The sequence below is a fragment of the Medicago sativa genome, chromosome 6 (genome assembly GCF_051527215.1).
Source record: "Medicago sativa cultivar Bolivia chromosome 6, Bolivia_mono, whole genome shotgun sequence".
Lineage (NCBI taxonomy): Eukaryota > Viridiplantae > Streptophyta > Magnoliopsida > Fabales > Fabaceae > Medicago > Medicago sativa.
The window spans coordinates 59,025,032-59,132,532 of record NC_140754.1 but is presented as its reverse complement, the minus strand read 5'-3'; the positions used below and the strand labels follow the sequence as shown (position 1 = coordinate 59,132,532).

Sequence of the window (107,501 nt, the reverse complement as noted above, 5' to 3'; positions counted from 1 at the left end):
TTGGTCCCCTATTAAAAAAACCACTTTTTAACCCCCTAAGTTTACCCTTTTTTTTCAACTTTAAGGTCCCCTTAATCTTGACTCTATCAACGCCCACGTGGCTCATCACTTAAGTGAGTTGGACGCCACATGCATTATTTTTCAATTAAATTTAAAAGAAAAAGCCACATGCGTATATTATAATTAAAGAAACAAAAAAGAAAAAGGTAATGGGAAGGGGCGCACGTGACAATCTTCATCTAAAAATTCAGAATTGAATCAAAGTTACCGGTTAAGGAGTGGTATGAGAGGAAAGTTGTAAGGTCACGTCGTTCCATTTGCAAACCTCTAAATATCAAAATATATGATTTTTGTGTTGTGTGTGAAATTTACCACGGTTTAGGGTTTATTTTTATTGAGAGAAACAGGTTTAGGGCTTCGTATATATAACCAAAATATTTGCTTCATAAAAAAAAAAGGCAAGAGGATAAGAATAAAATTTGTGCGATGCATTTTTTTAGATGGAATTTGTTATGTTAAATTGCAATCGTAAAAGTGTAGAAAATATTTGTTTCAAAAAAAAAAAAAAAGGAGGATACGAATGAAATTTGTTAGGTTAATTTTTTTTTTTTTAAAGGGAAATTTGTTAGGTTAATTAATAAATAAGGATTCGGATGGCCAAAACTATAGGAAAACAAATTTCGGATTTAAGTGAATTGATAACAAATTTCGGATATGACCAAAATTATAATTAGAGATAAATATGAAATAGTTGTTTCGGAAAATAGAAGAGATAAATACGAAATAGTTGTTTCGGAAAATAGAAGAGATAAATATAATATGATCAATGGCTAAAATTGAATGGCGCCTAAATGTGCAAGATCCAATGGCTTAGAAAAGTGGATGAAAAAATGGTGGGAAAAAATTAGGTTTAGGGTTAGCTTTACGGATTAAGCATTTACCACGGTTTAGGGTTTATTTTTATTGAGAGAAACAGGTTTAGGGCTTCGTATATATAACCAAAATATTTGCTTCATAAAAAAAAGGCGAGGATAAGAATAAAATTTGTGCGATGCATTTTTTTAGATGAGATTTGTTATGTTAAATTGCAATCGTAAAAGTGTAGAAAATATTTGTTTAAAAAAAAAAGGGAGGATACGAATGAAATTTGTTAGGTTAATTTTTTTTTTTTTGAAAGGGAAATTTGTTAGGTTAATTAATAAATAAGGATTCGGATGGCCAAAACTATAGGAAAACAAATTTCGGATTTAAGTGAATTGATAACAAATTTCGGATATGACCAAACTTATAATTAGAGATAAATATGAAATAGTTGTTTCGGAAAATAGAAGAGATAAATACGAAATAGTTGTTTCGGAAAATAGAAGAGATAAATATAATATGATCAATGGCTAAAATTGAATGACGCCTAAATGCGCAAGATCCAATGGCTTAGAAAAGTGGATGAAAAAATGGGGGGAAAAAATTAGGTTTAGGGTTAGCTTTACGGGTTAAGCTTTAGTAAATAAGATTTATTTCCTTATTTATTAATTTTGTTACATCTACAGCAATTTAACCTAATTTATTCCCTCTCATTTGCTTTATTAGGCTTGCAATTATTTAACCTTACAAATTCCATCTAAAAAAAATGCATCGCACCAATTTCATTCTATCCTCTTGCCTTTTTTTTTTACACTTATCCTTATTTATGAATTTTGTTACGTCGGCAACAATTTAACCTAATTTTTCCTTATTTATTAATTTTGTTAGGTCTGCAACAATTTAACCTAATTTTTTCCCGCTCATTTTCTTTATTAGGTTTGCAATTATTTAACCTAACAAATTCCATCTAAAAAAATGCATCGCACCAATTTCATTCATATCCTCTTGCCTTTTTTTAATTTTATTAGGTCTGCAACAACTTAACCTAATAATTTCCCTCTGAAATGCTGTATTAGGTTAGCAGTAATTTAAACTAACAAATTCACTCTAAAATGCAGTAATCCCTAATATTTCTGCTCGCTTTTCATTCCTATCATGTTTTGTCATCGTTTGTATATATCTATTGTTTCTGTAGACTTTTTTTTTTACAATAATTAATGTTAATATTCCTGAATTCCAATAACTTTAAACCAAATATTCTCATACTTCTTTATTTTCATACGTCATTAAAATTTTATTTAATGTCAAAGTATTATACCTTTTAACATATTATTTTATTTATGATGCAGACTATGAATATTATTTCTACAACTATAAGCCAAGTATTGATAGCTTATTTAGGTACGAAACTAAAGTCAATATTTGTTGGTTAAAGGATTTTAACCATTAATATGTTATGTTGTTTAATGAATTTTATTAATGAATTTAAATTATTTCAACGTAATATATTTATGTTTGCCCGAACACAAAAATTTGCTTATAATAATTAACCCGGGCAACGCCGGGTATTTAGACTAGTTAATCTTTAACACGGGAATATTTTACATGGATGACTAAAATTAAGCAAATATTTTTAATATGCATATTGATAATAAATGGATTAATCCAAAAACAAAACAAAATTAAATATGGAGATATGGATTTTTTTTTGTTCTTCCTATATACAATATCATACGCTTGTTGTTTTTATGTCTCGTCGGTCATTGTTCATTTTGTACATGCAATTGATTATTCATAACTATTGATAACTGTGGTGTCCGAGTTTCGAGCTTGACCACTGCATATATAATGAATTATCACTACCAACTGAGTTAAGTCTACGGGAACTTAATAAACTTAATATATATATATATATATATATATATATATATATATATATATATCACCAACACTACTAATAGTTAGGGTAGGTTTATGGCGTAAAACTAACAACAACATTACATTTCCATATAACACCGGCTAAAATTTAGTCATACTTGAGGGGGAGAATATTGTTATGTATCAAGTGTCACTTAAAGGCTTCCCTAAAAAAGAGTGTCCGTTAACGGCTTAAATCCCGACATTGGATAAAAGAGTGGTGGTTGAACAACAAATAAGTTAAAAAAACTTCCTTCAAAAAAAAAAAAGTTAAAAAAACTTCTATACTTAAACTTTAAAATTTTGGATGAAGATGTGGTATCATTCTTACTTGCGTGGATGCTATTTCTCCAAGAAGTCGATCCACACATGTGTTGCCTGCTCTAGAAGGACCAATGATGGTATCATATTTCAGTTCAACATTGTAACAGCCCAGGCGGGTCCCGGCAAGGCACTGTACCCCCCGGCACTGTTACTCACAAGCTTAATCACCACCCCCCCCCCCTATAGTGGTGTTTTTGCCTCCCGTGGGAATCGAACCTAGTACCTGGGGTTAAGTACTAGTTCAATGCATTCCCACTACCAATTAGTAGCTCAATTGGTAGTGGGAATGCATTGAACTAGTACTTAACCCCAGGTACTAGGTTCGATTCCCACGGGAGGCAAAAACACCACTATAGGGGGGTGGTGATTAAGCTTGTGAGTAACAGTGTCGGGGGGTACAGTGCCTAGCCGGGACCCGCCTGGGCTGTTACAAACATTATGGGGGAGCGAGAGTGTCAAGTGTGGGTTAAGATTTTACATTGTATGCATGAATGTTGAACAATATAGAATTCAGATGACACATATACATAATGTTTTAAGATATTGGATGAACATGTGATGTAAACCTTATTTGGGTGGTTCATATTAGCCTAGTGAGATGATACAACCCAATGTAGACACCCAAGGAAGTCCCAGAAATATGATGATTTGTTTTGCTAATTTGTGGACATCATTTGTTTAATATTTTATCTTAAATTTTAGATTTTAGATATCATTCGCTTTCATTCAATTTTTTTATCAACCTTTATTATTTCAAATTCAATCATTTTTTTATCTTTGATCGGATCTGACAATGAAAGAATGTAGATATGATCTGCTGAGGTCATAAAATATGTATTTATTAGACATTTTAAATCGATGTGAATTTTTTTAGTCTAATATTTTTGTAGCATAATTACCCATCAATATTTTCTTTACTTCTACAGATAACATACATGTAATATCCCGCCTGTCAGCATCGGTATATTACCCGTAAATCATGCCAGAGGAAATATTTTATGGAACAGTAAGTTAATGGAAATAATTTATGACATGTCAGCATAATACGGATAAAGTATCAGAGACGTATTAAATACGCTTAAGGCAAGGGCATTTTGATAATTGCATGATTAAGAGATATTTATATGTTTTGGAACCAAAAATATCTTCATAATCCTTTTGCTTTCTCTCTCTAGGGTTGAAGTTGGAAACTTCTCTCCCTTCCCTCTCTTCTTTCACGCCAACATCCTCTCCTTCTCTCCATCATCCTTTTCAAATCTTCTTCCTCCCATGGCAAGCTAGTAGCCGAATGGATGTTTCAACAAGTGATCGTTCGTACTCGCAGCAAGATGTTATGGATTGCAAGGACGTATTTTATTATACTTAGAAAAGATGAGTAGAATAACTTTGTACGAACGCTTGTTTGTTGTAAATAATATTCATTCGATGTATTTATGTTGTATATTTTAATGTATCCAGTACTAAATTCAACGCACGTACTAGACTTTCTAGATACGTCTGGTATGGGTGTTACAATACACACTACTTAGTTTTTTCCGGTATCATTTCTTTCATTTTCAAATTTCTTTTTCATCTTTTTTGTTTTTATAATTTACTTTCTCTTTTCTCAAGAAAGAAAAGAAACAAAGACATCCATCTATTAAACCACTACTAACCCATATTTTTTTACCATAGTGTGCCTCTGATCTTATCGGGTTATCTCAACATATTACAAACATTAAGAATCTCATATTTAAGGGAGAAAGGTTAATGTGTCATGTGTGAGTTAAAATTTTACATTAGATGCAAGATTATATATTGAGAAATATAGAAGTGAGATGACCAATATACATAATTTTTTAAAGTTTCGGGTAAAGATGTGGTTTCAATCTCACTTGTGGGATTTCGCTTAATCAAATGTGATGATGCAACTCGCAGGATCCATCAAAACTCCGAACATTATGATGAATTTTTTTTTTTTTTAGTTTTTGGATGTCATTTGTTTAATTTTTTATATTGAAAAAAGTTTTTTAGTCCCAACCTTTATTATTTCAAATACCTTAACTTTTGGTCTTTGGTGAGACCTCACAATAGAAAAATATGAATGTGTTATGCTGAGTTAACAAAGTTTATGGTTATTAGTTGTTTTAAAATAATGTGACATTTGTTTGATTGAGTCTATTTTTTGGTTAATGATTACTCATAAATCTCAAACTTCTTCAACTAACCCATAAAAGGATTGGTAACTCACTTTACTCTCAATACTTCCACGAACAAATACACTACTTTTTTCTTTTATCATTTCTCTCATGTTATATTTTCTTTTTCATATTTTTTTCTTTTAATTTTCTCTTTCATTTCATGAAAGAAATGAATATAAACCTCCCTTATATAAAATCACCATCAACACACATTTTTTTACCACGTTGTATTTTTGACTGACCTTATTAGACTATGTCGTCAGATCATAGACATAAAGAATCTCATACTTAAGGAAGATATGATAATGTGTCAATTAAGACATAAAGTTCTACATTGGATGAAAGAATAGATGTTGAGAAACATATAAGTGAGATGACCAATATGTTTAATGCCTTAAGATTTTGGGTGATAGTGTGATGTCAATCTAACTTGTGTGGTTTCTCTTAGTCTAACGTGATGATTCAACCCATTGTAGAATTTGGTGGGATTTGATAAAGTATAAAACTTAGATGTGTTATGTTGATTTGACAAAATACATGCTAATGAGACGTTTTCAATTATTGTAGCATTTTTTAATGAGCCTATATTTTGGTAACATAATTACGAATTAATCTTCAACTCCTTTAACAAACCAATAAAATTCTAAAAAACCCACTCTTTTCCCTCATCTTTTCTCCCATGTTAAAATTCTTTTTTCTTCTTGTTTTTTTTTCTAATTTATTTTCTCTCTTCCCTGTTTTATCTTGGTTTTCGGGTGTCAAACATTGATTAAGTTTGAACCTTTTTAACCGGTGATATCTCATTTTTTCTTGGGAAGGGAAAAAGTAAGCAAAACCCTTGAGAATCGAGGTCCGGGAGTTGTTTTCGCTACGGGAAGGTGTTAGGCACCCATAACGACTATAGTATCCTATAGAAACCGTCTTTAATTTCTACGCGCGCGCTTTATTTTTAAATGCTATTTTGAAAGTGATATTTACACCTAAAGGTTTACTAAGTGAAGAATTGGAGGGAGAAGAAAGTGTTTGAATTTTTGTTTTATTTGAATTGAAGGAATTTTGTTCCTTGCCTACGTACCCGTTTAAGGGATCAAATCCACCGTAGTTCTCTTCCAAAAAATGTTTTTGTTTTTGTTGGTTGATTTTAAGTTTGAAAATTGGAATTTTGAAGAATGAGAGAGAGAGGCCTCAAGGGCATAAGGTTGTGAAATTGTGAGGTTTGATTAGTTATTTTGCAAAAAGAAGTCAAGTATGATTAATTTTCATTGAAATTTTGATTAAGAAAAGAAAAGGAAAATTCAATGGGATTTTGATCCCAAGGTTTATTTAGAAAATGATTTGAGTGATATTGTTCATATTTTTTTGGAAAATGATTCTTCTAAGTGTAAGCCTAGGCACTCATCTAAACATTCAATCATAAACATACATCTAAACATGCATATCCTAAACATACCTCTAAAAATATCTATGTGATGTGTGTGCATGTGTCGGTGCTTGTGTCGGTGTACATCATTAGAGTCCATTGTCCTTTACATCATTGGCCTAGATACATTCTATGGTCTTGCAAGAATTTAAAGGCATAGGAAAAATATTACAAGATTCCTAAGTTTTTTACATTCTAATTTTTGCATGAAAGTTAAAGTGTAAGAAAATAAAAGCCAAGAACGTGAGATGGAAGATGAGATGCTTATGGGATGCATGAAACATGAAACAAAATGGTTAGTAGAATAAGGCATGATAGAATAGAAACTAGAAGCAAAAGAAAGTACTAAAGAAATTGACAAAAGGTAATGGAATTTTAACCTAGAAGTAGCAAGATGCACCTAAAATTTACCATGACATCAAGCCAAGTATATGCCCTATAATCCTCATATCATGCTAATTTGCTAAAGGTTTTATCACATTCAATGATATGAGAAGAACAAGAACATATCCAAGTCAAGAATCATGATGCATTTTATGCACATTTGGCATTTTATTCACAAACATAACTTGCAAGCCAAGCAATTAAACAAAATCCACACACATGCAGCAAAGGCACATACAAACAGTAGCTAAAACTTCTCAAAATCATATGGTGATAGATCACAAACACTTTTCATGAGATGGAACTAAAACCAAGCAATTTTCACAAGAAATTTAATACAAACTATCACAAAATAACAAGAAAAAAATATCACATCATCTTTTTTATCAATTTTAATATGCAAACATCATCACAAAACACCACAAAATTAACAAGAACATATATGCAATTTTTTTAGATTTTTTTTTTTACTCAAGAACATATGAAACTTCACAATCTTTTACCAAAAATAAACAATAAGCAATAAAAAAAAACCACATATATTTTTTCAAGATCTAATCACACAACATTATCACAAAAATGCAGAAAAAAATGAGCAAGAATTATAGAAAAAATTTTAGGATTTTTTATAAAGCAAAAGGAAGCTTACAGGGGTGCAACTAACAATTAATAGCGTGAAAATAGCAAAAAAATAGGAAACAAAACGAAAAAGGCTGCAAGCTGAGGCCCAAACCCAAACCTATATGGATCCTGGATCATCCAAACACGTCAGAGACGTTGGATTGATCCAGGATCTTGAACCCTAGATCAGACGGTGATGGCCTATGGTTCAGGAACGAACCAGACTGGCTCAACTGAACCGGTCTGGTTCGCTCCCCTATTTAAGCAAAGGGAGGCCGGTTCACCTCACTTCTCCCATTCACTTCTCTCTCTTCCCTTCCTCTAGTGAGAGAAGCTCTCACTTCTCTCCTTCGCCGGCGTTCTTCCCTTCGCCGTTTTCTGGAAAACAACGGCTGAGGAAGATGAAGATTCATCGGAATCTTCATCACCACCGCCGTGAATTCCAGATTCCGGCAACGCCTCAAACCAAACGGTTTGTATGGATCTAAACCCTAATCTACTTGTTTTTTCCCACAGATTACGAATATGAACTCAATTCTTAAAAATAAACGGTGAATCTTCGTAGATCTATGTTTTAGGGTTCGGTTTAAAACTCTTTTGGATCTTTTCAAAGCTTTTTCGCAGGAAACTGCTTCTATGTCACCAATCTATTCTGATTCACCGTTTATTTGTGTTAACAGACCTTTGTTGAGCTTTTTGCGATGAAAAACGAGGGAGTTTTTGATGAATACCTGGTTTTAATCGGAGATTTCGAACAACAAGATCCTTGCAAGCTTCTGGTGAGTTTGGACCGAAAATAAATCGGTCTTCTCTCTTCTCCTTCTTTCACTGGTTCGAAACTGACTTTGATTCCTCTTCTTTTCTTCTCAAACCTTCTCCTTGTGATCGCCTAAGGGCTTGAATTGCAAGAAGATGGAAGAAAACCGTTCGATGATGATGATTTTCGTGGAAAATCACTGAGAACAAACTTAATTCCAAAAAGATTTCTTCGAATTGAATGCTTCAGCTTTGGTTTTCTAGAAATTCGTATTGATTTTTTTTTATGAATTTGATGGAGAATTGGTGTTGATTTGAGAGTTTATTGTGGTGGTTTTTGATTCTGTTGTGGTGGTTTTTGATTCTGTTGTGGTGGTTTTTGATTCTGTTACGGTGGCTAGGGTTTGGAAGAGAGAGAGTTGGTTAGGGTTTTCTGATGATGTGTCAGTGATTGAATGGTATTCTGTGTTGTGCATTGATGACTTGGCCCCTTATATAGGCTGCCATGTGGCCTCTGAGCCACTTAGGACCTGCCACGTATCTTGGACTTCACCTTGGACTGATTTCTTGACTTTTGCCTTGAGGGACTAATCTGCAATTCTTAAAAAAGGACCAATCTGCAATTTATTGAAATTAAAGGACTGGACTGCAATTGACCCAAAAAAAGACTTAAAACAAACAATTGTCATAAAAGGACCAAAGTGCAATTTCTAACAGTTTAGGGACTAAAATGAAAATAACAATAAAATTGGATTAAAATTGGTAAATTGGAAAAAACGTAAAGTGAAACCAATAAAAGACACAAAATGGACTAAAATGAACCAACTACTTAAATGAGGTACTTTAAAGTAACCTCTCTCTGTCAAAATTTCGTGTGAAAAGACAAAAATGTCCCCGGGGGCTAAAACGACTAAAAATGACTCAGATGCAATTTTAAAATGATTTTTAACAGAGAATTGAAGCAAGAGTTTATTTAAACCAAATGAAAAGACTCAGAGACAATTTTTAGAATTTAAACAGAGTTTTAACACCTGAAAAGACTAAAATGCCCCTAGGGGCTAAACTGACTCAGAATGACTTCAAATGCAATTGTTGAAATGGATTTTGACAAAGAATTGAAATAAGGACTTATTCAAACTATTTGAAAGGACTCAAACAACTTTTAAAAGATTGAAAGAAATGTTAACATAGGAAATGACTAAAATACCCTTTTATATGAAATTTGCAAGTAATCTTGAAATAAAATGCAGAGAAAGATGCAATTGATCAGAGACAGTTCAAATGACTTGTAATGCAAGAAAAGAAGAATTGAACAAGTATTTTTAGGTCCAAAATTGGGGTGTAACATTCCCATGAAAGAAATGAGCAAAAAAATTCCTCTATAAAACTAATACCAACCCACCTTTTTTATCATGTTGTGCTTTTTGCCTTATTTAGTTATTTCACCTTATCAGAGACACAATGAGTCTTACACTTAAGAGAGATCTTTCAGTGCATCATGTGAGTTAAACTTCTGCATTGGATGAGAGAGTAAATATTGAACAACATATAAGTGAAATGAAAAATATATTAATGTCTTAAGGTTTTAGATGAAGATGATGTGTCGTTTTTATTTATGATGTTTCTCTTAGCCAAATAAGACGATACAACCCATTTTAGGATCTCTAAGAATTCCGTACATTTGATGAAATATTTTGTTTGCTTTTAGATGTCATTTTCTTAATTTTTATATTAAACATTAAAAAATTATTTTAATTGTTTTTATATTATTTGAAATTCCTTCACAATGCTAATGTTTTACGTTGAGTTGACAAAATGCATGTTCATTTGACATTTTTATGATTGATAATTTAAGGGAATAATTTGATGGGTGAAAAATTACTTACATATGTTTCCAGAACAAAATTACAAATTTTAGTGTGTTGTAGATGAAATACATGGAAATGCAAATAAAGGAAATAAGGTTTTAAATTTGAAAGGCAAGGAAATCTAAATGACAATTCCTCCGATAAGGGTGATATTTTACTCATTACTTGATAAAAAAATAAACAATAATTTAACTCATTACTTTAAATAAATAAATACACATTAACATATAACACACAACTAGCTGACTTGTAATTTCTCTTATTAATCAAAACATAAGTAGTCAATCATTGACATAATGATTAATGTTTGATATATGAAATGAGTGATAATGATTCACTAAATGACTATTTATGTCTTGATTAATAGGGGACATTATAAATCGACTAATTGTGTTGTAAATATTAATGTATATTGATTTATTTAAATTAATGAGTTAAACTACCGTATATTTTTTTAACCAAATAAATTATTGTATAATGTACATATATTTTTAGGTTTTGTAGTGTATCAAAACAATCAATTATTTACTTTTCATTTGTTTTTTTTTTTGACAAATACTTTTCATTTGTTAGAATATAAATTTATTTCCTTCATATTTATTTGTTAACCCTCCAATTTATAGAGGAAGGGATCTTAATAATTTAGAGTTCGATCAGAATGTAAGTAAAGTCTGAACCGTTCCACCTATAATTTATCAATTCAATTTTAGCGAAATAATGTATATATTAGATTTTTAAGCAAATTCATAAACAAATAACTTTTTGAATTATTGGGCCAATATTTTGATTTGAATTCTAATAGAATTAGTCATTTATCAAATTGTTTTGAATTTTTTTAAAATAAGTGCATTTAATGTCATTTTTCGTGGTTCATTTCGGTACAAGGAGGCAATAGGATTAGTATTTCAGATTTTCTCAAGAGTAAGTTTAAAGATTTAAAAAAAATTACTCCACATCCACACCCTTTATTTTAGCTCGATGGACTAAATTATGTCTTAGCAACCATTTTATTTGAGAGAGTGGATTCTTTTGATCGAAAAAAAAAACCTTGAGGAAATAATGTGGAGATTTTGACAATCAATGGTTCGAACCTACCATTAATTTTAACCATTGATAATGTGGAGATCAATGGTTAGGATCTCCACATTATTCTCTCAATTTTTTTTTTGCAATTGAAAGGATCCATTTCCTATATTTGAATACACATAATTCTCAAATACTCGTTCAACAGCTCGTTTAATTTTTTTTCTCGATATATCTCTCCATATCGCAACACTCCTTATTAAATGAGAGAATAAAGGAAAACGAATTCACTAATTGCTCTTTATAATCTAAAATATTAAAGAAGTTAATACAACTTACAAAACATGTATAATCTAAATTAATGGTCATAATGATTGAATGAAAATAATATTCAATGCTATATGTTGGTATTTTAGTTACTCAATATTAATGTAATTTGTCAACCCTGAATCCAAATTGTTATCTTGTCAAAAAAAAAATCCAATTGGTTATGTTTTTTAAGGACCAATTGGTTACGTTTGTTTGTCGTAAGAAAAAAAAAATAATGGCCATAATATTAAAGAAAAGTAAATGTTTTATTGTTTTATAATGGTAATTTTTTAAAATTCAAATTTACAGATGGGTGTGTGTCACGATTGACACCACGAATGAATCAAGTACGAACAAATTGAGTGATTATGCTTCATGATCCCTTCACCAGTTTGATCTTAGAGGTGTTATCAGATCATGATGTCCATTATAATAAATTTTTTTTTTGGATATTAACAACACTATATGGAAGATAAAATAGTCGAAAAATGTTATTCGATAAGATCCAAGATTTACAGCAACACCAAAGTTACTCATAGAGTAGCCTTTCCCTCCTTCATGTCTTTTTAAAATTTGTAAATCAAAGTTCTTTCCATAGTGGCATGAATTTTGTTTCCCTGAAAAATCAAATAATTCATTAAAAATACAATACGAAATTTTCATTAAAGAAAACGTGAAAAAAGGAATATACTCACAAATACATCCATCAGAACCATGTCAAGAGAAAATAAAAATGGGAGAAGATTTGTATCTTTGGTTTACTTTTTTTGAGATTAAAATACTAAGTAAGAGGATTTGTCAAATGTACCTTTTATTATTTTGATCGTTTTTATAAGCCTTATTTGAACGGTTATTTTTCATTTATTCATGAATTTTCACTGTCATTTAATCCTTTCTTTAATTTAATTACACATTTTATTTGATGATATAAAATTTTCATTCCAAGCAAGAGATGTCAAAACACGCTGGTTGATTAATTATTTTTTTTTTTACATTAATGGTCGATTCATATTTAGAAACAACGGAAATGGAACATGTTATATTATTCATTTTTTTAGGAGATATTATATTATTCATGTATTGGTTTCTTTGACAATAATTAGTTATAATGTCTTATGAAAATGTAATAAGAGTGCGTTTGGCCCTACTTTTTTGAGGTTAAAGTTACTTTGAAAATAAAGTTGAAAATTTGAACTTTAAAGTTGAAGTTGAAGTTGTTTGGTATTTGTTGTTTTTTTTTTAACTTAATTGCGATTCCGTGGAATATTCAACTTTGCTAAATTTTGAGTTTTACGTAAAGGAATTTCTTTAGTAGCCTTAATTGCAATATATTTTAAAAAGTAATAAATTATTAAGAGCAACTAATATTTTAATTGGTACTAAAAACTAACATTCAGAAATAAATCTAAATGCATAAAATTATAATGTTAAAATTATTTTAACTAACTCATTTTATCAATAGTGAGTGATTTATTTTTCTATTCCTACTGATTTTTTTTTCTTTTCAATCACCTTAAAATTAGACAACCCCTTTCATTCTATCAATGTTGTTTTTTTTTTTGAAAGGTCTATCAATGTTGTTTGATCATGATAAATATATATGCAAGTAAAATGCAACATATGTATTAATAAACAAAATGATAATATTGCTTTTAATCTTTCAAAAAAAAAGATAATATTGCTTTTAATAAAACGCAATGTCCTTTCAAAAAAATAAAACGCAATGAATATGTAGCTTCATCCTTCAGACCAAAAAATATGTATCCAGCAACTCAAATAAAAAAAAATCCAATAAAACGAAACGCAAGCATGTGAGATTTGTGCAAATAAATAATAAAATAAAAAATGGCACATATGAGATTCGAAGGCTGGACTGCCGAGAATTAGTTCTCAAAAGTTGTCCAAAAGTTCATTTTAACAACTTATTTTGAATGTCACTTCTATTTGATTTCCTTCCTTACAAAAAAGTTAATTTTTTAATTAAGAGCTTTATCAAAATTGTGTTTGGCCCCAATTCTCCTTAGAAGTAGAAGAGAAGTGGAAAATAAGTAGGGCCAAACGCACCCTAAGAATCATGAATTTATATCTTTATTTCACAATAACTCGATATAGAAGGATCAATGTCATGTTGAACATATTTACTATTAAGAAAAAAGGAACATTCTCAAATCAAATCAATTAAGATCATTATCCTAGCAATGTCTACTAAACCAAATAATATCTATTATTAGGTATGGTTTGAGTAAGCCAATTCACCTACTAACTCAAGATTATAGCATTGATGTTTGGATGTCAATGTTCTAAGCCCAAAGCTTTACCAAACTTCATCAACATGACCATGTCGAAGAAAAGTGTCCAACTTTTTGGAATAACGTTATTTTCTTATTTGAATATTTAGGAAAAACAAATCTAGAAAGAAATGTCCCAAAAAAAAAAACAATGTTATTGTTTAATGACATAATAGTAAAAATGATATAGAAGAATCTGATAACAATTGATCAAATTACTATTCAAAAAGAACATGAAAAGCATGATCATAAACTCTACTTGATCAAGTATTTTATTTTGATATTTGATTTACAATAATAAGCATGGTTAGTGCCAATTTACATGATGTTCTTGTTTCACATAACGAACGAACCAAACACGTATAATCCGCGTGACTATGCTTCATGATTCTTCAACTGAATTGATTTCGAAGATGTAATATCCCGCCTGTCAGTATCGGTATATTACCCGTTAATCGTGTCAGAAGAAATAATTATGGAAAGTAAGTTAATGGAAATATTTTACGAGACGTCAGCTTTTTACGGGAAAAGTATCAGGATCGTTTTAAGCACGCTTGAGGCAAGGGCAATTTGGTAATTGCACGTTTAAGGGATATTTATTTGTGTTGGGCACAAAATATCTCATTTCCTCTTTGACTTTCTCTCTCTAGGTTTTGAATTGGATTTTTGCTCTCCCTTCTCTCTTCCTTCTCACGCCTTCTCTTCTCTTCCTCCCCACCAAATCTTCTTCCTCTCCATGGCAAGTGAACTAATATTGCTCCCACATGATCTCTTGTACAAATAGAAGCTTGGTTAAGGATTGATTCCTCTTTTCCACCTCTCATGAAGTTCATCCCATATCTCCTCTTTTGAAACAATTCTTCCAAGTTTGTTAGAAGTGAACCAAGCATGGATTGTTAGCAACTTAACAAGCAAGAAGCAACTAGGGTTTGGATTGAACTCTTCCTTCTCTTTGGTTCTCAAGGGTATGTGATTGTGGAAGCTAGGGTTTGGTTATTGATCAAGAGGCTAGGGTTTTGGGAAGGTGAGGATTGGAGCATGAATTTGAGCATGGTATGGTTTCTTGAAGGTTAAGAATTAAATAAGAAAAGATTCAAAGTAGGAAGCAAAACTAGGGTTTGATGGCTTGAGCTTGGAGCTTGAAGAATTAGCAAGGTTATGTTTAGGTGAGTTCCATAGATAGTTTTTCCACCCTTTGGGATTATGTTTATGCCATTTATGATTAATAGGATAACAATGAAAATTCTAGGATTATTTGAGATGCTAGTTGACCCTTTTCTTGCCTATGCATACTAAACATGTTTATACTTGCCAAATGAATGTTTTACAAGTATTTTATGATCAAATATGTTCCAAAACACTTAGAGACACTTGGTTTGAGGTTTTTGGGCTTAAAATACCATTTTTAAGTGTTCTAGATTGTCATAACTCGCCACAGCGAGTTAATACTCGCCACGGCGAGCTAGAACTTCGAACAGGGGGTCCTGCTCGCCCCCAACTTGCCACGGCGAGCTACTGCTCACCTCCCCAGTAAAATCACTCGCCTAGGCGAGTAAAGCAGTGAGAAATCTCACTGTTTTGCTTGCTTCAGGCAGGCATGGGGATTCGCGATGCGGTTTTCTCCGTGGTGTCGTCTTATGAAAGTAAACCCCTCAAACCAAGGTCCTAAATAGTAAACAAGAAAAGCAAGATTCATATGATAATGAGGCAAGTCTTAAGCATGTAGGTAAGGCATAGTATAAGAGGAAATCATGTCATGAATGGGGTAGCAAGTTAACCTTTAAGCAGGGTAAAACTAGAGCCTCGACATAGTTGTCGAGAACTAGCATGATTATTAAGAATTTCTAGAATGATATAGCAAGCATGTTAAGTTGTGGTTTGATTAGTTAATCACTCCACCATGAATAAGTATGTACAAGCATGAACAAGTAGGAATTTACCATTAATCGGATCGATCAAGGTTCCGAGGTAAACATGTATGCATGATTAGGTTTAACTTATATGCACGAAAAGACTATGACTTAATAAGTGTAGGTGGCATGTCTCTTGTTATCCACATCAGGGGGATACAAGGGGTTCTCATTATGAGAACGATTCAAGCCGTAAGGGACCCGCATGTCACCGAGTAAACAAGATGTAGGTGTTCGTGTCTCTTATTATCCACGCCAGGGGGATATGGGAGGTTCTCGACCTAAGGGGAACGTTTCAAGCCGAAAGGGACCCGCACGACACCGAGGGAGTCCGATGTACGTACATCGGTCATGTATGGGATTGATCTCGGGGTTACTCCACTCGGGACTATCCGTAAAATGAATCAAGATTATGATTGTTTGTTCAACGCTAACCCAATGAATGAACTTAGCTACGATTATGTTTCTCATGATTATGATTATGTTATGAAATGCAAGAATGATTTCCATGCATGTATAAGTTCAAGAACAAGAGCACTAGATGCTATATGACAAGCATAAGACATGGAATAGGGCAAGTAAAGAATATGATGCCGATGACGATCTTAGGTTTCCCCTTATCGTCCGGTTTAGAATCGTGCCATGATTATGATATGTTTAGGCCTTGATACGTAAAGCGTATCTTTGGCAATGCAGTTTTAGGTTCCCCTCGACCGCCATGACACGTATAGAAAGTGAAGCCTATAACAAGTTAAGATAAGATTATGACGGCTCTAGTATGCACTACCGTCTAAGTATGCAAGTCCCCACACACGTATAATCAACCGTCAGGTTGTAATGTAGACACGTGGTGACCGTAGGTTTCCCCTTGAGGTTACCTATAGCCTAGGATTTAGGGGAACTCACTGAGACATTATGTCTCATCCCAATCCTTATTTGTTTCAGATAAGCAGGATGTTATGCAAGCTTGAAGCCGGATGGATGTTTCAACAAGTGCGCGTTCGTATCGCTTCAAGATGCCAAGAAAATCAAGGATGTAAATTCTATGTATGGATGAGATGTTTATGTTGTTGTATGTACGAACGCAATTTGTTGTATAAATATTCATTCGTATGTAATTTATGTTGTAAATTTTATTGTATCCAATACTAATATTAACGCACGTGCTAGACTTTCTAGATACGTCTGGTATGGGTGTTACAGAAGATGTCATGAGATGAAGTAATGAGATGAAACTGATGCAAGTTTGATTGAATATATATAGGGGAAAAGACAATCAAATTACTTTTGAGCCCCTAACCATAATTACTTTTAAATATATATATATATATATATATATATATATATATATATATATATATATAGGGGAAAAAACAACAAATGTTAGAATTCGGTTGGCTTAAAAATATCACCTGACACGTGTTATGATTAGATTGGTTTTATGATCAGATTGAAACATATGAAATAGAAGGTGTATATAGAATATCTTCCTTTGTCTTGTTTAACTGTGATATAAATCAAAAAAGGTATTGCTAGTTAATAGCATTTACACACCATAAACAATTCATTTTTAGTCAACAATTTTGTTTGGTTTTTTTTTTAAATGATAATAATAAGAATAATAAATTTTGATTAGAGGAATATGATGTTAGAATAACATTAAATGAGTACTATTGCTTCTATGCAAGGGAAATCTTTATAATAAAGATAATAAATAAAAAAATATGGGTATCAAATAAAGGCAAATAAATATCATCCATGTTGATGAGTGACTCAAACAACCATAAGTATGAGTTTTATCATGCAATTTGTAAAAAAATTAACAAAGAAGTTTGAGTATATGTTGATGGCAGAAATAAATAAATATGGGAAAATAAAAATGGAATGCTTTGATTAGATGTTAAAGAGTATTAGATGCATGTGAAATAATTTATCAAATGAAATGAATGGATGAGATTTGATGTCAACATAATTTATGTGAAATAATATATATCAACGCCATGTTTAGTGAAAATGAGTGATTTTTTGTTTTGTTTTGATATCATAGACACACCAAAGTTTGACAATAGAAACGTAAGAACTTCATAAATTAAATCAGTTTCTTTTTTAATAGGAGCCATTGAAAATAATAAAGAAAATATAGAGGTTTAGAGAAAATTCATTGAAAAAAAACTAAAATACTTTTTCTACATTTTCTTAGGGGTCTGTTTATTTTTGATTTTTTGATAGAAGAAATGTAGGAGGAGGGGATGGAGTCTAGTTAAACGCATGAAAGACATTCATACATAAAGAATGTTTAGAAAATATTTACATTTACATTTCTTTAAAGGAATTGGTATATAAGGAAAAACTGGAATACGATTAGAGACAAAAAAATCATAAGTAGAATTTTATATTAATTTGATTTTAAAAAATAACTACAAAAAGAAAACGTGAAGCAAACTTTTTCAAAAGGTAGTAAATATATATATAGGAACGAAAACCCTAAAATTAACAGAGATGAGTCGACAGCTGAACCAAACCAATAAAAGTGAATCAAAATTCGGAAAAAAAGGGGGCCTAAATCAATTTGATAATAATGAAATCAATAAAATTGAATTGGCCAGAAGGTCGAAATGTTTGCATGATAAATAAATGATATTATAAACAATTTGTATGAAAGGGAGATGCATATACAAATGATGAAAGACATAGTGCCTATATATAGGAAAAAACTCGAGTGGCTAACCTTTTTTTTTTTTTTTTCTAAACCAAAAAAGAGGTGCAGCAAAGGACTGCTACCTTAAAATATTATAGATAGAGAGAAAAACACAAAGGAAGGGGACATAAAACCTTCACCTCCTAAAAATTTACAACCCTAAAATTGGGTAACCCAAGTCTATCTTGTCTTGACCATAAAAGCTTTGAATGCAGGCAGGGACCTCCATCCAAATAGTGATACCCTGAATATTCAGACTTATTGAAGCAAGCTTATCAGCACATTTGTTCCCTTCCGAATAGGAGTGGCTAAATTAATATGATGTGGTGTTGATGAAAGACAAAGTGACTATATATATAGGAAAAAAAACACATGAATAATGCTCAAATTCGATTGGCTGAACTTTAAAACCATGTTCATGATTGGTTGATGAAACGTTTTATTTTAACAATGAAAGCAAAAACGTTTTTGTTTTTAATACACTTATTCACACGTTATTATATGTTACTACTATTGTTTTACTCAATTAAATCATATGATTCACTTTTATATATTTTTTTGAACTATGATTCACTTTTATATGAAATCAATACAATTTAATTGTATTAAATTGTGAGTTAAGCAGTTTCATCTAAAAGTAAGCATATTCTACGTGAATCATGCTATGAAAAATTGAGGTGATGAAAGTAAGCAAATAAATTTGTGCTGATATGGATGCAATTAATGAGATTAAGAATAAAAGAGTGACACATGTACTATCAAGAAAAAAGAAGGCAAATGTTTATAATAGAGAAATAGAGATTGGACTTCATGGTCACTATTTCGTTTTGAACATTAATTCATATATGTTCGGCATAATTTTTTATTTTTGCCTTGTGTAATCTCTTGGCTGGCTGCTTGACAGAACCAAAAAGCAAACAATACTTTAGATATTTTAATTTTAATCCCATTTATATAAAAAAATCGATTCCCATGAAGAATTAAAAAAAAAAAAAAAAAGTAACCCAAAGTCAGTTTGGTGGTTAAGTCATTGTATCAAGGACTTCTTCTCTTGTTACATCCATAAGCTTCTCAAATTTTAAGTGATTTGCTGCATATTGCTGAAGAAAGGTGAGGGTGCGTTGGGTGACGATACAATGAAAAAGTTGAAGCAATTTAAAGTGGTTGTGCACTGAAAGAATAGAGCCTAGCAGGGGCGGTTCCACCGCCCGGCGACCCCGGGCGGTCGCCCGGGCTCGATGGAAATTTTTTACATACTAGGCCCAACAAAAAAGCCCATCAACACACTTCAAAAAAAAAATATTGGGCAAATGAAACACTGGAAGGAGAAGTGGAAGGAGTAGAATATTCCTCCTCTGTGAAAAGCAACAGGAAGAGTTTGATTGAAATTTAAAAAGGTTGAATTTGATTATTCCTCCCTTGTGTTCTCTAATTAGTCTACTTTCTTTATTTTTCGTTTATAGCTGCATGGTTGTAAAGATAGGGAAGAGGTGTTGGCTGGATTGTTGAAGGACGGTGGTTTAGACTTTAGATGGAGGTTTTGATGATTATGGAGGTGTTCGCATGAATAAGGGAAGTGGACGGTGAGTTGTGGTGGTGTTGCTATAGCTGGATGAAGGTTTTGATCGTTAATGTTTGATCTGCAAAAAAAGATTTTTTTTTTGAGAGGATCTGCAAAACAAAGATTGAAACATGAATAATATTTTAAATTCCTTCAAGAAAAAAATGAATAAAATTAAAAAAAAATAAGTGTTAAAAGTCAAACTACTCAACTTTGTTTAGCCCGGAAACCGGTAACTGGTATTTTATAAACAGTGACGTGGCCTTTCAAATGAGCGTGTGTTTGTAGGAGAGTGTCCAAGTGTTTGTCTAAAGCAATCCTCAACTTATAAACATTTTTTTGAACTTTCTATTCTTTCTAAACGTATCCTTTGTTTAATTTTTTATTTATAATTTTTATTTTACTTAATCAAATAGTTTAATTTAATCCATTTTTATAATTTCACATAAAATCAAAAATAATTAAAATAAAATTAGTTTTGACAAGACAAAACTGATTGAATTTGCAAATTTTTATCGACGGAATTTTTTTGAACCCCCTGATTCAGGGTCCTGGATACACCACTGAGTAGAAGAACCACCGCCTAATGTGGTCAATGAGTTTAATCCAAATGAGATTGTGCGTGATCCAGGTCTTGGGAAACAAATTCATTTGTATGCTCCGGATATTCAAGACGATGTGAGGAGGGCATATTTATTTTGATATATGACTATTTATATATATTATGTCACATGTGAATTTGCGATAAATTTTCCGCACAGGCTCAATAAATTTCCTGGCTCCGCCACTGGAGCCTAGTGATGGAGAGCACACACTCAAGGCTAACTAATAAATTGAATTGTTTAACTAAATTGAAGATGACCGGTTGCAATAGGTAATATGTAAAGGTATGCCAATTGACCTTTATTTTTGAGGTCCATATTAAGAACTCCTTTATGTTATTATCTTTTTTATTAAAAAATTAATATAATGCATCCATATTAGGTGTACGTTGTACGTTTTATTAAAAAATTAGTATTATCTTTCTAGATTTCCGTAAGATTCCTCCTAAAAACAATTAGTAACAGTTTTGTAGATTTCTGCCAGATCCTAAATTCACGGATTAGAAGTTACGTTAAAAGTTAAAGGCACCTTCTCGACATCGACAAATTAAAAATTACACCATTTCTTTAGACAAATAAAAACCCATGCCAATAGTATAAATTTGTAGGTTCATGTGCTGGAAAATTCCTTGTTCACATGTGTATCAACATTGAAGCACGTGATATTGTTTATTTTATGATATGAAATAGTTGTTCACCATCAATATGAGGTAAACAATTATAAAAATGAAATTCGAAAAAAAAAGGCATTTACAATTTGCACAGGAATGTTCTTGACATAAAAAAAACTACTTAGATCAATGCTTTCCTTCTTCAAAGCCCCCTCAGGTATAATCTCTTCCCTTGAATTTATTTTTAATGCATTTTTTTGGGGGGGTTGTGAGGATATTAGGAAAATAACTTGGGTAAAATGGGAGACTGTTTGTTTGCAAAAGGAGGAGGGAGGTTTGGGGGTGCGGAGGTTGAGGGAGTTTAATCTTGCTCTCATGGGTAAGTGGTGGTGGAGGATTTTGCAGGAACGTGAGAGTCTTTGGTATCGGGTGTTGTGTGCCCGTTATGGAGATGAGGGGGGGCGGCTTAGCTGCATTTGGAGGGGAGGTGGTTCGGTGTGGTGGCAGAATATTTTGAATATTAGGGATGGTGTGGGGGAGGTTGATACAGGGTGGTTAACTGATAATATTAGGCGTCATGTGGGGGATGGTGAGAGCACTTTGTTTTGGTTTGACCCATGGCTTGAAGGGAAACCATTGTGCGAGTTGTATGCGAGATTGTTTGAGTTAGCGGAGAATAAATTAGATACGGTGGCTGTTATGTGTGCGAGAGGGTGGGGGGTCAATGGTGAGGCTTGGAAGTGGCGTCGGAGGTTGTTTGCATGGGAGGAGGAGTTGTTGGGGGAGTGCATTATTCGCCTATCTAACTTCTCTTTGCAGGTTGACCGCGTCGATAAATGGATTTGGAAGTTACATGCTACTAATTGTTATACTGTTAGTTCTGCTTATTGTTTTTTAACAGAATTGGAACATGATAGGCACCAACAGCTTAATAATAATAATAATAATAATAATTTCTTGTGGCTGAAAGCGGTGCCTCTAAAAGTGTTGATTTTCGCTTGGCGTCTCTTCCTTGACCGGATTCCGACAAGAGATAAACTCTTCCAACGGAGGGTCATACTAATATCTGATCAAGGTTGTGTTGGTAACTGCGGTTCTAATGAGGTCAGGGAGCACTTGTTTATTACGTGCAGCTTTTTTGGTGATTTGTGGAAGCTTGTCGCCGGTTGGCTTGGTATATCAACAGTTTTTCATTGTCAGTTTTTCAACCATCTGCATCAGTTTGGTGGCCTTCGGGGTTTTTCAAAGAAGACAACGGAGTCCATGCACATCATCTGGGTATCAGTTGTCTGGACAATTTGGAAAGAAAGAAACAATAGAATTTTTCAAAGAAAAGAGGACAATTTGCTTGCGTTAGGTGAAAGGGTAAAGCTTCAGTCATTTTGGTGGTTGAAATCAAAATACACTAATTTTGATTTTGATTATCAAGTGTGGCGGCGGAGTCCTTTAACCTGCTTGAACTCTGTTTTTTAGCCTTTTGATTTTTGTTCTTCTTTTTTCTGTTTTGTTTCTTTGCGCCTTAATGGCGTTGTACAGGATCTGAATTTTGTTTGTGGCTAGGCGTTTTGGCACACCTTGTGCGAAAGCGTTTAGCGGTGTTTCATATATTTATATACCATCTTGGCTTTTTCAAAAAAAAAAAAAAAATTATATATGACTTATGGAGTTATGTATTTTACTTTTGGCAAAATTACACAATTCGTCTCTTAACTTAATTTTAGGTAACATTTTCGTCTTTTATTTTTTTTTTGTCCCAATTTAATCGTTAGGGTTATAAAATTTCAATATCTTATTATTTTTTATGAGTTTTTTTTAATGAAATCTGAGTTTTAAGGTTTGTATGATTAAGATTTTTTTTTTTCTGAAGGAGTATGATTAAGATTTTGATATGAATTTTTGATGATTTTTTAGTTTTGAATATTTTTTTATGAAAAAGGACAATTATGTTGACATCCTAGAAAATAAAGAACTAAATTGGGACAAAAAAAAGATAAAGGAGGAAAGTATTATATGAATTAAATTAAGGGACGAATTATATAATTTTGCCTTTACTTTTTTTTAATAGTCTAAAATTATCAATAATTGTGTAATTTTTTAGTATATTATTTTATATATTATTCAAGGGAAATGTTAACTTATATCCACGAGGCATAAGTTAAGAAACTAAATATGAAAGTTTTTTTTTAATTGTGCATTCAATGTCTTAAAATTTCAAAAGTTATTTTTTCAATATAAGATTTATTGCTTAATTCTATTTTAAGTTCCTTAACTTGTGTCTTTAGGGCACAAGTTAACATGATCTATTATTTAAAAATAAAAAATAACTATACACTTAAAAAGGGTACGACCTTTGAACCTCGAACTGATTAGCATGCTGGTTCAATGACCAGTCCAGTTCTAATTTGTTGTTTTAAAAAATAAATACTTTTTCCTCGAAAAGAATAAAATAGACATTTCATTATATAACTGAAAATGCTTAACTAGTAGTTTAAGAGGTATACAAAAGTTTATCAACCAAACAAAAAGCCATATACAAAAGTTTCGTAGTGAAATTTAAGAATCATTGAATTGTTATGGCAACCTCCACCCTTCACAAAGAAACCGTTCAATCATGGTTACCTCTACATAGAACTCACATAGCCTTCCACTTCATATGTATCTTGTTTCTCTTTTACTACCGTATAAAAAATTTATTTATTTCATATCCATGGCTTCTAATGACACTAGCTGAGATTATTCTATCATTTATGTGGGTTTTCAACCAAGCGTTCCGTTGGCGGCCGGTGACTCGTTCAGTGATGACTGAGAAATTACCGGCTGAAGAGAAGTTACCGGGACTCGACATATTTGTGTGTACGATTGATCCTGAAAAAGAACCAACGGTAGAAATTATGAACACTGTTGTTTCTGCTATTGCTATGGACTACCCTCCTGAAAAACTTTCTATATATCTTTCTGATGATGGAGGTTCTACCGTTACTCTTTTTGGGATTAAAGAGGCTTTTCAATTTGCTAAAGTTTGGGTTCCTTTTTGTAAGAAATATGGTCTTAAATCAAGGTGTCCTAAGATTTTTTTCTCTCCTTTGGGTGAGGATGAACAACTTCCAACACATGAATTTGAAGCAGGAGGGACCAGATTAAGGTATTTGTTTAATTATTATTATTATGATTATTACTGTTATTGCTCTTTAGCTATACTCACATTTAATTTATTTTTAAAAAGAGAAATGATATTTTGACAACCACTTTTTGACAACTTTTGGACAACTTTCTCTCTCATACTCACATGATGTTGTTATCCTCTCTCTTCCTTCTTTTCTCTCCATTGTTTTTGACCAATAAGAAGTGAGGAAAACAAGGTTGTCAACAAAATTGTCATGAAATGGATGTCAAAATATCATTACTCTTAAAAACTAGTTATATTTTCCGTAATTGAAAAATAAAAAATAAGTCTCCCCTTCCATCATTGATTGAATAATGTGGTGCCACACATTAGATTCCTATTACATCCAAAAAAAAATTAGAAGGACATTTTTTTTAGGCTTAAACCCACTTTTTACCCTCTAAGTTTGGCCCCCTTTTAAAAAAGGGAAATCTTAACGAGTGCCCCCGAGACACTATTTAAGCACTTTAAATAGTAAGTTTTTAATGAAAAATTGTGTATTGAATGCATTGGAAATTGTAATAGTTGACTGTTCAAAAGAATAATTACTAATTTTGGGATGCTTAAAGAGTGTCCGGGGGCACTCGTTAAGAAGACCCTTTAAAAAAAATGGCAAAAGTGACCCCTCATGTTTACTCCCTTTTGCAAAACATCAATTTTGACTGGATCAATCCTACGTGTCATGCCACCTGGTAATTTCTTTATTTTTATTTTTTTGTTTAATTAGTTAATTCCACGCGTGTATATCTTAAATTAAAAATAAAATAAAAAAGGAAAGGCAAATTGGAAGGGACACGTGAATTGAGGAAGATGGAAACACTTCATCTACATCCTCTGGAAACATTCATCTTCATCAATTGATTGAATCAAAATCACCAACTTTACACAACCAATGAACCAAAACCGCAGCCACTGCCCTTGGCAATGCAAACTCATCAAAAACCAATAAGAAATCTTCAAAAGTTGTAGATCCATGCATCATTCATTTCTGACAATGAACCTAGCTGCCAAAGTGATGTTCTTGTTTACCTAAACGAAATACTAACCGTAGGTATTGAACTTGAATGGGATGAAGCATTATATTTCACAAACTGCAAAGAATGCATCAACAACAACAACGGTTTCTGTGGTTTCAATTCATCAGACACAAAAAAAAAAAAAAAAACTAAACTTTGTATGTTATCATTTCCATTAGAAATCAACTCTTTCACCACCATGGATCCACAAAATGAAACCCTACAAAATCGTTGCTTTCGCTATCGTTATCCATTTCAGTTATCCATTCTCCGCAACGCGAATCTTCTTCCACCGGGTTTCACCTATCATGAATTGAATATATCTACAAACAAATTCGATCGTAAGAGGAAAATCGGTGACAGTGGATTTGGTTCGGTTTACGTAGGTAACACCGTGACCGAAAACTCGCCGTCGTCAAACATCGTCACCGTCGTAATCACACGGCGGCGTTAGAAAATGGTTAGAAAATGGTGGGTTGAGGGAGAATAGAAAATGGTGTAGCGGCGGCGGAATGTTGCAGAGAGAAGGGGGAAGTGGCGTGTGGGTTGAGGGAGAATAGAAACCTCTCCCTTTTTTCTTTCTTATTTTTTGCGCATGTGCCTGTCCTTTTTTTTTTTTTTTTACCAATTTTTGTTTTTTTAATTACTTAATTATACGCGTGGAATAAAAAAATAAAAAAAATCAAGAAATACACATGTGGCATGACACTTATGGTTGACTAGGTCAAAATTGAGGTTTTGCAAAAGGGGTAAACATAATGGGCCACTTCTGTCATTTTTTTAAAAGGGGGCTAAAATTGCAACTTTTGCAAACTTAAAGGGTAAAAAGTGCGTTTAAGATTTTTTTTTTTAACTACAAAAAAAGTATTCAATTTTTTTTTTTGAAAGAAAAAAAGTGAGAAATGAAAAGTGAAAAAGAAAATTTAGTAAATAAAAGTGAGAAAAGTACAACGAGCATTTGATCTACATCACGGGCAAAAAAAGTACAAGGGTACTCAAAAAAGAAAATGGAATGTATTCATTCTCCGAAAAAAATTATTTAGTTTTTATCCCTAATAATGGACAGTATAAGTTAATTTTAGTGTCAAGGTTATGATCTTTTTATGTTCAAGACGTGTCTAAGTTATAATCATCTATTATGTACAATCTTTGTATATCTATATTATGTTTAAGTACATGTCAAAATCATGTCATTAGGCACCAAGAACAATGAAATTTTTTTGGGAGGCTAAAGACATCATGTTTTATTTTTTAGAGACTACAATCAAAATTAGTTATACTTCTTCAGAGAAGAAAGACTTATTTTACAAGGATTGATTCGTTCATAGGTTTCTAATATTTTTAGGTAGGATGCTAGCCCTAATCTAAAGTCCCGACTTATTTATGAGAGTTTAAGTGGTTATTGTTGTTTTGTATATCTAAAACAAAATAATTTTCCACTGTATGAAATATAACATATATATATATATATATATATATATATATATATATATATATATATATATATATATTGGTTAACAGTGTACATTTAATCTAGACAATCAACATAGCTTTGGAGTTAAATAATTGTCAATAGACATGTCTTTCATGCTATCATTTAATTTATGTAGCTGACTATCAAGTATGATATTACTTATAGGGTTATGATAAAGACACCTTGAATGTGTCTTTTATCAAGTTACTCTATGAGCTTTTGCGAAAAGACACCAACTTACTTTTATGAAGGTGTCTTTTAGCAAAGTTATAACTAAAAAGTGAAAATCACACCTTAAGGTGTTGCTTGATAAAAGACACCACCAAAGGGTGTCTTGTAACATTGACTTCTAGCAAAACCCATATATATATATATATGGGTTATGATAGAAGACACCTTTTATGAAGGTGTCTTTTATCAAGTTACTCTATGAGCATTTGCAAAAGACACTAACTTACTTTTAGGAATGTGTCTTTTATCAAAGTTATAACTAAAAAGTGAAAATCACACCTTAAGGTGTGACTTGATAAAAGACACCACCAAAGGGTGGCTTGTAACATAACCCTATATATATATAGGGTTATGATAGAAGACACCTTTTGTGAAGGTGTCTTTTATCAAGTTACTCTATGAGCATTTGTTAAAAGACACCAACTACTTTTTATGAAGGTGTCTTTTATCAAAGTTATAACTAAAAAAGTGAAAATCACACCTTGAGGTGTGACTTGATAAAAGACACCACACTACTTTTTATGAAGGTGTCTTGTAACATAACCCATATATATATATATATATATATATATATATATATATATATATATATATATATATATATATATATATATTGGTTAACAGTGTACATTTAATCTAGACAATCAACATAGCTTTGGAGTTAAATAATTGATCAATAGACATGTCTTTCATGCTATCATTTAATTTATGTAGCTGACTATCAAGTATGATATTACTTTTTTATGGTGTTCATGACGACCGCATTCATATTGTGATTTTACTATTTGACAGCGCAAATACGAGAAAATGGAGAAAAATATTGAAAAATTGGAAAGCGACCCCAAAAATCTTCGTGTGGTGAATGATAGGCCTTCTCTGATTGAGGTACCCTAATAATCTTCTTTATTATATTTAAAGAAAATTACCATTTTTGGGTTGATTTTTTATTTTCAAAAATACCCTCAATTTTCAATACAAATAACACATGTAATAAATAGATAAGAATAAATTTAAGGCTAAAATATGCTTTTGGTCCCTGCAAATATAGCCAATTTGGGTTTTGGTCCCCGCAAAAAAAAACTTTTGAAATCAGTCCCTGCAAAAATTTTTGTTTTTTAAAAAGGTCCTTGGCCCCACTTTATTGATGATTTGGCACATTTTTGCATACGTGGCATTAGCTGACTCTGCCACTTTGTCCACTTGGCATCCACGTGGCATTTATTTCAATTAACTAATTTAATAAAAGAATTTAAAAAACATAAAAAATAATTTTGCAATTAAAATAAAACAATCAAATTTTATTAATCCTTAAAAAAAACAGTTTATTAATAAAAATTCATTCATATCTTTGCTGCCCAGAATTTGCAGAATAAAAAATTCATCCTCCTCTCTCCCAAATTCCAATTCCCAGGTCTGCATCTACAACCCTTCACGTATACATTCATCTTCCCAAAAAAAACACACTTAAGAAAAAATGAATCCCACTCACTATAACATTTGCAGTACCAAACCATAAACAAATTCATATGTGAATTAATCTTTGTTCTTTTCATCTTCAATAACCATCACCACACTCTTTAGCTTCTATTAATGGCGTCACCAAGGGAAGAGGAAGACGGTCCTGTCAATAAAACACCACTGTTTTACATGTAACCTCACCTGTTTCATTCCCTCTTTCAACAACAATGAGTTCTTGTTCAAACTCAGATCCAATGATACATTACTCCCACACAAACCGCATCGTTCTTCTCATAGATCTAGACCCACTCCTCCTTCACAACACCACCACCAACTGGGAACCCGACACTGACTCCACAACTCCTCTTGTTTCCCCTAATTTAATTCTCTTGTTTACTCCTTTCTTCAATTCATTTAATTCTCTTGCAGGATTTTTCTTCGATTCCGATGAGGATTCATTGCGAATTGAGAATTCATTTGTAGTTGGATTAGTGTTAATAGTGGCGGTGATGATGATAAGGATGAGGTTCGTATGATATGTGGGTTGTTTGAGATTGGGACTAGGAAATTGGATTGGGGTTTTTGTTCTTTGGATTCAATTTTGCTTGGTTCTTTGTTTGAGAATTGAAATTTAGGGATGAAGATGAGATTTTCCCCATTTCTTCAGTTTAATTTATTGTTTTTTTAATTAATTAAAATTTAATTGTTTTATTTTAAAATTGAAAATATTTTTTTTCTGTTTTTTAAAAATGTTTATTAATTTAGTTAATTGAAATAAATGCCACGTGGATGCCAAGTGGACAAAGTGGCACAGTCAGCTAATGCCACGTATGCAAAAATGTGCCAAATCATCAATAAAGTGGGGCCAAGGACCTTTTTAAAAAACAAAAAATTTTGCAGGGACTGATTTCAAAAGTTTTTTTTTGCAGGGACCAAAACCCAAATTGGCTATATTTGCAGGGACCAAAAGCATATTTTAGCCTAAATTTAAATAATAAAGCAAATGTAACAAACATGATATGAATATATATATATATATATATATATATATATATATATATATATATATATATATATATATATATATGTGTGTGTGTGTGTGAGTGTGTGTTTTTTCCCTTTATCATGTAATAAGTCTTTCTTTAAAAAAAAAATTATATGTGTTATGAAAATATATATTCTTGAAGAGAAAGAGAGAATAAGGAGAAGAGAAAATATAAGGTAGTATTATTATTGTATTTGTGTGTTGTTACAATTGCAGTACTGCTATTTATAGAAACATAAGTACGACTGTTGTTTCACATTCTTCAAACTGTGCATGCACGGCTATTATGCAGCTAGTGGAGAAAAAGGAGCACCGGTGGGACATCCACCATAATGATTTATAACACTCCCCCTTGGATGTCCACCGAAGATATGTCTCATTAAAACCTTACTAAAATAAAACACAGTGGAAAAAAAAATTCTAGTGAAGGAAAAAGAGTACAATATCCTTTTGAGTGTGAACTGCCTCATTAAAAACCTTACCAGAAAAACCCAATTGGATAAAACCTAGGTGAAGGGAAAAAGAGTGCAGTATACATTTATTTCTCCCCCTCATAAAGATAAATATCTCTAAGATGACGAAGACCAATTTTAAGTGTAAGTTTCTCAAAAACTTTACTTGGGAGTGACTTTGTAAAAACATCTGCAAGATTATCACACGACCGAATTTGTTGAATGTTGACATCACCATTCTTCTGAAGATCATGAGTAAAAAAGAATTTTGGAGAAATGTGTTTTGTTCGGTCTCCTTTAATGTATCATTCTTTCAACTGAGCGATGCATGTTGTATTATCTTCGTAAATTATTGTTGCATCCATTTTTCGAGAGGATAAACCACAATTCTTTTGTATATGTTGAATCAATGACCTTAACCAAACACATTCTCTACTTGTCTCGTGGAGTGCTAAAAGTTCTGCAAGATTTGATGATGTTGCTGTTATGGTTTGCTTTACAGATCTCCATGAAATGGCTGTTTCTCCACTTGTAAACAAGTAACCTGTTTGTGATCTTCCATGATGAGGATCTGACAAATAACCTGCATCCGCATAACCAATTAATTCTAGTTTGGGTACTTTGGGATAAAACAATCCCATATCCATTGTACCTCGAAGGTAACGAAGTACAAGCTTAATTCCATTCCAATGTCTTTGTGTAGGTGAAGAACTATATCTTGCTAATAGATTGACAGAAAATGATATATCGGGACGTGTATTATTAGCAAGATACATCAATGCACCTATTGCACAGAGATATGGTACTTCAGGACCAAGTATTTCTTCACCTTCTTCTTGAGGTCTGAAAGGATCTTTCTTCACATCCAGGGATCTAACAACCATTGGAGTAGATAATGGATGAGATTTTTCCATGTAAAAACGCTTTAACACTCTTGTTGTGTAAGCTTCTTGATGCACAAGAATCCCGCCATTTAGGCACTCAATTTGTAATCCAAGATAAAACTTTGTCTTTCCTAAGTCTTTCATCTCGAACTCTTTCTTTAAGCAATCTATGGCTTTTGGAAGCTCTTCAGGAGTTCCGATAATGTTTATGTCATCAACATAGACAGCAATTATAGCAAATTCTTTTCCAGATCTTTTCATAAAAATACATGGACAAATGGAGTCATTTTTATATCCTTCTTTCAGCAAATATTCACTGAGGCGATTGTACCACATGCGTCCTGATTGTTTTAGCCCATAGTCTTCCCGAGATCCTGAACTATTTGCTTTAGGCAAATTAAATCCTTCAGGGAGTTTCATGTAAATGTCACTGTCAAGTGAGCCATACAAGTAGGTTGTAACCACATCCAACATGTGCAAATTGAGCCCTTCATGAGCTATAATGCTAATTAAGTATCTAAAAGTAGTTGCATCAACTACAGGTGAGTATGTCTCATCAAAATCAATTCCAGGTCTTTGGGAAAACCCTTAAGCAACAAGTCTTGCTTTGTATCTTGCAATTTCACCATTCTCATTGCATTTTCGGACAAACACCCATTTATATCCAACTGGCTTCACACCTTTAGGTGTTTGGACAATAGGTCCAAATACCTTTCTCTTATTAAGAGAATTTAATTCTGCTTCAATTGCATCTTTCCATTTTGGCCAATTTTCGTTTTGTCTACATTCTTTTATAGACCTTGGTTCTTGATCCTCGTTATCATTTATCACATTTAGCACTATATTATATGCGAAAATATTGTCAACGTTGACTTCATGTCAGTTCCATTGTATTCCATTGGTGACATAATTTATTGAGATCTCTTGATTTTCATGTATTTCAGGTATCTGATTAGGTTCTTCTGGAACTGAAATATTAATTATGTCAGAAGACTCTTTTAGAGTTTCTATATCCTCATTTGGGTCATCTTTCTTTTTAGCTCCTTTGTTTGCTCGAGGATTTTTATCTTTGGAACCGATTGATCTACCACGCTTCAAGCGTGGTTCAGACTCATTTGCAATTTTAGATTGTCCAACAGGGACATCCATTTTTATTGGAGCATTAGCAGCTGGTATATGTGATTTAGTCACACTTTTTGGATCAGTGAATGCATTTGGTAATTGATTTGCTAAACTTTGCAAATGAATTATCTTTTGAACTTCCAGTTCACATTGTTTAGTTTGAGGATCAAAATGAGATAATGAAGATTCATTCCAACTGATCTCTTTTTTCAGCTGCATTTTCTCTCCCCCTAAAATTGGGAAATTTGATTCGTCAAAATGACAATCAGCAAATCGAGTTGTAAATAAATCTCCTGTGGTTGGTTCGAGATACTTTATAATAGATGAAGATTCATATCCAACATATATTCCTAACCTTCTTTGAGGACCCATCTTAGTGCGTTGTGGTGGATGAATTGGAACATACACCGCACATCCAAAAATTCTTAGATGGGAAATATTAGGTTCTCGACCAAGAACCATTTCTAAAGGGGAGGAGTTGTGATAACTTGTTGGCCTGATGCGAATCAATGATGCAACATGCAAAATTGCATGTCCCCAAGTGGAAATGGGTAATTTGCATCTCATGAGAAGTGGTCTTGCAATTAACTGTATACGCTTGATAAATGATTCCGCAAGTCCATTTTGTGTATGAACATGTGCTACAGGATGTTCAATGTCAATCCCAATGGACATACAATATTCATTAAATGATCGAGATGAGAACTCAGCGGCATTATCAAGTCGTATTTTCTTGACAGGATAGTCAGGGAAGTGAGCTCTTATTCGAATTAGTTGAGCTAGCAATCTTGCAAACGCCTGGTTGCGAGTTGATAATAAACAAACATGTGACCATCTAGTTGATGCATCAATTAAAACCATAAAGTATCTAAATGGTCCACATGGTGGGTGTATTGGCCCACAAATATCATCATGTATTCGCTCTAAAAAATTTAGAGATTCACTTCCAATTTTTGTTGGTGATGGCCTGATTATCAACTTCCCTTGTGAACAAGAGATACATGAGAATTTATTAGATTGAAGAATCTCCTGGTTCTTCAATTGATGACCACAAGAATTATCAATTATTTTTTGCATCATTATAAACCCGGGATGGCCCAACCGGTCATGCCAAACCTCAAATTTATCATGATTTGTAAACTTCTGGTTTACAATTGTATATGCTTCAATTGTGCTTATATAAGTGTAGTACAAACCAAAGGAAAATGCAGGTAACTTTTCCACTACACTTATTTTATCCAAATTATGTCTCGTTATATTAAGATATTCAACATTTCCTTCATTTCTTGTTTCAATATGATATCCATTTAGACGAATATCTCTGAAACTTAATAAATTCCTATGAGACTTGGGAGAATATAATGCATTCTCAATGTTTAAATTTGTTCCTCCACACAATATCACATTAGCTCTTCCGGAGCCTTCAATTATTTTTGAACTTCCAGATATAGTACTAATACCGGTTTGTCGCTTTATCAAAGAGGAGAAATATTTTATATTCTTGAAAATTGTATGAGTTGTTCCACTATCGGTGAGACACATATCTCCATTATTGGGGTTAATGTTAATACTCATTCTATCTAAATATGAACAAATAAGAGATACGTATAAATATAAGAATTACTATAAAACTTTCATTATCATCAGATAAAACATAACATAAAACAAATAAATACAACATAAAACTGTAGAACTTTTATTATCATTAGATAAAAACATAACATAAAACCCTTTTATTATAGGAAAATAAAAGGTACTCTTAAACATTTTATTGTTGGGGTTCTATTCCTGGTTATTTTCATCTCCAATTAGATGATCAATCTTTCTATCAGGATCACAAAGAAATCAGCAGCATCTAAGTGGGTAACATCCATATTACCATAATCATCTTCATCATTTTCAAAGGCAAAGTGAGTTTCAACCCTTTTATCTTTATTTTGAAGTGATTGTTGGTAAAGATCAACGAGATGCTTTGGCGTACGACAGGTACGACTCCAATGACCTTTGCCTCCACAACGATAGCAAATACTCTCATTACTTTTGCTGCTTTGACCAATATCATTCTTTCCAACATTTTTCATCTTCTAGTGAGAAAATGTGTTTTTGTTTTGGTGAGAGTATGTTGTAATCTCCATTGTGATTACAATTAAAACCAAAACCACGTCCCCTTCCATGACCACGTCCACGTCCACGTCCACAACCATGACCATGGCCACGACCACGACCACGAGTTTGTCCATAGTGATCATGCGTTGCTACATTCACTTCTGGGAATGGAGCACTACCAGTGGGACGAGCCGCGTGATTTTTCATCAAAAGCTCGTTATTTTGTTCTGCCACAAGCAGACACGATATCATGTCACAATACCTTTTAAAACCTCTTTCGCGGTATTGCTGCTGCAGGATCACATTAGATGCATGAAAATTGGAGAATGTTTTTTCTAACATCTCCGCATCAGTCACTTTTTCTCCACACAATGTCAATAGAGAAGTGATTTTAAATAGAGCCGAGTTATATTCGATTACAGACTTAAAGTCCTGTAAACGCAAACGCACTCATTCGTGACGAGCATTAGGAAGGATGACAGATTTTTGATGGTCAAACCTTTCTTTTAAATTGTCCCAAAGAACTTTTGGATCTTCTATGGTAAGGTATTCATTTTTTAGATCCTTATGAAGGTGGTGACAAAGGAATATCATGGCCTTAGCCTTTTGTAGTTCAGTTGTTACTTTTCCTTCTTTAATTGTATCTCCATGCCCTTCGGCATTTAAATGGATTTTGGCATCAAGAGCCCAAGCCAGATAATTTTTTCCAGAAATATTAAGAGCCTCAAAATCAAGTTTTGCAATGTTCGACATGATTCAATCTATAATACAGAAGAGCATAATCATCATTCAACACACACACACACACACATATATATATACTATGACAAAAAAAAATACCATTTTATTTAATAGCAACGATTACAAAAAAAACATGATAATATAATATTTTAATCTAAGCCTCCACGAAAACAAAAAGAAATCACACAAGCTAAGCCTAATAATGGTAAAATGAAAATTATAGCTAATAGTACAAAATCTTCTCCTATTTCTTCAACATGGGCGAAAAAGAAGAAGAACACAATAACCACAAATAGAGTGATGCTTAGGAAAAGGATTGTAGCCATTTTGTAAGTATGAGTAAATATTTTGAGGTGTGAAAATTATGAATGAAGTTGAGGTATTTATAGAGTGAAAATTGTAAAAATGACCGTTATTGTTGCCGTTAAAAACACTGATCATAGCCGTTAAAACATTGTTCATGACAGTTGGAATCATTGTTCATGAACGTTAAAATCACTGTTCATGACCGTTGAGTTCACTGTTCATGATCGTTAAAATCACTGTTCATTAACGTTTGATAATGAGAAAAAAAAAAATTTTAAGTGTTAAATATCATCTATGTTAGAACACATGAGAAGTATAGAAAATCGCAAGACAACATATATGGTAAATAAATATATATGACAATCACATTAAATATTATTTATCTGCCTCATGAATCAATATTGTAAATGGGGTTTTAGACCTCCATTAAATATAAAAGTAAAATTAGATTAGATGGGGTTCTTTTAGACCTCTATAAAGCATAAAAATAAAATTAGATTAGATGGGGTTCTTAAACCTCCATAAAGCATAAAAATAATAATAGCCACTTTAGTTATAGATCACATGACAGATTGCCAGTTTTCTATAACCGGGGCAGATAATAATAATATTAAGACAATAAAGATAAATGATATATATAGCAATATTAAATAATGATATTAAAGTGATGATTAGAAGTATCATACCTCGGTAGTGTAAACTTCCGGTAGAAACTATCGTGCTGATAACGTGTTATGAAAATATATATTCTTGAAGAGAAAGAGAGAATAAGGAGAAGAGAAAATATAAGGTAGTATTATTATTGTTTCTGTGTGCTGTTACAATTGCAGTACTGCTATTTATAGAAACTTAAGTACGACTGTTGTTTCACATTCTTCAAACTGTGCATGCACTGCTATTATGCAACTAGTGGAGAAAAAGGAGCACTGGTGGGACATCCACCATAATGATTTATAACATATATGTAATAAATATATGTAATAAGTCTGAGGGTCCCAATTGTTGCATAATTATTGATTCTGTTATAAATCATTATGGTGGATTACCCACCAGTGCTCCTTTTTCTCCACTAGCTGCATAATAGCAGTGCATGCACAGTTTGAAGAATGTGAAACAACAGTCGTACTTAAGTTTCTATAAATAGCAGTACTGCAATTGTAACAACACACAAAAACAATAATAATACTACCTTATATTTTATCTTCTCCTTATACTCTCTTTCTCTTCAAGAATATATATTTTTTTATAACACGTTATCAACACGATAGTTTCTACCGGAAGTTTACACTACTGAGGTATGATACTTCTAATCATCACTTTAATATCATTATTTATTATTGCTATATATATCATTTATCTTTATTGTCTTAATATTATTATTATCTGCCCCGGTTATAGAAAACTGGCAATCCGTCATGTGATCTATAACTATAGTGGCTATTATTATTTTTATGCTTTATGGAGGTTTAAGAACCCCATCTGATCTAATTTTATTTTTATGCTTTATGGAGGTTTAAGAACCCCATCTAATCTAATTTTATTTTTATGCTTTATGGAGGGGTAAAAGAACACCATGTAATATAATTTTACTTTTATATTTAATGGAGGTCTAAAACCCCATTTACAATATTGATTCATGAGGCAGATAAATAATATTTAATGTGATTGTCATATATATTTATTTACCATATATGTTGTCTTGTGATTTTCTATGCTTCTCATGTGTTCTAACATAGATGATATTTAACACTTAAAATATATTTTTTTTTCTCATTATCAAACGTTAATGAACAGTGATTTTAACGGTCATGAACAGTGATTCCAACGGTCATGAACAGTGTTTTAACGGCTATGAACAATGTTTTTAACAGTAACAATAACGGTCATTTTTACAATTTTCACTCTATAAATACCTCAACTTCATTCATAATTTTCACCCCTCAGAATATTTACTCATACTAACAAAATGGCTAAAATCCTTTTCCTAAGCATCACTCTATCTGTGGTTATTGTGTTCTTCTTTTTCGCCCATATTGAAGAAATAGGAGAAGATTTTGTACTATTAGCTATAATTTTCGTTTTACCATTATTAGGCTTAGTTTGTGTGATTACTTTTTGTTTTCGTGGAGGCTTAGATTAAAATATTATATTATCATGTTTTTTTTTGTAATCGTTGCTATTAAATAAAATGGTATTTTTTTTTGTCATAGTATATATATGTGTGTGTATATTGAATGATGATTATGCTCTTCTGTATTATAGATTGAATCATGTCGAACATTGCAAAACTTGATTTTGAGGCTCTTAATATTTCTGGAAAAAATTATCTGGCTTGGGCTCTTGATGCCAAAATCCATTTAAATGCCGAAGGGCATGGAGATACAAATAAAGAAGGAAAAGTAACAATTGAACAACAAAAGGCTAAGGCCATGATATTCCTTCGTCACCACCTTCATAAGGATCTAAAAAATGAATATCTTACCATAGAAGATCCAAAAGTTCTTCGGGACAATTTAAAAGAAAGGTTTGACCATCAAAAAACTGTCATCCTTCCTAATGCTCGTCACGAATGGGTGCATTTGCGTTTACAGGACTTTAAGTCTGTAATCGAATATAACTCGGCTGTATTTAAAATCACTTCTCTATTGACATTGTGTGGAGAAAAAGTGACTGATGCGGAGATGTTAGAAAAAACATTCTCCAATTTTCATGCATCTAATGTGATCCTGCAGCAGCAATACCGCGAAAGAGGTTTTAAAAGGTATTGTGACATGATACCGTGTCTGCTTGTGGCAGAACAAAATAACGAGCTTTTGATGAAAAATCACGCAGCTCATCCCACTGGTAGTGCTCCATTCCCAGAAGTGAATGTAGCAACGCAAGATCACTATTGACAAACTCGTGGTCGTGGTCGTGGAAATGGTCATGGTTGTGGACGTGGATGTGGTCGTGGTCATGGAAGGAGACGTGGTTTTGGTTTTAATCGTAATCACAATGGAGATTACAACATACTCTCACCAAAACAAAAACACATTTTCTCACTAGAAGATGAAAAATGTTGGAAAGAATGATATTGGTCAAAGCAGCAAAAGTAATGAGAGTATTTGCTATCGTTGTGGAGGCAAAGGTCATTGGAGTCGTACCTGTCATACGCCAAAGCATCTCGTTGATCTTTACCAACAATCACTTCAAAATAAAGATAAAAGGGTTGAAACTCACTTTGCCTTTGAAAATGATGAAGATGATTATGGTAATATGGATGTTACCCACTTAGATGCTGCTGATTTCTTTGTGATCCTGATAGAAAGATTGATCATCTAATTGGAGATGAAAATATCCAGGAATAGAACCCCAACAATAAAATGTTTAAGAGTACCTTTTATTTTCCTATAATAAAAGGGTTTTATGTTATGTTTTTATCTAATGATAATAAAAGTTCTACAGTTTTATGTTGTATTTATTTGTTTTATGTTATGTTTTATCTGATGATAATGAAAGTTTTATAGTAATTCTTATATTTATACTTATCTCTTATTTGTTCATTTTTAGATAGAATGAGTATTAACATTAACCCCAATAATGGAGATATGTGTCTCATCGATAGTGGAACAACTCATACAATTTTCAAGAATATAAAATATTTCTCCTCTTTGATAAAGCGACAAACCGGTGTTAGTACTATATCTGGAAGTTCAAAAATAATTGAAGGCTCCGGAAGAGCTAATGTGATATTGTGTGGAGGAACAAATTTAAACATTGAGAATGCATTATATTCTCCCAAGTCTCATAGGAATTTATTAAGTTTCAGAGATATTCGTCTAAATGGATATCATATTGAAACAAGAAATGAAGGAAATGTTGAATATCTTAATATAACGAGACATAATTTGGATAAAATAAGTGTAGTGGAAAAGTTACCTGCATTTTCCTTTGGTTTGTACTAAACTTATATAAGCACAATTGAAGCATATACAATTGTAAACCAGAAGTTTACAAATCATGATAAATTTGAGGTTTGGCATGACCGGTTGGGCCATCCTGGGTCTATAATGAGGCGAAAAATAATTGATAATTCTTGTGGTCATCAATTGAAGAACCAGGAGACTCTTCAATCTAATAAATTCTCATGTATCTCTTGTTCACAAGGGAAGTTGATAATCAGGCCATCACCAACAAAAATTGGAAGTGAATCTCTAAATTTTTTAGAGCGAATACATGGTGATATTTGTGGGCCAATACACCCACCATGTGAACCATTTAGATACTTTATGGTTTTAATTGATGCATCAACTAGATGGTCACATGTTTATTTATTATCAACTCACAACCAGGCGTTTGCAAGATTGCTAGCTCAACTAATTCGAATAAGAGCTCACTTCCCTGATTATCCTGTCAAGAAAATACGACTTGATAATGCCGCTGAGTTCTCATCTCGATCATTTAATGAATATTGTATGTCTATTGGGATTGACATTGAACATCCTGTAGCACATGTTCATACACAAAATGGACTTGCGGAATCATTTATCAAGCGTATACAGTTAATTGCAAGACCACTTCTCATGAGATGCAAATTACCCATTTCCACTTGGGGACATGCAATTTTGCATGCTGCATCATTGATTCGCATCAGGCCAACAAGTTATCACAACTCCTCCCCTTTAGAAATGGTTCTTGGTCGAGAACCTAATATTTCCCATCTAAGAATTTTTGGATGTGCGGTGTATGTTCCAATTCATCCACCACAACGCACTAAGATGGGTCCTCAAAGAAGGTTAGGAATATATGTTGGACAATCTAAAATGTGACTAAATCACATATACCACAACGCACAACGCACTAAGATGTGACTAAATCACATATACCAGCTGCTAATGCTCCAATAAAAATGGATGTCCCTGTTGGACAATCTAAAATTGCAAATGAGTCTGAACCACGCTTGAAGCGTTGTAGACCAATCGGTTCCAAAGATAAAAATCCTCGAGCAAACAAAGGAGCTAAAAAGAAAGATGACCCAAAAGAGGATATAGAAACTCTAAAAGAGTCTTCTGACATAATTAATATTTTAGTTCCAGAAGAACCTAATCAGATACCTGAAATACATGAAAATCAAGAGATCTCAATAAATTATGTCACCAATGGAATACAATGGAACCGACATGAAGTCAACATTGACAATATTTTCGCATATAATATAGCGCTAAATGTGATAAATGATAACGAGGTTCAAGAACCAAGGTCTATAAAAGAATGTAGACAAGGCAAAAATTGGCCAAAATGGAAAGATGAAATTGAAGCAGAATTAAATTCCCTTAATAAGAGAAAGGTATTTGGACCTGTTGTCCAAACACCTAAAGGTGTGAAGCCAGTTGGATATAAATGGGTGTTTGTTCGAAAACGCAATGAGAATGGTGAAATTGCAAGATACAAAGCAAGACTTGTTGCTCAAGGGTTTTTCCAAAGACCTGGAATTGATTTTGATGAGACATACTCACCTGTAGTTGATACAACTACTTTTAGATACTTAATTAGCATTATAGCTCATAAAGAGCTCAATTTGCACATGTTGGATGTGGTTACACCCTACTTGTATGGCTCACTTGACAGTGACATTTACATGAAACTCCCTGAAGGATTTAATTTGCCTGAAGCAAATAGTTCAGGATCTCGGGAAGACTACTCCATAAAATTATATAGTCTCTCTATGGGCTAAAACAATCAGGGCGCATGTGGTACAATCGCCTCAGTGAATATTTGCTGAAAGAAGGATATAAAAATGACTCAATTTGTCCATGTACTTTTATGAAAAGATCTGAAAAAGAATTTGCTATAATTGCTGTCTATGTTGATGACATAAACATTATCGGAACTCCTGAAGAGCTTCCAAAAGCCATTGATTGCATAAAGAAAGAGTTCGAGATGAAAGACTTAGGAAAGACAAAGTTTTGTCTTGGATTACAAATTGAGTACCTAAATGGCGGGATTCTTGTGCATCAAGAAGCTTACACAACAAGAGTGTTAAAGCGTTTTTACATGGACAAATCTCATCCATTATCTACTCCAATGGTTGTTCGATCCCAGGATGTGATGAAAGATCCTTTCAGACCTCAAGAAGAAGGTGAAGAAATACTTGGTCCTGAAGTGAAGTACCATATCTCAGTGCAATAGGTGCATTGATGTATCTTGCTAATAATACATGTCCCGATATATCATTTTCTGTCAATCTATTAGCAAGATATAGTTCTTCACCTACACAAAGACATTGGAATGGAATTAAGCATGTACTTCGTTACCTTCGAGGTACAATGGATATGGGATTGTTTTATCCCAAAGTACCCAAACTAGAATTAATTGGTTATGCAGATGCAAGTTATTTGTCAGATCCTCATCATGGAAGATCACAAACAGGTTACTTGTTTACAAGTGGAGAAACAGCCATTTCATGGAGATCTGTAAAGCAAACCATAACAACAACATCATCAAATCATGCAGAACTTTTAGCACTCCACAAGACAAGTAGAGAATGTGTTTGGTTAAGGTCATTGATTCAACATATACAAAAGAATTGTGGTTTATCCTCCGGAAAAATGGATGCAACAATAATTTACGAAGATAATACAGCATGCGTCGCTCAGTTGAAAGAAGGATACATTAAAGGAGACCGAACAAAACACATTTCTCCAAAATTCTTTTTCACTCATGATCTTTAGAAGAATGGTGATGTCAACATTCAACAAATTCGGTCGTCTGATAATCTTGCAGATGTTTTTACAAAGTCACTCCCAAGTAAAGTTTTTGAGAAACTTACACTTAAAATTGGTCTTCGTCGTCTTAGAGATATTTGTCTTTATGAGGGGGAGAAATAAATGTATACTGCACTCTTTTTCCCTTCACCTAGGTTTTATCCCATTGGGTTTTCCTGGTAAGGTTTTTAATGAGGCAGTTCACACTCAAAAGGATATTGTATTCTTTTTCCTTCACTAGAATTTTTTTTCCACTAGGTTTTATTTTAGTAAGGTTTTAATGAGGCATATCTTAGGTGGACATCCATGGGGGAGTGTTATAAATCATTATGGTGGATGTCCCATCAGTGCTCCTTTTTCTCCACTAGCTGCATAATAGCAGTGCATGCACAGTTTGAAGAATGTGAAACAACAGTCGTACTTAAGTTTCTATAAATAGCAGTACTGCAATTGTAACAACACACAGAAACAATAATAATACTACCTTATATTTTCTCTTCTCCTTATTCTCTCTTTCTCTTCAAGAATATATATTTTCATAACAGATTCATTGAATACTACTCTGCTTTTTATTACAAGAGAAAGTTTACTTTTTAAAATCATTTAATAAATAATGTGTTTAGTCTACCTTAAAGACTAGATATATCATTTATTGAAAGAATCTAAAAATTGGACGGAAAGGGAGTAAACCAAACTGAGTTCAAGTGGTAAATAAGTCTGACCAAGTACAAATCGTTCAGGAGAAGCCGAGTTTGATTACTGTGTGAAATATTTATTGGTCAGACTATTCTTACCTCGTGACTGAACTTCAGATTACTGTGACCCCTTTCCTCTAAAACCGAAGGTAGTACCTTATTTTTTTCCTCATCTCTTACTTCCAACATATCTGGTGCTCATCCACCCTTACACAAGCATGGAAAAAAAAATCATGAACTCGCTGTACCTTTTTTAGCCATTTTGATTTGGACTTCAAAATGATTAAGCTATTTGCAATTAAATAATTATATTATGCTTTGGAAAATCACATTTCTAATTTGCAGCTAAAAACTCACCAATAATTATTTTTTTTCCCATGTTTCAACTTGTTCATTAAAATTATAGTACTAGAGAAAATAAGGGCACTCACGTGTAGGGGCGGAGTCAGGTTTTAAACATCGGGGGGACCTAGTCTTAGTAGGTATAATTTAACAAAGAAACACTAAATTAAATCTTCAAATGCTATATATATATATATATATATATATATATATATATATATATATATAAGTTTTCAATTTTTAAATTAAATTTAGAGAAAGTAGAATATTTCAGAGTTTTCAATTTAAAAATAGTGCAAATAAATATAAATATATCAATCCAAAAGGAAAATTCTTTAAAGAAATCAATAAATAGATAATGGTTGTTTCTAACAAAAAAAAAAAATTATACTGGATTAGTGGTGCTACTATTAAATAGAGCAAGCGCAACACTACACATCAAGGGCAGAATCATGAAACAAGAAAGTTTGTTTGACATTGTTGATACTATACTAGTAACAATCAGATTAATCCGTTTTTCATACTCGGTATAGGCTAATCATTGGGTTCTTTCTTATGTTTTTTTGGTTTTGGCATTTGATGTTGCCTTGTAAATATTACTGACACTTTTTCTGTATTTCTTGGTGTTTCTTCCTAGCACTTCTTGTGATAGGAGGACCAATTGTCGTGGTAATATATTACATTTTAGCCTCTTCAAAAAAAAAAAAAACAATCAGATTAGTCTAATAGTATGGATTAAATAAAGAAAGAAAGAGAGAGCTAAGCTAGCATGCAGATGATGATTTGCCCCTATAGGTAAGTAACAGGGAACAAGAAGAAGAAACGATATTAAGGGGGGCCATATTCTTGACTATGTAAAAGTAGAATCATATAATAATGTATACTAGTAGCATAATTGTTTTTTGAAAAAAAGTGGGGGGACCATCATGGCCTCCCCTGGCCCCCCTTGTGCCTCCGCCACTGCTCACGTGTCTATTTTTCCACTTTTTTTATTCCTTTAACACGTCTTTATTATCAATGATATTTTATAGAAACTTGCGTATAAATTACAAATAATATTTATGTAAATTTTTTTTATATAGATAAAAATTATAAGTATAGATATTTATAACATTCAATTATAATAAACTCAACAGACCATACTGATCTTTAATATAACAAATATAATAAAAATTCTTATGTTTTTTAATAACACCAATAATATAACACTACTATAGGAAAATATGTTTAAGGATATATAACTGAAATAATAAAAAAGTCAACTGTAACACCCATACTAAACGTATCTAGAAAGTTTAGCATGAACGTTATTCTTAGTACTGGATACATTAAAATATACAACATAAAATTTTTCCCGAATGAATAATATTTACATCGAGTCCCGTTCGTATAAATAATAATACAATACATTCATCCATACATAAAAATACATCCTTGATGTCCATGACGTCCTGCAGCAGTACGAACGAACCCTTGAAGTAATATCCATCCGGCTACGAGCATGCATAAACATCCTGCTTATCTGAAACAAATAAGGATTGGGATGAGACATAATGTCTCAGTGAGTTCCCCTAAATCCTAGGCTATAGGTAACCACAAGGGGAAACCTACGGTTACCACGTGTCTACATTACAACCTGACGGTTGATTATACGTGTGTGGGGACTTGCATACTTAGACAGTGTGCATACTAGGGCCGTCATAATCTTATCTTAACTTGTTATAGGCTTCACTTCCTATACGTGTCATGGCGGTCGAGGGGGAATCTAAGACCGCTTTGCCAAGAATACGCTCTACGTATTAAGGCCTAAGCATAACATAATCATGGCACGATTCTAAACCAGACGATTAGGGGAAACCTAAGATCGTCATCGGTATCATGTTCATGTCTTACTCTATTCCATGCCTTATACTTGTCATTTAGCACCTGGTGCTCTTATTCTTAAACATAATGTGCATGGCTTCATTCTTGCCTGATCTTGAACATAGCATAACCATAATCATAAGAAACATAATCATATTCACATAATGCATAAACGTATCTAAGTTCATTCATTAGGTTAGCGTTGAACAAACAGTTGTTATCTTGATTCATTTTACGGATAGTCCCGAGTGGAGTAACCCCGAGATCAATCCCATACATGACCGATGTACGTACATCAGACTCCCTCGGTGTCGTGCGGGTCCCTTGCTGCTTGAACCGTTCCCCTTAGGTCGAGAACCTCCCGTATCCCCCTGGCGTTGATAACAAGAGACACGAGCACCTACGTCTTGTTTACTCAGTGACATGCGGGTCCCTTACGGCTTGAATCGTTCTCATTATGAGAACCCCTTGTATCCCCCTGATGTGGATAGCAAGAGACATGTCACCTACACATATTAATCATGGTCTTGTCGTGCATATAAGTTAGACATATACATACTTGCTTGTTTACCTCGGAACCTTGATCGATCCGATTAATGGTAACTTATACTTGTTCATACTTAACATGGTGGAGGGATCTAACCTATCAATCCACAACTTACATATTTACTAAGTCATCTAGCTCATATGCGAAGAGATTACACTTCGCGTCTTACTTACATATGTATTCATATTCCTATACTTGACATACTTAGATATTCATGCTATCTAAGTATGCATATACTTGACTATATGTTTCTTGGTATATAAGAGTGATATATAAAGCTTATGAAATAAGAGTAATATTTGAGCTTATGACATATGTTACCTTTAATTCTTTAACTCCTTTAATCCCTTAACTCAATCAAGTGAGCTACCAATCCCCCCTCTAATGTGATTGTATTGGGTGTTTGTCATCTGCTTATTGCGCTAAGTGTATATATTTTACCAAGCTTCTTTGTTTAATTTTGATTCTAATATAAAGGTTATTTACATATTTTTTTATGATTTGGTACACGTACAAATACACAAAAATGTACAAATAATTGTTCTTTTATTTACTCCAAATGCTTTATTTGTTTTCTTTCTTTTCCATTTTGTGTTCGTCTTTCCTTTTGATATTGTCTATTGTTGACTACTGCTTGTACAGTTTGTTCCAAGGGTGATCGTAATCAAGGAGATTGTGCAGTCCCATATAAATAATCTACATCATTTCCAAGCCTTATTTCTCCTATAGGCAACAATCTGTAGAAAAAAAATACAAAAGAAAAAACAATAAATGATCCAATGAAAGAGTCATATTTAATTAGCTTAATTAGCTTAGACAAATTTCTCTGTTGCTGCTTTGTAAACAAAAAATATTAAGATAGAACATATAAAAGATCATTTGAGTAGCATATGCAAAACAAAGTAGTTAAAATTTATAAATAATGTGCATGGAAATGTTTCACAAATGAATCTGAGAATGAAAATAATATTTTGCACACCATATCGACTGCCAACCATTAATGGAAAAGATTATGTACAGCAACCATAGTCTTCAATTTTGAGCCACCACATGTAAGAAACACAAATATCGAAAGAAAGAAAGAAAGAAAAAATTTGAAATATAGAAACAGACAATATTAGAGAAAGCGTAAAATGTAATAGACTGGTAAAATCGAAATTTCTAAAGAAGAATAATAATTTGAAAAAAATTTGACGAAAGAGAGGGCAAGACCCATACAACCATGTTGGTGAAACCCTTTTAAACTCTATTTTATCTTCTCTTAGCTAAGTGAACTCCCTCACAATGTTTTACATCAAAAAAACGAAGGCCAACACTACAACCACTCTCCCACTCAATTGTAACCACTTTCTCCAATTCCTTAACAATAACATCCATCGTATCCATCCATCCATCCACTCATGCCCACAAACTGTCACCGCACTCTGACAAATAAAAAAACCAAGACCAGTCTCATTCCTTTACACACCACATGAAGAAACAATATAATTGTGCTGAATATAAACTATATCTATCATGTTTCACAATTGCATCTACCAACAACTTATCAACGACCTTTCCATTGTATAACTCTACAAATCGAATTTCTGAAGATTGTTATGAGGTGCAGCCACATAATTTCTTGTGCTACACTACCTTTTTGTACATAGAGAAAAGCTTGAACTCATATCAAAGGCACAAACCAAAGATAAGCTGACTATAAACTCACTGCACCAAAAAAACTAATATTATTTTAAAAGAGATAACACAAACAATTGAAACAACTACTGTTGGAATGTATTCTTTATTTTTAAGTCGTTAATTAACCTGTGATAAAATTACGACCACGCTGTTATACTTGAGACCAATTTATTATTTAAAAAATTACTGTAAGGTTTGTAGCAATCAAACTACTAAACCTTGATATTGTCTATGGGGACGATAAAATCATCTAAATTACTTCAAGAGATTAAAATAAATAAAACCATTGGATCCGATATAGTTCTTTGAAAATTGAGAATAATGGAACGACAAACCAAGTAAATGGCAAATAGAAAAACAATTTAACATCGAACTTGATTAAACAATGGTTCAGATTCAAATATTTATAGAAAATTTGAGAAAACAAACCTATAAAGGTTTCTCTCATTTCCTTTTAAACTGTGTCTCTGAAGGCATTAAGTGTGGAACCAATTTATTTAACATTCAACCTTCAATTGCAACACTGGTTTGAAACAAAAACCAATTGCTAATGTAACCGAGAGCAAGAGAAACATCAACAATGATCAAACAACAAAAACAAAAGAATTCACACATCAAAATAAAAAATTTAAAAATAACAAAAAGCTATTATTCAAAATAACTGCATACATCAGTAAAGATTTCAACATGAAAAAGTCAACAAAAAACCAAACCTGAAGTTTGAAGGGTAAAAGTGATGACATTGGTTGATTCATGTATGATGTCCTCATCATGTTGCAAAGTTGCTGAAAAATAATAAATTTAGAAAGTGAGAAGATAAAAAGAGAAAAGAGAGATTAGAGAGATAGAGAAAGGAGAAAAAGAGATGTGGAGATAGATAAAGATCACTTTCTTATGGCTGTTCTAGCAACCAACAATTTTGTCTGCAGAGAGTGCATTTCGACGCTGCAACTTACACACCGCTTTCTTCCATTGGGGTCTTACCTCCTCCCTCTCAGGTTTCCCAATATCAGTTTTATTACTAAATTCACATTTGATTCCGATGCGAGGCAGTTTAAATTTTTTTGCCAGTTTTTGTTTGACTGAGGGCCTCAGATCAGTTATCCCTGCATTTCAATAGAAGCGGTTATTGTCGGTGTAAATCACTACTAAATTGTCTAAATGAAATTTAAAATTGAAGAAGAAAATGAAGGGTATTATTGGAAAGTAAAAAAGGCCACACCAAAACAATGTTTTGCTTTATAGATAGTTATAGAAGTTATAGATATAGAAGATTATAGATTATAGATTTATAATATTAGTTCTACTATTAATCTTTTGTGTTAATTCTTTGATAAAGTGTTCAAGTTTTATGTAGGCTTACAGTCTTACACCACATCTACAAAATTCAATACTTCAATTAAAAGGTATTGTTCTAATACCAAGGCATTGTTTCTCATCACTTGAATTTATAAAACTCAATGTTTTGTCTCCTGTTTTTTGCATTGCACCGCTTGATTACTTAAAATGCTTTTATTGCTCAATTTCAAAAGAGATATAAGTTTGAATTGACTTACATTCTTATGTTCCTCTTGTGTGACAGATAACATGCATTCCTTTAACACCGCTGATATGAATATCATTATATTCTTCTTGAAGGATTGCAATAAATATCAGTATTGAGTGATGAAATTGGAGTAATATTATGCAGTTTGTACACCAGATTTTTTTCGTTAGCTGAATCTATCGAAAGGCATAAAGAAGCATAACTGTGATAAGTTGCATTCTAATTTAAGACTCATTTGAAACTTAATTGTTTTGCCCTTCAACATCCTTGTGGACAATAATAAATCCAAAAAATAAGATTAAGTAAGAAGGGAACAAACCCTTGCTGCATTTAGTAATGAATTTTCACATCTTTAGTTATAAAGTTTCATGTATAATGATACGCGGCATTTACATTATTTTTAAAACTCAGACAAACACAAACAATACTTTGCATAGGAAACAAACCCTCACTTTTAAAAACTGAATACGAACATGAACATTACGTTTTGCCCAAGATTGCAGCCTTCTTCTAGAAAGTATAAGGGGAAAAAAATTAGAAAGCAAATTGGAGAAAAAACTGACACATGTGATAAAAAAGAGACAACAAAAATCAGATGAAACAAACATATCTACATGCAGATTTTAAAAAATTCAATAATCGGAATCAGGAATTTTTTAATAATTTTTAACGTATCAAAATGATAAGAGAGAATGAGACAGTGAAAACTTAATTGTGACTCACGTCGCCTCGTTTCAATTCAATGACCATGGGAGCAAGCGGTGGCCGAGTGTCGGAAAAAACCATCTAATCTTCATATCCTGTATTTGGTCTTCTCATGTTCTTTCGCCATTACGGATGATGTTGCCTTGTTATCCATTGGCCTTACTCCTTTTTACTTTCATCTTCAGTTCATTGTTCCTTGCTTAAATTTCACAGTTCTTCCTTGATTCAAAACACAGAGATAACAAAACACATAAATTGAGAACATAAATGGAAAATTCAATTCCACAGAATCATGAAGAGGAAGAAAAGGAAAATTTGAGAACACAGAGATAACAAAACACATAAATAATGAATCTACCGTATGCAGAAGTCCGCTTGTGGCCTTCTCTGATTTGTTGATGATCGTAACTCCTCTCTTTCGCCCTTTTTCTCTCAGTGTAAATACAAAAGATAGATTTGAGGGGAGTTTCCAAACTGCTGTTCAGTTTTAATGGGCAAAATTGGGAAATTCACATTAAAAAAGAAGGGTAATTTGGGAAAGAAAATAGGCTACACCAAAAAAAAGTTTTCCCTTTATTAATACTAGCGTCCAGACGGGCACTCCCGTGCCCGTCTGTCCGCTTTTTCTACTGCGCTAAAAAATATATACTATACCTTGTTTTTTTGTATAAAATAAATTAATATATAGTTTGTCATTTACAAATATAAGAACTAAAAACCGGATGAATAGAGATTTATTGAAGCCCTTTTATCCTCCTTTTTTTGTTTGTGTATTGCGATAACATATGTATACAATATATTTACTCTTCTTTGTATAATTTTATATCCACATAACTATGTATATGGATGACATGAAATATGCATCCCAAGTTATATGGTCGTGGTAATTAACACATTAAAACATTGCATCCGTTTGTAGAAACAGATTAAGAAAATATTTTAACTAAAATCAGTAAACAAACCTCTTTGTCTCCAAAGTTTGTAAAGCAATTCATATCAATATTTATCATATCAATTCAAAATTTCACATATTTTAACTGATGTTAAAACATAAACATGGTAGCATGAAACCTTCAATGCAAGTGATATATTGAAACTTCATGTAGAAGTAGATTCAAATGTGCTTTAACTATGTTTAAAATAATGGAACTTCATGTTGAAGTAGATTCAAAGTGCTTTAACTATGTCTAAAATAATCTAACTAACAGGACATGCATCATTTGTTTTGTGCAACTAAATTTGTGCTTTACTTGCACTATAACTGTTAAAAAGAACATCCAACACTGAAAAACAAATACAATTCATTCTATTAACTCATTCTTTCAAGGTTGTTGCATTATTCTAGAATATCAAGACTGGGTGTAAGGCTGATGTGTCTCCTGTGACATTAGTTATGAGGAATCCGAAATAGCCTTCATTCATATCTCAATTAGAAATGTGAAGAAAAGACCAACAACACTCAATTTGAATGTGAAAATGTATAAACTTAACAAAAAGAAGATAAAAAATATAAGAGGGAAAAAATTAACACAAATCACGTACCATTTTGAATGGAAAACTAAACCCAACCACGGAAACCCATTAAGTCCATAACTAAAAAGTCTAAAGCAAAAATTATTTTCTTAGGGCAGTAGCAAGGATTAAAACAATAAAATAGGCAAAATTTTATCAATGATATTTATACTCCTTCAAACCAAAGGTGTTCAAATTATAGAGTAAAAGTTAAATATCATAGCATCAATGCAAGGTGAGGTCTATTTGTGATCGAAATATAATCATCTTAAAATTCAAAAGAGAATGCAAATTAACTATGAAGATGCATATATGGTTGGATATGAGGGTGTTAGAGTATACGATCTTATAGAAGGAAGGAAAACAGAACTCTGAATCAAAACAAAAGGGAAAAAAGAAGTGTACGATATTATATTATAAAACTAAACTAACATCAAAATTTTGAGGCATCTTCATTCACAAACAAATTAAACTCCCCTGCCATAAACAAAAATCATAGTAAATAAATAACAGGTAAAAAAGAAGGAAATAAAAAGAGTGATTAACAACAATAAAAAAAAGAAGCTATAGAGAGATTAACAACAATTGTAAGTAAGAAGGTTCATAATCAAAGAGATAGAAGAATGTATACAGAGAAGAAATAAAAAAGTACCAACGTGGTGGAAATTTGAAAGGAAAGAAAGAGATAATAAAGTCGTGTACATACAATTGTAGGAAGTAAGAATGATTTACCGTAAGTTAACAACATCATTCCATGATGAAATCTCTTATTTATTTTTTTGAGTAAAAATGGTTGACAGTGAAATGAATTAATGGAGAGATAAGAATAACAATGGATAGAGATTTTTTTTTTTTTGTTGATAGGAACAATAGATAGAAATTGTTAATGAAAAAAAATGGTAGAATTGATGATTGTATCATTGTATTGTATGTAGCAACGTGTGTTTCCGTAATCGGAATGGGGAAGCAGTTATTAACAATTCTGTGAGGTGAGAAGTTAATGGAAAGTAAGTAACCGGCATTAAAATCTAATTGATTGCGTGTGATGAGAAGTTAATAGTGTAGAAAATATAACTGAAAAGGGCATTTTGGGATTTACAAAAAAAGGCTACACCAAAAAATAGTATTCCCTTTATTAATAGGTATAGAATTTTATATCCACATAACTATGTATATGGATGACATGAAATATGCATCCCAAGTTATATGGTCGTGGTAATTAACACATTAAAACATTGCATCCGTTTGTAGAAACAGATTAAGAAAATATTTTAACTAAAATCAGTAAACAAACCTCTTTGTCTCCAAAGTTTGTAAAGCAATTCATATCAATATTTATCATATCAATTCAAAATTTCACATATTTTAACTGATGTTAAAACATAAACATGGTAGCATGAAACCTTCAATGTAAGTGATATATTGAAACTTCATGTAGAAGTAGATTCAAATGTGCTTTAACTATGTTTAAAATAATGGAACTTCATGTTGAAGTAGATTCAAAGTGCTTTAACTATGTCTAAAATAATCTAACTAACAGGACATGCATCATTTGTTTTGTGCAACTAAATTTGTGCTTTACTTGCACTATAACTGTTAAAAAGAACATCCAACACTGAAAAACAAATACAATTCATTCTATTAACTCATTCTTTCAAGGTTGTTGCATTATTCTAGAATATCAAGACTGGGTGTAAGGCTGATGTGTCTCCTGTGACATTAGTTATGAGGAATCCGAAATAGCCTTCATTCATATCTCAATTAGAAATGTGAAGAAAAGACCAACAACACTCAATTTGAATGTGAAAATGTATAAACTTAACAAAAAGAAGATAAAAAATATAAGAGGGAAAAAATTAACACAAATCACGTACCATTTTGAATGGAAAACTAAACCCAACCACGGAAACCCATTAAGTCCATAACTAAAAAGTCTAAAGCAAAAATTATTTTCTTAGGGCAGTAGCAAGGATTAAAACAATAAAATAGGCAAAATTTTATCAATGATATTTATACTCCTTCAAACCAAAGGTGTTCAAATTATAGAGTAAAAGTTAAATATCATAGCATCAATGCAAGGTGAGGTCTATTTGTGATCGAAATATAATCATCTTAAAATTCAAAAGAGAATGCAAATTAACTATGAAGATGCATATATGGTTGGATATGAGGGTGTTAGAGTATACGATCTTATAGAAGGAAGGAAAACAGAACTCTGAATCAAAACAAAAGGGAAAAAAGAAGTGTACGATATTATATTATAAAACTAAACTAACATCAAAATTTTGAGGCATCTTCATTCACAAACAAATTAAACTCCCCTGCCATAAACAAAAATCATAGTAAATAAATAACAGGTAAAAAAGAAGGAAATAAAAAGAGTGATTAACAACAATAAAAAAAAGAAGCTATAGAGAGATTAACAACAATTGTAAGTAAGAAGGTTCATAATCAAAGAGATAGAAGAATGTATACAGAGAAGAAATAAAAAAGTACCAACGTGGTGGAAATTTGAAAGGAAAGAAAGAGATAATAAAGTCGTGTACATACAATTGTAGGAAGTAAGAATGATTTACCGTAAGTTAACAACATCATTCCATGATGAAATCTCTTATTTATTTTTTTGAGTAAAAATGGTTGACAGTGAAATGAATTAATGGAGAGATAAGAATAACAATGGATAGAGATTTTTTTTTTTTTGTTGATAGGAACAATAGATAGAAATTGTTAATGAAAAAAAATGGTAGAATTGATGATTGTATCATTGTATTGTATGTAGCAACGTGTGTTTCCGTAATCGGAATGGGGAAGCAGTTATTAACAATTCTGTGAGGTGAGAAGTTAATGGAAAGTAAGTAACCGGCATTAAAATCTAATTGATTGCGTGTGATGAGAAGTTAATAGTGTAGAAAATATAACTGAAAAGGGCATTTTGGGATTTACAAAAAAAGGCTACACCAAAAAATAGTATTCCCTTTATTAATAGGTATAGAATTTTATATCCACATAACTATGTATATGGATGACATGAAATATGCATCCCAAGTTATATGGTCGTGGTAATTAACACATTAAAACATTGCATCCGTTTGTAGAAACAGATTAAGAAAATATTTTAACTAAAATCAGTAAACAAACCTCTTTGTCTCCAAAGTTTGTAAAGCAATTCATATCAATATTTATCATATCAATTCAAAATTTCACATATTTTAACTGATGTTAAAACATAAACATGGTAGCATGAAACCTTCAATGTAAGTGATATATTGAAACTTCATGTAGAAGTAGATTCAAATGTGCTTTAACTATGTTTAAAATAATGGAACTTCATGTTGAAGTAGATTCAAAGTGCTTTAACTATGTCTAAAATAATCTAACTAACAGGACATGCATCATTTGTTTTGTGCAACTAAATTTGTGCTTTACTTGCACTATAACTGTTAAAAAGAACATCCAACACTGAAAAACAAATACAATTCATTCTATTAACTCATTCTTTCAAGGTTGTTGCATTATTCTAGAATATCAAGACTGGGTGTAAGGCTGATGTGTCTCCTGTGACATTAGTTATGAGGAATCCGAAATAGCCTTCATTCATATCTCAATTAGAAATGTGAAGAAAAGACCAACAACACTCAATTTGAATGTGAAAATGTATAAACTTAACAAAAAGAAGATAAAAAATATAAGAGGGAAAAAATTAACACAAATCACGTACCATTTTGAATGGAAAACTAAACCCAACCACGGAAACCCATTAAGTCCATAACTAAAAAGTCTAAAGCAAAAATTATTTTCTTAGGGCAGTAGCAAGGATTAAAACAATAAAATAGGCAAAATTTTATCAATGATATTTATACTCCTTCAAACCAAAGGTGTTCAAATTATAGAGTAAAAGTTAAATATCATAGCATCAATGCAAGGTGAGGTCTATTTGTGATCGAAATATAATCATCTTAAAATTCAAAAGAGAATGCAAATTAACTATGAAGATGCATATATGGTTGGATATGAGGGTGTTAGAGTATACGATCTTATAGAAGGAAGGAAAACAGAACTCTGAATCAAAACAAAAGGGAAAAAAGAAGTGTACGATATTATATTATAAAACTAAACTAACATCAAAATTTTGAGGCATCTTCATTCACAAACAAATTAAACTCCCCTGCCATAAACAAAAATCATAGTAAATAAATAACAGGTAAAAAAGAAGGAAATAAAAAGAGTGATTAACAACAATAAAAAAAAGAAGCTATAGAGAGATTAACAACAATTGTAAGTAAGAAGGTTCATAATCAAAGAGATAGAAGAATGTATACAGAGAAGAAATAAAAAAGTACCAACGTGGTGGAAATTTGAAAGGAAAGAAAGAGATAATAAAGTCGTGTACATACAATTGTAGGAAGTAAGAATGATTTACCGTAAGTTAACAACATCATTCCATGATGAAATCTCTTATTTATTTTTTTGAGTAAAAATGGTTGACAGTGAAATGAATTAATGGAGAGATAAGAATAACAATGGATAGAGAATTTTTTTTTTTGTTGATAGGAACAATAGATAGAAATTGTTAATGAAAAAAAATGGTAGAATTGATGATTGTATCATTGTATTGTATGTAGCAACGTGTGTTTCCGTAATCGGAATGGGGAAGCAGTTATTAACAATTCTGTGAGGTGAGAAGTTAATGGAAAGTAAGTAACCGGCATTAAAATCTAATTGATTGCGTGTGATGAGAAGTTAATAGTGTAGAAAATATAACTGAAAAGGGCATTTTGGGATTTACAAAAAAAGGCTACACCAAAAAATAGTATTCCCTTTATTAATAGGTATAGATTAATAGGTATAGATATATTTTATATGTAAATGTTGCAAACCACTTTTTTTTTTTTTTAAAAAAAAAATAAAAAAATAGGTCCATTGATCTTCTTATAACACTTGCAACAAAATATTAACATAGGATATTAAAGTACCTAAAATCCTAACATAAGTTTAACAAATGCATTGAACTCAGTCATCCAGTAACACTCACGCTTTAATACAATTTTTTGAAAAATAACGTTTAATCCAAGTATAATTAATAAAATCCTCTTAAAAATGTTGGGAAAAATATGTAGTTCACATATTGGGGTGTGTTTGTTTCAAGTTTACCAAATTTATTCCTAGGAATAACATTCCTTGGAACTTTAAGATGGGAATTAAATTTAGTAAACTTGTAACAAACATAGGCATACAAATTTTCATCTTTTTATTCCCGGGAATCTACAAATATAACTTGAAACAAACGCACCCTTGATGATTTTCCTTCTTATCATTCTTTGAAGATTATTAATGACGAAAAGGAAATGCCACTGGTTGTTTATGTGTCTCGTGAAAGAAGACCAGATGTTCCCCATAGATACAAAGGAGGAGCACTCAATACATTGGTGTGTACTCATTTAATTTGATCTTGAAACATTCCTCCTAATTTTCTTTAAATTAAATTTAGGGTTAATTAAGTAAATGTTCCCTATAAGTATTCAAAATTTTATTTTTAGTCCCTACAAAATAAAATCACACTTTTTAGTCCCTGCAAAAAATTTCGTCAACATTATTAGTCTCTGTAAAATTTTCCATCAACATTTTTGGTCCCTGTAAAAGTTTTACGTCAGCATTTTCGGTCCCTAAAATGCTAAAAGAAAATGTCATAAGGACTAAAAAGTGTGATTTTATTTTGTAGGGATTAAAAACAAAATTATGAATATTTATTGGGACCATTTACTTAATTAACCCTTAAATTTATGATTATGATCAGGGCCGGACCTTGGGGAGTGCAAGAAGCGCTACCGAACCGAGCCTCTAAAAACTATGGGCCTCAAAAAAAAATTATAATACCCACCCCCATTGAAAGAATCACAACAATTATTTTTTTTTGGCATAAACCATTCGTTTTCCCCTTTCCTACGACGTAGGAGTGACATTCCAAACGACACCGTTAATACAATTTTTTGAAAAATAACGTTTAATCCAAGTATAATTAATAAAATCCTCTTAAAAATGTTGGGAAAAATATGTAGTTCACATATTGATGATTTTCCTTCTTATCATTCTTTGAAGATTATTAATGACGAAAAGGAATTGCCACTGGTTGTTTATGTGTCTCGTGAAAGAAGACCAGATGTTCCCCATAGATACAAAGGAGGAGCACTCAATACATTGGTGTGTACTCATTTAATTTGATCTTGAAACATTCCTCCTAATTTTCTTTAAATTAAATTTAGGGTTAATTAAGTAAATGTTCCCTATAAATATTCAAAATTTTATTTTTAGTCCCTACAAAATAAAATCACACTTTTTAGTCCCTGCAAAAAATTTCGTCAACATTATTAGTCTCTGTAAAATTTTCCATCAACATTTTTGGTCCCTGTAAAAGTTTTACGTCAGCATTTTCGGTCCCTAAAATGCTAAAAGAAAATGTCATAAGGACTAAAAAGTGTGATTTTATTTTGTAGGGATTAAAAACAAAATTATGAATATTTATTGGGACCATTTACTTAATTAACCCTTAAATTTATGATTATGATCAGGGCCGGACCTTGGGGAGAGCAAGAAGCGCTACCGAACCGAGCCTCTAAAAACTATGGGCCTCAAAAAAAAATTATAATACCCACCCCCATTGAAAGAATCACAACAATTATTTCTTTTTGGCATAAACCATTCGTTTTCCCCTTTCCTACGACGTAGGAGTGATATTCCAAACGACACCGTTAGGTAAATTTCACATCTCTTTCACTTAATTTTATTTTGTTTTGTTTCGTGTTTAAAAGTTCTTCTGATTCTGATTTTTTAATGAAGCTTAGCTACACAAAAATAATTGCGTTTTGATTTTACCTGGGCCTATTTTAAAAATAGAACCGAGCCTCCTATTTCATAGGAACGGCCCTGATTATGATACACACGCATACGTATATACTTAATCATTTAAATATTTCATCAAATGTGATTCCAGCTTAGGGTTTCAGGGCTAATCAGCAATGGCCCTTATGTACTTGTCTTAGATTGTGATATGAATTGTAATGATTCATCATCGGCCAAACAATCCATGTGCTTTTTTCTTGATCCTGAAACCTCCAAAGATCTTGCTTTTGTCCAATTCCCTCAAATGTTTCACAACCTCAGCAAGAAAGACATATATGATAGTCAGGCTAGGAATGCTTTTATGGTAGGTCACCAGAACTTAAAATCTTCACCTTCAATCCATTAGTTTATGTCACATTATTTTGTTTGTGAACTAACATATTGTCATTTCTATTAGACAAGGTGGAAAGGAATGGATGGATTAAGAGGTCCAGGTCTCACTGGCAGTGGAAATTACTTAAGTAGAAGTGCATTACTCTTTGGAAGTCCAAAACAAAAAGGTACATATAGCATTATTATAGGGTCATGTTAATAAGTGTGACACTTGTTAAGAAAGACAAAATTAATAGGTTTATATTGAAAGTTACAAGTTTTAAACATTTAAAAAGTTGAATTCATCATTTTTATTTATCAATTTATAACGTAATAATTCTATCTTTGTTTCTTCATTTAATGTCCTAAAAACACTCTTTAGCATTTTCAACATAACCAATGCTATTTTTGAAAAATTCTAACACGTTCTCTTAAAACATGGTTAAGGAAACAAAAGAAGTAACTTTTTATGAAAAAAATTGTAATTACAAAAGAATTATATTCTCAACCGATATTTTTAGGACATTCATTACCAAGACTTTTTTATCTTTTTTTTTGGTTGTGGCCAGGGTTCGAACCTCGGACCTTGCATATTTTATGCATTGTCCATACCAACTGAGCTAAGCTCACGAGGACCAAGACTTTTTTTATCTAATAATTATGTTACCTTTGTTGGAAATACTAATTCAACTATAAATAAGAAATTCACCTATGAATTTTATTTGTCAATTCAACAATCAATAGACAATCCATAAAAAAAATTAAACTATCTCAAACCAAAATAATTAACAAAAAATCACACTTCTTATGAATTTGAACACAATATATATGAAAGAATTATTCGAGGTTAATTTAAGAGTTTGATTGTGAGCAAGTTGTTTGATAAAAGATATCAATTAAGGAAATTGAGATTAGGTTATACTAAAGACAAACTCATTATCAATGGGCAATTACTTTATTCAAAAATTCATATATCACATTTAGATATCTAAAAGTAAAAAGATAAGGGAGAGTAGAACACCGAGATCTATAGAGGTTCTTCCTTTTCTTCCTTGCTAGGGGTACATCCTATTTTCGTGATAGAATACGTCTCTACCATCGGCTTCCACTATGATGAAAATGTTTACAAGTGTATGATTACAAAGATTCTTTCGATTCCTAATATTCTATGTTAAGCAATCACACAAGATCCAATTTTCAAGACCTGTTGAAATTGGATAGCCACAAGGTCTTCGAATCTTAAGCTTGCATGAAATCCTTTGAACTTCTACTCTGAGAATTCGTCTTTGATATGCTTCCGATTCGATCCCCTTGAACCTTGAATCGATGAGAAACAACCCCCACAATACCTTTAGAGGTGAAAAGAGCCTTTTTTCCTTTAGATCCTTGATCCACCATCAAGATCCTTGAGAGAAACCAATCTTACAAGTCCTATAACACCCTAACAATCTAGACCTCACTCTACAAAAGTTCTTAGAAAAAGTGTTTGTAATATCCCAGACTGCTTACAGGATTGCCGACTAACCCCACAAACCAACACGAGTCTTTTCAGCATGCTTTGTCCTCACTCACATGCTTACCGGGAAACTTCCCGGTAGGTCACCCATCCTAGTACTACTCCAAGCCAAGCACGCTTAACTGTGGAGTTCCTATGGATTGAGCTCCCGAAAAGAAGATGCATCTTGTTGATATGGGCAGTACCTAACAATTCTTATAAGCCTTCCTTCAACCATGTAGTCCCATACCTACACGGCCTCCGGATCCCTCTCATTCCGATGTGATTCGGTTCCTCCTATCAACGTGGGGTTACCCTCTAACAGCCCGGTGGTCCGACTCATCCCGCTTAAGTCCGGGGCCGGCCAGGTTCCGCCACTGTTACTGTGCCACGTTGAGGGTATTACAGTGTTTAATCTGAACAAAATGTAGAGAGAGGGTTTGGAAATTTCAGACTCTATTTGCAAATTGATTGAATGAGTAGAAAGATGTGTGTAAGAGTATATATATGTCTGAGTGAAAAGAGTTAATTTAGCCACAAAATAACGAACTTGAATTGAATCATGTGATTCGATTCAAACAATATAAAATGAGGAGATCTGAAAGCTATGAAGATTGATAAGAATCCCAAGAGCTATGAATCGAATCAATCATTTTTTAGATGAATATTAAATCGATTCAAATATGCATAGGAAATAAATTGAATCAAATCATGAAGTCCATATGAAGATTTATATGATTCAAAGAACATTGATAATTAATTAAACAATGATCAGATACCAGGGAGGCCAAATGAATCAATTCACAAAATTCAATGAAAAGTTTGAATTGAATCACACCTTTAAAAAACTAAGAATGCCCGAGACAAAGGATGATTCGATTCATAATTGCTTGGTAACAATTTGAATTGAATCAAACACACTTAAAAACACAATTTGATAAAACTTGACTTCCATGAAACACCTAAACACAATACCAATGTTTGTTAGCATAGGAAACTACTGTAGAGGACATGAGATCATGGATTGACTAGGTTGCTTTCACATTTAAACTATTTACGCATAAAACATAAAACATTATCTAAATAAAAACATCATCGAAACCTAACCTAAGGACCAATCACAACCTCCAACCAATAGATATGATTAAATATTTTTTTTAGTCCTTATTAAATTGAGATATTTTAAGTTTAGTCCTTACTTAATTTTAATAGTTCTTTTAGTCCCTACAAAAAAATTATGCACTCGGTATTAGTCTCTGCTCAATTCAAATTTGTTTAATTTATGCATAAACTCTTAATTTTTGAACAATTTTTTGTAGACGTGTTAAAAACATTATTAAAAGTTCCTCCGCAACAAATTATTGCAAAATTTGATTTCCACGTCCAGATTTTATTACTTTTATCTCTAACTTTTGTTGTTTTAAAAATTTCATATTTAATTCGTTTCATGTTAAAAAATTCTAAATTTTAGTAAATGAACCTTTCATAGTGTTCTAAACTTATCTCAAAAAAATCGTTCAAAAATTTAAGAGTTTAATGATAATTAAACAAACTTTGTTTTAATAGGGACTAAAATTAGAAGTAAATTTTTTTTTGTAGGGATTAAAAAAACTATTAAAATTAAGTAAGGACTAAACTTAGAAGTGCCTCATTTTATAGGGATTAAAAAAACTATTAAAATTAAGTAATGACTAAACTTAGAAGTGCCTCATTTTATAGGGACCAAAAACATATTTAACCCTAAAATCAATTTTAGGGCGGACAAAGTATCTTTTAGGGTTAATTATGTTTCTAGTCCCTATAAAATAGCGACCTTGTAAGTTTAGTCCCTACTTAATTTTAATAGCATTTTTAGTCCCTATAAAAAAAAATTTACTTATAATTTTAGTCCCTGCTAAAACAAAGTTTGATTAATTATCCTTAAACTCTTAAATTTTTGAACGATTTTTTTGAGACAAGATTAGAACACTATGAAAGGTTCGTTTACTAAAATTTAGAATTTTCTGACATGAAATGAATTAAATATGAATTTTTTAAAACGACAAAAGTTAAAGATAAAAAGTAATAAAATCTAGATGTAGAAATCAAATTTTGCGATAATTTTTTGCGGACGAACTTTTAGTAATGTTCTAAACATGTCTGCAAAAAATTGTTCAAAAATTTAAGAGTTTAAGCATAAATTAAACAAATTTGAATTGAGTAGGGACTAATACTCAGTGCAGAAAAACAAAATTAGGGACTAAAAATGCTATTAAAATTAAGTAGGGACTAAACTTACAAGGTCGCTATTTTATAGGGACTAGAAACATAATTAACCCTATCTTTTATGATCATATTGCTTGCAGAGACAATTTAATTTTTTTTAATTCATATTTGCAGGGGACTATCTACTTGATGCTCAAACCAAATATGGCAAGTCTACCATGTATGTAGAGTCACTAAAAGCAATATTTGGTCAACAAACTACTAATAAAAATGATTCAAGAGATGTAAGTTTACAAGAAGCGAGTGTAGTGGCTTCTTGTACCTATGAAAGTAACACATATTGGGGTACTGAGGTAAGAACATTATAAATACATATAAACATTATATTATTTTCTCCATTCAAATTTTTAACATTTAACTCATTTAATCTTTTAGTTTTAATATAATCCAATGCATTAATGTTAATATGATCTCAACTTTTTAAAAAGATCATCACATTGGCAACATGAGTTGAATCTACAATTTTGCGAGTGAGTCCAATTTATGTTTTACAGTGTTTTTATTGGGCTTTGAATTAGATTTGTTGGGCTTAGCCCATAGTAGTATTTGTTAGTTCAGTACCTGGTATACTTGAAACAAATCAGATGTACTATATATATCTCAGTAGCTATTGAATAAAATTAGGATTATTACTTTGCGATAAACTTTGTCTTCTTAATTTCTAACAAAGTGGCATCAGAGCCAGGTTGCGGGCCTGGTTCAGAGTGTGTAGAGTGATTACTTTGTGTCGGTGTTAATGGCGGAAGAAAAGCAATTCGTTCAACCAGCGATTCCTCGATTTGATGGTTTTTACGATCATTGGTCCATGTTGATGGAAAATCTCCTTCGATCAAAGGAGTTCTGGAGTCTGGTGGAAACGGGAATTCCTACGCTTCCCGCAGCGGCGACGCCGGTGCAGATCAAGGCGGTTGATGAAGCGAAATTGAAGGATCTAAAGGCAAAGAATTACCTGTTCCAAGCCATTGATAGTAGCACCATGGAAACGATTCTCAAGAAAGATACAACAAAGGATATATGGGACTCGATGAAGATGAAGTATCAAGCGTCAACCAAGGTTAGAAGGGCCCAATTGCAAGCCTTGAGAAGGGAATTTGAAATCTTGGGCATGAAAGAAGACGAGTCTGTGGAAAATTACTTCTCTCGAACCCTAACCGTCGCTAACAAGAGGAAGGCGAATGGTGAAATCATGGAACAAACGGTAGTTGTAGAAAAGATTCTCAGGTCCATGACAACAAGGTTCAATTATGTGGTTTGTTCAATTGAAGAATCAAACGATGTTACGAGCCTCACAATTGATGAATTACAAAGCAGCCTCTTGGTTCATGAACAAAGAATGAATGGGCAGAAAGAGGAAGAACAAGCATTGAGAGTGAGTAACTCTGGAAGAATGGGAAGCAGAGGCAGAGGAAGAAACAGTAATAGAGGGGGTCGAGGTAGAGGAAGGCAATTTTTCAATAGGGGTCAAATTGAGTGCTTCAAATGTCACAAATTTGGGCACTATCAATATGAGTGCCCTAATTCAGATGAGAATGTGAATTATGCGGAATTCGATGATGAAGAAGAGATACTCTTGATGGCGCAAACAGAATCAAAGACTTTCCCAAAGAAATAGGTATGGTTTCTTGAATCTGGGTGTAGTAATCATATGTGTGGCTGCAAAGACTGGTTTTATGATCTTGATGAAAACTATAGAACTACGGTAAAGCTAGGTGATAATTCAAGAATGTCTGTTATGGGAAAGGGTAGCATAAATCTGAATATTGAGGGTCGAGTTCATACTGTCATAGATGTGTTCTATATCCCTGAATTGAAGAATCATCTGTTAAGCATTGGACAAATTCAAGAGAGAAAGCTAGAGGTTGTTTTCAAAGAAAATAAGTGTAAGGTCTATCATAAACAGAAGGGATTGTTACTACAATCTGAAATGTCCTCAAATTGAATGTTTGCCATCTATGCCTCACCGGTGCTTCAAAAATGTTTAAAAGTGACAAGTGAAGATACTACACACCTCTGGCATTGCAGATATGGACATCTTAGTCTCAAAGGACTGAAATTCCTTTCTAAGAATGAATTGGTAGATGGACTTCCAGACATCACAGAATTTAACACAGTTTGCAGTGATTGCCTAGTTGGTAAACAACATAGAAATCCTTTTCCTCAGCAGAGTACATGGAGAGCATCAAAGAAATTGCAGCTTGTCCATGCTGATATTTGTGGTCCTATCAAGCCAATCTCTAACAGTGGTAAGAGGTATCTCATTACGTTTATTGATGATATGACTAGAAGAACTTGGGTGTATTTCTTGTCTGAAAAATCAGCTGCTTTAGAATGTTTTAAGAAATTCAAGGTTTTTGCTGAAAAGGAATGTGGTGAAACTGTTGAATGTTTGAGAACAGATAGAGGTGGAGAGTTTACCTCAAATGAATTTGAGAAATTCTGCAGTGAGAATGGTGTAAAAAGGCAACTGACAGCAGCTTACACCCCTCAGCAAAACGGTGTGGCAGAGAGAAAAAATAGAACCATCATGGAAATGGTGCATAGCATTTTGTCTATGAAAAAGGTTCCTAAAGAGTTATGGCCTGAAGCAGTAAATTGGGCAGTATATGTACAAAATAGAAGTCCCACGGTTGCAGTGAAGGATTCAACTCCAGAAGAAGCATGGTCTGGTAAGAAACCTTCTGTAAAACACTTTCGTATTTTTGGTTGCATTGCATATGCTCACATTCCAAATAGTCAAAGAAAGAAACTTGATGACAAGAGCAATAAGTGTATCCTTTTGGGAGTCAGTGAGGAGTCTAAGGCCTATAGACTTTATGATCATATCTCTAAGAAAATTATAGTAAGTAGAGATGTTGTATTTGATGAACAAGGCATCTGGGATTGGTCTAAGGTAGGCAAACATGGTCAGTCTAAACCTGCTGAGCTAGAAGACAAAGAAGAACATTGTGATATTGAAGTGATTGCAGAAAATGTAGGCACAACTACAGAAGATACAAACACTGTGCATGAAGCAATTCCAAATGCTGAGTCTGATTCTGAAGGTAATGCAGATCAGAATCCAGGGAGGAATAGGAGACCACCAGCCTATTTAAATGACTATCACACAAATCTACCTAGCACAGATGAAGATGATGATGAAGTTCAGAACTTTGTTGGGTTCATACAATCAGATGATCCTTTGACATTTGAGGAAGCAACTAAGCATGACAAATGGAAGAAAGCTATGGAGCAAGAGTTAGAATCAATTGAGAAGAACAAAACATGGGAGTTAGTCAATCCTCCTGTTGGTGCAAGAGTAATTGGTGTGAAGTGGCTATTCAAAACAAAATTCAACGAGAAGGGAGAGATTGATAAACACAAGGCTAGGCTTGTGGCTAAGGGATATGCTCAAGAGTATGGAATTGACTACACAGATGTGTTTGCTCCAGTTGCAAGGTGGGATACCATAAGAACTATATTGGCCTTGGCAGCTCACAAAGAATGGAGTGTGTTTCAACTAGATGTTAAAAGTGCCTTCCTTCATGGTGAATTGAATGAAGATGTCTATGTAGAGCAGCCACAAGGTTATTACAAACAAGAAGGAAAAGACAAGGTATACAAATTAAAGAAAGCTTTGTATGGCTTGAAGCAAGCCCCACGAGCTTGGTACAATAGAATAGAAACCTATTTCATCAAGGAAGGATTTGAGAAGTGCGTGTCAGAATACACTATGTTCATAAAATCAAAGGGAAAGGAAATTTTTTTGATTGTTAGCCTATATGTAGATGATCTCATTTTCACTGGCAATGATGAGAAGATGTTTGAGGAATTTAAACAGTCCATGATGAATGAATTTGACATGACAGATCTGGGAAAAATGAGCTACTTCTTAGGTGTGAAAGTATTACAAAGTGAAAAAGGAATCTTCATTAGTCAAGGCAAATATGCAAAAGAGGTGCTGAATAGATTTGGGATGAGTAACAGGAAATCTGTTGGGAATCCCATTGTGCCAGGAAGCAAGCTCATGATAAGGCCAAACCGCAAGTGCACGGCCTATCGAAGTAATAGTAGTAAGTAGAGTTATCGTTCCGCTAGGGAGTTGGTCAATCCAATTAGCTTTTAGAAATTGATTAGAAGAGAAAGAAATAAGAAGTTGGAGAGTGCAGTTTTTGAAGGTAAATAACAATGATATTAAAAAGCCTTGGGATCATTGGTTCATCATAATAACGAATCTTTTCACAAGCAAGCCTTAAACTTATAATTAAACGTTAATCCTAATTACTAAGGACAAGTCTCTCTTTAGCATATCACAGCTCCTCTCGAAGTCAGTGAGTGTATCCCTCCAACAACCACACCTATTCTCATGGGTGATTGCCTTTGGGACCCTTGAAGATCGAAACTTTATGTGTCCCAAGGTTTGCTAGACTATTCTCATGTTTCGCAAACCTTGTCTAAATTCACTTGTTCGGATATCAAAGCTCCGCGTTCGCTTTATGAATTGATATCTGTGATGATGAATTAACCATTATCAAACCCTCCGCGTTCGCTTCCACAGTTTGATAATAATTAATTCATGTTAAAACGGTGAATTTAGATTAGGAATTAGGGTAACAATTAATTAGGGTTTAAGACTTGGCTTGATCCGGATTACGTCATTAGACTTATCCAACGATCCCAAGACAAAGAAGTCTACTCACTTATGTTCATCGTAGACATGGGGGAAGAAGAGAGAATGCGATAAAAGTAAATTGCAAAGAAGAAAGTAAAACGAAATAAAGACTTTATTGAAATAGCAATTGAAATAAACAAAGTAAAGCATGATTGTTTATGGTGGAGAGCTACTCTATTTATAGCTTTACAATTGACTTAGAAACTAAGCAACTAAAAGGGTAAAACAGTAAACCTGCAACAGGGTAACTTGGGCCCGAAGAAAAAGCAGCAAAAGAGACTCCTGGAGGTGGCACGGCCGTGCCACATGTTGGCACTGGCCGTGCCAAGCTTCTGACTTGGTGGGAACATATTTTTGTCCCGTATTTTCGTATTCTTGCGCTGTATTTGCTCCAGTCCTCTTTCTTTTGCTCCAAGACACCTTCCACCATATATTTATTCCTAAAATAAAAATAAAACACAATTTGAAGTAAAATATTCTAAACTAAAATAAAATGCAATAAAATCAAATCAAATCTAAAATAAAACTAAACTAAATAAGGCAATAAATAATACTATCTATGACTCATCAGCTCACAAAGGAGGGTAAGGAAGCAAAGGTAGATGCAACTAAATACAAGCAGATGGTAGGGAGTTTAATGTATCTCACTGCAACTAGACCTGATCTCATGTATGCAGTCAGTCTTGTTAGCAGATATATGGAATCACAGAGTCACACCTTCAAGCAGTCAAAAGAGTTATGAGATATATCAAGGGGACAGAAAATTTAGGCATCATGTACAAAAGAAAGGGTAATATTGAGCTGATGGGCTACACGGACAGTGATTATGCTGGTGATATCAGTGATAGAAAGAGCACATCAGGGTATGTATTCTCTATTGGATCAGGTGCTGTGTCTTGGGCATCCAAAAAACAACCAATTGTAACTCTGTCTACGACAGAAGCAGAATTTGTAGCTGCTGCATTTTGTGCTAGTCATGCTATTTGGCTTGAGAGAATTCTGAGGAAATTGAAACAGTGTGAAAGAAAGTGCCTAATTCTGATGTGTGATAACAACTCAACTATAAAGCTATCAAAGAACCCAATTATGCATGGTAGGTGCAAACATATTAATGTTAGATTTCATTTTCTCAGGGATTTAACTAAAGAAGGCAAGATAGAGTTAATTCATTGTGATACTCATGAGCAACTAGCAGATATTATGACAAAGCCTGTCAAACTTGACACTTTTTTGAAGATGCGGGCAAAGCTTGGAATGTGCACTGCTGAAGAGATTTAAACTGTTGTGCAAGCACTCCAGTTTAACGGAGGAATTATTGGGCTTAGAATTAGATTTGTTGGGCTTAGCCCATAGTAGTATTTGTTAGTTCAGTACCTGGTATACTTGAAACAAATCAGATGTACTATATATATCTCAGTAGCTATTGAATAAAATTAGGATTATTACTTTGCGATAAACTTTGTCTTCTTAATTCCTAACAGTTTTTATTTCGAGTTTTTTATTTTATTTTTAAACAATACTTTAATGATAATAAATAAGATAAGAAGATTTAATTAAACCACATGCACATTGCCACATCACTCTATGACTTTCAAGAAATTATTCAACTAGACTGATCACTAAAAAATAAGTCCTAAATTCTGTAATGGAGAAAATTATCAAAAATTTTAAAAATTGATGAATTATATTATCAAATTAAAAAATAGGGATTAGAATTGTAAATCAATTAACATGAGAAAATAAAATGTACATTTAAGTCTAAATTTGTAAATAGGGATTCTCTCTCGTGGCGATCTCACTGGATGTGTCCAGTGTTAATGTGGACCATCCAGATCTCATTTGGAATCCATATCACATTAAACACTTTCATTTACAATTATGCATTGGCATTTTCATTCCCATTATTAACTTGAATGAAATCCACAGGTGGGATTCTCATATGCTATAAAACTTGAGAGTACAGTTACTGGTTATCTCCTTCTTGGGATGTGCCCCAACTGACATGAAAGAGGGATATCTTCAGTTGGTAAAGTGGACATCCGAACTTTGCTTGCTTGGAATCTCTAAATATAGCCCATTCACTTATGGGATTTCAAGATTGTCCATTATTCATTGTCTAACCTTTTGCTACTTCACAACCACAACTCAATATACCATTGCCTACACTATATGGAATCATTCCTCAGATTTGCTTCTTCAAAGGAATTTCTGTATTTCCAAAGGTGCATAAGTGTTTATGTATATATAAGCTTTATTTTATATAAATGATAAAATAAAAAACTATTTTTGTATAGGCTATGAACTTGTTGATTACAATATACAAGTTTTTTATTACAAGATGAATAATCAACTATAGTTAGTTGATAGGTTAACCAAGCTATACTGACTCTAGTTAACCTATCAACTAATATTGTCGTGAGATTTTTTTTTTAATAAAAATAATTATTTGTAGAAGATTTGACCATTTTAAGTTCCATCTCTTAAAAATCATTTTTGATATCTAATTTTTTATTAAAAGCAAATTTTATTATATTAAACAAACACAAAATAGTTTATATTTTTTTTAAATTACAAAAAATTAATGTATAAATTATTTAATATTAAATTAACTTTTTATAGCACATAACAAACAGACAATATAACTTGTGTTCATAAGCTGAAACAACTTATGTTATAAGTGTTTTCTATAAGCTCTTCTAAACAATCTCAAAAATGTTTATGTGTCTATAAATAAACTTAAATAAGTCAATTCAAACATGTTGAATAATTATTTACTATCATTTTTTTATGTCATTTTGCAATATGCTACTTCTAAGATTTTCCTTGATAAAGTATATTAATTTATTTATTTTACAGGTTACAGAACCTTGGTTTATAGTGTTTACAGTATAATATGTATCCACTCAAATTCAACATTATATTGAGGTAATTTCAAGTGGTGGCTCCTCCAGAATTTGGTGGGATGAACAAAGAAGTTGGATTATAAAATCAATTGGATGTTTTTTTGCAATTATAGAAGCAACAAAAAAATGGTTTGGGTTGAACAAGGGAAAATTCACTTTATCAAACAAAGCAGTTGACAAAGATAAGGTAAAGCAATATGAGCAAGGTAAATTTAATTTTGATGGTGCAGCGTTGTTGATGGCACCATTGATTGTGTTGCTCATAATAAACATTGTTTGCTTCTTTGGTGGTTGATGGAGACTACTCAATAAAAAGGATTTTGATGAAATGTTTGGTCAACTTTTTCTCATTAGCTATTTAATAGCTCTAAGTTATCCTATTATTGATGGGATTATAAGTATGAAACGCAAGGTTGGGTAGCAAATATCTTAACCATGAAAAGCATATGAGTATGTCATAGTGTTTTGTATCTTGTAATTCTGTAATCTTAAGCTTAGATGATTTTGAGAGGACAATCTTATGTTTGGATGAATTTCATTTGTCTAATGTACTACATCTTTTGTCCTAATTTTTTTATTTTTGCTAAATTATGAGCAAAATAATATCAAAGAGAAAGAGAACGTTCTCACTTAATTGGCACCCTGCTCTAATATTTGTCCTAGGTTACTTATATATTCCAACTACATGTGATTTGAATTTTGATTTTGGGTAACAGTATCTTTTTTTTTTTGACAAGAAACTTATTGCATTTCATTCATAATAATAGTAAAGATACAAGATGGAATCCTAATATGAATATGGAAACTAGCATGAGGCAAATCCACTCTAGAAAAACTATGAGTGACTTCGTTGGTTTGTCTCCGAATAAACCTAACATTAGAGGTTGGGTAACAGTATCTTATCTGCCAAATTAATGCAAAATTTAAATTTAGTTCAAAATAAATAAATATAAAAAATTGACATGACGCTGAATAGTTTAATATTGGATACTAATATACTATATACCACAAAACTCTAGGGTATTGTAGCGTTTATAAAAATCTAAATTTATTAGCCATCAAAATTTTATTAGGCAAATTTTGTAAAAATAAAAATAAAAATTTATTAGTCAATTTTTTTTATTATGTTATAACTTTTAAAAATATTTGTTAACCGAGATTTAGAATACTTGCTTTCCAATTTATTTTTTTTAAACCTTCGTAAGAATTGTAACATCCTAAACCCCGCATAATATTTTTAAAATGTAATGCAACAATGTCTCCGTGAACTTACCTTAGTTGATATTGATAATGCATAATATATGCAAGGTTCAGGGTTTGAACATCGGACACAACAAAAAAAAAATATAATGCAACAATAATAAAACATGCAAAGGTGTTACTCTTCGTCATTAATCCAAAAACAAAACTCCATCTTATAAATAAAGCATTCACAACGGAAAAAAAATGAATCTCAGCAACATATAGTCAACACCAAATCTCAGAAGTACAACAACAAGAGAACTCAAAAGTAACCCCAACAGTCATAATCAGAGCAATACTATGTTAGACTCCAAAAAAATGCGGTAAAGAACGAGTAGGTTCCAAAGCCATCATCGGAAAAATCACGACAACTAAGCTTCCTCAACCTGTAAGTCTACCCTCAACAAGCGTAGGTGGCAACCACAATTAATAGGGTGAGAATATAGTCAACATAAATGAAATATAAACGCATGAATAACTTCAAGGTAAACAACACATCATGCATATTTATATTCATGTCATCAAAGATAATCAGTCTCAATCTACAACTTATAAGCATATATCAACGACAATTAAGGACATTCAAGTTAACATGTATCAAAAGGTATATCATTAGCTCATCATTGAATATCACATCTTCATAATATTCACACTTTCATATTGTCGCGGCGCGAAAAAAATGAAATGGCCACGAGTGTAAACACTCGCAACGATAACAGAGTCGCCACCAAACTTTATTTATCCGAAAAGAGGGAAAGGAAAATATCGATAAAACCTTAGGTGAACATGGTATGTGAACCATGAGATGGGTTCGGAAGTTGATTATGCGAGAGGAAGGTGTTAACACCCCTCGCATCCGTTGTACTCAACGGGAACCATTTAGGGGGGAGGTTCGCTTACTCTCACAGGTTTAGATTATCTGCTTATATGTTGGTTTCTTATTTCTACATTATTAAAAAAAGAAAAAATATTTTTTTATTAGAGGTGCTTGACGAGATGTTGCTATCCCGCTCCTACGTATTCTCGTGTGCAATGGGAAACTCAAAGCTACTGATGTCGTATTTTTCTATCAATCAAAAGTAAGTATTGTTTATCGTCTTCTCAGGGACTAGTGCGATATCATAAACCGTTCAACATCGATTATCATTTTAAGTTAAAGATTAATTGGTTGTTTGTTGTAAAACTATGTGAACTAAATTACGAAGATAAAACTTAAGAGTAATAAGGTGTAAAAGCGTTGGGATTAGAGTTCGTTTATTAAGCGTCGAATATAACCTAATGAACACATATATTGATTCTAGCGTTTTACCGATATTATCACGTATCACTCTACAACATCATTCATGTCTAAATGATATTGTGATATCGACCGTATCATTTAATCGACGATTTCTTTATCTATTAAACGATCTGAAAGCTTCGAGATTCGATACTTTGTGTGATTATCAAAACATCAATCCTATGTCTAGAATCATTTTTTGATAGACGAATATTCTAAACCTAGATTCAAAAGTATTTGTCAATAACAATTAAATCAAAGATAAGAATTAAATGCAAGAATAAACTCAATATCATGTAAATTGCTAGAATCATATATTCAAAGATCAAAAGATTACATTCTAAGTTTTAATCAAGTACCTCTAATCCCAACAAAGGAGATTTAGTTGATCATTGTCATGATAACATTACAATCATGGAAGAAATGGTGAAGATTCATGCTAAGATCTTGATTTCTCAAAGTTTCTTGATGAATCCACCCTCTAAGACTCCTTCCCTATGAAATACAGTTATTTTCGCCCTATTCTCTCTCTAATATGAATATAAGATAATGTATGAAATGAGGGAAATGAGCTTTTATAGTTCTGCAAAATTCAGCTTCCTCGTTAGGCAGGACTTGCTCGCTCGGTCGAGATGACCTTTCTTTGCCAGTGGGTTTCTGCCACGTCATCATCCACTTGCTCCAAACCGCCTTAGCTCGCCAGGCACGAATTTCTCGCCATGGCGAACTCAAATCTCCAAAAACATGGTCTCTGGACCTCCTCTTCCCGCTATGGTGAAAGATGCTCGATGTGGCGAGTTTTGATCTTGAAAAACATGGTCTTTGGACCTCCATTCCCGCTATGGCGACTGATGTTGCTCGTGCGAAATCTCCAAAAACATCTGTAATAGAAACAACTACTATCTGAAGCTTGTACTTTTACAAATTTCATAGTTGATATCCTAGCATAACATTTATTCCAAATTACGATCTAGATATACTGTACACCGATATGAAAGTCAACACCATTGTAACTCATTTACAATGTTTCTTTCATATGTGTTCAAGAAACAATCCTTAGTCCTTTAAGACATCCATGAATATTCTTGAAAGTATTCTAGTGTCGAACACTACAATCAATTTTGGTACATATTGAAAATAATTTTCTAACCATGTCTCACATGTGTAGATAAATTGTTTTGGTGACTAGTATGTCATCCATATACTCCACCAAACTAATATCAATGCTCCCACTATTCTCCTTGTGTGCACAGGATTTTTATTAATCAAAGTTTTTCATAAAACTTCACTAATAAAACAAATAATTCAACTTCAAGAAGCTTGCTCCAATTCATAAATGAATTTTGTAATATATATACCTTTCTAGCATCCTTTGGATTAACGAAATCCTACATATGTCAAATACATATATAAGGTTATTCCAATTAAGGAATACAACCTCGTTATCCATCTCCTAGAACATGTATTATACAACAATGGCAATTGGGAGCGTTAGATTTAAGCATTACGATGATGTAATGGTTTCGTCATAATTGGCATCATGAGTTGCATGAAACCATATACAACCAATCACATCTTAAAGGTATTCATAATACCATCCATGTCAGTATTCTAAAAGAAAACTCACATTCCAACATCCATATATGGTCTGTGTACATAGATCCTTTATAAGATCCCATGACATATAGCCACTTCTCAAAGTTCAAGCCATTTAGATCTTGTGCTACTCAAACTGATGATTTAACAACAACCCTTTGTTGAATCAACTCGTGTTCCATTTTTAGAGAGATGTGTATTTTGTGTTACTTGTCTTAATTCAAGTTCTACATCACTCCCACTGGCTCCTGTAGAGACATACTCCTTGAAAAGGAATACTCCAGTTCTAGCGACAAACAAATTTTGTCAAAAAGAAGATGTAGAAATAATATCCTTTAGTTTCCTAAGGATAGTTACACAATTATACATTCATTAAATTCGAAGTTTAGTTTATCTAATAAACCATATAACCTCAATTTATCATAAAGTCAAAACTAGGTACTCTTACCTCCATATCTAATATGATGTCTTTATGATTACTTAATTGGAACTTTGTTGTGGGTGAAGAATAACTGTAATTTAGTTAATTTCAAGAGTCATTGAGTTATAATCAAACTATTTTAGATCGAGTTATGTCAAACATGAAGCGATATAAATAATCATTATACTCATTAATCAAGCATTTACCATCACGACTTACTCATATGGTCTTTATACTTTTCAAACCTATTTCTTTTACTTCATTGTTAAACTCTTCGAACAATTTCAAAGATTTCTTGAATTGTGTCAAATACACTTTTCTCATATACTATTAATTAGTAATGTTAGATGAAGTAAGAGAAATAAAATATCCAGCAAATATGTTTAGTGCTCCATATACATCTCATATGTATATCAACTCAAATAGATTATGTGTCCTTTTCACCTTTACCGGTATACTAATCTATTTTGAAAGGTGGAACTCACATCCTTCAAATGATATAAAACCAAATGAGTCCAATAGTCCATATCCATGAATTTTGGAAATGTGAATCACACTTGTTTGTACTAAACAGTGATGCCAATGATATACAAAAGGTTCAAATCTCATTTGATCCTTTTCTCATATGTTATAGACTAGCTTATCAAGATCATGGAACTCAAATCCATTACTTGATCAGCACATTGTATAGAAAACATTATTAGGACAATAGGACAATATTTGTCTATCATTCAACTACATAATCCTTCTCTTGTCAATACAAGATTTATGATTTAATGTTTCTATTTTATATGGAATTTAATAACAATTATTTGGTTCCATATCAAGTTAAGTTTAAGTCCAAGCATAAGCTCTTATAGTCAATGAAACAATTTGTTCCATTCCAGACGTAGGTGAACTTCACTTATAGTTAATGTTCTGCTTCTTTAAAACTCTCTATATTTCAACAAATATGAGATTAATCATCAAGTATCAAATACTTATGATGAAGAAGTAGAAATTTAACTTTCTATAACTATATGGGTAAATAAGAAGTCTTACTTCTTTCTTATATTTTGACCCTTTCAAAACTACGAGCAATTTTTGTTTTTCAACTTTTGAAATAATTGCTTCCCCTTTTTGCAACCGTGTTTAACCTTTCAAAGGTAGAAAAACAGAATTTGAATTTTATTCTTATCCATGTACATCTACTTGATAGGCTTTCATCTTATAACATTGAGGTTGAATGATCATATCATTCTCCATCGTCGTTATCACTATGAGATATCCTATATCTACTCATTTGACCCAATGCTTCTGATAAGCGTTGTTTTTCAAATATAGACATAGAAAGTTGCTAGGAAATAACTGCTCAAGAATATACAGTTTTTCTCATTGTTAAGAACAATTCTTAAATTTTGTACCAATTCAGAAACACTTTTCTGAAAATTTTGTTCTTCATAAGAACTTTTAACAGTATAATAAAATTTATATGCTAAAGAAATTCTAAATACAGAAAATAAATAAAATAAATGTATCATGATTTAAAACATATTTAAATAGGTCTTTAATTAAATACGCTCCCACTATTTTACTCAAAACAAATGACCTTCAACATTTGAATCGGAAAATCTCATTGGAAGATTTTCTAGTGGGTTGAAATCCATATTTCACCTTGCTTTAAGTCAACGGGGGCTGTACTCAAAACTCAGTTATTTAGGTAGGAACTCCTTCCAATTGTATCTCATACAACTTTCAAATCATTTGAGTGAATAACTCCTTACTCTAATCTATCATATAGATGTTCCCAAACATTGCTTCTAAATTTATTTTAATCTTATTAAAATTAATTTAGTTAAGTTAAACCCAAAAGAATAACACTTGGGTAAATTGGATTACCGCACCGCAACTTACTAGTATAGAAAGTGCACCTCGCGGAGGCGAAACCTACACATTTCGATATTAGTCTTGAAGGGTGTTAAACTTTTGGAAAGCATTAAACTTAATATTTTGAATTGAAGGATTTTTATTAAGTTTGATCTCACCTCACCACGGCTTATATATCATATATATTCGCACTCCAATCATAACATGCATAACGATTATACAATAATAAAAGTGACATGATTATGGCCATCCTAACGCTATGACTCTCTCAAGCCAATGAGAGAATCTAAACTAATCCTAGAAACGACCTTGCTTCTCCAAGCTTGATCTCCAGGACTATCCTAACGTCATGAGCCCTATTACTTCTTTGCATTCTATTTACATTACATATGAAAGAAACTCGTTTTACATACGAGGGAGTGGATGAGAAGAGAATGTACAATAGAGATATAAGAGAGAGGCACGACACGCAGGCCGTATTTTAATATCCAAAAGAAATAAATTAAAAAGGACTAAGGCCATAATCATTCACACACATAATAATAACAAACACACTTTTATTATTATTAAGGTCTTATAATTAAAATAAATTAAATTAAAATTTGACATATGATCACACTACGCAGATTAGCTGGGGGTTTAATTGAGTACCAAAATATATTATATTGAGTACAAAAATATATTATATTAAGTACAAAAATATCTCATATTATGTACCAAAATATATTTTATTGAGTACCAAAATATATTATATTATGTACCAAAATATATTTCAGATCAAGTACTAAAATATATTAGATTGCATACCAAAATATCTCTGATTGTGTTCCAAAATATTCTAGATTGCGTATTTCGCATCAACACTTGACACGTTTATGAACACCCAAATCGTTTCGGCAAATATTATGATCAAATCCAAAAGATCATATATGATATTGAAACTCTTTCAAATCATGATTCTTTTAAATTATAAACAAATCAAGTTAAAGTCATGCAAATCGATTAAATAATTTCAAAAGATCATATATGACATTGAAACTATTTCAAATCATGATCTTTTAAATTAACTATCAATTTAGGATCGTTTATTACCTTTCAAACAACTTTTGAAAAACAATCCAAAAGGTAGAATTTTTATTTACTTAATTATAGTAATATTGACACTCAATAATTATTATAATTAAATCTGTTTTATTTAGGCAATCAATTTGTTTCCAAAACAAATTACAGGGCTAAAATTAAGCAAATATTTTATTACCAAATTCAAAATCATATCTGATATTGAAACTCTTTCAAAATCATGATCTTTTAAATTTACTACCTTTCTTCAATTAAATAAATTAATTAAACATAAATATTTTCAAAGATTGTTTGTTCAGCATGAACAACCGGATCTATGATGCTTCACCAGATTCAGATATTGAAGCTCACTCTCACGAATTGTTCAAATTCACAACAATCTCTTTGAAAACAATTGATCGAATGATACAACCATAATAATACAACGCTTGTATAGTTAGGTATCCTAATACAACAATCAAACATCAATAGTTTTAACAATTGTTTGTTCAGTATGGACAACCGGATCTTTGATGCTTCACCAGAATCGGTATTCGAAGCTCAATCTCACGAGTTGACTACAAATTCACAATCAATTATATAAAACCTATTGAACGAATGATATCATCAATATATCACATATAATGATGTTGTATTAAAATCATATATCACATATATGATATTGATCAATCAATTTTAATTAATATTTAAATTTAAATAATAAAATATTAACACTTAATATTCTATTTTATTAACGGATTTGCATTCCAAATTAATTCCTTATAGAATATCAAAATATTAGCAAATCAAATATTTGCGAAAATATTATTATCTCTTAAAACAATTTTAAAAGATAATCTAATTTGATTTGTTTCCAATCATGTTCCCGTCGATATGTATAATCGATATGTCGATACTTCACCAGAAACGGTTTCTGAAACATCAAACAAATCGAAAAGCCATGCACAGAAAACATGATACGATGCCAATTTTAATTCTCTTTATTATTTAATTCCGATTCAAAATGTTTAATCATATTAAAACATAAAGCAGTAACAAAGCAATCCGATTCATGGTTTCGTAATTGGCTCTGATACCACTGAAGGAAAATCGAAAGATATCATACACAGCGGAAGAAGAAGAAGAAGAAAAATTTCGATTTTCATTCCTTGGATCATTACGAAATTCAAACATGAATCAGTGATTCGATTGTTACCTCGAAGTGTGAAATCTGAAAGCTGAGAACTGGAAACTGGAATCTCGATCACAGCCAAGCAAGCAGCAAGCAGCAAAGCCTCTAGCAAGTCCACACGAACAGTGCTCCTCCAAAACTCGGTGCTAGCCAATGAATTGGAAGTGCAGAGAAGAAAAGGGTTGCTTCAAAACGTGTAACCAAAAACTTCAGCACCAGAGTTCTATTTATAGAACTTCTAGTGTGCTCTGCAAGTCATAAGTCACTATTGGGCTTCAGTAAGCCCAACAACGAGTTTAGTAATTTTGCTAACTAATTAGCGTTATTTACTAAACGCACCCCTTATATAAGTCATACTTATATATTTCTCTTTTGACTGTTCTTTGTGTGTGACCCAATAGGTTCTAGTCACGTTGGAAATAATATTAAATCTAATATTTAATATTATAAACAATGAGCGGTATCTAGCAACACATCATTGCTACCCAAGTGACAAGAATGTCAAGTGATCTGACGAAACCTTTCCATGATAATACTCATGTGTACACTTACTCCTTTGTCTCGATATCTTTATTGATCCCAAGGCATAGATATTGTCACCCTTGTATAGATCAATGTTTATATTCCTTGATTCCGAAATATACTGAATAACGAATAAGTCCAATATCTTATATTGACTTAGTTTGGCATGGCCATGCAGTTTTACAGTTATATTTCATCAAGAGGCCTAAAGATATATCTCCCGTTTATGAGGAGGGACAAATCCCATCTAGGACACTCATGTCCCTCAGCATGCTTCATCAAGTACCCATCAACCAACGTTATGGTTATCCTTTTACAGACAACGTTAGAATGGCAACAAAGCACTTGAGTCCACATCTAGGGATCATAGTGGTTTCAGGTCTAAGAGTGATATACACTATTATCATTGCGAGTATATCTTATGACAATTGCATAACTTACTATGTAGTATTCTCACGGTGGGTCAATCCAATATAAATATTACTCCTAATATTTATATCTATGTGAAGACTTGATAACTCTTTATCCATGATCTGTGAGATGTGATCATCAGTCTACCCACATAATAGTCTATATGCTTTAATGATATCCCACTTCTCAATAAAGCTTGACTACGGATACTTTTAGAATAGTTTCCTTATGTTTAACGGGGTCTCACAATTAAGTTATACTTAATGTTCCATTAAACGGACTAACTATTCTAGGGACTTTATTATTTTGAAACAAAACAAAATCAATAAAGAAACGCCTTATAATTTATATTTTCACAATATATATATATATATATATATATATATATATATATATATATATATATATTTATATCAATATCATGATACAAAGCCAAACCCAATCAATATAGATTGGCTATTAGGGCTTACTCCAACAGCAATGCTTGTATGCTCACACTAGGATGCTTAAGCATGTGTATGTGTCAGAGGAATGGATAAAACAATATCCGGTTAGAGAAAACAAGTTATTAATAAATAATGTTTATGTCGCATCCCACCGATACAATAAAAGCTTGTGTGCTCGCATTAGGAGGCTTAAACTTTGCATGTGTCGGAGGAATGTATAAAACGTTATCCATTTTTTCTTAAAATAGGAATGTAAGTGTGTTGGATTGATTTTAAGGTTTTTAGAATGAGGATAATCCCAAGATCACGAGACATACGTAAGGGATAAGAACTATCCGGGCGCGAAAAGACATATGTCAGATCGACCCTTTTCATTCTTTTTATTATGAAAATATCTTCAGTTAAATAGTGAGGATAACCCACGATCACGAGACATACGTCAGGGATAAGAATTATCCGGGTGCAAAAAGACATACGTCAGATCGACCCTTTTTCACTACATTTATTATTAAAAATACCTTGAATTAATTGTGAGGATAACCCAAGATCACAAGACATACGTCAGGGATAGGAATTATCAGGGTCCAAAAAGACATACGTCATATCGACCCTTTTTCACCATGTTTATTATAAAATATCTTGAAGATAGTGAGGATAACTGTAACATCCCAGACTGCTTACAGGATTGCCGACTAACCCCACAAACCAACACGAGTCTTTTCAGCATGCTTTGTGTTGTGAAAGTGACTCAAAATTGGAGTTTGGAGGCCAAAAATTGATGTTTGCTGAAAGTACAAATCGGGGCCCGAATGGCAAAAATCGGGGCCCGATTTTGGCTGTCTTTGGGAGCAGTTTGGTACTGGAAAAATCGGCGCCCGAATGGTAAAAATCGGGGCCCGGTTTTGCGTGCTGTTATTTTTGGGAAACATATTTTTTGGGCCAGATTTGGTACAATTTTATGGGAGTTTCTTTTACTATAAATATAGGCATTGTATCAGTGTAAACCTTGAGATAGAGGGGGCTGAAACAAGGGTTTAGAAAGGCAACAACAAAACTAGGGTTTGTATAGAGTTTGTCTCTTTGGAACAAACACTAGGTTTTGAGGGTTGATTCACCTTGGGAAACACTATTAGGATTGAGTCTCTTGGTTACGGGAAGAGGCTGGGATTTGGGTAGAATTAGGCGGGAGACTTATTCTTGTAATCCATCTCTTTTGTAACGTTACTCATCATATAGTGAATCGGAGGGCTGCTCTCTCCCCCAGACTAGGTCAATTTGGACCGAACTGGGTCAACAAATTCTTTTGTGTTCTCTCTTTCCTTTTCTCTCGCTGTTGTTTTCTACTTTTGGCTTGTGATTATAACTGTTCCATACACTTTGATTTTGGTTGCTTAATTATTCCTTGCTCCACACATCAAGTTGTTATTGGTGTGAGTTTTTCATCGAATTCGCAACAATTGGCGCCCACCGTGGGGCAAGGGTCAAAGGATAATCAAGTACCATGGGTTCGAAGTGGGATATTGAGAAGTTTACCGGAGATAACGATTTTGGGTTATGGAAGGTAAAGATGGAAGCGGTATTAATACAGCAAAAGTGTGAGAAATCTTTGAAGGGTGAAGGTGCGTTACCGGTCACCATGTCACGTGCGGAGAAGACCGAGATGGTGGACAAGGCCAGGAGTGCCATTGTCTTGTGCCTCGGGAATAAAGTTTCGAGAGAAGTAGCAAAGGAAGCAACCGCGGCATCAATGTGGTCAAAGTTCGAATATTTGTATATGACAAAGTCTTTGACTCGTCGGCAATTCCTAAAGCAACAACTTTACTTATTCAGGATGGTAAAGTTAAAGATCGTCATGGAGCTACTTATGGAGTTCAACAAAATCATTGGTGATTTGGAGAACATTGAGGTGCGTCTTGGGGATGCGGGTGCTCTGATGGTGTGGTGTTGTTCGGAGGATGAAGAAGGTGATGTTGGTCATCTTGGGAGTGATGCCTAGTGGAGCGGTGGTCGTCTGGAGAGACGTTAAACACTCAACATCAGCCTGGAGAGGCGGTGGTAAGAATACTCATGATCAGTCTGGAGAAGCGGAGGCAACAATACTCATGATCTACCTGTTGAGGTGGAGTTTCAAGGTTGAAGACATAATGGGATGTACGCATTTGCTAGTTGAGGTAAAGTACGCTCAGCGTGAGGTGGAGTTGAACACACCGGTAATGGTACGACTATGGAGGACCTTGGGTGCTATGCTCTATGGTGAGCAAGGGATTTCTTCATAAGGTTGAAGAATGTATAGCACGACTTGCGGGATTACTCTAAAAAAAGGCCAAGGGTGATTGGATGCAAGGAGACCTTCAAGGAAGCGGGAGATGTCCTGTGTTGAAGATGTCATGGTGAATGCTTGTGGGACTACCTGAAATACCTAGCGTAGTTAGACTGCAAGGACCTTCGAGAAGGCGGAAGACATTCTGAGGGCTGAAGGGATGGGAGGTGTATACTTGTGGATTACTCTAAAAGCCAAGGGTGATTGGGAACAAGTAGATCTTCAAGGAAGCGGGAGATGTCTCGTATTGAAGAGGTATGGTAAAGGCTTGTGGAACTACCTAAAATTCCTGGCGTAGTTGGACTGCAAGTATCTTCGAGAAGGCGGAAGACATTCCGATGGCTGAAGAGGTTAGGGTGTAAACTTGTGGAGCTACTTGGTGTAGTGGGAACAAGGGAAAGAGCAGCAAGGTGTTGATGTTAAATGGGCATCATCACTAATTTGGAGTCAAGGTGGAGATTGTTGTGAAAGTGACTCAAAATTGGAGTTTGGAGGCCAAAAATTGATGTTTGCTGAAAGTACAAATCGGGGCCCGAATGGCAAAAATCGGGGCCCGATTTTGGCTGTCTTTGGGAGCAGTTTGGTACTGGAAAAATCGGCGCCCGAATGGTAAAAATCGGGGCCCGATTTTGCGTGCTGTTATTTTTGGGAAACGTATTTTTTGGGCCAGATTTGGTACAATTTTATGGGAGTTTCTTTTACTATAAATATAGGCATTGTATCAGTGTAAACCTTGAGATAGAGGGGGCTGAAACAAGGGTTTAGAAAGGCAACAACAAAACTAGGGTTTGTATAGAGTTTGTCTCTTTGGAACAAACACTAGGTTTTGAGGGTTGATTCACCTTGGGAAACACTATTAGGATTGAGTCTCTTGGTTACGGGAAGAGGCTGGGATTTGGGTAGAATTAGGCGGGAGACTTATTCTTGTAATCCATCTCTTTTGTAACGTTACTCATCATATAGTGAATCGGAGGGCTGCTCTCTCCCCCAGACTAGGTCAATTTGGACCGAACTGGGTCAACAAATTCTTTTGTGTTCTCTCTTTCCTTTTCTCTCGCTGTTGTTTTCTACTTTTGGCTTGTGATTATAACTGTTCCATACACTTTGATTTTGGTTGCTTAATTATTCCTTGCTCCACACATCAAGTTGTTATTGGTGTGAGTTTTTCATCGAATTCGCAACACTTTGTCCTCACTCACATGCTTACCGGGAAACTTCCCGGTAGGTCACCCATCCTAGTACTACTCCAAGCCAAGCACGCTTAACTGTGGAGTTCCTATGGATTGAGCTCCCGAAAAGAAGATGCATCTTGTTGATATGGGTAGTACCTAACAATTCTTATAAGCCTTCCTTCAACCATGTAGTCCCATACCTACACGGCCTCCGGATCCCTCTCATTCCGATGTGTTTCGGTTCCTACTATTGTCGTGGGGGTCCCTTGCGGCTTAAACCGTTCCCCTTAGGTCGGCAACCTTTCGTATCCACCTAGCGGGATATCGAAAGCCACGACGTGGGTGTTACAATAACACAAGATCATGAGACATATGTCAGAGATAGGAATTATCCGGGTGCAAAAAGACATACGTCAAATCGACCATTTTTCACTATATTTATTACAAAAATACCTTAAATTAAAAGTGAGGATAACCCAAGATCACAAAACATACCTCAGGGATAGGAATTATTCGGGTGCAGAAAGACATACGTCAGATCGACCCTTTTTCACTATGTTTTTTATAAAAAAAAAAAAAAAATTGTGTTTCACCAAACAGTCCAAAAATGAAAAGAAAAGTGAAGGGATAGAAGATGAGAGAATGCAATATGAATGTGAAAATGAAAATGAATGAATGAATGAGAATGCAATAAATACACAAGTAAATAAATATGTATGCAAGACTTAAAATAAATAAATAAATGAACAAATAAAAACACAACAATAATGGAGCAAATGAATAAATAAATAAATGAGCATAAAGTAATTAAATAAACATCTTAAGAGAAAAAATTGGCGCCTTAAGAAGAACACCTTTGTTAGTGCAAAGATTTGACTCAATAAGGTTAAATAAGCTATTGTCCAAATAATCACTTATTTACATAAGCTAAAAAGCAAATGAATAAATTAAAAAAAGATGACTTATAAAAATAAGCCAACAAAAAGAAAAGAAGATTTGAAAAGATCAACTTTGTTAGTGCAAAAATATGACTCAAATGCTTAAATAAGCACTTGTTCAAATAATCACTTAATTACATAAGGTAAAAAGCAAATGAATAAATCAAAAAATGACTTATAAAAATAAGCAAACAAAAAAAGAAAAGAAGATCTGAAAAGATCACCTTTGTTAGTACAAAAGTTTGACTCAATTGCTTAAATAAGGGCAAAAGTTATGGTGCATAAGAAAATCCTTATGCACTGTGCATAAATCATTCACAACCATCAGATCTAGTGTACATGTGTAATAATCCTAGGCTTCTCCTCTCAAACTACACCAAATCAAGGAATAAAGAAAGAGGTATAAGTGAAACATAAGTTAAAATGTTTCTCTCTCTAAATTATTTTAGAGAGAGAAGCTCTGCAACAAAGGTCATCTTCTCCGATCAACATTAAAACGCCGGCGCGGTGGTGGCCGGCCCAACAGGGCAGCACCACCGCGCTGGAAAATTCAACTTCCTTTTATTTGAAAACTGAAGACACTTTCCGACATCCTTTTTCGCGCTGGTTATGAATATGGCCTTAGATTTTTCGAAAACTCAACGGTTTGTTCTAGATCTAGAAAAATAGATCATTGTTTTACCTTTCCTTTCTTCTTCTTATTCTTCTTCTTCTAGATCTAGAACCGGCTTTGTTTTGTACAGATCCGGTTCGGATTGTGTTGTGATTGCTTGAGTTCGGATTTGTTGTGTTATTCTAGATGATGATGATTTGAAAAGGTTGTTGTTATTTGTGAGATAAGGAAAAAATATTGATGGAGATAGTGTTGTTCTTGAAATCAAAAGAAAAAGATTGTTGCTGAAATTTTTTATCTGATGATTGTTTGCTAGAAAAGTGTTTGATGGATTTGTAGTGAAATCTAAAAAATAAATTGCTGGAAAATATTGTTCATGTTGTTCTTGCTGGAAACCATTCCCACAGCAAAATGGTTTTGGAGTACAACTCACAGAAACCATTTCCACAGCAAAATGGTTTCAAAGTACAACTCACAGAAACCATACCCATAGCAAAACCATTAGACAATTATTTTGGTTTCTCATAGAAGACTATCAAAACCATTAAACCATAATTATGGTTTCAGTAATAATTTCAGTGTATAACATCTTAATCATTATTCAAAACCATCTAACAATAATAATTTTATTAAAAACCATCACACAATTATCTTGGTTTCACATACATGACTATCAAAACCAATAAACCATACTTATGGTTTCAGTAATTTATAAGGAAAATGCTAAAAGTTACGAAAGGCTTGTGCACAAAATTAACACGAACATCATTGCATCCTAGATTTCGTTATCAGTTGCTCATCAATTTTTTCAATGATGAAAGATTATCCTTGAAAGTTGAAATCACATGACAGACAATGATCTTTGGTCAATAACCATTAAAAAAATCAAGTACGTAGTGGAAATATATGGTTAGCTAATTAAGAATTTAATTTTAAACCTAATTTAAAATTGAGAATTTTACTTTCAATTTAAAATTAAAGTGTCTTTGAATTTCTAATAAAAAGAAAGGATTGAAACACATTTAGGATTTGTAGTGAAAGCTCAAAAAATGAACTGCTGGAAAATATTGTTCATGTTGTTCTTGCTGGAAACCAATCTCAATGGAAACTTCCATACTTATAGAAGTTTGTTTTGTTTTGTTGTTACGCGTTTGGTTTTTTCTGGGGTGTAGAAAGCAATTTTGTTGGGCAAGGTGTTAATGGGCTGGACTTATGCAGGACTTATTCATGATGCATAAGTTATGGCTTATGCATGATAACCACTTAAAAAAAAGTCACAGAGGGGGGTTCAGATCTGAAAAGGAGTGAGTAAATAGCATCAATAGATCTGAAAAAGGCCCAAAGCCCATCCACTTCAAATAATAAAAAAATTAGCACACATTAAAAACAAAAAAAGGTGGGACCCACGGGTCAATGGAAAGAAGAAGTCAACTCTTTCTTCTCCATTGAAGCTCACACCGATGAACAAACAACAACACACCATATTCAAAAAAACTCAAACAGTCATCAAAACTCACAAACGAATATATCATCTTGCTAGATTTTTCGCACTGATCATGAATCTATGCTTAGATTTCACAATGGAAGTTTGTACACAGAGAAACGTAAACAACAACTTCAAACAAAAAAAAAAATCAAAAACTCAAAAATAACGTTTTAAGCAAATCTAAACATTAGGAAAAGCTTTATAACACTTCAAGTAACATAAATATACGAAAACCCACCTTGTTTGAGGCCCAAAGTTTTCTAACCAATTCCACCTTTTTCTTAGCAATGATGAGTTTATGATTCACTGTTCTTGGTGGTTTTTCTTGCGTTTTTGAGTGTTTTTGATATTTTGAGAGTGTTTGGAAGCTTTTGATTGAAGAAAAATGAAGGTTTATGGTGATTTGAGAGAAAAAAATTCTATGAAAATGGTGATTTTTTTTTATCTTCAATTTCCAAGCCTCCTCTTCATCTGCGTTCATGGGGTATTTATAGAGGGAGTGACTTGTTGGTCATGTGTGGAAATTTTTGTGATTGGAAATGATATAGAAATGAAATGAATCAAAGTTGAAATTTTGGATGTGATGGAATTGAGTTTTCTTGAGAATTAAGTAACAAAATAAAATATGAAAAAAATTAATAAAAATGTGCATTAAAAAGAGAAATTTGAAGCTCACTCTTAATACTCAAGAAAATGCATTTGATGCATAAAAATAGATTTATTGACTTTTTAAAAGAAAAGTTGACTTTTGGTCAACTGTTGACTTTGGTCAAAGGTTGACTTTTTGTTGTTGTAAAAATTTAGAAAACAAGAAGAAAAAATAAAAGTTTTGCCAAGGGCAAAATTCGGGTATGACACATATAACAAGACGTCAAATCGCACAACGTCAAATAATCACATCTTCACAAAACACAAAGTCAAATATTCACATCATCGATACACTTGCAGATATGTATGCAATGTACCTAACTTGACTCTACATGCATGTGGTGTTGAGACAAAATCCCTAATTAATTTTAAAGATAACAAACCTTGATGATTAAGAAATTAAAGGAGTTTGATTAATTTCTTGGTATTTAATTTGTGTTATTGAGTGTTTAACTATGACAGGAACAAAGTTTAAATCATACCAAGATACAAAAAATCAAAGGACATAAAGACTTATGAACCCCGTCAAAGTTCAGAAAGTTAAACTGAGTTCAGAAAGTTGTTCTTATGGTTATCAAGAACAAGCCTATAAATTCATGAACATTGTCAAGAACATTCAAGCTTCACGTGACATAAATAAAAGCCCAAAAAAAGTACATTTGACTTAGATCAATTAAGGAACAAAGACATTTAATTGGATTTATTTCAAAGGGCATCTTCAATGTTCATTTAACACTTATGAACATTTGAAGTTCAAAACATTAGGAATAGTCTATCAAGAATATCATCCTAGATGTTACATATATTGCACTTCATCAATGTTTCATCATTCGGATTTGATTACATCAAATGTGAGTCTTACAAATCCTCCTAAGTGAAACAATGGAACTTTCTGAGTTCAGAAAGTTCAATACAACTACATGCTTTATCTGACTTGAACAGTACAGTTGGTGAAAAGTAAAAAGCAAAGCAAAAAACAAGATCAAGTCTGATTCAATAAGGACTCGACACATAAGGAAGCATGTACTGTACAACCGGCGCATAGGAAAACGAGTTATACAGAATGTATGTAAACTGATTTTGTAAACCATTTTATTTTTAATTCCATGCATTTTACATTTCCTTTATGTTTATGCGTTTAAACTTTTACGCTTTCTATTAATTTTATCTTGCTTTTACTTGCAATCTTAAACCTGTCGAGAGACAATGCCTTTTTACTCTAAAACTCGTCCTGCTCTCTAAGTAACCTGAGTGCATTTTGTGGCCTTTTTCAAACCGTTTTCGATCAAAACTTTTGCACAACATGTCGTGAGATTTCTAGTTCGGTCTCGCTTGTAATAATCAGAACTAACCCGTAGTTTTCCAAAAAGACCGGTAAACAAATTGGCATGCCTAGTGGGACCTTGTTTGTGCAATTGATTTTCAAAAGCATTTTCATAAAAAAATTGTTTTTCAAAATCTTTTTTCAAAACTCATCTCATTGAGTGGTGGTAAGAATTCAACACCAAAATTAAATCATCAACATTAAAATCATCATCATAATCATCATCAACAACAAACATATTTATCACCAAACATTCATCAAATAGTCATCACTAAAAAAGACACCTTCACCTCATAATTCACAAGTCATATTCAATAAGAGTCATCACCAATTCATTAAATTAAAATCACCAAAGAATTATCATCAACAACTATCACCTCAAAGAAATAACAAAGTTTCAAATTCACATTTCACCTAAAAGACGGACATCTATCCACATTATGATATACATCATATTGAACCCCCAAGCATCATCAATTCATTCACATTCTATCATATTAACATGAATTCAAAGTAAACAAGTTCAAACGTCTCGACCGAGTATATACACAAATCACATATGAGTGCAGTAGTATAAACATATACGTTTCATAGGCCAATTCCAACAAATACCAACATTCACCTAAGATCGTATCGTTTTATTATTTTCTAAGTTATTCAACAAAACAAGCCAAACAAGTTCGAATGCCTCAACTAAGTATACACATAAGTCACATATGTGTGCTATAACGTATACATATACGTCTCATAGGCCAATTCACATCAATCCCAAAGTTTCACAAAGTTCGTATCATTTCACAAAGTTAGAAAGTTCAAATACATTTAAATACATAAAAAAAAAATCAATTTGGAACCACCCAGATCGAATCCGAATGCCCGGAACAACCCAAAACATGGGTGCTGAACTGGGCAACTTGTCTTGGGCTCGCCATGAGCTCGCCAGGCGAGCTACACTAGAACAGTTTGCCTGTTTTGGTTGTTCCCTCTCGGGAACTCCCAATTTTCCACACCAAAACCCCAATTTTGCTCCCCTTGACCCCAAATTCGACCCTAAAACTTATACACTTGATTAAAAACATAAAAAGACATTCAAAACAACAACAAACATCGGATTATAACACTAAATTCATCTTAAAATCATCACCTAGTTCATTTTCATCAAAAATCACCATTTTTCTCATTTTTATTCTAACTTCAAAACAACCACACCAATTCAAACCCCATCAACACAAAAACATAAACAAACATTAATGAAGTGAATTCAGTCATGCTTCAATAACAATCATACACCAATTCATGAATTTCACTCAAATAGTCAAAAATCATTAAAACAACTCAACAACAACTACAACTATGAAGTTTGAGCTATTAACACAACAAATTCATGAAGTTTATCATACCCACAATTTCACATGAAAAAGGAGCACAAATTTTATCATTTAAAATCATAAAAAGTCACAATTATCACAAAAGCACTTAAACCCATAAGTGAAATTAAGAGATTATAGCTTAACTAGTGAAATGAGACTATCCCCTTTTCCTCTAATCTTCAAGAATCCAATTCCTAGCTTCAATTTAGCTCCTAGCCACCAATCCCAAGCTTTCTCTCTCTAGCTCTTCTTTTCTCCTCTGGATCCCCTTTCTATCTCCACCTCTATCTCAAAATGCTTTGTAAAAATGAGTGAATGAAGGTAATGACCTAATTTTCTCATAAGACTAGTGTTTATATAGGCACTACTCAGATGGGCTGAATATCTAGTTGTCTAAATGTGCTCAATTTTCTTACCAACTAATTCACCGAGTTACTACACACTTAAACCGTCAAAATAGCAAATAATTACCGTCTCTTAAATACTTACCCCAACTCACTGGTAACTTAGTAAAAGTAATTGTTCCCACTTAAAAACACTAAAAATAATCTTCCAAATAAAATGACTATTTTATCCCTGCTCACCAAATGAACAAAATACCCCTGAGTGTAAAATGACTAAAATACCCTTCTCAAGCTAAAATCCACTAATCCCGAATAAAATACACACAAAGGCCATTAATCACACACAACCACATATAACCACACATAATAAATAATTAAAATAATTCTAGCGAAAATCAGGTTGTTACAGTCAACCTCTTGGCTTTATAAATGAAGAAATACCTAATCTGTTTTCAAACTCATTAAAGCACTTTATGGTCTTAAGCAAGCTCCTAGAGCTTGGTATGATAGACTTAGCACATTTTTGATTGAAAATGGATTTTCAAGAGGAAAAATAGATACCACGCTTATTAGAAAAAACCCATAACTTAGACTTACTTATAGTCCAAGTTTATGTAGATGACATCATTTTTGGCTCAACCAAAGAGAAAATGTGTGAATATTTCTCCAATCTCATGCAAAGTGAATTTGAAATGAGCATGATGGTTGAACTTGGTTTTTACCTTGGTTTACAAATCAAACAACATCCAAATTGCATTTTTATAAGTCAAGAAAAATATGTCAAAGACATTCTTAACACAATATGAACTCTATCAGACACTGAACATTGGACTTAGTTTAAAAAGAAGAAAAAGTTAATACAATTCAACCCCTCCCCCCCCCCCCCCCCCCCCCCCCCCCCCCCCCCCCCCGTCTTGTGTTTTTCTCACTTTCATAGTAGTAGTCACAAACTAGTGTTGTAAAATCATTTGTCAAGGTTACAATAGAGGCTAGAGAGAGAATAGAGAAAGAAAGAGAAGAAAGAAGAGCTCAAGGGGAGAAAAAAAAGGAAAACTTAATAGAATCAAAGTAGAGGGGAAGATTGGAGCTAGGAAAGCTTAGCTTTTGGATTATAAGATATGAGTGTGAGATTTATTCTTCTTTAGGAATGATTGTTTGTATAGGTAGAATCTTTGTTGTTGTGTTTTCATGAATTATTAATGAGTTAAGGTAATTTTCGTGCTCCATTAATTATGTTTAATTTGGGTATGAGAAAAGTTGGGAGATATTGTTGTTGTTATGCTAAAACCCGTTATATAAAATAAATGCATTTGAGATTTTAGGTCAATTATGTGAAAATCATGATGTTGATGAATAATGCTCAATTCATATTCTATCTCTTTGATATGCTATTGGGTATGTATTTATGTTGAAGTTCCTGAAGTTATCATGCTAAATGTGGTGTTTGCATTAAATTGTTGTGTTGTTGTAAATTTGGTGAGAAATGGGTTATAATGATGGAAGTTGTTGTTTTGATGAATTGGAGTATACATGATTGAATTGGTGAAGTTGTTGTTATGTTGAGATGAATATTATATGGTGTTGTTGTTGTTAACTTGTTTGGGTGTGGGGTTTTTTTAAGTGATTATTTGAATTAATTAATGTTGAGTAAGTTGAATTAAGTAGTTGTAAGTTTGTTAGCCTGTAATTTTGACAAGATGGCAAGCCTAGCGCGCATTGTCAAGAGTTCGACAGAGCAAGGCTAAAAGCGTAATTGCGTCGAAGTCAATCAGTCAAGGCGGGAAAGATACGATTTCAAGCTCAAAGGCGGTTTCCTTAGTGGAGATGTGGGGGACAAGAGGTTGTCCAAGATGGAGGAAGTGCTGATCATGGGATTAGTCTTTTGCCAGTTATTTTCTTTATGTATGAATAAGAGTTTCCTAGTCGAAAAATGGGTCGCAAATCATTTATAGAAATTCTACAACACTCAAACAACCGGCGCATAGGGAAACGAGTTATACAGAATGTATGTAAACTGATTTTGTAAACCATTTTATTTTTAATTCCATGCATTTTACATTTCCTTTATGTTTATGCGTTTAAACTTTTACGCTTTCTATTAATTTTATCTTGCTTTTACTTGCAATCTTAAACCTGTCGAGAGACAATGCCTTTTTACTCTAAAACCCGTCCTGCTCTCTAAGTAACCTGAGTGCATTTTGTGGCCTTTTTCAAACCGTTTTCTATCAAAACCTTTGCACAACATGTCGTGAGATTTCTAGTTCGGTCTCGCTTGTAATAATCAGAACTAACCCGTAGTTTTCCAAAAAGACCGGTAAACAAATTGGCATGCCTAGTGGGACCTTGTTTGTGCAATTGATTTTCAAAAGCATTTTCATAAAAAAATTGTTTTTCAAAATCTTTTTTTAAAAACAAAATTTTTTTCAAAATTTTTTTCAAAATCTCATTTCTAGTTCGGGTAACTTTATTGCTAAAATATCAAGTTGTTTGTGTATGCATTTTAGTGGTGGTAAATCTATGGCTCGTGCCAGTTCATACTCTTCACAATCATCTTCACAAGCATAATCTTTACAAACGACTACTCCTTTGGGAGATTTAAACGTGTCGGGGCAACCATGGCTATGCCAGTTTTGATGGAAACGGGTGTAACTGCTCCTTCAACAGTTTCGACGTCCTCTCCAATTACACGACCAAAAATTGGAACCTTTGTGCCTCCAGTCATTGTTGGTGTTCCTTCGACTACCAGTGTCTCAAGTTCTCCTTTAATCAGGACTAGGCTTGATGATCGGAACACAAATGTGCATAACCTTCCTAGGGAACCACCGTATGGTATGCCAACTTCGACGATGGCAAATGTGCAAAATAGTGTGTCTGTATTTCCATGGACCGTGCACCTGGGTTGCATGGTCTGTGCCAAACTTTCTGACTTCGGGTCCACGACCGTGCGCCTAGCCACCATGACCGTGCGTTTCCCTCTGTGTAGGAGTGATTGAACCTAGGTTAGGTTGTAAGTATATTGATTTATGTGAAATGGTAAAAATAGACGAACTTTAGAAAATGTGGAAAATAGACGGACTTCGAGAATTAATGAATCATGTTGTGGGAACTTGTAAATGACTATATGATAATGATAAGTTGATGAATAATAGTTGAATTAATGATTGATATATGTATGATACATTGATTAACTAGGTTTAAATGATTAATCGTCTAAAATGGTATTTTTTGCTAAATGAAGGAATGTTGCTTCTTTGATGTGGTAAATGTTTGATGATGATTATGGTGATGATGATTATTGATGATAATGATTTATGTTGATGAGTATGTATGTATGTATGTATGTATGTATGTATGTATGTATGTATAAAACGATGATGAATACATGTATATAAAGTGGTGATGTTAATGATGGTGATGTCTTGTATGAACGTATGCATTTGGTGAGTCTTATGTTCATTCATTCATGAGTCGGTAGGATATTTAAGTATCCAAAGTGGTGATAGGATGTTTTAGCATCCGAAGTGGTGATATGATATTTTAGTATCCAAGTGGTGATGGGATCAATCGGTAACATAACTCTGACATTCAATGAATGGTACCGTATGCATATAGAGTCGTGTCTAGAACATTGCATGCATTTGTGTCTACTTGGAAATCGTATGTTTGATGAATTTATGTGATGTTGTGCATATGAATAAATGTGTACATTTGATGATTGTTATTTTGGTGATGGTGATGAAGTATGAACAATATTTATTTAATTTGGTGATAAAATGATGGTGCATAAACTTGTGATATCTTGTGTTCATTACTTGAGAATTGATATGCTTGTTTAACTAAAATGATATACATAAGGATATTTTCTTGAATATTGAATTGTATCATATGTTGTTGTTGCCTTGAAACTATTCTTATGTTCATGATTTCCTTTGTTGAGTATTTCTCACCCATTTGCGGGTTTCCGCCTATGTTCTTTGTGGTATAGACGTGGAAGTTAAGGATGACTGATCGGCGTGAGTATCCGAAGATGGCTTGAGGCTTCCTCGCTTTTATGCTTTTTCTCTTGGAGTCTAGTTGTAGGCTCCGATAAGGATTTTATTGGGAGTTTATTTATTTCATCTGTTGGATTATTATTAAGAAACATGTGATATTTTATGATGATGTATCTGAGATTGAAATATGTGACTTTATGATACTTGGAGATATTTTCAGTTAAGATTGTTTTATGAAAATGAATTATTCATGATTTTGAGTCATTGATGTAGTAGCACCTTGAAAATATATATATATATATATATATATATATATATATATATATATATATATAATTAATTGCCTTAATTGTATTAAACATTGTACGTGGGGTTCAAGGGTGTTACAATATTTATATGTATGTCTAACCAAGAAGTAATTAGTTAGTAACTAATGAAACAAAATGAAAGCGAGCGTACCTTGATAGTAAGGACTTAGGGAGGTGACATACCTAATATTGATAAACATCTGCTGAAATCAGGTAGTAAGAAGTCAGTAATTAAGAAAACTATGACTTCATGACTTAAATCAGGCTAGTAACTCCATTATCTTTCCTTAGTAGGTAGGCGCTAATAAGGCTTCTTGTTGAACTACTGATAAGAGGGAAAGTATGCTATGTACTTATAAGATTCATAGATGAGGGAACCTTTAAGAACACTGTCCATCATATCTTTTGAAATTTAGGAACTCTCACTTAAATTTATGTTTAAATTACCCTTGAGTGAGATAATTCCCACACGTAATGATCACCGTGTGATCAACAAGTACAACTCAACAGGCGGAGGAATAGACCTTAATCGGCTGAGATAGTAAGACCCCGCACGTAAGGATCACCGTTCGACCAGCTGGTGCAACTTAACAAATTGAGTAGGTTATCACGTCCCACGAACTTATCACTTAAACATCCCTTAAGTGAATTAACTTTAATAAGACTTGACCGATACCTAAATCCAACAAATAAATAGAGGGGATTCATAGAACCCTAACCGCCGCTAACATTCTGCAATCAAAACAAGCAAACTTGCTCTATTGCAAACAGATAAAAATTACAAATCTCTATAAATAGAGGGCCCTTATCTCTTCTATATTATTTTGGTCCCAAATAAGTAACAAGAATTGTTTAGACGAAACGACAATCCTTGTGGATACGATACTCTACTTATCACTTAATTACTTGGTAACGATTTGGTACACTTGCTTAATCGGACCATCAGAATTCATCAATTTGCAGAACTTTGAGGTAGGGGGTTTATTCAATCTAAGGGTAGTATATTCATGTGGGTAGCAAACAGTCCTTAACCTCCTGTGTTTTCTTTAATTCTTGTGACAATTCTTGTTAAATTCGTGTTCTTTTATGTTTTCATGTTGAATTCATGATTAAAATAGTTATGTTGTGTTTTAAAAAATATTTAAGCAAAAGTGAGTAATCACACATTTTAACCCTTCCATGGTATATTCATTTTAAGGTTTGAAAAGAGATTCGAATAATAAGTTATATAGTATAAATAATTTAGATGAATATCTAACTCTCAAATGAAAGTATTTATGAAAATCAATTGTCTAATTTTATGAGATATCAATCGATTTACTTTCTCCATTCATATACAGGGCTATGAATTGATCATATATAAATATATGTCCTTTTGAACCATTTTATAGTGTTGAGGTGCCGAGCTAATGTGTACATACATGTTGTTCAATATGCTTCCTTTCTTAGTCATTGTCTTCAAATACCTCCCTTGAATTATTAGTTATAATATAGATTAAAGTAATTAATGTTAATATGTTTTGGAAAAGTTACCGATTTAAATATTTTATAGAGATGCCGAAGTCATTCAATTACCTGAATATACAAATAGGTGCAGTCAAAAAGAATTGCTACTATATATGAATTATAATAAATCTATTTTTTTTTTTGAGCAATATAATAAATCTATTTGATCACTATGAGTTTATTATTACACTATACAAATAGTACATGATTATTACTACATGATTATAAGCAGAATAATGTATATGGTGAAGTGTATACACTGTTTATTTGTACATGTTTAGTGAAGAATATCTAATATATTGGTTCAAAATAGGATATTATATTTTCAATATAATTTTATAGATATGATAGTTATAATGAACTTCATGCTCCATATGGATGTGTCTTGGACACAATAGTTACTTGCCAAGATGAATTATTTGATGATATTTAATTGATGTGTTATTTAATAACGTGTGAATGATAAAATATTTGACGATGTGTTATCTAATATGAGTTATTAAAATTGGAGTACTTTTGAATGATAAGAATGTGTGACACCTTTGTGCTATTATATTTTATTTATATTTTAAATTAGAAAAATACTAGTTGGTATTAGGGTGTTAGATCGGGGATATGAAGAATGAAGATCAATGGTTCTAAGAAGCTTTTTGAAGAAAATACAAGTTAGGGAAAATTGATCCCAAGATCCAAAGCATTTCAAGATGGAAGAATGCTCGAAAAACAACATGAAACTGTAAAATTCACACAGGAGTCATTGGCCCATGTGCCCCTATACATGAGACAACCCTAGATACTAGCCCATACACCCCTTCACGTTGTACCATGCGTCCCTGGCATGGCAGCGGGCAAAAAGTGTTGTTTTCTTGTTTTCCAAGTTGTTTTGGTGGAAAAAAGTTCAATTTTCTTCTCTTTACCCCTAACTAATGATGCAGTATAAATAGATACCTTGCAGACTCTTTTATTCGTTCATAAAGCTAACGGTAAAAAAAAAAAAAATCGAACATCAGAGCTTCACGGTAGAGGATGTCCACCCTCTTCTTGTTCTCTCTACGGTATATTTTCTATTATTTTATAATGATGTATGGTGTCATGTGCAACTAAACCTCTCTTGGTTAGGATTCCAATATGACCCCTTTCTTATTTCCTAGATTCAATTAATAAAGTTTTTTTTATTCAGTTTATGATTCAAGTGTCGGATTTAATTTGTACATGTTTGGTTCAAATGCTTTTTCAAACCAACGATGAAAATGTGTTTTTGCTTTATATTCTTCTTGAAACAGCTTTGAGGCCATGTCAGTTGCTTGGGCCAAGTCAGTGGGGGGTCCCTGTCGGGCTCCTCCCCGCCCGGTTCACTGGGTTGTTGGCCTACCAAGCACTTGCCCTCTCTAGGTAGATTATAGGATTGACAACTCTAGTTCTGTTCGAACAAGACAATACTTAATTGCTTAGTTTCTCAATTAAATTATTTAATTGAATCAATGTATAATTTTAGGGTATTGACTCATCTTAAGGGAATTCACCAATTGTAACTTGTTGAATTGTGGCGATATACAAATAAAACTTCCACTGCTATATCACGAGGTCATAATTCTATTTACTTCTAATAAATTATTTTAATTGTTAAGTTGAACTACAATCCATGTGAACACGATAACCTACTACTTTGTTACTTGTCACAATTTGGTGTCTTAGGGGGGGTTGACTTATAAAAATTTATCTAATTATTGTATGAGTTGAGGGGATGCATTTTAAATCCCATATAAATGCATTGATTTAAATATTAGAATTAAAAACATATCGTTAATTCAATAAGTTTGACATCATCAAAAAGGGGAGATTCTTGAGGAAAATTACAAATTTCTACTTAAGTTGATGTTTTAATGATAAAAAACTTAATTGAACATAAAGATTAAAATGATTATGATATGTGTTGTTTTCTAACAAGTTTCTTTGAGTGTTCTTTAGAATATGATTTTACAAAAGCACAATGTAAATCCAACAAAATAAGATTCTAAACATCAAAATATATTAAGAAGGCCTTTAAATTTATCATAAGAACTTCATATTGAGATCATAAGCATCTCATGGGAACATCAAATTAACAATATTAACCAAGGAAATAGCAGATCAAATGCAAACATCATGTCAATCATAAGATCAAAATTCTTCAATAAAAGAGAACTTGAAAGTACAAATCAGAAGCACTTCAGATTACATATTAGAAGCTATTCAGAATGGTTAGTTCAAACAAAATTAGAAGTATTCAGAACCATAGTCATTCAAGAAATTCAAGATCAAATTTTGATATCAAAATTGAAATCAAGGGTACTAAAGATTGTCGATCATGTACGAAAGTCAAAAGTACACAATATTGAGATTATGACGAAGAATTGAAGCCAAAAGTGTGCAAGAACATCAAATTGAAGGATCACAAACTGAGAAGCAAAACACAAGTATAACAACTAGTTTTTGGAAGAAACTTGGCCGTCAAGGAAAAACACAAAAGTACAAAATAACGACTATTTTTTTCGAATGGCTAGTTCATTTCTTGACTTGAATTATAAATGTAATGTGCATTGTCTTTAGTAGCAGGTTCACCAGACTTTCTCTTCTTGCTTGTAATTTTTGGACGATATTCATGGAGTATGAATCGAATCACTCCAAGCTTTGAGCGGAATTTCTCCTTCGAAGGAATATGTGTAGAATACTGCATAAATTATACAAAATGTTAGTTGCGATGCAGTGCCAAATTTATTGATAGGATATTTGTAGCGATATCTTACAACATCATGCATTCTGTTATCATCCCTTTTACTCATTTCCATTGTCCAGTTCCTTGCTCTTTCAGCGATTGTAAATTTTCGAAGTTCAGATGGAGTAATAATATCCCCGCCTTTTTCTGGATCATAATTCATGGGGGGGGGGTTGCTAGTATCTGTTGAAACACAACCATGGTAATATGATTTACAGACTAATTTTACAATAATCTCTAAATACAAACACGTAAAAGAAAAATGGAAATTTATTAAGGAATGAGAACACTAATAGTCCGTTTTTTACAACTTATTTTGTAAAAAATCACTTATCATATAAAAATACAAATAAAATTAAATAGATAAAAAGAGATTTTGTATTTCTTTCTTTTTATCTAAAATTGATTTTTTTTTAAATGCTAATCAAAATAACTTTCATTTTTAACATAAATTTTCTTCATAATCTAATTTAAAAAAAAAAAATCACAGATATAATTAAAAAAATTAAAACGATTTTTTTTCAATAGTCTTAAAGATATAATTGGTGAAATTCATCCTTCTTCATCTAGAGTTCATCGTTTTATTTTGGTGAGAATAGACTATTTCATTAAATGGATCGAAATCACTCCTTTGTCTAAGGTCGACCAGGAGACTGTCATTACTTTTATTCAAAATCACATTCTTTACAGATTTAGAATTCCTAAAACTATCACTACGGATTAAGGATCAGTCTTTATTTGTGAAAATATGGTTGATTTTGCCAACCAAACAAGTTTCAAGTTGCTCACTTCGACACCATATTATGCTCAAGCAAATGATCAAGTTGAAGCTACCAATAAAATTATCATTAATTTGATTAAGAAACATACATATGCTAAACCAAAAAATTGGCACAAGACTTTAAATCGAGTCTTTTGGGCTTGTAGAACATCTCCAAGAGAGTCAACAAAATATACACCATTTCGTTTGGTTTTTGGGTACCACGTAGTTTTACCAGTGGAAATCTATGTACAATCAGCCATCGTACAAAGGCAAATGGAAATTCCAACAGATCAATATTGGAATATGATGTTGGATGAGTTGGTTGATGTGGATGAAGAAAGGCTAATGGCATTAGATGTGCTTTTGAGGCAAAAAGAACGTGTCGCGAAAGCCTATAATATCTTTTAACATTGGAGATTTTATTTGAAAAGTACTTTTGCCTATGGACAAAAGAGATGGAGTTTTGGGCAAGTGGTCACCAAATTGGGAAGGACTATTTAAAGTTATACAAGTATTTTCAAATGCTGCTTATGCAATAGAAGAGTTAACTTCTTACAATAGAATATTTAGAATAAATGGAAAATATTTGAAAAAATATAAGCCTATATTGCAGGAAGTTAAAATAATACAAGAATAGTTTCGACGAGAAACGAAAAACTTGGAATTATAACTAAAACAAAGTTAATGTCAAGAGGCAATTGTCTAAAATCTTAGATATTGTCGAATATTGCCACAAAAAAGCATAGGAAATCGAAATGGCATTTTGATTAAGTTAAAAGCCAACTAATGCGCCAAAATACAATGTCGAAATATGGATAAAACCATTAAAGCTAATTCGACAGAAAAACTATCTTTGGCTCTAAATACAAAAGTTTAAAATCTTGCATCCTCTGGGCAACGGAAATAAACGAGGATCTAGGTGATCTCGATGTCAAGCCGGCAGAATAGGCAGAGGTTCGTCATCGAATATTCCTCATTGGTCCCCGGGAGCAGGCAAAAGATGTTGAATTTTCTCCTGTGACCTTTACATGTCCCTTTTGAGTTGCAAGTGAACCTAAACTCCAAATCTAGGAGTAAAGGTCTTGACCAGTAATACCACCAGAAGCAAGAAGGACCTATGACGTTCATGATGGCCTTTTCGCATTCAACTATTTGTCGTCGATTGAAAAGGTCCCTAAAGACAAGAAAGACCTTATCCATCAGAAACCACCCATTGGCCATCACCTTTAACATGAGCTCGAAGTACTTGGCCCCATCAGACCCATAAGTTGCTGCCTCCTTAAAGATGAGTTTTACTCCTCCAAGTCAGGGCGGTCTCCTTGAAGCATTTGGGCTTCCAACACCACAGTGTATGCTTTATGCCCACTACGACAAATCTGATGCATGAATTTGCATTTTCCCGCACAAGGCCAGTAGTAAGAGATGTACCATAAGCAGTCTCTTGGTAGAGCCCTAAGCAATGCTATTTTGCGGGCAAGCTTCTGATGATAGGTGGAAGTAACTTTGAACATAAGAAGATCTTGAGTTCCAAAAGCTGCTACATTTTTGACAATAATAAGCAAAACGTCTTCCGAAAGGCGTTCCATTGATGCAGAAGTTTTTTCCTTTATCGGGAAGAAGGAAAATGCAGATTTTTTAGGAATAAAAGTTGGACTAAGGAATGAACACAAAACTGGGTTTTATAAGGAGCAAAAGAGTTTATTGAAACAAAAACCTTTCAATCCCCCTTGTCAGTAACCGCTACGTGGTTTAAGAGAAATGGCAGTTCGTGGAGTTAGTGGGGAAGTTGGAAAACTCAAGGGAAATAAATCGACAAAATCCTCAGATAGGAGGTGCCATATTGATGAGAAATTGGGAAATGCAAAAGATTTGGAGATGAAAGGTTAACAAGGGACACTTGGCACATTACGGTAAATGGAAAGACTCACAAACTTTTCAACTGCAAAAGTGGTGACCACTAAATCTGGAAAGTGTGCAATGAAAGGAAATTTGACAAGACTGCTCTTGGAAGTCAATATTAACATGACGTCATTATTCCAAAGAATACTTATGGTCTTTTAAAAATGTCAATCTTCTATCTCAAATTATTTTAGTCGAAAATGGTATTTTTGGGGGCAATTTGTTAGCCTGTAATTTCGACAGACTCAACTAATGCTGCCAACATTGGTTGAGTTTTATCTTTTCAGGAATTAAAGTCTTTTTTCTTCAACATCGGGATTTCGACAGAGTCTGGACTTAGTGTAACGCCCTCCTTGTTATTTAGTTATTTTGTTGAGTTAGAGTCTATTTAAGTGACTTTATTTTATTATTTATTTATTTGATTGAGTTTATAGTCTTTTTATAATGTAATTAATATATATGATAAGTGATATTTTTATTATGTGTTAATATTTATTAGTAGCCTCTATTTTATATATTTAGTGGAAGAATATATTTAGTGGAGAAATATAATTATTAGAATAAGTAGATTTGGGGGCTGAAATAGAAAGAAGAGAGTTATTGGGTCTAATCAGATTTAAGAAAAGTAATTAGTAATATAAATAGAGGAGAGATTAGGTTGGATAAAACAATGTTTAGAGAGAAGAGAAGAGAAGAGAAGAGTCAGGGAAGGAGAAGTATGTGGATCTTGCTGCTAATCAATCTAAGGTAAGGGCGGGATTAACCTTCTTTAATCATAAGTATATGGTTCTGAAATAGGGTTTAACATGTTTGTTGTTGTTTTATTTTGATGATTAGAGAAGTTAGGGTTTGAAAAGAATATAGGGTTTTGAATTGCAATTTAATTGATGAATTATGCTCAGTTGATGATTTATGTTATGTTGTTGTTGATTTGCGGTTGGATTCATGATTATGAGTTGTGGTTGTTGATGATTGTTGTTGTTAATGTCATATTATGAATTGGGTATGAATTATGTTGAGTTGTTGTTGTTGATTGTGATGATTTTGAATGAATGTGAAGTTTGAATAATATAAGTTGATTTTTCTGATTCTTTTCAACTTTTCCCGAATTTTGATATGAAAACTGGTATTGATCGGTGCAGAATTGGATGTTAGCTTTCTAATGTCATTGGTTTCACATCAAAACAATTTATAAAACTTGAGTTATGGTCAAATTACTCCACGTAGGTCACAGTGAATTTTTATGAATTTCAGCACAACTTTTCATGAATTTTGATATGAAAACTGGTATTGATCGGTGCGGAATTGGTCTTACGCATAAACACGGAAGTTGTAGGTATGGATGTTATCTTTCTAATGTCGTTGGTCCGACGTCAAAAAGATTTATAGAACTTGAGTTATGATCAAATTACCGCATGTAGGTCACAACAAAATTGCACAGTGACAGCGTTCTCTGTTTCATGTTTTTGCATTTTGTTCATATGTTTCTGTTTTGAATTGGTCTTTGGTATAAACATGAAAGTTGTTGATAATTGTGATATCTTTCCAGTAGCCTTGGTTTGACATGAAAATATGTTATGTATAATTTATTATGTTTTTACAAAGATGCATGATGAATTGTTGATGTTTGAATACGATGTTATATGATGTCTTAGTTGTTGAGTTGTTAAGATGTTAAGATGTTAAGATGTCAAGTTGTTGAGTTGTTAAGATGTTAAGATGCCAAGTTGTTGAGTTGTTAAGATGTTAAGATGTTAAGATGCCAAGTTGTTGAGTTGTTAAGATGTTAGGATGTTAAGATGTCAAGTTGTTAAGTCTATTCATACAAACGATGAGGGCTTAAGCCCTGGATCATTTTGCTCAATAGCGACGAGGGCTCAAGCCCTTGGGAATTTTTCTCAATAGCGACGAGGGCTCAAGCTCTGGAGCCTTGTGCTCAATAGCGACGAGGGCTCAAGCCCTGGAGCCTTGTGCTCAAAAGCGACGAGGGCTCAAGCCCTGGGAGCCTTTTATGCTCAATAGAGACGAGGGCTTATGCCCTGAATGGTACCACATGCATGATGTCTTAGTTGTTATTGCATTGTCAAAGTTAAAGAGTTGTTGTTGCATCGTCCTTGATGTCTAGTCGAAGTTGTGGATGTCATAGTTTATCTATTGTCGTTGTTGCCAAGTTATCAATAAATTAAGGAGTTGAATTAAGAAGTATTATGATGAAGTAACATAGTTAAATAAGTCTTATTTATGTTGTTAAATTCTTCTGATGAATTATATGCTTATTATTATTGAATGTGAAATCTCACCCCTTCTGCTTGGAAATTGTTGCCTTACATGGGTAACTTGCAGGTGACCAAGAATAGTTGCAGTCTTGAGTAGTCTCTGCCGTGTCGTCTTAGGTTGCTCTGATACGTAACAAGATGGGGATATTGCTTGTTTCCATGTGTTACGTATTTTCCATGAACAATGTTATTTTATCATGAACTATGTTATTTGTCAAGAACTATGTTTGATCATGAATTATGTTGAAGAACCTTTGATTTGGATTTTAATAAGTTGAATGATGTTGAGGTCATAGTGCCATTATGATGAATTAATTAAGATGTTTTATTTTCCGCTGCAAAGTAATTGAAATATTGACAGGTACTGTTTGAATAAATAGTAATTTTATTCTATTTGAATTTTGAAAGAAGTGTGACATCCTGTTTTAAGTTGAATACTCTGATTTATTATTGAATTTTTTTCATGTTAGGAAAACGGGGTGTTACACTTAGCGTGTGAAAGAGTCTAAAACCGTGAAGTTTGACAAGATGCAAGTTAAACCGTAAAGTCGGTCGAAGTTAAGCAGTTACTGTCGAAGAGGAAATAATTTGAATTCAAAAAGGAGCAGTTTCCTCAATGAAGACGTGGGGGGCAAGCGGTTTTCGAAAGAGAAAGAGCTTGTGGCAGTTATCCTTTTTTCCGTTATTTTACTATGTATAAATAGTAGTTTTCCATATGGAAAATAGGTCGCAAATCATTTATAGAAATTCTAATCTCTCGTAGTACCGGCGTCTAGAGAAAATAGACATATAGAATGTATGTAATTTGATTTGTCGAACCACCTTTACATTAATGCAATTTACCTTAAGTTTATGTGTTTTAAACTTTTAAGTCTTTTGCATTTATTTGCATTTTTTCTTTACTTTTTTCTGTCAAAAGACACTACAAATTCGTCTTGTTCATAAAACAACCTATGAATCTTGCAGTTAGCCTTTTTTCAGTTATTTTACTATGTATAAATAGTAGTTTTCCATATGGAAAATGGGTCGCAAATCATTTATAGAAATTCTAAGCACTCGAAGTACCGACTTTTAGAGAAAAGAGTCATACATAATGTATGTAATCTGCATTGTCGAACCACCTTGACATTAATGCAATTTACCTTTTCTTTAAGTTTATGTGTTTTAAACTTTGAAGTCTTTTGCCTTTACTTGCATTTTTTCTTTACTTTTTTCTGTCGAAAGACAATACAAATTCGTCTTGTTCATAAAACAACCTATGAATCTTGCGGTTAGCCTTTTTTCAGTTATTTTACTATGTATAAATAGTAGTTTTCCATATGGAAAATGGGTCGGAAATCATTTGTAGAAATTCTAAGCACTCAAAATATCGACATTTAGAGAAAAAAGTCATACATAACGTATGGAATCTGCATTGTCGAACCACCTTTACATTAATGCAATTTACATTTTCTTTATGTGTTTTAAACTTTTAAGTCTTTTTCCTTAATTGCATTTTTTCTTTACTTTTTTCTGTTGAAAGACACTACAAATTCGTCTTGTTCATAAACCAACCTATGAATTTGATGACCACTCACTCACTTTCTGGAAAAACTTTGCATAAAACATGTCCTAGGATTTCTAATTTGATCCTGCTTGTAATAACTAAAACCAGCCCTTATTGTTTACCAAAAATACCAATAAACACATGCTGTCCAAAAATATGGGCTAGGGACCCTATTCGAGGGGTCCCTCGGATATGTCATGACTGGAATCTGCTTTAACTCGAAACTAGTAATAAAATCTTCCAAGGCGGATTTCAACCACCCCCGTGCTGGATTAAGATCTTCCTTTGCAAAAGAATAAGCGGCGGCTGGTTTGTCAAAATGATTCTTGGACCAAAAATGGTGTAAAATAGGCATGTGAACCACGCCTTCCGTAGGCACGGCTCCCGACCTCAAATCGTCCGAATCGATCTCGTCTGAACAATCTGAGGGAATGCGGCATATACTTTCATGCACCTGGCGGCTTGCAGGATGAAGTAGCAAGTACTTATGCTCCCAATTGCCGAGGAAATCCACATAATCCTCGAAAAATATGGTTTTCTAGTAAAGCTTCACCCAACTATGGGTTGTCGCTCCACTCACACGACAAACCCCAAATAAAGTAAAGAAAAGGTGCAAGTTGGACCACTGACCCTTATATTCACACCAAAACCAAAAAGCCTTCACAAAGGCCCAAGAGAGAGGATGAAGCTGAGAGGGCGCCACTATTAAATGACGAAGCACCCCTAATTCAAAATCACTAAAAGGGGCACAAGCATCTAGCTCTCCGTTCAAAATGTCATAAATAACAAAACCGCATCCTCGGAACTGGCTGATAAATCACTTATTGTATAACTTATATTAACATATTGGGTATATTATATTACATTTTGTGTTATTATTATTTAGATACTTGCCTATTTTCATTATATATAAGAAGTGAAAATGCCATCAATGACTTTCTCTTTACACACACCAACGTTCCCTTAACTACGAGCTTACTTTTCTATTTTTAAAGCAATACAAGTATGAAAATTACCGTTGACACATTTGATTAGGCTGAAAAACATATGTAAAATACCAAAATATCCTTCGGCGGTTAGCTACCGAGGAAAATAGAAACGGCTGCAGTTAACTACCGAAGAAAACTTCGGCAGTTAACTACTGCCGGTTCCATCGGCAGTTAACTGCAAATGCGTGTTTATACAGAAACAGAAACACCAAAAGTCATTTCAGTTTCATTTTTCTTCGAACTTCTCTCAAACTCTCTCCAATTCTCACCAAAGGCATTTTCACAAATTGCAAGCAAATCAACCACACATTATCACAAGTAAGTTCCATCAATTAAATTAAGCATAATGTTAGTTTGTTTATGTAACAACCCGATTTTTCGATTAGATTTATTTTATTTATTCTTAATTGTGTTATATGTGCTCTTGTGTGATTATTTGCCTCTGTGTGTATTTTTGGTTGGGATTTGTAACACCCATACTAAACGTATCTAGAAAGTTTAGCATGAACGTTATTCTTAGTACTGGATACATTAAAATATACAACTTAAAATTTTACGAATGAATAATATTTACATCAAGTCACGTTCGTATAAATAATAATACAATACATCTGATCCATACATAAAAATACATCCTTGATGTCCATAACGTCCTGCATCGGTACGAACGAACCCTTGAAGTATTATCCATCCGGCTACGAACATGCATAAACATCCTGCTTATCTGAAACAAATAAGGATTGGGATGAGACATAATGTCTCAGTGAGTTCCCCTAAATCCTAGGCTATAGGCAACCTCAAAGGAAACCTACGGTCACCACGTGTCTACATTACAACCTGGCGGTTGATTATACGTGTGTGGGGACTTGCATGCTTAGAAGGTAGTGCATACTATAGCCGTCATAATCTTATCTTACTTGTTATAGGCTTCTCATCTATACATGTCATGGCGGTTGAGGGAACCTAAACCGCATTTCCAATTGTACACTTACATAACAAGGCCTAAACATAAAGTAACATAGCATATTCATGACATGATTCTAAACCGGACGATAAGGGGAAACCTAAGATCGTCACCGGTATCATAATCTTTACTTGCTCTATTCCATGTCTTATACTTGTCCTATAGCATCTAATGCTCTTGTTCTTGAACTTATTCATGCATGGAAATCATTCTTGCATTTCATATCATAATCATAATCATGAGAAACATAATCGTAGCTAAGTTCATTCATTAGGTTAGCGTTGAACAAACAGTTATTATCTTGATTCATTTTACGGAGAGTCGCGGATGGAGTAACCTCGGGAACGCTCCCATACAAGACCGATGTACGTACATCGGACTCCCTCGGTGTCGTGCGGGTCCCTTGCGGCTTGAACCGTTCCCCTTAGGTCGAGAACCTCCCGTATCCCCATGGCGTGGATAACAAGAGACACGAGCACCTACGTCTTGCTTACTCAGTGACATGCGGGTCCCTTACGGCTTGAATCGTTCTCATAATGAGAACCCCTTGTATCCCCCTGATGTGGATATCAAGAGACATGTCACTTACACTTATTAGTCATGGTCTTGTCGTGCATATAAGTTAAACATATACGTACTTGCTTGCTTACCTCGGAACCTTGATCGATCAGATTAATGGTAACTTATACTTGTTCATACTTAACATGGTGGAGAGAAATAACTTATCAATCCTCAACTTACATACTAGCTAAGTTATTCTAGCTCAAGTG

At 33.0% G+C, this 107,501-nt stretch overlaps 1 long non-coding RNA gene and 1 pseudogene across 4 annotated transcripts; one reads left to right on the top strand and one right to left on the bottom strand.

The window, feature by feature from the left end:
* Positions 1-23,791: 23,791 nt before the first annotated feature.
* On the top strand, positions 23,792-70,118 carry LOC146915953 (quillaic acid 3-O-glycosyltransferase CSL1-like; annotated as a pseudogene). The gene is made up of 8 exons (XR_015014813.1): positions 23,792-24,475; positions 28,010-28,102; positions 56,289-56,390; positions 57,953-58,165; positions 58,259-58,361; positions 62,048-62,226; positions 68,508-68,803; positions 69,438-70,118. The product of XR_015014813.1 is annotated as a quillaic acid 3-O-glycosyltransferase CSL1-like (transcript).
* LOC146915954 (uncharacterized) lies at positions 45,759-50,042 on the bottom strand. Of its 3 annotated transcripts, none has more exons than XR_015014816.1 (4): positions 49,811-50,042; positions 48,758-49,671; positions 47,631-48,307; positions 45,759-46,258 (listed from the first exon to the last, which is right to left on the bottom strand). It is a non-coding gene; the product is annotated as an uncharacterized LOC146915954 (long non-coding RNA). The 3 variants fall into 3 exon arrangements; XR_015014814.1 differs by having other exon boundaries at positions 47,915-48,307; positions 49,811-50,040; XR_015014815.1 differs by having other exon boundaries at positions 47,915-48,307; positions 48,758-49,667; positions 49,811-50,040.
* Positions 70,119-107,501: the final 37,383 nt, after the last annotated feature.